General features: G+C 41.3%; 15 protein-coding genes and 1 pseudogene across 24 annotated transcripts in view; 1 reads left to right on the top strand and 15 right to left on the bottom strand.

Moving 5' to 3' along the window:
- The window catches only part of pard3ab (par-3 family cell polarity regulator alpha, b), a 270589-nt gene extending 266517 nt beyond the window's left edge, over nucleotides 1–4072 (bottom strand). For 6 of the 8 annotated variants that reach the window (XM_065953634.1, XM_065953635.1, XM_065953636.1 and 3 more), the window contains exon 1: nucleotides 3679–4071. In XM_065953634.1, coding sequence (XP_065809706.1) covers nucleotides 3679–3798 — 120 coding nt within the window. In that variant the 5' untranslated portion in view covers nucleotides 3799–4071. Of the gene's footprint in view, nucleotides 1–3678 lie in introns of all 8 variants that reach the window. The other 2 variants (XM_065953638.1, XM_065953641.1) reach the window with 1 other exon arrangement.
- Nucleotides 4073–12325: 8253 nt separating this feature from the next.
- Nucleotides 12326–29613, top strand: crema (cAMP responsive element modulator a). Of its 3 annotated transcripts, XM_020658898.3 has the most exons (8): nucleotides 12326–12477; nucleotides 14229–14344; nucleotides 14434–14529; nucleotides 18213–18304; nucleotides 18443–18624; nucleotides 20635–20790; nucleotides 27083–27239; nucleotides 27773–29613. In XM_020658898.3, the coding sequence occupies exons 2-8, from the start codon at nucleotides 14240–14242 to the stop codon at nucleotides 27915–27917; spliced, it is 933 nt and encodes a 310-aa protein (XP_020514554.2). In that variant the 5' UTR covers nucleotides 12326–12477; nucleotides 14229–14239; the 3' UTR covers nucleotides 27918–29613. The 3 variants fall into 3 exon arrangements, with proteins under 3 accessions (XP_020514554.2, XP_065809703.1, XP_065809705.1); XM_065953631.1 differs by lacking the exons at nucleotides 12326–12477; nucleotides 14229–14344; nucleotides 14434–14529; ... (1 more) ...; nucleotides 18443–18624; nucleotides 20635–20790 and adding an exon at nucleotides 24474–24736; XM_065953633.1 differs by lacking the exons at nucleotides 12326–12477; nucleotides 14229–14344; nucleotides 14434–14529; ... (1 more) ...; nucleotides 18443–18624; nucleotides 20635–20790 and adding an exon at nucleotides 25669–25954.
- Nucleotides 29614–38133: 8520 nt separating this feature from the next.
- Nucleotides 38134–56554, bottom strand: LOC110004304 (uncharacterized). Its single transcript, XM_065953397.1, has 6 exons — nucleotides 54825–56554; nucleotides 51574–51737; nucleotides 45178–45377; nucleotides 42769–42918; nucleotides 42271–42341; nucleotides 38134–41830 (listed from the first exon to the last, which is right to left on the bottom strand). The coding sequence occupies exons 1-6, from the start codon at nucleotides 56499–56501 to the stop codon at nucleotides 39959–39961; spliced, it is 4134 nt and encodes a 1377-aa protein (XP_065809469.1). The 5' UTR covers nucleotides 56502–56554; the 3' UTR covers nucleotides 38134–39958.
- On the bottom strand, nucleotides 47206–49728 carry LOC136179033 (tripartite motif-containing protein 16-like). Its single transcript, XM_065953627.1, has one exon. It carries the CDS (start codon nucleotides 49685–49687, stop codon nucleotides 47918–47920), a length of 1770 nt encoding a protein of 589 aa, XP_065809699.1. The 5' UTR covers nucleotides 49688–49728; the 3' UTR covers nucleotides 47206–47917.
- Nucleotides 56555–57842: 1288 nt separating the features above from the next.
- Nucleotides 57843–67948, bottom strand: LOC109977912 (mammalian ependymin-related protein 1-like). Its single transcript, XM_065953396.1, has 3 exons — nucleotides 67935–67948; nucleotides 67490–67698; nucleotides 57843–58041 (listed from the first exon to the last, which is right to left on the bottom strand). Exons 1-3 carry the CDS (start codon nucleotides 67946–67948, stop codon nucleotides 57848–57850), a joined length of 417 nt encoding a protein of 138 aa, XP_065809468.1. The 3' UTR covers nucleotides 57843–57847.
- Nucleotides 62581–65070, bottom strand: LOC136179032 (tripartite motif-containing protein 16-like). Its single transcript, XM_065953626.1, has one exon. It carries the CDS (start codon nucleotides 65066–65068, stop codon nucleotides 63290–63292), a length of 1779 nt encoding a protein of 592 aa, XP_065809698.1. The 5' UTR covers nucleotides 65069–65070; the 3' UTR covers nucleotides 62581–63289.
- Nucleotides 67949–70060: 2112 nt separating the features above from the next.
- LOC136179034 (tripartite motif-containing protein 16-like) lies at nucleotides 70061–72524 on the bottom strand. The gene has a single exon (XM_065953628.1). The coding sequence runs from the start codon at nucleotides 72440–72442 to the stop codon at nucleotides 70766–70768; it is 1677 nt and encodes a 558-aa protein (XP_065809700.1). The 5' UTR covers nucleotides 72443–72524; the 3' UTR covers nucleotides 70061–70765.
- Nucleotides 72525–73522: 998 nt separating this feature from the next.
- On the bottom strand, nucleotides 73523–75439 carry LOC136178948 (mammalian ependymin-related protein 1-like). Its single transcript, XM_065953395.1, has 3 exons — nucleotides 75399–75439; nucleotides 74953–75161; nucleotides 73523–73716 (listed from the first exon to the last, which is right to left on the bottom strand). The coding sequence occupies exons 1-3, from the start codon at nucleotides 75437–75439 to the stop codon at nucleotides 73523–73525; spliced, it is 444 nt and encodes a 147-aa protein (XP_065809467.1).
- Nucleotides 75440–77551: 2112 nt separating this feature from the next.
- Nucleotides 77552–79945, bottom strand: LOC136179035 (tripartite motif-containing protein 16-like). The gene has a single exon (XM_065953629.1). The coding sequence runs from the start codon at nucleotides 79935–79937 to the stop codon at nucleotides 78261–78263; it is 1677 nt and encodes a 558-aa protein (XP_065809701.1). The 5' UTR covers nucleotides 79938–79945; the 3' UTR covers nucleotides 77552–78260.
- Nucleotides 79946–81012: 1067 nt separating this feature from the next.
- On the bottom strand, nucleotides 81013–84064 carry LOC110003944 (mammalian ependymin-related protein 1-like; annotated as a pseudogene).
- Nucleotides 84065–85614: 1550 nt separating this feature from the next.
- Nucleotides 85615–87987, bottom strand: LOC136179037 (tripartite motif-containing protein 16-like). Its single transcript, XM_065953630.1, has one exon. It carries the CDS (start codon nucleotides 87985–87987, stop codon nucleotides 86317–86319), a length of 1671 nt encoding a protein of 556 aa, XP_065809702.1. The 3' UTR covers nucleotides 85615–86316.
- Nucleotides 87988–92599: 4612 nt separating this feature from the next.
- Nucleotides 92600–94993, bottom strand: LOC136179031 (tripartite motif-containing protein 16-like). The gene has a single exon (XM_065953625.1). It carries the CDS (start codon nucleotides 94983–94985, stop codon nucleotides 93309–93311), a length of 1677 nt encoding a protein of 558 aa, XP_065809697.1. The 5' UTR covers nucleotides 94986–94993; the 3' UTR covers nucleotides 92600–93308.
- Nucleotides 94994–101289: 6296 nt separating this feature from the next.
- On the bottom strand, nucleotides 101290–103641 carry LOC136179030 (tripartite motif-containing protein 16-like). The gene has a single exon (XM_065953624.1). It carries the CDS (start codon nucleotides 103615–103617, stop codon nucleotides 101932–101934), a length of 1686 nt encoding a protein of 561 aa, XP_065809696.1. The 5' UTR covers nucleotides 103618–103641; the 3' UTR covers nucleotides 101290–101931.
- Nucleotides 103642–109130: 5489 nt separating this feature from the next.
- LOC136179029 (tripartite motif-containing protein 16-like) lies at nucleotides 109131–111525 on the bottom strand. The gene has a single exon (XM_065953623.1). The coding sequence runs from the start codon at nucleotides 111498–111500 to the stop codon at nucleotides 109821–109823; it is 1680 nt and encodes a 559-aa protein (XP_065809695.1). The 5' UTR covers nucleotides 111501–111525; the 3' UTR covers nucleotides 109131–109820.
- A 971-nt stretch (nucleotides 111526–112496) lies between these two features.
- LOC136178947 (mammalian ependymin-related protein 1-like) lies at nucleotides 112497–115980 on the bottom strand. The gene is made up of 3 exons (XM_065953394.1): nucleotides 115967–115980; nucleotides 115512–115729; nucleotides 112497–113040 (listed from the first exon to the last, which is right to left on the bottom strand). Exons 1-3 carry the CDS (start codon nucleotides 115978–115980, stop codon nucleotides 112847–112849), a joined length of 426 nt encoding a protein of 141 aa, XP_065809466.1. The 3' UTR covers nucleotides 112497–112846.
- A 2138-nt stretch (nucleotides 115981–118118) lies between these two features.
- Nucleotides 118119–127430, bottom strand: LOC110003949 (uncharacterized). Its single transcript, XM_065953393.1, has 4 exons — nucleotides 125731–127430; nucleotides 122999–123179; nucleotides 121619–121768; nucleotides 118119–120631 (listed from the first exon to the last, which is right to left on the bottom strand). The coding sequence occupies exons 1-4, from the start codon at nucleotides 127405–127407 to the stop codon at nucleotides 118818–118820; spliced, it is 3822 nt and encodes a 1273-aa protein (XP_065809465.1). The 5' UTR covers nucleotides 127408–127430; the 3' UTR covers nucleotides 118119–118817.
- Between the last annotated feature and the right edge of the window lie 3877 nt (nucleotides 127431–131307).

The following is a 131307-nucleotide window of genomic DNA, read 5'->3' as shown; positions in this document are numbered from 1 at the left end:
TATCAGTCAACTACTGATTCAAAGAAGAGGTTTTTTATTGGGCAGATGAAGTCACCTGTTGAACAAACTCAGACTATATTTTAAAGAGGACATATCATCCCCATTTCCAATCAGTCCCCTGTGGTCTAAATGAAACATCTGTGCTGTGCTTTGGTCAAAATATAACATGAATCAAGCACCAGAGGAGGTTTGTGACTCTGTATAAACTAGCTCTCTCAGAACGCTCCGTTTTGGTGTGTGTGTCTCTTTAAATGCAATTAGCCCCGCCCCCTGAGTTTTCCTGGTAGACATCACTCCTCTGTAGAGAGAATAAAAATGGTGGACCTGCGCAAAAATGTTGCTCTAGGCTGGGGGTGGAGTCCATGGGTGGAGATACCAGGGGAGAGGAGGGGATTTTTTTAAACCAGAATCCCACTGTGATGTCACAAAGAGAGCACATTTGAAACAAAGCATTTTTCTCTGTGTTGTAAGACTTATGCAGACCACAAACAAAGGACTAGATGGGTTTATTTCACATTTTGTGGGTCAGTAGACACTCAGGTTACCCAAATATATGTTCAAAAACACTGAAGAAGTGGATTTTTTATTATATGTCCCCTTTAAATATCGGTGACGATCATGAGTTTTCTAATTGGTGCATCTCTAGACAGAACATTTAAAAAAATATACACCAGTTGTAGGTCTCCTGGGGTCACTACATCCAACAGCATGTTGGAAGAAAAGCTCTTGTGTAACCAGACCACCAGCAGACACCTGCTCCTATTGTCTACAACAACTCTAAGTCTGCCCCAACGGTCAACTGTGTACACAATGGCCTCGACTCCACTGGAGGGAACTCCAGATGTGTGACGCACTGAATGGAAACGGCCATGTGGCAATATGGCCACAACATCCCCCGACACCTGATATTCCCGTGGAGGCTCATGTGAGCGTTAGGAAAAGTAAAAGAAGAGACAAATCTCATGGTTCATCATACTCGCCAGTGCTTATGTCACCTAAGGATTTGGAGCATTAAACCGCCAGACGGTTTTCCAGTCAACGGGTGTCATTTTAACCGCTTGCCACACTTAGTTAAACGGCCCAAGATTAGTGAAAAACTACCCTGTGATCTGTGGCAGGAAAAAAGAGCAGTGGAGGATAAACTGACTTTTTATTTCACTTCTTGAGATTCTCAGAGATTTGAAAGCTGGCAAAACGGATTGGAGGATTTATGTTGGATAAACACTCATCTCGATGTCCTATCTTTCCAATTCCAAAGTTATGAGCTGGACTAAAAAGCGTCAGAAGGAGCAGGAAGCATTCCTCTCTAATGACAGGGGAAGTCACAAGAAGGTCCATGCAAACACTGAAGCAGGAAAACCAACCTAAATTTGGGCCTCTTATTAAGGCTGGGCTGACCATAAAAAAAGAAAAAAAGAAAAAAGCTGTGATCTTCAACACGACATCTGTGACTGAAAGACGTCCTGAGACACGAGCTGAACTGAGACATGCCCAACATCGGTCGGGTTAAATGAAGGCAGGGCGGGCCGAGAGGAGAGCAATAAACAGAGATCAGAGGTGATAAAATAAGAGAAGGGTGTTGCTCTTAAAGGCGGTATGTTATGTTGCGGGTGAGATGTTTTTGGGGGGCTACAAGTTTCCAACATTTTAGTATTTTAGAGCAGAGCTGGGAGAGATCAGACTGAGAACTCAGCGAGGGTGTTTATCGTCAGCACATTTAAAACCTTGTTGCAAACATGCTAGGACAAAACTCCTGAAAAACCTCCCGATGATTTCAGGGTGAGCGAACGCCAACAGCCAGATTTTATCCAAGACCACCACTGAGAGCCAATTTTTACACGTCATTACTGTGATTGGAGGGAAAACGCCTCTTTCTAAAAGAACAAATAACTTCAATTTATTTGTGATTGGATTTTTATCCCCTGGCAGCAAATATCCCGGTGTTAAGGTCTAAGTGAGTGACACGCCCCCTGCACACAAGATGAGGATTTCCCTGTGATATTCTTGGTCTTGGTCTTGGTCTTGACTCGGTCTCGATCCCTAAATGTCTTGGTCTTGGTCCGTTCTCAGAAAGCTCCATTTCCCTGTCCACTGTTTCTAAATCTATGAGGATGAAAATACTTTTTTAAAAAGTTTTTTCTGTCAGATTATGGACAATGAACCCCAAGTTTGGCCTGAAGTCAAAGATGAGTTCACATCATCTCTGCTGAGTGTAGTGCAGCTGGCTTCAATCTCTACCTGCCTCTCCGACTACGCTGAGATACTCTCCTGCTCTCCTATGTCTGCTCACACTGAATTATTCAAAGGAGAGGAGGATACAGTATGACTTCTAGGTCACTCTCATTACGACAAAAAGAGACAGACTTTTAAATTAGCATGTAAGGCCAAAGAAGCATTCATTATTCAAGAAACACGAGTCCCCCCTTTGACCATAAGTATTTGTTCTCTAAACCAATAAACAAAATGACTTCATTACTGACCTCCTTTGCAGCTAAAAAAAAAAAAAAAAGTCTGAATTGCAAATGTAGGGATGAATTATGCATGTTAGAGAAGCTTTGGGACAAATTTGGTTTTCATCAAATAAGCTGAATTTTCTAGGATTTGGTGAAAGATGCAATCTTTATCTGATCCTGCCAGGGAGCCCCGCACAGACATGAAGCGCCCGGGCCGGTTCAAAGGTTATCTGCTGCTACCCAAACACCATGCTCCAACTTTCCTTAGGTTCTCTTTTATCTCGAAGATTTACGAGTGCAGGGCCATGCCTCCAGCAGTCAGCTGGAGCCTGGCACTCTCTGCAGTTTCCCTCCCTATCCTCTACAAGGGCCTGGTCTCTGACCCCCCTGCCCCCCCCCCCCCCCCCTGCTCAGTCAGCTGAAATATCTGCAGTATGTCCAAAACCACAGTCATAGTGCTTTATAACGCATCAAAATGCATGTGTTTTGGCTCTTCTCCCTGTTGCATTTAAGCATCATGTATGCTCCCATCACTTGCTTTAACTTTCCTGCTGACTCTGAAAAACTGAGCCCCTTACCAGTTAAACAATAATGATCTTCATATATATATATATCGCTTAAAAACAGATGCATTCCTCAGCTTGGACTTTCCTTCTGTTAATTGCATTTCTTTGCACAGAAGCCCCTGAACGCCTCACACTGCTGCAGCTACTTTTTGCAGCCTGCTTGCTAACTTTGCTAGTGAGCTAATCTCTGCAGCAGGCAACTTTTCAGTCAGATGCATGAACTGAAAGTCTTCCAGCTGGATCACTGTGACTCAAATGTGCACGAAACTCATGTGTGATGCTTCAAAAGTGTGTGTGGGGGGGGGGGGAAACTAACGGGTAGCCTTCGTCCACTCCCACAGTGAAGGATCCTAGAGGAAGTTTTTTTTTGTGGGTTTACAAACAGGAGAGCCACAATGGCGGTGCGCCTTTTCTTTGAAAGCAGCAACACACGGCGCATTTGCAGCGTATGCGTGCTCGTTAACTTATTGTAGCCCACAGTAGAACAAAAGAAAAGAGCACATAAAGAGAGGAGACTGGCAGCCCTGTTCCCTCTTCATTTGTTTCAAGTTTGCGCCATATTGAGTGCGCGTGCAGAGCCCCCCGGACGTCGCAACATTGTTTCCAGGAAAACAACAAAAAAAAAAAGCCGCAAGGAAACAAAAGTCGGCGCCACTTACCTTCGCGATGGCTTTCTTGTATCTCATGACAGCCTGCTGGATGAGTGTGTGGACTTTAATATTCCCATCCCCGCACGGCACCACCACTCGAGTCCTCCCGAAACACACCGTGACTTTCATGGTTTAGTATCCGGGGATCTTCGGAGTGTAAAGCCGAGAAGAGGAGGAAGAGAAATCCGTGTGGGAATAAAGAAGGACCATGGGGTTTTTTTTGTTTGTTGTTTCGGCTCCGCTGGTTTTCTTGTTCCCGGTTATTCCTTCACTTGAAACGAGGACTAGAAGTGTTTCCGCTTCTCCCCGCCGGGCGACATTGTTTTCTGTGTTTTTCAGACCACCTGTTTAGCTTCTCTCTCTCTCTCTCTCTCTCTCTCTCTCTCCTCTCTCTCCTTCCTTCGCTCTCTATCCACAATCCCTCTGTCTCTCTCTGTCTCTCTCTCTCTCTCTCTCTCTCTCTCTCTGTGCTCGGTCACATGGTGCGTTCATGTCCGCTCAGGAAGGTTGGAATACAGGACACAACGTCCAACATGAACCACAAAGGGCAAGAGGCGTAGCCTAGACAAAAGTAATAAAAGTGAAGCATCCCCTTCTCAGTATCACCAAAATAAATATATATATATATTTACATTTTGCGTATATCACATTCGGAGAGTCAGGTTGGAGTATTCAATTCAATTCAATTAAAAAAACTTTATTTGTCTTCGGAGGGCAATTCAAAGGCAAAATTAGAGCAGTAAATTAACAACAGTGCAGGTAGACTAAACATTTTAAAGCTAAAACATGAAGTGTCAATTTAAATACAACATAAAGCTTAAACTTAACTTAAAAATACAAAATATAAAAAAAGTAGATATAAGTGGACAGAGATCGGACTAACAGATGTAAACAGAACTATGTGCAGTAAACCAGAAATAAATATATATATGTATATACAGAGCTATGTGCAAGTAGGCAAATGATAAGTTATAAGGTGCATGGCGAGTAGTGGAACAACAGAACTAACATATACAATATAACTATAAAGGTAAATACTGAAATGAATAAAGTGACCGTAGTGCAATGAAGGATAAGAAACAACAGGAGTAAAGTAATCAGAACTGTATGAATACTGATATAAAATGGATAGAATAAAGTGATGAGTATGGGTGTCCCTTTTAATGTTTATGTTTTTCAGACTGTATTTGTAATATATTTTTTTTAGTCAGCTGGAGGATTTATAAAACCTTAATTACATTTTCACTAACTCATGTTGTAAATAGCTAGTAGTATTAGTATTTAGTATTTATCTATGAAATAATGATTAAATTGTGGACTTGAATGGAATTGCCGACTCCTCTGAATTGCCAGTTTAGAGATCTATTTAGGATTTGATTGATTGTTATTGTTATTTGTGCTAAATACACAACATTCGTAGCAACAGATAAGCTAATGTTGAATAACACGGCAACAGAAAGTGCAATAAAGGAAAACTACAGTAAAATAATAATAACTTTAGGAGGTGTATTAATAAACACATGCATTATGCTTACGTACTGTTTCATCTAAGCTTGTTTCTGCAGCATTAAGGAAATCTGCCGACCCATTTTCTACACATTATTGGTCTACCTATGAGGCTGTTTACACGTTGCACTAACAACCATCCAGGGAGATCCGATAAACAAGTGGACACCACATAAGTACATGTGTGTATACTTTGCTTTAACAGAGCATCTCCATTGAGTAGCCCTTTAAATCAGAATTCACTTCCCTGCCCAATTAAAAAAGACTGAATTCATCATCATTTACAACCAAAGGGAAGCAGCATTGTTCTCTCAGTTAATGCTCCCCAGGACGTTTAAGCATTTGCACACCTAACCAATGTGGATAAATGTGTGCCAGACCGCCTCCGAGCTGTCAGATGTCAATCCGTCCTCAGGATGCATGCATTCAAATGTAGGAGGGATGTTAATGCAAGGTGTAAACGGCCTCCATGTTTCACAATGCGGTAAACAAAATCATAAAAAAAGGTCCCAAGTTGTCGCACCATTCGCTTCCCTTGGCTTCAAGTGTTGTGAAAGCCATATTAACAACTTCTTTACCTTCATATGGAACAAGCAGCTTCACTAAAATGTAACATGTGTCACAATGCAAATTCAATAATTGCTGGAAAAAAATGCACCTGGAACATCCAATGTTTGAAGCTGAAATTTACGAGCAGCACTTTAAGGCATCAGAGGAGCATGGAAGGCCACAGTTGCAGTTTGTCCCCCCGCTGTGGTCAGGATATGTAAGTTTTGGCGCCCATTGAATTTATGTTGCACTCACAGTAGTAGTTAAAATATTATAAACAAGTCACAGATTTATGACGATGCAGATTAGAGTCTGCAGAAACAGTTTGAGTTCAGATTTAAGATTTAAGTAGATGTGTAGCTTTTATAAGCATGCATGTTTCCCTCTTAAGTCCTACATCCCTTTATATAGCAATGTTTTCTATATTTTTTATAACTGCACTTAATAATACATCATCGCTTGTTAAAAGCCACGGGGCTTCTGGTGCACCTGCTCCTTCCTATTTCAGTCCATCGTTCAGCCCAGGTTTGAAACCGAACCAAACCCCCAAATAAAAAAAAACAGACCAAATCCATCTGGGGAGCTCTGAGGAACAGCTGCTCCAACACATGGATGGACTTGTTCCACCGAACACGTCGGCACCAAAGGGACCAGCTACTGTTGAAAGAAGCGTTTTTTTAAAACACCCACCTGAGCGCATAGATTATCTCTCATCTCCACTTCTGCTTTCCTCTCAAAGGAGAAGTTCTGCGTCAGTTTTGACATTACAAACCATGCATATCTTTGGAACATGTCAAATTTCCCTCATTTAAGTTGCCGTCATTTGCAGTGATATCGTTTCCTTGTGCCCTGCATGAAGAGTGTGGGGAGTAATAGTGGTTAAGTGACAACATGGAAAGAGAGGAGAGCCACAGCATTTAAAGCACAGGGAAAGTGTGTGTTGTTAAAAAAGGGGGGCACTGGTTAAATGAGAGCCTCATCTTGTGCCAGCATGCAGCTGTGAGACTATTTTAACTCTTAAAACAGCTGGAGCGCTCACAGGCCACCAACCACAGCTCCAGCAGCTGTCACAACGGATTACACAGCATCACCTCCTGAGTCTAATATGAGCTGTGGCGTTATTTATTTCTTGACGGAAGGTAACACAGAGGATACAGGAAACACACAAGAATAATAGATGAACTCTTTTAAATGAAGAGGACTTTTATAAATGTTATAACAGCTTTTACATTTTAGATATTCGGCACATATTGTGGTAGAGAGCCTTTCAATTCCATTAAGACAGTCCAAGTAAAACTGTACGTCTTGGTGGATACAAGTTATAGATGTTTAACTCCAATGTGTGACTTGTTGAACATTTAAAGATGTCACTTATCTAATTCTCCGTGTTCTTTTTGGATACCAATCTGTCATTTGAACTCAATAACACACACCAAAGGACACACTGAATTAAATGAAGAGGAAAAATTCAAGAGAGAAGAGACAGAAATTATTATTTTTTTAAATTACCAAAAGACATGGAATGAAATTAATGATTCAAAAGATGGCGAACTGTTCATACAAATAAGAAAACAGATTAAGGGATAGCATGTTAAATGTTTTATATTAGTCATCCTAACCTGCAAGAGGGGGGCCTAGAGGTATGTGTGCTGATTCTTGGCATGTCAGAGTTTGGTGAATGGTAAATGGACTTGAGCTTGTAGCCTATATTTATTTTCTTGTCTTCTGACTACTCAAAGTGCTTTTACTCCGCAGGTCACACCTACACATTCACACACTGATGGCAAAGGTTGCTGTGTATGTGGCCATCATCACTAATCCCAATCATACGCTGCATGTAAATGTTGTCGCCCCTAACCTGAAAACACTTGTTCTGGATGAGTTCAGGGTCACCAACAAAATCAGAATTTGCAAAACGACCTGTCAGATTGGACGGTTAAGTCTGAAAGATCATGACGTGAATCAGTGGTGACATCTTGTGGTGCTATGGGGACAATCTAATAAACAATCTAATAAACAATATTATCACTAGATGTAAGTTCATTTGGAGAATTTAACAGAACCAAGGCAGATTTCTATATAGTCACGTTTTACCTATATTGATTTTTAGTCTCCTAGAAATATACACGAGTTAAAAAAGTAAGGTGACAAATACAATATTTTTGTTTTATTTACAAAATGATATGTCCAAAATATCAAAGTTTATGTTGTTTTTCTTCAATCATCACAATCCTGACTGAAAACATCATCTGCATTTACTAAAATTATCATTTAAGTAAATTTAGAGTAGAGCAGTAGAGCAGGTGTGCCAATATAAAAAGTTTTTCATTATTTTATTCTGTCTTTAAGGTGGTGTTTCTTGTTTAACGCCATTCATATTTCAACACAGCCACGTTTGATCGGTTGCATCTTGCTGCATCATACGGACTATTAAAGGTTAGAAAATCACATTTAAAAGAGTTCGGCAGGACATTCAAAACAGCAAAGAGATGTGTTTGCATTCTGTTTTGGTTGTGTGGAGGGTTTTGAAGAGAAGATTTCTTCATTTATTTCTTTATTTTGAACATATTAAAGGGGACATATTATGGAAAATCCACTTGTACAGTGTGTTTGAACATTTATTTTGGTAACCTGAGTGTCTACTGACCCACAAAATGTGAAATAAACCCATTCAGTCCTTTGTTTGTGGTCTGCATAAGTCTTACAACACAGAGGAAAATGCTCTGTTTTAAATTTGCTCTCCTTGTGATGTCACAGTGGGATTCTGGTCAAAAAAAATACCCTCCCCTCCCCTTCCATGGACTCCACCCCCAGCCTAGAACAAAACTTTTGCGCAGGTCTGCCATTTTTATTCTTGCTACAGAGGAGTGATGCCTACGGGGAAAACTCGTGGGGGGGTCATTGCATTTAAAGAGACACACACACCAAAACGGAGCGTTCTGAGAGAGCTGGTTTATACAGGGTCACAAACCTCCTCTGGTGCTTGATTCATGTTATATTTTGACCAAAGCACAGCACAGATGTTTCATTTAGACCACAGGGGGACTGTTTGAAAAGGTGGAGAAGGGGGGATAATATGTCCTCTTTAAAGTGTGAAAATAAAAACATACATTACAAAACAAAGCAAACAACAATCAGAGCATACTTTCTGTAGTGGCTTGATTTTTTTCTCTCAACTAGTCCATGTTGAAAAATTACATTTAAATTAATCCAAGGTCAAGCTTTACAAAAATGAAGTCAAAGAATACAAATAACTGGCTAAGTAACAAAAGCAAACAAATATTAATTAACACACCTGGCAACTGAAATTGATTCAACTTTTCTCATCGACTCTTCAATTATATTTTTGTTAAATATGTTATTCTTGAAAATGTGTTATTCTTCTTAATGTTTTACATGTTTTTAATGCATCACTGCAGCATTAATGAACACCTTTTGTTGTGATCCAGTGTAGTTTCATGTTGGTCCTTTTGGCTGACTTTTCTGCAGCAACACCGCAAACACACCAACCATCTGAGTAATAAAAACCTTGATTATGACCTTGAACGCATCATCTGCAGCCTCCTGCATCGTTTGAGGACATTTGAAAGCCATCTTCAGATCTTGAAAGTCATACGGCCAGAAATGCCACGATCAGATCATCACAAACATTTGGTGGAAAAGACGAACAGCTCGGCCTCAAGCTGCAACGAGAAGCGGACGCTCTAATACCTCTTTGATGGTATTAACAGCATGTAATTGTGTTATGCGTTCATCCCAGGCTAATTTTGTGCTAAAGAGCTGTCTGGCTCAGGTCATATTTGCCCCCCCTGCTGTCAGGCCTTTGTGCCCCCCTGAGGTCCCCCCTTCTGCTGCTGGTACTCAACCATCTGGAGCCTCCGTCCTCCGGCCGCAGGACAGCGCCAAGAGGATGAAAAAGGAGGATGAGGCAGGAGAAAGGAACAGTGGGGAAGCGGAGGGGTGAGTGGGACATAGGCCAGAATGACTTATGCAATAAAATCAAATCATTGTGATCACTGTGACGCTGTAAAGTGATGGATAGGGAACATTTGCTCTCATAATTGCAGCTATATCATTTTTGTTATCAAACTGAAGCCTGTGTGGTGAACCCAATTTGTGAGCATTGCGTGTCAATCTAATTTAACTCTGTACTCTTACAGTACAAATAAAGCGTCTGATTCAGTCCTGGTCACCTGAGTATGAAGTGATTTTCTGCCACACTGTCAAAGATTAAAGGGGAGGGGGGGGGGGGGGGGGCTGGCGGTGCAGAGCTGTGCCCTTTGATGACAGCAGGGTCTGTGTTTGAACATTACCACCTCCTACAGCATGCAGGGGGGACAGATGGAGGCTCTGAGGTCAGCCAGAGTCAGAGCTAAATAAAGGAATTCAGGGTTGAAAAACAAAGATTTGTCTTGTTGCCACATTTCTTACAAATCTCTAAAATATATATAAATACATATTCTTTATTTACAGCATGATAGTAAAATTAAAATAATTCAGTATTTATTTATAATAATGTATATGTTTTTTTCCTTAATTTATGCTTATGAAATATTAAATGTACGTTTAATGTTTTATTCTTAGATGGAAAACAAAATCCGGGCCTCGGTAGCGTAGTGGTACCTCATGCACGGAGACTATAGTAGTCCAAGCGGGTGGCCCGGGTTCAATCTGACCCGTGGCTCCTCTCCCAAATGTCATTCCCCACTCTCTCTCTCTCTCTCTCTCTCTCTCTCTCTCTCTCTCTCTCTCCCTCTCTCCCTGATTTGCGACTCTATCGGTTGTCATAAATCTCTAAAATAAAGACAGACAAAGAGAAATATATCTGGGAATTTAACATGATGGATTTGATACCAAAAGAGACAACCTTTGAAAAGCTGCGATAAAAGACATTTAACTATTCGATTTCTTCTGGCACATTTATTTGGTTGTAGAAATGGAAATTTTCTGTGCAGATTAGTTCTGCTGTTATAGTTATGACCTTTACTATAATGTTCACTGCTGTTAATGGCATTCAGACAAAAACTCAGGCTTTCCTCTACTTTTATGCACGTATCATTTTCTTTATTATTATTATTTTTTTAAGTTAAAATGTTATATAAATTTAAACGTTGGGATAAACTTATTCTGTTGCGATCTGGTTTCAAAGGTGTAATTACTGTGTCAGCCAGTAGGTGGCAATGTTACTCTAGTTTGCAAACAAGTAGGTCACCATCATGAAACTCTGACAATTTCATTGTCTGACAAAAATGTGCATCACTATTGCCCCTTTCCTTATATATTTAATTTAACGTTCAGCAATACAAATTAAAACTGTGTTTCTACTTGAGATTCAGAAGTTCCCATAATGGCTTAAAAGTCCCTACCGTTACAGACATGCAATAAAATGTGTAGAAAACATAAATAGCTCACAGATGTATTACTTTTTTTTGAATAACCTTCATGCTATACTCACAATCAGAAATTGATTGTTCAATTGATTGTACAGTTCAATTTAACCCTAAAAAGGTTCATTTACAATGTCAAAAACATTGATTCTCTTAGACTAGGAATGCTAAGCTAAGTTAAATCCTGGTTGTATATATTCACATTCTTAGTTTTGATATTTTTAGTGCTTATTTACTTTGTATTTAATATTATATTGTGTTTAAATTTGCTAATATTGTGTTTTTTGCTCATATTGTGTGTTTGGACAACCTGCTGCTGTAACCACAATTTCCAAGTTTGGGATCAATAAAGTAATTCTATTCTCAACTGGTCTATCCTCAGGACCCACCACCAAATCCTTCATGAACATCTTCACCAAAGTTTCTGATTTTTTTTAACCAATTAGATTTACTATAAAAAAAAAAAAGAAGAAGCAGTTTTGACCTCAAACATTAAAAAACAGGTGACAGAACAAAGATACAAAACAAACAAAAAACAAAAAAAACAAAGTATTTTTGAAACTTTTGTTCTCCCAAGCAAACATCTGCGACCCACTGAAAAGTCCTTTGCGACCCACTTTTGGGTCCCGACCCACTAGTTGAGAACTACCGGTCTTAGTCTTAAACAAGCTTTTACGCAATGGTGGTTCACCTAGAGCAGGGTTGGACAACTGGCGGCCCGGGGGCCACATGCGGCCCCCATCAACCCTCAATGTGGCCCTCAGGTCAATTATTTTGTTTTTTTTAACCAACTTTTTTATTTATTTTGACAGCCTTTACAGGTGTATATCATCCAATAAATCCATTAGGTAGTAATTCAATTTCATTGTCATAATTACGATGCAAAAATTAAAAAAGAAGAGGATGACAACACCACCCTGCAAACCCTGCCCTCAGGTCAATTTTGACATATCAATTAATTGGAAACATGAAGATAAGATGACAAACTGCCATGAAATAGTGAAAACAAGAAATATGTCCATAATAATATTTGATCACTGGTATATGTTGAGATAAATTTGAGACATAATTGACTTTAATCGTTTTTGTATTCTACAATTTGGCCCTCTGGCAGTGAGAATTAAAGTAATGTGGCCCCTTGCTGTGACCTAAGCTGCATCCATCTCTGACCGAGAGCGAAGCGAACGCGGAAGTAGGTGGGAGTGAGTGCTCTCGCTCCTCCTCGACGATCTTCGACGCTTAACTGACTGGTCGGTCGACATTTTCGGCACAGCGTCGTCAGTGCTGACGTGAAACTACGTGAGCGGAGACGAAGGCCGTCCACCCATGCTGTAATTAGTGACGAGTCAGACTACGTAAAACTTCGGTAAGTCAAAACAAAACTGTCACTTTTTTTTTTTTTTTTTTTGCTCGCTCAGCGGGAGGGAAGAGTCCGAGGACAGAGTGCAAACAAACATGTCTGCGGTGCGAAACTTTTCTTTAAAACTTTGCGCTGGTTCATGAATTATCCAACATGGAGGTCAAAAAAAGTCAGTTTTGCTGGCAGCCGTTCTTTTCCGCTCAAGTTTACGGAGCTGCGTGAAGTGGGACGGAGTTAGATGGATGCCGGAAGTTGAGCCAAAATGTCTCTTCAAAATAAAATATTCACAAAATATCGAAATATAAAAAGCCTATTTTTATTTATTTTTTTACAAATTCCTCATTGAAATTGCCTTTTTATTTTCTAATCGTTTGAAATTTAATAGATTCGATTTAAATAAAACTAACTGTGGGGAACGGCATGGCTTTATTTTTTCATTTGCACTAATAGAGAATTGTCTCAATGAAAGTGGATGATGGTTGAAATTGCAGAGAGCCTACTACCGTACATTTAGTTATTTATTAGTAAATAAAAAAGGGAATTGTGCATAATAGTCTGGGTTTTGTATTTATGGAAGGACAATGACTACATATTATCTTCTACTTCTAAATCTGCACACCACGTTTTCCAATTTCCTACAATTAAAAAAAAATAAAAATTTAAGTTTTATTTTTGGGCATTTTTTGCCTCTTTTTAGAGATAGGACAGTTGGAGTCAAACCCTGTACACCCGCCTGGTGGACCACAGCCTCCGTACATGGGGTGAATGTACAAACCACTAGGCCACCGTAGCCCCGGGCCTACACTTCTTGACCAATATTTTTCCCCCCAGTTTTTTGTATTGAGGACACTGGGAAAAAAAACCAAAAAACATGTGTTGATCTTTTATTGCGTAGTTAAACACAAACCAAAGATTCTTCTTGGTGTAAGTTTTTTCAAACAGGGTACAGTGTGTCCCTGATAGAAACATTTGAATTGCTTTCTGGCAATCCTTTATCTTCACACTCAATCACATCTGTAAACTATGTTGAATTAAGGATGATGATTACAAACAAAACACACCATACTCTGTTTGAATTGAGATTTATTCTGTCCTGAAGTGTGAAATAGTGTCTTTACCAGCGCCTCAGTGAGCATTAGAAAAGATGTTATGTGATGGATTAAAAGTTGAAGAAACAGTGACTGTCAACAGAGATGATTGTTAGGCAGATCATTTTCATTCTTTCTGGAAAACCACTAAAAAAAACAAAACATGGTAAACTATCCACACAATCAATAAAAACACTGAATTTGACATTTAAAAACGTTTTTAGAACGGCCATTTGAAGCCTTCATGGAAAACTTCTCATGTCCACTATTAGTTTTGTCCTCAAGCTTCAGATTCTGAGCTTAAAACATACCTCTAGAAAGGTGTGCCCTATCAGGTTTGAATTCTTGACACATTAGAAACAGCATTAAACTTTTCAGTGTGACCGTAAAACTCCCTGATAAAGTAGACATCGATCTTTACATTTTCTGGGAACTTGTAACTTCTCAGGAAGGTGAATGCAAGTCTATTGCGATGTTTTTATAGGTTTACCATGTCGCCATTGTTTTTGGAAAATTCTTGTAATCACAGATGGACAAGATCTGTGAAGCAACATCCTATTTCACCTTTTTTCAAACCTCTGATATTGTTATGGGGAATTGAATATAAGAAAGCGCCTCGTATGCCTCTGTAGGTTTAGTGATTATCTGCTTGTCTGTCTTTCTGTCTAGGTAAACCAACTATGGAAACCCAAGTCTCGTCAGATTTGTGCAACAGTTTAAACAACTTTGTGTCAGATGGAGAGGAGAAACAAAGCAAAGCCAGTCCATCACCTGCAGACGCTCATGTACTCACCTTTTAAAAAAAAAAATCAGTTCATTCCATTTTACATGTGTGTGGATTTTGGGCTGAATAACTTTACGTCTTTGTCTGCAGGTGTTGTTCGCAGCAGAGTCTCCAGGTGGGACTGGAACAGAGCAGGTCCAAGGTGTCATCCAGGCCCCACAGAACTCTGTCATACAGTCGCCACAGGTGAGAGCGAGCAGTGACATCATTTTTACCCATGATCAAGTTCAGCTTTTTTTTTTTTTTTTTTACACTGAATCAAGGTTGGTCTGTAAGATGGTGAACGAAAACATGATAATTTGATCAAGCGGCAACCTCCGGTGTTGAAAAATGAAGCCAAACTGCAGGCTGCAGGAGCCACAGAAGTCCCCATACACACCCGTTCAAAAATGCCCCTTTTTACAGCAGCCGAGCAAGACTAGTATGTGGGATTTCTCCATTTGAAAAATATTGTCAGTATCAAAAAACTTAACAAAGCTTTAAAAATACAATGTTTTAATAAGACAGGTGCGTAGAAAAAGGAAGAGGAACGTTTGTCCACTGAGACCGTTTTCAATGTAAAAACCAATACAGGTCAATGTTTTTTTCAGCGTCCTGACAAAACACACTCTAAGCATCAGTTGTTTTCATGAAGGTGCGCTCTAAGCTGGAAACAGTTTTCAACTTTTGGAAAATTTCATAACTGTTCAAAATCACCTCTCCATCACCGACCAATCAAAATCAAGAAGGGGCGCAGCTTCAGCTTTGTCAATAACAATGGTTGAGGACAAACTAGCCTGACTCGTCTTTTTGAGCGTAACACTTCCAGGTCTGGAGCTGCTGCTAATGCCAGGACAGGAATAAATGAAAACATTAAGCACATTGAGATATTAAAACAGACATAATGGAGAGCGTCTTGTCCAATGTAGTCCACCTGTTAATAGGATTGAGGAGCTGAGGTCTAAGCTCATCAGTCCAACCTTCACTTTCAGAGGACATATCTGTTGGGTCTGTGCTGGAGGGGAAGATTCAGACAACACTAACCTGCAGGGTGACGCTGCATGACACTGAAAGTCAATTGATGTAGATGAGTCAAAGTTTAGGCAGCAGAGTTTCAGCATTAAAACAAAACAGTGAATGGATGGGAAAATAATGAAAACTCCTCTAAGCTTTGATCAGTTTCCTACCTGCAACAGACTCTGGCTGGCAGGCAAACGTGACCTGAATGTGATTTTTTTTTTTTTTTTGTCTGCCATCAACAGATCGTCATATTTTACAAACTCGGAACAAAGTGTGATATAAAGATGATATGAAGAAGTTGAAAACACGATCCAAAATGTAAAAAAAAAAACAGCTGCAGCGACAAACTGAGGAACCATCAGACTGTGAATTTGAAAATGAAAGATGATGAGATCAATTGGTGCCTATCTGAATAATATTAATTATTGATCATATGTTGCATGTCTGATTGTTTAAGATGTTCTATCGACATACAGAGCTGTATGTGGTTTATAAAAAGGTAAATTGAAACTAAGTTGAAAGCTGGATTTATTATGAAAAACTAGACGGGTAAGGGGCGTCGGATAGCCTAGGTTGTGTTGTGCGCCCTTTGTAAAGAGGCTGTAGCCCTCGTCGCAGCAGCTGTGGGTTTGATTCTGATTTGATGGCTCTGTGAGCAAGAGATCTGATTGGACAGTTAACAGAGTTTCAAACAGGTCGATTACTTACTTAAAAAATTTCCCCAAAAACATAACCTGCTCCAGAGCAAGTAAGGTGATCAGCACAAGTTGCCATGGTGATCCACCGTGGTAGTGAAGTCAACCACCTTCCTAGTCTTGATAGAAAACAGAGTTAACTCTGAAGTTTCATTAATAACAGCAAAGGACACACCACCTGGCTGTGGGAGTGTCACCCACCTGGGGGAGGGGCTACTGCCCTTTGTGATGTCACAACGGGGACGGCCTGTTTGAGCACACATTTTCTGAAAAGTGCAGCAGGCAAAAGACAGAGAGGATGGACTTTTCTCATGATTGGGGGGTTTGTAGAGAAACATTGTAAAGTGTATTTTACAGAATATGTGACCTTTAAAACAATGCTTTTAAAAACATATAAAGCTTTGGGACTGAAGGAGTTAGCTAACCTCTACCCTGAGAGTGATCAACACGCCCATGTTTGACCTGCTTTGGCGGCATTCAAACAGCCAAAACAGCCTGTATGGAGGTTACTGTATACACCGGAGTGAGTCATGAAAGTTAACTGATAAATAGGTCAAACTCGGGTTCTTATTATTCCAACAGTTATATAGGCTGAGAAAACATAAACCTTTTTATTAGAGCTACAAAAGAAGAGAAGGGTTTGATATGACTCAGACACATTCACAACTACTCGGTGTAATAATAATGTCATTCTGACCTTTATTCAAACAGCACTTTTCAAAGATTCAACTTCTGAAGTGGTTTTATAAGGAGAGAGAAGTCCTGACAGACTGGTGAATCAACATTAGAGTTTAAAAGGGGAACAGATGAAGGTACATGGAAGGTTAAAAAACCAATAAGGGAAATGAAAGGAGTGAAGAAATGTAACGTTTAGATTTGAAGATAAATGTCAAGAAGGATTTAGTCCTTGTGCAGATTGTTCTCCAGAGTCAGGAGGCAGCTCTGATTTGACACTGTTTTTTAATCAGACACAAGACGCCTCATCTAATGTCACATTATCAGTACACAAACTATCAGGAGGTCAGAGATATACTATATGTATATGACGTTAAAAAAAACCTTCAAAGTTATCAGAGACGTTTTGATATTCATTTTTAAAAAAGCTGGAAGGCAGAGCGAAGAAACTCTGCAGAGTCCCTCTGCACCTTTAAGAGAAAGCTAAAGACCCAGCTCTTTCATGAATACCTACTAACTTAATGATGATGGTCTCCATATTATTGATGATGATGATGGTAATGACGATGGTTTTTGTTTGATAACGATGACTTATAAGATGGTTTCTATACTGATTAGAGCTCTCAAGAACTGCCCTCAATGTTGTGCTTTGCCTCTGGTCACTTCCTGTCAGCACCTGTGTGTCCAATCAGACTCAAAGCTGATCGTTTGCTCTTACTGACATTGTTCCCTTTTTTCTAGATCCTTGCTTGTGTTGTTCTTACTCTCTGATGTACGTCGCTTTGGATAAAAGCATCTGCTAAGTGAATTGTAGAGTTGTAGAAACTCAACAGGACAGGTAGGATCGTGTTTTTGTGGTTCAGGTCGGTGTAACGTTACCGATTGTAAGTCCACCTCAAAATTGGGATTTAAGTGTGGCTGTTTGGCACTGGTGGTGAGCAAAAAAGATGTCAGGAGGCAGAAGTCAATGCAAAATAAGGTGGTTGATTTATTAACCAAAAATAGCACAAAACAAAAGTCCCGGGTAATCTAATAAAACAAGATTACATAAACTGAACGACTGAACGACGAAACTGGTGATTTCACTCAGCCTAATCACTCTGCAGGCCAGTGTAGGGAAGGTGGGGTAAGGGACAACCTTTTCACAGTCTGCAAAAAAAAAAAATGGGGCCGTTTGGAGGGAGTCAAAAGAGTTTTGGTTTGAGCAAAATATAAAGACTGTTGCAGAGATCGTTGTGACACACAACGAGAAAGAGACGTGTGAAATCGTCTGTGTGTGTCATGGGAATCTGTAAAGACGCTGTTGAGACACATGACGTGTTGGAAAGATTAAGGTCCTGTGTTTGACGTCATCCTTCTCTCCTCTATCACATCCCAGTTCACTCACAACGCCCCCTCAGTGGTAATATTTAACACCAAATGTGATTCCAAAAATGTAAAAAAAAAATCAATATTGCAGATTACTCACCTCTTTTTAAAAACACTGCCTCTGTTCTACAGAACGCCACGGTAGCCGAGCTGGTGGGTGACGACGTGTCGGTCACAGACACCCAGAAGAGACGAGAGCTTCTCTCCAGGCGCCCGTCTTACCGGTGAGAAGACGTCAGCAGTAAGGGAGAGAGCGGGAGAGAGAGAGGGCGCGTGTTTCACAGCATGTGGTGTGTAAAGTGTGATCGTGTTCGACTGACCGTGTGAAATGACTCAAAGTCGACTCTTTCCTCTCCCTGCAGGAAAATACTCAGCGAGCTTTCGTCAGATACTACGGCGGTTTCTAAAATCGAGGAAGAGAAGACGGAGGACGAGGAGGAGGATGACGAGGATGACGAGGATGACGAGGAGGAGGTGCAGGTCTCTAGCGAGGCCTCAGTTTCAGTGCCGACCTCCATCTACCAGACCAGCTCAGGACAGTACAGTCAGTACACACAGGAACAGAGATAGTAGCTGCACTTACACCCGTTTATCGAGGCCATGTTTTTATATTTAATGACCGGTCTGGGAAAGCAAAAGTTTGGGCTCTGGAAACATTTCCCCCTTTAATTTAAATTCCTCACATTCTTTAACAGTCATGGATAATGTACCAGCACTAAATACCCGTTTGTAATGAATAATAAATCACACGTTTTCTATTTGTTTATTGGGGCGGATTGCTTCAAAGAACAAACATGCTTTAGTGCTGTTACTCTGGAGAACGTAGAATATGAACCAGAAACACAAATCCAAGATGTAGAGAATTCAAAAAGCTTTTTACTGTAGTTACAAAATCAGAAGAACCCAGAGCAGAGGGCAGGAGAAAGAGTCAGAGACCACGGAGAGAGAGAGAGAGAGAGAGTGTGGGGAATGACAAGAGCCACAGGTCGGATTCAAACCCAAGCCTTCCACTTGGAGGTATAAGCCTCCGTACAGCTGCTACACTGCATCTTAAGGGTTGACATTAACCTGTTAAGAGTCTTCAACCAAATCTCAGTCAATCAATTTAACTTTATTTATGCAGCACCTTTTAGACAATTTCAATAACAGATCAAAGTGCTGTACAGGGGAGCATAAAAGTGCAATTTTTCCAGCAATAAAAAAAACAATACAAAGGGAGAAATCATGAGAAATAGAAATTAACAACTAAAAAATCAAAATGTACTAAGTAGAGAATAAACAATCCCAGGAACTGGAAATGAAAAACACTTTCCAGGGTATATTGATAAAAACTCACATTGGGCATTTATTAGTTTTTTCTTTCATTTAAAGTCAACTGATTACTTTTTGTAAATATGGCACTTGTAACTCCGTTGTTGAGAAATGAAAACACTGCCGTTCATAAAGTGGCCACTTTAGGCTGATCGCAAAAGCCAAGGAAGTTAACATTAACACCAATATGAAATAAACATGTTTACAGCCTGGTTCCAAAAACAAATGTTGTTCTGAATAGATCACGTCTTTATCATCACATACTGCACAGGGGGTGAGTTGTTTTTTTTGTAACTCATCCGTTTGACGATGTTAAGGCTAAGAGTTATAGTTTGCATAATAAGGGGCGTGGCTGATGTCGCTGTTTGCCAGGAGACTTGAGGCCTGACTCAACTCCACCTCTTTGCCTGTTGCCAGATTGACCAAAAGTTAAGTGGAGACAGCTTTTCCAATATGGTGGCCGCCATCGCTGGTCTTCAAAACAATGTTTTGAAAACCAATGGGTGACGTCACTGATGCTACGTCCATGTTTTATACAGCCTGTAGTTTCAAGTTTAAGCAGCAATGAGTTATTTTTCAATTTTGTGTTGATTTTGGCGGCCCCTGTGGACAAAAGTGGTATGACTTGTGGAGTACGCATCTTGATCTAGCGAGCATGCGCATACGTTTTAGAATCCAACTATAGTAAAGATGCCATTTATTGAAATGTTGTTTTAAATCAAAGATAGTTTCACAACTTCGTATAAGTAACAAGTATAAAATGATGGCTCCAAATGTTATATAATTACATTTGTCGCATTCACATTCAGTTTAACCTTTAACTGTGTAATTCAGTTGCTAAACAGTAAGTAATTTTGATGATACAGATAAGTTTTTATTGTTCCCTGTGATTTCATGTCTTCATGATAATTAGCCAACAGCAAGTTTAGCTTCAGAAGAAAGGCCACATGGAATATTTGTAGAACAGTATTTTCCAATGTGACCTTCATGAATTGTTACACAGCCACATATCATGCTATAATCATGGTTCTATTGAGCTGTTTTGATTAACTGTAGAAAGTATGAAATTCAGCCATGAGGGTTTGTTACAAGCTCCGCAGTTATTTCACATTTTCCACCAGACACACGAATGCAAGTTTTTCTTTCTTAACCTAAAATACATAACAAAAACTCCTCCCATTCTGCTTTTATGTTTAGACTGCAGCCAAGTAATCACAAAACTTTCTCTCCCCCCCCCACACAGTCACGTTTTCTCAGGGGAGAGCCATCCAGCTGACCAGCCCTGGAGTTGAAGCCCTGACGGCCTCACACCCTGGATCCACGATCCTGCAGTGTGCAGCTCAGCCCGGAGACGCCCCACAGCAGTTCTACATCCAGGGAGGACAGGTGCTCATACAAGGTAATGCATTCAAGTTAAATACCACTTGGATGTGTGCACTTTGTAGAGGTACTGGAGTGTGTAACAGAGAAATTATGATGGCTTCCAGCAGGGGGCTTCACTCAGAATTCTGCACATTCACACATATTTCTGAAGTTGATTTGTTGTTCATTCCATGCCTGTTTTTTTTTGGGGGGCTTTTCGGGCCTTTTATTGGAGAGATAGGACAGTGGATAGAGTCAGAAATCAGGGAGAGAGAGAGAGAGGGGAATGACACGCGGGAAAGGAGCCACAGGTGGGATTCGAACCTGGGCCGCCCGCTTGGAGGAACAAGGCCTCCATACAAGGGGCGCACATGCTAACCACTGAGCCACCAGCGCCCTGTTTTGACGTTATGTTGATAAAGTGATGGAAATGACGATCGTTAGTCCGTATATTGTGTTTTATTTTGAAATTGACCGGACGCTCTGTGTGTTTGCTTGTCTGACTTCCTGTCCGGGTCGTTCTGTTATGTCCAGCTTGACGCGTACTTCTAGCGTATTTGAAATGGAGCAGAGCGTAGAGGAGGCTCCAGAGACAGACCGCGGCGCCCGCTGTGGAAACAAAACTATTGAGTAAAGAGGCAGCGAACGACGGCGTAATGTGGAGTATGTGGAAACTGTGGTTGAGGGTGAGACAGCATTTCCAACATGGCGACCGCCATTGATTGGACTACAAATTCAGCCTGCACTAACAGATGTGTGACGTCACTTAGGCGTCATCCATTTATTTACAGTCTGTGGTCGTGGGAGATGAAAAACAAGATGTATAAAAATATAAAAATTGAACATGACATCATTAATTACACAACCTTTGATTAAAACGTGAGCATTGTTTAAATCCAGGAGTCACATGTCGATGAACATGAACGATTGAATCGATGCTTTTATCTGTTATGCCATGACAGTAAAATAAAAATAAAGCCAGCAGGGCTTACATACCTATGAGTCATACATGTGCTAATTCATCACCATCACCTTGTCAGCACAACCAGGACAGCATTCTTAGAGGCTGTAAAGCATGGCTGGCCTGTTACAATGCCCTGAAGGCAACATTTCAAGGACAGTGTGACGCCCCAAAAGGGAAAGGAGCGTTTTGTTTTTATGAGGTCTCTACTCTTGTTTTCTAAGGAGGAATGCTCTTGGACATACAGTACATGTAAATAGTTTTTTGGATCTTTAAAGACCTTATCAGGGAAAAACAACATGACATGGTGTGGCCTATGTGTGATAAATGACAATCTTCTGTGGTAACACTTCGTCACAGTTTTGTTTTCTGTCCAAAATGTTCGTTCTTTTTGGATTGACACCTGAAACATTATGTCAGAGGTCGTGGACACTTCCATCAAACCAGAGCCGGCTCTGCTCATTATTCTCAGAAAAACCTGTCACCTTCAGAGAACTAAAGACGACACACAGCAGCGCTTTCTCTCTCACTGCCTCATAACAGAGAAGATGAGCTCAACTGTCCCTACCTCCTAAGCTTTAACTAACACACTCCATTTGGAAAAAGACAAGACGTGCTCTGAAGGACAGGCTTCAACTTTTCAATAGAACCTGGAAACCCCCTCGTTTCATATCTTACAACTACAAATCCAGTGCAGCTGTCGTCAAACGAGCACACTCTGCACAGCACTCGAGATGGTTCTACCATTCAGCAGACACTTTTATCCAAAGTGATGGACATGAGTTGAAGAGAGAGAGGGTCTCTGTGGGTGGAGGGAGGTGTGAGGGGGGGGTTAATGAGTGAGAAAGGGAGAGTGGGTGGGTTTTTGTTTTGTTTAATTATGCTTGCTAGTTTGTTTCGAGATAGGACAGTGAATAGATATTGTAGAGAGAGAGACATGCAGGAAAGGAGCCACAGGTTTCCACTGAAACCTGGGTAGCCTGCTTGGAGGACTACAGACTCTGTACATGGTGCATGCACACCAACCGCTAGGCTACCAGCGCCCCTTTATAACCTTATTTAAATATTATTCTTGTGCCTATTCAAATATCTCAGCTCCTAACAGCTCCAGGGTTACAGTACGTGCACATGTGTAATGATCATGAATATGAGTCTGGAATGGATGACAAATTGATTTGCTCAATAAAAGATATCGATTAAAAAAAAGTCCGGTATCAGAGTGAATGGCATTTTGGCTATGAAACACAATATTATAAAATACTTGAGTTACGCAAAAAAAACAAAAAACAACACTACAGATAGCAGCAGCATATATCCAGAGCACTTTTCCATGCTGCACACATTTTATGAAGTTCTTTAGTAAAGTTTGCAGCGTCTGAAATATAATGTTACATCTAAGAAGCCCCTCACTCACCAGGAAATATCATGACTGTCTGCTCACTCTGTCCCCCCCCTCCCCCTCTGTGTTTCTTTTATAAATACATAATAAAGTCTTACAATGACGACCAGCTCCAACAGGTGTTTGAGGTGGATGTTGTAGATTGCTGACATCCATACGGTGTGTTTAGTTCTCTGGAAAACTGGTAGCCCACTCTCTCTCTCTCTCTGTCCTTGATTTCTTACTCGATCTACTGTCCTGTCTCTAAATAGAGGCATATGTAGGAGCCATAACATGTACTCTTCCCTCTGTTGATTATTTGTTATGTTTTGCTCCTTATATGGGTTTGATAACATTTCCAGTAATTTGCAGTGGGCGTGGTTTCACCTGATTTTTACCCGTGCGTTGTTGTGGCAGGAGGATAGACAAAAAGGGTGAGTGGGTTTGAAATGTTTTCTGTAGACTGTCATCGTTATCCTCGTCGTCATCGTCGTAATTTTCATCATCGTTTGGACTTTTGTTTAGAATTATTTTTTCAAAAATGTAAAAGTTTAAAAAAAATCAACAAACATATCTGGACTTTGAATTTTATTTTGATAGGAACGAGTCGCAGGTACAGTCCCACTTAGTCTCTGTGCGGCATCCTCCAATCTTAGTCACTATAATAGCATATTGAACTTACTTTTAATACTAATAAAACTCTAAAACCCTAAACATCAACATAATTTGGCGCTTTCAAATTAAAAGTTCAATCTGTGTTGATATCGTAAATCAAATTTGTGTTTTGGCTTCACATTCTCTTTCTGTTCTAAGTCATGAATATAACTTCTCTTATTTCTGAGTTTCTGTGGGTCACATCAATTTCTGTTTTACTGCCGTCACCCGACTCAAGCCTTCTTCTTAGGAAGTAACCGCCTTTTCAATTGACTAGAAAACACACAGATCACGGCTTCCTGTGTGGCTGAGGATTTTCCCCTGCAGTCACTCGTTCGACTTCATGTTCAAAACAGCAAATATGATCTCAGGCTTTAACTACTAATGCTGTGAAATAATCAGTGAGAGTCGTAAAAACCCCTCAATTATCTGTCTGACGTCATGTCCCGCTGGTCCTTTAAGACACAAACACACAACTTGAATGAGGGTGCTTAACAGTTTGCATAGCAGCCGCTTGGGACACAATATCCTCTTGTTTGTCGAGCGTCTCTCTAGTTGCGTCACTGCTGCTAAAAATACACCCCCTCCACTACCACCTCCCTCCCTCCCTCCCTCCCTGCCTGCCGTTGTGCTTCTCTGGTCTGATCAGCAGGGGGGAGGGAGGAAAGAGAGAGGAGGAGGAGGAGGAGGGGGTGGGAGGAACTCTAATCCAGGGTGTTTTACTGACTTCAGCGGGCAGGAGTGATGTCATTGTGATGTCAATGCCTGTAATTGTAATCGGGCTGCAAAGTTGACGAGTGACCACTCTGGTTCAGAGACAGCAGAGAGAGAAAAGGGGAGAAGGAAGAAGGAGAGGTTGTAGTGAGGAAAAGAAGAGTTAAAGCATAGAGGAGTGTGTTTTGTTTGTTTGTGTTGTGGTGTTTTTTACTGCCGTGGTGCTGGATTATTGGAGACGAGAGATGGCTGTCACTGGGGATGAGACAGAGTCAGGTAGACTTTCTTTGATACTTACTGTGTTTTATGTGCATAAGTATGTTTTAACAACTCAATGCTTCATGTTTTTGCATTTGTTTCAATAAGTCTTTCTAAGGTTACACCTGCACGTACGTGTAAAAGTGAAATCATTTGTGTTTATTTTGCTAGAACTCAGAGTGCAAATCTTTTATTTACTCAACTAAAATCGATCCTGTTGTCCAAAGAGAATCACAGCTGGGATTTGAAAGTGGTTTTAAATGACTTTGACTTCACACTTTGTGGGATTGAGTTAGAAGAAGAAAAAAAGCCACAGATTTGACAGCTGTCCTTCACATTTCAACACAGGAAACGCAGAATGACAGCTCTGGGCTGTGTTGTGAAAAAGGGGTGAGAAAGCAGATCTAACAGGTCAGAATGTGTTTGGTTGGTTTGCTCAACTCTGTTCCTGTCAGTCTGTTTCCCGCTGTGTGACACACACACACACACACACACACACTTTCATTTCATGCGTACAGTCCGCTCTGAACCACACGATTGGTTGTCAGGCAGAAAGGCAAAGAGGGGAGGGGGTAAGAAGTAAATGGGCGGTTGTCAGTGAGGAGGAGCAGGGGGGGAGGGGGGAGGGGGGGGGTTTGGTGGGATAAGATAGTCGTCTGTTTGACGTCACTCCAGTTTCCTGGAACAGAGTCCAGGCATGGAAGAGGGAATGCAAAACGGGCGAATGAGACGCACACACTGACGTCAGCACTGAGCGAGTCACTCTGTTATCACAGCGAGAGAGAGAGAAAAGAGACATCTGTGTTTGTGTGTGTGTGTGTGTGTGTGTGTGTGTGTGTGTGTGTGTGTTAGAACACTTGCTGCATCTTTGTTTGAGTGGTGTGCGTAATCGAAAGGGGAAGGTAGGTGGAGGTGGGGGGGGGTGGGGGGGGATTTGAAACTTCTCAGGAACAAAGTGAGAAAGAGAAACCGATTCAGTGTTGGAGCGAGAAACCGAGTCGTCTCTCTGATGACTCAACTCAAACACCGTGTTAACCCTCACGCACAGAGCGGCCCACTTACTGTAAGCGGTGTCACTTTACCGACAAACACAATGAAACCCCGCAGTCATCAGGAGCATGTAGCTGTCGACGGTGAGGTAAACATGACCTCACCAACACTGAGTGTGTGGCCGTCTAATCTGATCTGTGCACACAGGACGTGAATCCCTTCTGATGAGTTCAGATCTATGTGCAGGTGAATAAACAAACAAAGCGTGGTGCCTTTAATGTTATATGTTTAGAGTTAAGTCTGCAGAACCATCCTCAGTCCAAATATAACTGTTTTAAAATGAAGACTCTCACTCCTGGGGTGCTGGTAGAGTAGTTGTTGGAGGCTGTAGTCTCTCTCCCTCTCTCTCCCTCTCTCTCTCTCTCTCTCTCTCTCTCTCTCTCTCTCTCCCTCTCTCTCTCTCTCTCTCTCTCTCTCTCTCTCTCTCTCTCTCTCTCTCTCTCTCTCTCTCTCCTATCTCTGAATAAAACATTTAAAAAGACACACTTTTCCCTCAGTGGGTGCTGGATCCAAAAACACAAAGGATTTATTGATAAATCACGTTTCCAGCCAACGAGTTTCAAGTCTGAGGAAGACCATGTTGGCCGGACACTTCACTTATCAATAAATCCTTCAAACGAAAGCTTCTTGGTGTTCAGATCTTATTTGTTATCTTTGCCTTATCTCTCAATAAAGGCAATAAAAAGCCCCAAAATTAGCCCCTTTAAAAAAGACTCATTAATATAAGAGTATGACTTTATGATCAGTCGGAAAAATCTCACCACAAAAAAACAATAAGCAGACAAAACAAACACTCTCACTTTTCCCGTGTTTCATGAATTTCAATAATTTTGGACAGAGACGATAAGGAATCAAAAAAATGCAACAAGTCTGGTCTGTAAAAACAAAACAACTAATCAGAAGATGAGTCAGAAAACTTATCTTGTAAGGCAGGAAGAAGAGTGGATAAGTGCTTTTGGCTGACGGCAGTGTTCAACATCCTCTGTAGAAGTTTTTTTATTTTTTTTATTTTTTTTATTTTGAAGGCTTTTATTAGAGAAGACAGTAGATCGAGTATGAAACCAGGAAATGAGTGAGGGGTGAGACTTGAACCAGGACTTCAGCCTCCGTTCATGGGACACGATGTAACCGCTTGGCCGCCTGTGCCTCAAACTTTTTGTGTTTTTTTTGTGAAAGAAAAATAAGGAAAATGAGAAGAAAGAGAATGTTATATAACTGTTCTAAAGATTCATGAAATTGACAATGAAAGGCAAATGGTCAGACTTTCACAAAGTAACAAGACTCCTAATGTTTTGTTTCGTCTTCTCCCACCAGCTGCCACAGGAGACATCCCAGCGTACCAGCTGCGTTCACCCAACTCAGGTCTGGCCCAGAGCATCGTGATGGCGGCCTCGCCGGGGTCCATGCAGAACCCCCCCCAGCACGCAGAGGAGGTCACCCGAAAGAGAGAGGTCCGGCTGATGAAAAACAGGTAGGAGACGGTGTCCAAAAGAAGAGTCAGTAAAGAAGCACGACATCGATTGTGAGATTTTTTTTACATGTTCTCAAACAAGATGTCCTGCAGTCAGTGTTAAGAATGGATTCAAAAGATGAATCTCTTTGTGTACTACTGCTAAAGGAGCTAAGTTAACGAGGTCTTATTTAAAACTTTCTTGAAAATGATTTCCAAATTCATGCAGTGAAAGACTCATCCAGAGATTTGATTTGTGACCTGAAAGTTTGATATAGAATTAGTTTAGTCAAAGCAGCAGCACACACCTTTTATTAATGTGTAAATGTTTGTGTGTCTCTTGGTTGTCAATGGTTCATGTGAAATGTGCAGGGGGAGTAGAAATAAATAGTGCTCAGAGAATTATTGACATAAAAGTAGGAGCAGTCCCCTGTCAAAAAGTCAAACTTGAGTTCTTGGATTGTGCAAAGCTTGCATTTTTTGTGAGGCAGCCGTAATTACATTTTCATCAAGAGACTCAAACACACATTTTCCTCTTCTCTTTTCCTCTCCAGGGAGGCGGCTCGCGAGTGCCGCAGGAAAAAGAAAGAGTATGTCAAATGTCTGGAAAACCGCGTGGCAGTGTTGGAAAACCAAAACAAGACCCTGATTGAAGAGCTGAAAGCTCTGAAGGACATTTACTGCCACAAAGCCGAGTAGCGGCGGTTTGCACGGCGGTCGCGGGTTGAAGGCAGGGCCCGTTTACAAACTGCTACAGCCAAACAAAAAAACAAAAAACATAAAAGAAAGACTATGGAACAAAAAACTGCCTGGACCGTGTTTGTTTCTCTGCTCACTCAGGCCCCGGTGTAACGCTGAAGACAGAGGTGTTGTCCCGGGGAATTAAAAAAAAAAAAAACAGCTCGAGCTTTGCCAGTTTCTGCTCTTGTTCTTATCTTGTTGCTCTTTGCATGTGAAGACTCGAGTGTCGCACACACTTTGCTTGCTGTTGCGTTTGGTGCACAGGGTGAAAGCCAACCAATCAGAGAGAGCCAGCTGATGAAGAGGAACAGGAAGAGGACATAGAGGTGCTTCCTGCAAAACGTACCGCTCATGTACAGAGATTATGAAGAAGGAAAAAAAAACCCACAACGGGTCAGCCGGGTCTCTCTCTCTCTCTCTCTCTCTCTCTCTCTCTCGCTCTCTCTCTCGCTCTACCAGCAAGTCTCTCTGAGGTCGGACGAGGTGCACATTAATCTAAGCAGATCTACCACCAGCTGTAACAGTGTTTACCTGAACATGTCATTTGTGTTTGATGCTTTTTATTCTTGGTTGTTTCATGCATTCCTTCATGCAAAAAAAACAAAAAAAAACACAATTTGGGGCGAATGAATGAAGCGATTTCCTGGATTTGTTAACTTAGTTTCAGTTTGTGCAGGAGCGCTTGATTTTTCAACGGCTCGTGAAGACATAACAGAAGAATTTAAAATGAAATCTCCTAATGTTTGGCATTTGATGCACATAAATTTGGAAACATATTTCAAGCCGATGTAGAGGAGAATTATCTGAGTCACTTAAGAGTCCAGAATCATCTTTACTTTAATGCGTACAGTGAACTGAATGTAGTTATCTGAAGTGATTCAAAGCACAGATAAAGTACCAAAGTGTCATTTTGGAGATGATCTAAATTTATATTGTGTAAGTATTCCACTCCACACGTTTATATATCTTCTACATGTTTTTGTAGCCCGTCAGCTCGCTGTTGATTCTCTTAATTGTTTTGCTTCCTTTCAGTTAATCGACATCATCACAGAATTTAAAGTTGAATTGTTGTGCTCGTTTCTGTTGATCAAATGATGGATATCCATTGTGGTATAAAACTGTATTTGATTATGGCTTGATATTTTAAAAATGCTCTGTTTAAAGGGTGATGCCAATTTCTGTCCTCTTTTTGTACGTGCGTGTTGACTGAGACGTTTTATCTTTAAATTATGATATATATATATATATATATCATCTCGTGTTCATGTCTGGTGATTTTAAAACTCGCTTGCTTTTTCCTGTCTCTGTTTAGTCGTTGAGTTTGTTCCACTGGATATGTTTTTTATTGTTTGAGGAAGATGAGTCGTATGGCTGCCAAAAGCTCCTCCTGGTAACAGTTGGGTATTTAAGTTGTGTTTGTATCACTAACTCTGTAATAATTCATTGTGTGGCAGTTCAAACTCGTCGTCATGGTTTGTGTTTGCAGAGGAAACGCCCCGTTCTGTTCAAAGGGAGGTTCTGTTTTTATTCGATATCAACTTTAATTAATTTTGGCTCCATCTTTTACCAGGTGTTTTCTTTTCAGTGTACTTCCTTGTTTGAAATGTAAACCAAAACATTTTTTTGTTTATCAAATAAAATATTCAAATGGAAACCAAGCTCGCAGTACTTCCACATCTTCAGGATTCAGGCTTTTCAAGCTCTTAAATTTGCACCAGACAAAAACTAAAGTTTGCATGTTGCTGCCTTTGTTCCAACGATGGTCTAAGCCTATAGCAGGATAACTGGAGGCTAGTAATATAGGTTTATAGGTATATAAGTAATATTTACAGTCTATGCTCAAAGCTGATTCACTGAAAGGCTGAGCAAGGTCTAACTATAAGCTTCATCAAAATGAGAACTTAAGCCTGTACTCTTAAAGGTACAGTACAGTGTGTCAGCCTCCATGAGACGTTCCTGTATATTAGTGTATTCATGTGGTGTCGGACACATCGGGAATACAAGTTTCCTCATTGTTTCTGAGTTGTTCAATGCACATGAACATCTGCTCAAGTCGAAACAACAACTCGGAAACTCGGGGGGAAAATTTAGGTGGCCGACTTGACGTCATATTGGTCCTCACATCCTCATGTTAAGATACTTTATATGAATTCAGTCACATCGACTTTTCACTGAAATATAACTCGTAACAGAGACATTAACACATCTTAGTAGCATCCACACTTTTTTTTTGTAGTTACAACATTCCAACTTTCCGCAAAAAGCACTAAACGCTCTAAAGTTGGAAGAACGACTTTACAACTCAGAAACAGAATGGGACCATCCGAGGAGCACACAAATGCAGCATGAGCTCCACAGGGGAGGGGCCTGATAATCGAAGGTTCTGCCTCCCATACTACTTTTGGAGACTCAACGTAAGGAAGCCTGAATTCTGCAAGGGCAATATTCTGGAGGAAAACATATGAGCTCTTTGAAGCTGGGCCGGTTTCAGGCCGATTAAGACCCCATTTGTTTTGTTGTATGAGTGATTGCATGTCTCTAGTTGTGCGGTGTACAGTAAGGCGGGATCACTGCCCGATCAGCTGCTCCCAACCAGTTGGATTATTTTCTGGCACGTTTGAAATGTTGCCCTTACGACTGAACACACACTTGCACAGTGACATCAAAGCCTGCATTGGGCCTGCACAAACAGCGTCCGAAATCACCATGGTAACAGCAGGCATGCCCATTAAGTCCATTGCTGCCCTCGCGTTATAAAAGAAACGTTGGCAGGAGACATCTGCTGACCTCCAGCTCACAGAGAATATTTGTAATGATTTAGCCGTGAGTAACCTTGTGTTTATTTGTGATGCTGACTGTGTGTGAGAGAGAGAGAGTGAGAGTGTTGTTTCACAATGTGTGTACTCGATCGGACCTCAACCTCCTTCTGTGGTCGTGAGTCGTAAAGGATTCAGTCGTACAATGTGAGCTGACATCCCACCACAACTTTTCTACAAACGGTGTACCCTATAGGCTTAAGACAGTGGTGTCCAAACTTTTTTTCTTGCGGGCCAAAATTGTCGTGTTAGAATCGCTCGCGGGCTGCAGGTTTTGTTTTTTAAAATATAGTTGAAAAAATAGTAAGGCTTTGTAGATCAGAATCAAAAGGCTCGCTAAAGAAACCCTGTAATAAAAGGAAATCAAATATTTAGATTTCTTCGTTCTACTATATTTGTTTTTTTCTCAGAATCCAGTCTGTAACGTGGTTCATGTTTTTGGAAAAGCTTTCTTCATTTAGCTCAGGTCATTAAATGGTTAAACAACAGTCTGCTTGTTTGCAAAAACTTTGTATATGTTTTTTGTTCATAGTTTACAAAAAAAATTGGAAAATAGTAAAAGCTGTAGATTTAAAAACAACCACAACAACATACATGTTACTGAACATTTTCTATTTTAGGAATATTGTTCAGCCCTTGTTAACATGAAAAAGAAAAATAAGATGATGTGCCGATCTTAATCGAGGCCTCAAAATCTTCTGATTCTTCATTTGAAGTCACGGGCCGCAAAAAAATCCCCTCAAGGGCCGCAAATGGCCCTCGGGCCGCACTTTGGACACCCCTGGCTTAAGATATTGTGGTGCTGATGATGTCATCTTTCAGTTGAAAAAGAAGGGTTTTTGAATTTCATACTTTATTGAACGCCATTTGAAATCAATTATCAGTACATACACAGAGTAACAATGAGCTAATCATTTCAACATTTAGAAATGAAGTGACAAAATGTATTCTTATTTACGCCATCACAGATAGTTTTTTACATCAAGGCTCATTGGAAGCAAAGAGTTAAATATCCTCAAAGAAACGAGACCACGGCTTCATCATACACAGTGAACACACACACACTGTTCAAGGCTAAAGTGTACTCCATTGTTTCTGCATACCTTCAGCTGTTCCTCTCTGTACAGACATGTGTTGCCTGAGGCCTTTCTGGTCTGACACACAGCAACAACAACAACTGCATCCTTTAGAGGCAATCTTTTTTTATTACATGATCTACATTGTTGCTTTTTGTAATACAGTGGTTACCTCATTCACCCAGCTCATTTATTAATGGGATTAGTTACTTCTGATGGTCAGTTTCCATAGCAACCTATGTCATCAGTGTGTGAATGTGTAGGTGTAACCTGCGGTGTAAAAGTGGTTTAAGTAGTCAGAAGACTAGAAACAGCGCTATACATGCTCAAGTCCAATTTTACCATTTAGTTCCTGGCTCACATATCCCACAATGCCATGCGTGTATCTTACTTGAAGCTTCATCCAGTAAATAAGAGATGAAGGTTAGAAAATCAAGTAATTTCAAGTAACCCCACTTGAAATTGTCTTTAGTCCTAAGGGTTTTTTTTGTGTGCCTGAGATTGAGTGAGAATCAAAATCTCATATTAACAATGAAAACTTGTAGGATTCAGGTTACAAGTTCCTATGATGTGTTTGTAAAAGTCAAAAACGTCTTTGTTAATCACATTTTTTTTTTTTTTTAAAGTTTTCTGAATACACATGAAAACAAAAAGTGTTTTTTTTTCTTTGTTAACTTAGAATGTTGTTACTTCAAACTGCTTGAATGTTTGAGTTTTATTACAAAAAAGGTCTCAGGAGCCGTTCAAGTAAAAATAATTATTCAAAGGAAGGGAATGTGAGTGAAAATGGTTAGTTTCCATAGCAACCGCTGGCAATATTGACCTCAAAGGGGTTGATGGTGTTAAAAGCTGCAATAGCTCAACGTGTGTCTTTGGGGGTTTATTTCATTTTCAACACATTTTAATTTCAAACGTGCACATGAACTTAACTTATCAATATAACGTTTAATGATGTAGAGATTTTAAACCTTAGAAATGACATCACACCCAGAGAAACAGACTCTAGCTGTGGAGACACACACTCTGTTTTACTGTTTTATTATTTGAACATGGAAAAGAAAACTCTCTCTCTCTCTCTCTCTTTCAATGTGGGCTCACCACAGGGTGCTGTGCTCTTTCGCGGAGGGTCCATTAGTTTAAGGACATGTGCTGATCTAAGATCTGTTCTGTTTTTGTTTTGTGAATGTTAGGATGTAAAGTACGGCTGTACATTATGCAGACTGATAAATAAAGGTCCAGTTAAAAAAATCCAACACACACACACACACACACACACACACACACACACACACACACACACACACACACACACACACGCACGATGTTGAATATGCTTGTTGAAAGAAAAAATGGGTCTCTTAAGAAAAACCTTGAAAGTGTTGTCCATGAACAGAAAGCGTTGCAGCTCTCCAACACAAAAGCATCCATTTCTTTTTTTGATGCTTTCAATAAATGTCTTCTCACATTTGACCGTTGACATTTTCATTTTTTGCAATATTTAAACAAAAATGTTCTCATAAGAGTCAAGCATCATCCAAGGATAAAAATGTTTTCAAAGACATATTAAAAAAAACTCAGTTCTTGCTGCACACGCTCGACTTTCCCCTCTGAGAATCAATAAAGTATCATCTCATCTTAATGGATAATTGAATCAGTTGATAAAATCTGCACTCTCTAAATTTTTTGATTATCCAACATTTGAATTCAATCCATTTACAATTTTTCCATGCAGCTTAAACCAAAACCAAACTAGATCTGAATAATCAGGCATGGGAGGCTCTTTAATACTGATTTTTTTTTGCCTTCTAATCTTCACGGCCTTGGGTCCAGAGTGTCTGAAGTGGAAATTTCCACCTCCAAAATAACCGCCCACATGCACCGAGATACCTTGACAACAAAAATAGAGCTTCACTGTGGTGGTGAAGGAGGACCCCTGCTGGTCACTACACACTACTGCACAAGCTCAAACTCACTCTTTGTAAAAGGTTTTAGTTATGTTGACTTCAGTCTAAGTTTATTTTCATTCATTGACCAATCAAAACTACCCCTCTAAAGACATGAAGTCACCAAAGACATCATTAAAAAAATAAATCCATATAATAGTTTCAGGCCCACACAGACAGAATGAATGGATATTTTCCTAAATGTCTGACTTTTTAAATTGTTGACATTAAGCCATCTGATAGTTCTCAAAGTTTAATTTGCTATCTCGTTAGTTAGGCTAGTTAATTAATTAGGTAGTTAATGCAGTGAGTTCTGATCATGTATTCTGATTGGACAAGAGGCACTGGACCTTTCACAATATGTATCACTCCGCCTAAAGAGCTGACTGTTTTTCTTCAATCTCATACCTCAGAATCACACAACAGACTCTAGTTTCATGATAAAATTCATTTATTTTTAAGTAGGCTATGCTAAATCTTGACACTACAGCTGCACTGTGGTAACCATGGACACCATAAGGCTCTGGCAAGAGTGCAGAAGAATGTTTGGGTTGCTTGGCAACAGTCTAGTTCCAGTTAAATTGTTACTACTAGAGTTACAAAATAATCTGTTTTTTTTTTTCTGCTTGTATGACTGATAAATAGATAGATAGATAGATAGATAGATAGATAGATAGATAGATTCAGGAGTGTCCCATAGCTCACAAGTTAGAAAAAAATAGAACAAACAGAGAAAACAAAACATCAATATTCAATTAAAACTGCAGAGATTATTAAAATACTAAAAGTCTTTGTATTCCTAAATGCTTCTTATAATGGCACAAATCACCAGGGTGTTAGGGAGAGAAACAAGAAAAAGGCAGACAGTAACATTGGCCTGTGTGTTAAAAAGCCTGATGGCTGTGGGGACGAAAGATCTCCTGAACCTCTCGGTCCTGCAGAGTCAATTATGTCATGAAGAGGATGACTAACATCGTCCAATATATTCTGTCCTTTCTTTCACACGCGTCTCTCCACCTCAATCCTCAGAGAGTCCTTACACTAGCATGACGCACCTTCATTAAGGCCTCAGTGTGCATCAGAAGCCCCTTTCCCACTCATGTTCTGTGGGGATGAAAGCAATAAAAGCTTGACATTCACACCTAATGATTTGATTTAGGTTGGATATGTTCTCCCCAGATCTCTTGCACGATAAAAATTATTTATTTCTAGTAAATAAACTTGACATCAAGTCAGTTGTACTTAAATCTTTAAGTTGAAAAATGTTTCCATAGACATAAGCAGCTAATCGTGTTAGTCTCGTAACTCTCGGCTGAATTTGATGCATTATCAGCCCTATGGTAACACTGAGGGGAGTTTACAGTCAGCTGAATCAATGCATAGAAAACTTAACATAACATTGTGGCACAGTGGGTGAGAAGCTCTTCACCACTTGTCACTTAAATCTTCTTTTGATACCAAATCACATTATTAATTACAGTTGTGTTTTGCTTGTGTAACATTGCAGTACTTACTACTATCCCGGGTTAGTTTGTGTTAGCTTTAAGTTCCAGTTCACATCAAAGTATAAATAAACGTAAAGCAAACACACAGTTTTGATTTAGTTCAGTCATTTTTATTTAACTTCTGGAATTACAAAATATAATTTTTTGTCTCTTATCCATACTTACCTCTGTTTGTTCAGTTCCCCATGTGGTCCCATCATGCAGCTAAAAGGGGCTGGCCCAGCGCTTCCTGGGTATTTATCAGATTGATGATGTCATCGCTGACATCATTAGGGCAGACCACCTTTCTTACGATAAATTCTGACTATAGCGATGTGATTGTTGCAAATCCTTTCATTGGGATAACGATGTAACTGCACTTACTTTCGCAGCCCTATAGCCTACCCTGACCTGTGTTTAAATATTGTTTTAATTTTGGGTAATTATGATTCCAAAGAGGTGGAGAATCTCAAGACCCTGGTGTCCCACCTCCGTCAGCTCCTGGACCTGCACAAGAAACACGACTGCAGACTTTCACTTTCAGTCTTTGAGAAGGTGTGTCTTTCATTAAAAACCCATTTTATGATAAACAAGTGTAAAAGAGATTCAAAATAATATCTGAAATTCACAGCAAGAAAACCAGGGCTGAAATATTGATAAAATAAAAACTTGTGCGATGTTACAGGTGAACTCATGATGTAATACAAGATATGCATGTCTACTTCTAACAGTAAAGTACTCATGGTGTAATGTTTAACCTTATAAAGCAAATGGACTGTTAAAAACAAAGAAAAAGAGTTCAGGTGACATTTGTGCCCAATTAACTTTGTTTACATTACTTTCACTCATGTCATTAGTGCCTATGTGTGGAGTCATGAAGTGGGGGTGCAATAAATTAAATTGGCATGAATCAGGACGGTGATATATTCTCTATCTATATTTAGTACCACTTTAAATTTACAAGTTTATTTAAGACAGAGAGATAATGCTTTGTAGTGTATCCATGAATTAAACTGTATTGGAATTATAATTAGTCCTTCTACATTTTATTACTGGTGTTTTTCTGACTGCATTTTAAACTGGTTTTGGCTGTAATCATTCTAATTGAACTGACTTTGACAGGGAAGTGTGGAGTTCTTCATGCTGAACAGAAAGTCTCTCCAGAGCTGGTCGCCGCCACAGGGGAGAGCAGTATCCTGCCTCGTGACGAGCTACTTCTACATCATATCAAGGTAAGACAACACCACTGCTGGAACATTAAACCTTGTGCCCTCCTCAAATGTATTTATATTTTTCTGATTTTTCTCTAACTTAGAATTTTATATTATTATGACTTTCTGTTTTTACAGTGCAGCTTGTTTTCGTTTCACAAGTTACAACAATTAAAGTGAGCCCCCCCCCCCCCCCCCCCAACATTCATGTGTGGCTTCATCGTCTGTCCCCTTTAGACACAAAATTCACACTGGCTGTTTTGAATACTTCCATCCTATTAATATCCGAGACAAAAACATAATAAATATGTAACTTATGTTAAGTGCCAAAATACCTGATGGCATGCTACAGGTCACTAAAGGCTGTTGCAATTTTGCTTGTGCAAGCCAGCAAGCTTTTTTGTGCCTGTTCTGACCCACAGTCCTCTGCAAAGCTGAAAAAGCATCATGTCCACAGACTGAATAAGGAGAAGTAGCCTCTAATTCTTTTAAAGTATTTATTAACCTTTATAAGTAGTGTTCCCACTTTAGATCCACTACCTGCAGAGGAGCTTTATTAACTCTTAATAAGTGCATGATAAAGTATTTATTAACCTTTATAAGTAGTGATCCCACTTTAGATCCAGTACCTGCAGAGGAGCTTTATTAACTCTTAATAAGCACATAATAAAGTATTATTAACCTTTATTAGGCATTAATATGAACCTAATAAAGTCTTAACAATGTCAATAAACATCTTATGAACGTCTATAAGTGGTCTATAAACAAGTTTCTTTGTGTTAATTAATATCTTACAAGCCAATTATAAATTAATTTATAGTTTAATTAACACTCATGAAGTCTTATTAATGTTCATAAACATCTTATTAATGTTTATGACAGTATATAAAGTGTCAGTACATTTCTAATAAGAGCCTATTAGTGGCTTATAAGACATAATAAATGCGTTATTATGCCTATATTAACACTCATATAGTCTTATTTGTGTTAATAAGAATTTAATAAGTGACTTATAAGTGACTTATCACCTGTTATTAATGCTTAATAAGGCTACAGCGGTGGAGGATAGAAAATGTCAGTGTCTCTTCACATTCAACGGTGGAGACATTGAGAGCAAGGGATAGAGGCAGAGTGGAGGGGATCTATCCCTGTCAGAGCTTAAGGAGTTTTCTAACAGTACATTGACCTTGAGTGCTCACCATTGATTTCCAGTAACGCCTCCCAAACAGCACTGCGTACCCCGTCGAGCACTGCGGGACCCTGCTTGGGAACAGATTTCCCAAATTCCGTTAGCGTGCCTCCTGCCCGGGATGATGGATAGTCCTCCTGTATCCCATCAATCCTCACCTGCCGCCGAGGAGGTGACACCTGGGCCAGATTTATCATCATATACGACATCAAGCCAAGTGACCAATCAGAGAGTGCCGTACTAAACTGAGGCCCCTCCCCCCCTGGGCTCCATTATGTTTGGAAACAGATTTATTTCTGCTTTGCGAGAAGAGGATGAGAGAGGAAGAAGCGAGAAGGAGAGAACAGACTCAAGGATGCTTCAAAAGGATTTCATTGTGCACTTGCGTACATTTTTAGGACCCTCAAGCAGTATAACAAAAACAGCTGGTCAAATCTGAAGAAGCAGAGGCCAACTTATTCTGAGTCATTTATTTTTAAATCTTGTTCGTGCAAATATTTTCCAAAAGTTTCCAAATTGTGACAAAAGCAGGTTATTGTGAGTCAGTATACAGAGACAGGTTTTGCTAATAAATGGCATTATATTATTGTATGGTTTATTTTTTCAAACTAAGATATTAAAGGACAATATACAACTGTTTAACCAAAACTCACTGTAAAAACAAAAAGTCATAATAACATACAATTCTGAGTTAGTTTTACTTCAAGTCCACGAAAATGTTGTGTTATATTATACGTTTATGTCACCTCAACTACATGAAAGGTTTCCAACATTGAAAAGTGACTCGTATTAACTTAAAAATTGCGAGATTTCTCTTGCAGCCGCCCTGTCTCTCACACAAGATATATAAATTTAAAAAAAAAGGCCTGAACTGCTTGTAAAAAGTGAAAATAATTTTGCAAATTTGACTTGATGACGTTAAATTTGCTTGCTGCATTAGCAATATTTTTACAGATAAAAGCAATCCAGGTTTTATTTTGTATCTTGAAGAGGTTTTTCTGGACCTGTCAGGTGATTGTGTCTTTTAATAAGTGTATTGTTGACTAGAAATGACATAAATACACTTGGTAATATGGAGAAGAATGGCAGCAGAATCCAGGGACAGATGTATATGAATGAAGATCAGAGGGAATTAGTGAATAACTTTAAGTAGTTTGACTTCTTTTCACATCACTCTCTTCTGCACAAACTGAGTTCAGGTGATCTTTACATCCCTGGTTAGCAGGATTAAGGCGCCCTCTTGTGGTGATTTTTACTCTCTGCAGGAAAGCATCTGTATTATTATCCTCCCTTGATATCAATCACACCGCTCAATGTAAATACTGTTAAAACTCTTCCTCAAGTAAATGAACTCATCTGTTACATATATATATATATTTTATTACAAGTTATCTCAGCATGTTTGCTCGACCCAACACTGCACTATTCTCTCATCCAGCCTAGTTCGTGTTAGTCTTTGCTTACATTGTGTTTATTGTTGTAATTTAATGTTGTCCTTTTTGTGCATAGAGAGTATCGTTTTAATGAAGTCAAATTCCTTGTGTGTGAAAGCATACACGGCCAATAAAGCTGATTCTGATTCTTCTGATTCTGATGCTGCATTCAGGACACATTGGAAATATAGGAAAGAAAAGTCTGTCAGGATGTCAAACTTCAGTTTGTTTACACATTAAATCAGTAAAGTGTGTTCAATGTCTCTTGTTTAATCATTTCATGAACACATTCACACAATCAGTTTGTTTGATCAGAATCTCCGCTCAAAGAAAACGATGATTTATCTCCTTATTGATTTAATCAGGAGGATTAAAGTTTTAAAATACCTCAGAGGACATCTTTTACTTTACTTTGAATATGAACAACAACATTTATTCTGACTAACTCATTTCTTTAAGTGTGATTTTATAGATTTTCTACAAATGTACAAAGTGGTGAGAAGAGAAAATCAACATTAAAGAAAAGTTTGCTGCTCTCTCTTTTCAGACTCATGAATCAGAACAGAAATAAAAGCATATAAATGTATGGACGCAGAGAAATGTCAGTTCAGGTGAACAAAAGTCATCCTGAGCAGTGAAAGAGTCCACGGCTAAACAGACACAGGAAGGAGTGTCACTTAAAGACACTCAAACATTTACAGAACAGACGAGAAGAGGTCAAAGTACCGCCCATAAAGTTTGATTGACAGGTGACGATGATCAGATCTCAGCAACGAGCATGAATAAAAATCAAGTTGAAGATTTAAAACACAGCAAGTTAAACATCTGTCTGGTTAATGACTTCTGTCTACTTCAGTTTACACAACTCAGCAGAGTCTCCAGGAGAATAATATAACCCCAGTCCAGCATGTAGAGGCTGAGTGAATGTGGTCTGGACTCTGTGGAGGAGAGTCATGGTTTCAGAGATGCTGTAGAAGGACAGAATACCTGCTCTGTGATCCAGGTACACTCCTACTCTGGAGGACTGAGGACCTGAGACAGGAGTCCTGACATTGTTGTTATAAAAGTCATAACTGTTGTTGTAACAATCTAACGCCCAAGATTTGTCATTACGTCCAAACAGACATTCATATGAGCTCCCTGCTCTGCTGATATTCTTGTATGTGACTGCTACAGAAACTCTTCCTCTCAACTCCACCTCCCAGTAACAACGTCCAGTCAGAATCTCTTTACTCAGGACCTGACGCCAATCAGTAAATCTGTCTGGATGGCTAGAATACGACTGATGTTCTGTCATTACTGTTACTTTTCTGTTCTCATCAGATAATAACAGCCGTGTGTGTGCTGTGTTTGGATCCAGTGTGATGTCACATGAATATTTTAAGAACTCAGCTCTGGTCTTGGGCTCTGGTTCTGGTTCTGGTCCTGACAGTAAAACATCCACTTCACTCACTGTCTGTGAGATGTTTGTCCATTTCTCTCTCAGGACGTCCTGTAGTTTATCTCTGACTTCTGATACAGCTGCTGTCACATCCTCAAAGTACCTCAGAGGACGGATCTTGATGCTGGATGAGTGTGTAGATTCACTGAGTGGTGACAGTGAGGGGTAGTCGTGTAGAAACTGGTTGTGATCTTCTGTGTGTGAGAGCTTCTCCAGTTCAGCGTCTCTCCTCTTCAGCTCAGTGATCTCCTGCTCCAGCTTCTCCTGAAGCTCTCTGACTCGACTCACTTCAGTTTGCTGCTGGGATCTGACCTGCTGCTTCACATCAGAGCGTCTTTTCTCCATGAGACGGATCAGCTCAGTGAAGATCTTCTCACTGTTCCCCACTGTTTTATCAGCAGAGCCATTGATAGCCTCCACCTCCTGTTGAAGCAGCTTCACATCTTTCTCTCTGTCCTGGATTCTCTGCTGGATGTTTTGTCGACTCACCCCGAGCTCTCTCTGCCTCTCTGTCCTTTCTGCTGCAGCGGTGACTGTGTCATGACCTTTGTGTTCGTCCATTAAACAGAGATAACAGATAGACTGCTGATCAGTCCGACAAAATACTTTCATTTCCTCATTATGACGAGAGCAGACGTTCTCCTGGAGCTTCTTGGAGGGCTCCACCAGCTTGTGTTTCTTTAATGGAGCTACTTCAAAATGAGGCTGGAGGTGTTTCTCACAGTAAGAGGCCAGACACTGCAGACAGGACTTACAGGCTTTCAGTTTCCTCCCAGTGCAGACATCACAGGCCACATCTTCAGGTCCAGCATAGCAGTGATCAGCAGGAGCAGCTTGGAGTCCAGTCTTCTTCAGCTCCTCCACTAAAACTGCCAACATGGTGTTTTTCCTCAGGACAGGCCTCGGTGTGAAGTCCTGTCTGCACTGAGGGCAGCTGTAGATTGTCTTCTCATCCTCTTTATCCCAGTGGCTTTTAATACAGTTCATACAGTAACTGTGTCCACAGGGAACAGTCACCGGATCCTTCAGGAGATCCAGACAGATGGAACAAGAGAAGGCCTCCCGGTCTAGTTGAACTCCTTTCTGCGCCATTTCTCCTCTCGGTAACAACAACTGTCTGAGTTTCACTTCCTGAGAAATCAGACTAGCTCCACCTCTGATCTGCACAGCATGTGTTCGTTCAGTGAACGTCAGCTCTTCTTGGTTACACCCATCCTCAACTTGTAGATCTAAAGGGGAGGGAACCAGGAAATATAGAGTCAGAGTGGAGCTGGCTGTGTTTGAGAGCAGGAAGAAGAGGGAGGGGGAGGGAGACTTGTTTACAACAGAGAACATTTCTCTTTTAAAAACACTTCTCATTTCAGATTTTACAAGATGAACTCTTCTTTGAATCGGAGGGTTTGGAGAAGGCTTTCTGCCCCCAGTACTGCATGTTGTTTGTACAGCAGCTTAGAGGTTGCTCTGTTGTGAAAGTGCAATGCAGGCTTCATAAAAGTCAATCATTAAACTCATAAATGTCTGTGTTGCATGCTGGGAAATGTATTTGTAATGCTTACTGTGCAGGCGTCACTTTGCTGCCAGTGGTGTTTTCTGAAGCAGCTTGTGATGACGATGAGCCCTCTCTGTGCAGATAAATGCAATTCTTCCTCTTGTCTTCAAATATTCTGCTTGTATGTATGCAACACTGAAGCCTGCTCCCCGCCTCCACACTCTGTCACGCTCAGAGCATGCACGGCGGGGCTGACCACGGACAGATTGGCATTCTTGTCATGCTCACATTGATTTGAAGCTTCTCACACAAACAGCAAAAGCGAGTCGTAAGTAGTTAGTGAATTAAATGTTATTAGAATCAATAATAGAAAACAGCAGCCAGCAGTAACTAAGTGACTCATAGGCTGTTTCAGTGACAGCCGGCGCTTACTGAAAGAACTGGTTTACTCCTGCATTCACACCAAAGCTGGAAAAACAACTTCCAAACTCAGGAAAACAAACAGTCACAGGAGCATTTAAACAGTTTCATCGTCAGAAGTCATTAATTAGATCTTTGCTGAATAAAAACTCTTCTTGTGTTAACTCATCAGACAAACGATTGTGACCTCACAGACATTTATGTAACAGAAGAATTCAGCGAGATTATCCCGTTTAAGTATCTAAGATTAAAGGTGAGGGCATTCAGCAGCCGGACTCCGACATCCTCTCAGGCCGAGCTGATTGACAGGTGCTGGGCGGGGTGAAGACGTCGGGGTCACTGATGCCCAGCTGCAGGTTGAAGAAGCGGGTGGAGGTGGTGACGCTGCTGTTCCTGGCGTAGGTCTCCTGCACGGGGTAGCAGTCCTTCAGGGTGTAAACGCCCACCCAGGTCTCATCTGGTGGAGAGATGAGAAAAAGGTCACAGCAGCTCTAAGAGGAACTGGAGGTTCATATCCAGCAGAAGTTGCTCCTTAAATCTGATGAAGCTTCATTTTTATTGTGAAGCAGCTTCAGGAAGAACGTACACAAACACTGGATTCAAGCAGCACGGACACTTTGTGTTTTAAAGTTACCACATAATCTAAAAGATGTTTAAAGGCTTTATATGTGATTTTTTGATCCAGCAGATGTCGCCCTTGAGCACCAGCATGAAACCAAAACAACTCGCGCTGCATTGTTGTGTTAGCATGCTAATGCTAGCGATCTTTATTATGCTGGTATCTTCACACTGCATGTAAATTTACCTGAAATGAGCGTGATCTAGAAACACAGTTAAGCAGTGAGTACAGTATGTTATTCTTCTTTTCTCTAGTCCCTCAATTAAACAACTTTTATACTCGAGGGGAGGAGTCAGCCGGCCGTCCTGGCGATGTAAACAAAGTGAAGATAGGACTCTGAAAACTCTGAAAACATGTTACACCCATTGTAGACAGTCATGACTCACAGAGTTATTTTCAGAGGATATACTTGATTTCTACATTTAAGTGTGAATAATCACATATTAAGCCTTTAACTGTTTTTAACACAGATGTCCTCCATTAAACGCAAGGTGTTGAAAAACTGAGCAGATATAGAAGTGCAAAAGATCGTAGTCTGTTCTGACGACCCCTGACTGTGTCAGTGCTCCTCCTGTTGTCTTGTATCTCTCCCCACTCAGGTTGTCTTCAGGTAGAAAGGGGCGGAGCCAGTTACTTTGATGAGGGAGAGAGTGATGACCCGCTGCCAACACCGAGGGGCCACGCGGCCTTGGGTGCAGGGATCTACCGTTAATGATCCATCCACAGGTTCACCTACGGAAACCTTGTTACGACTGTCTTGGCTTGTCTGCACTGGCTCCCTATACAGTCTAGAATAGAATTCAAGATCCTTCTTCTCACTTACAAAGCTCTAAATGGCCAGGCACCATCTTATCTTAAGTGTACTATGGGAGGTAAAGCCTTCAGTTATCGGTCTCCTCTCCTCTGGAACCGCCTTCTAGCCGGGGTCCGGGAGGCAGACACAGTCTGTATTTTTAAGAATAGACTTAAAACTTTCCTTTTTGATAAATCTTATAGTTAGTGCTGGTGTAGACCAGCAATTAGTTATGCTGCTATAGGCTTAGTATACCGGGGGAACTGGCACCTTGAGCTCCTCTCTCTCTCTCTCTCTCTCTCTCTCTCTCTCTCTCTCTCTCTCTCTCTCTCTCTGTGCATATACAGTACATCATATTACTGCATGTATCTATCTGTAAATCTCAGTCACTAACCACCTACTTTCCTGAGAGCTCTTGAGCTCTCTTAGGCTCCTCAAGATCGTTGGTTGACAGCCTGCCAGAACAACCCCCCCCACCAAATTGTTGATGGACGGTTTGCCTCCCCCCACCCCCTTGCTCCCTATCCCTCTTCCTGCATCTTATCCCATCTCTCCCCCTATCCCTTTCCAACCCCGGCGCAGTCTAGTCCTGTGAAGGCTGTTTCGTCATGAGCCGGGGATCCGGCCGAAGATTTCTGCCTTTTAATAAGCCACTTTTTTCTTACCACTGTAACTTTTGCTGCTTTGTTAAAGTGCTCATGATGGATAGGCCGGATCTTTGTAACATGGCAATAAGTAAGGTCTTTTTACCTGCTTTTTTGTGACGTTAAGAGACAAAGAGTAAGGTCTTTTACCTGCTTTTTGTAAAGTGTCTTGAGATAACACTTGTTATGAGTTGACGCTATACAAATAAATTGAATTGAATTGAATTGAATGTCATGCACCTGGGCAGACTGGGCCTTGGTGTATAAGCTGGTTTCTTAGTCTCTCTCTCTCTCTCTTGTCAACACTCACTTTGGTTGGTGGTCTTTGTTTAGCCACAACACCACACATTCACCATTGCCATCACCACTGATGGCCTGGATTGTGACAATGTGTTTACCACAGATAAACCTACTTTATGTCATTTGGAAGGTTTGATTTTGGTGTCAGGCTGGCTGCACCCTAAGCCGTCATTTCAGGAGGAGTGATCTGGATATTCTCTCGACCTGGATGTTCACATATGCACCTCACAGTGGGAGACTATCCCTGTCACTGGCAGTTAATACTGACTTATTTCTTTGATTATGACTTTCTGTCTGTGCATGTCCTTTCTGGTGTTGTGTTTCAAAAATATTTTAAAAACCAGGTTTACGCTGGCGTGCCAGGCTTCCTGTCCGACCACTCCTGGACCTCCACGTTGTCCCCGGGGCCTCCGATGATGTACTGGTCCTCGAAGGTGGAGTTGGCTGGGATGTCGAAGAGATCCCAGGCCTCGGTCAGAGAGATCTTTGAGCAGTCCTTCGTCTTCTGGTCGATCTGGAACATCACCAGGCTCTGGTGCAAAAAGATGTACTCGAAGAACCTGGAGCCGAGGAAGAGAAAGATGAAGAAGTGACATCTTTGAATGTATTCTTCTGGCCAAAACAACAGAACAAAACCTAAAAAGTATTTAATTTATAATCAGGAAAATTAGGAAATCTTCGCATTTCAGAATCTGAAATCTGAAACATCTGGAATGTTTTATAATTAATTAAAATGTATAGCATAATTTCTTTTGACTAATTGATTGATTGGCTTATGTTGCAGCTCTAAATCATACCTTCTTGTTCCCATGTAGAGAGCTTTAACCACGCCTGCCATTTCTTTACATTTATTAACTATATTTAAAACATTAAAAATAACCGCTCCGTGATGGCTCCATATTTCACTCTTTATCATTTTCTGAGTTTATATTTCTACTTTCATCAATCTACATCTTTCTTTTCTGTTGATGTCACGATGGTTAATGTTATTTTCCAGCTTATTTTTCTGTCATATATGTCGGTAGGTGTGCCGCTCACTCGTCCATCACTCTGAGTGAAGAGAGGAACTTCTTATACGCGACTCTCTAATCCCTAAAACCCTGAGTGAATGAAAGTTTGTCTTTTTGTTTCTTTTATCACAGTTTAATTTAGTAAAAAATGTATTTATTTCCCTGAAAACTCTCCTTTTTAATTGGATTTATTATTTTGTGATGCCTAAAATAAGCTGGTTCAGTCTCCAAGTGAGGCCTCAATTAACACTAAAATCTTACTAAGAAGCCTGATAACGTCAAAAGCAGATCAATACACATATTGTAAACCATGGTCACCTGAAAAGTCTGGATAAACATCTTATTTCAAGATATATAACTAAAAAAAATAAAGGTCTGAACTGCTTGTAAAAAGTGAAAATAATATATTTATGCAAATTTGACTTGATGACACCTTTTAACATTTAAACAAGTTAAATTTGCTTGCTGCATTAGCAATATTTTTACAGATTAAAAGCAATCCAGGTTTTATTTTGTATCTTGAAGAGGTTTTTCTGGACCTGTCAGGTGATTGTGTCTTTTAATAAGTGTATTGTTGACTAGAAATGACATAAATACACTTGGTAATATGGAGAAGAATGGCAGCAGAATCCAGGGACAGATGTATATGAATGAAGATCAGAGAGAATTAGTGAATAACTTTAAGTAGTTTGACTTCTTTTCACATCACTCTCTTCTGCACAAACTGAGTTCAGGTGATCTTTACATCCCTGGTTAGTAGGATTAAGGCGCCCTCTTGTGGTGATTTTTACTCTCTGCAGGAAGGCATCTGTATTATTATCCTCCCTTGATATCAATCAATCACACTGCTCAATGTAAATACTGTTACAACTCTTCCTCAAGTAAATGAACTCATCTGTTACATATATATATATATTTTATTATAAGTTATCTCAGCATGTTTGCTCGACCCAACACTGCACTATTCTCTCATCGAGCCTTGTACGTGTTAGTCTTTGCTTACATTGTGGTTATTGTTGTAATTTAATGTTGTCCTTTTTGTGCATAGAGAGTATTGTTTTAATGAAGTCAAATTCCTTGTGTGTGAAAGCATACGCGGCCAATAAAGCTGATTCTGATTCTTCTGATTCTGATGCTGCATTCAGGACACATTGGAAATATAGGAAAGAAAAGTCTGTCAAAATGTTTTTAGACGTCAACATGTTAAAGAGATCTCTGCTCATTCCTCAAAAGCAAATCTTTTTTAGTGAGGAGAGCTGAAGGAACAGAGAGTGAGTGACAGACGCTCTTCAGCTCTAAACACCAACACATGAACAAAGTGACTGAGTTTGACTCTCCATCAGCTTCTTACGACACCCTGCAATGAAGACGAGAAGAAAACATTTTGTTCTTGTGTTTATTCAGGATGTCAAACTTCAGTTTGTTTACACATTAAATCAGTAAAGTGTGTTCAATGTCTCTTGTTCAATCATTTCATGAACACATTCACACAATCAGTTTGTTTGATCAGAATCTCCACTCACAGAAAACGATGATTTATCTCCTTATTGATTTAATCAGGAGGATTACAGTTTTAAAATACCTCAGAGGACATTTTTTTTTACTTTACTTTGAATATGAACAACAACATTTATTCTGACTAACTCATTTCTTTAAGTGTGATTTTATAGATTTTCTACAAATGTACAAAGTGGTGAGAAGAGAAAATCAACATTAAAGAAAAGTTTGCTGCTCTCTCTCTTCAGACTCATGAATCAGAACAGAAACAACAGCATATAAATGTATGAATACAAATAATCAAACATGGAGAGTGGAGAGAAGTTGATATTTTCACGCAGAGAAATGTCAGTTCAGGTGAACAAAAGTCATCCTGAGCAGTGAAAGAGTCCACGGCTAAACAGACACAGGAAGGAGTGTCACTTAAAGACACTCAAACATTTACAGAACAGACGAGAAGAGGTCAAAGTACCGCCCAAAAAGCTTGATTGACAGGTGACGATGATCAGATCTCAGCAACGAGCATGAATAAAAATCAAGTTGAAGATTTAAAACACAGCAAGTTAAACATCTGTCTCGTTAATGACTTCTGTCTAGTTCAGTTTGCACAACTCAGCAGAGTCTCCATAATAATAAAACCTGAGTCCAGCATGTAGAGGCTGAGTGAATGTGGTCTGGACTCTGTGGAGGAGAGTCATGGTTTCAGAGATGCTGTAGAAGGACAGAATACCTGCTCTGTGATCCAGGTACACTCCTACTCTGGAGGACTGAGGACCTGAGACAGGAGTGAAGACTTTGTTGTACCAAAAGTAATAAATGTTACTTTCACAATATAACGCCCAAGATTTGTCATTACCTCCAAACCAACATTCATCTGAGCTTCCTGCTCTGCTGATATTCTTGTATGTGACTGCTACAGAAACTCTTCCTCTCAACTCCACTTCCCAGTAACAACGTCCCATCAGACTCTCTTTACTCAGGACCTGACACCAATCAGTGAATCTGTCTGGGTGACTAGAATAAGACTGATGTTCTGTCATTAATGTTACTTTTCTGTTCTCATCAGATAATAACAGCAGTGTTTGTGCTGTGTTTGGATCCAGTGTGATGTCACATGAATATTTTAAGAACTCAGCTCTGGTCATGTTCTCTGGTTCTGACAGTAAAACATCCACTTCACTCACTGTCTGTGAGATGTTTGTCCATTTCTCTCTCAGGACGTCCTGTAGTTTATCTCTGACTTCTGACACAGCCGCTGTCACATCCTCAAAGTACCTCAGAGGACGGATCTTGATGCTGGATGAGTGTGTAGATTCACTGAGTGGTGACAGTGAGGGGTAGTCGTGTAGAAACTGGTTGTGATCTTCTGTGTGTGAGAGCTTCTCCAGTTCAGCGTCTTTCCTCTTCAGCTCAGTGATCTCCTGCTCCAGCTTCTCCTGAAGCTCTCTGACTCGACTCACTTCAGTTTGCTGCTGGGATCTGACCTGCTGCTTCACATCAGAGCGTCTTTTCTCCATGAGACGGATTAGCTCAGTGAAGATCTTCTCACTGTTCCCCACTGTTTTATCAGCAGAGCCATTGATAGCCTCCACCTCCTGTTGGAGCAGCTTCACATCTTTCTCTCTGTCCTGGATTCTCTGCTGGATGTTTTGTCGACTCACCCCGAGCTCTCTCTGCCTCTCGCTCCTTTCTGCTGCAGCTGAGACTGTGTCGTGACCTTTGTGTTTGTCCATTAAACAGAGGAGACAGATAGACTGCTGATCAGTACGACAAAATACTTTCATTTCCTCATTGTGACGAGAGCAGACGTTCTCCTGGAGCTTCTTGGAGGGCTCCACCAGCTTGTGTTTCTTTAATGGAGCTACTTCAAAATGAGGCTGGAGGTGTTTCTCACAGTAAGAGGCCAGACATTGCAGACAGGACTTACAGGCTTTCAGTTTCCTCCCGGTGCAGACATCACAGGCCACATCTTCAGGTCCAGCATAGCAGTGATCAGCAGGAGCAGCTTGGAGTCCAGTCTTCTTCAGCTCCTCCACTAAAACTGCCAACATGGTGTTTTTCCTCAGGACAGGCCTCGGTGTGAAGTCCTGTCTGCACTGAGGGCAGCTGTAGATTGTCTTTTCATCCTCTGTGTCCCAGTGGCTTTTAATACAGTTCATACAGTAGCTGTGTCCACAGGTAGTAGTCACCGGATCCTTCAGGAGATCCAGACAGATTGAACAAGAGAAGGCCTCCCGGTCTAGATGAACTCCTTTCTGCGCCATTTCTCCTCTCTGTAACAACAACTGTCTGAGTTTCACTTCCTGAGAAATCAGACTAGCTCCACCTCTGATCTGCACAGCATGTGTTTGTTCAGTGAACATCAGCTCTTCTTGCTTACACCCATCCTCAACTTGTAGATCTAAAGGGGAGGGAACCAGGAAATATAGAGTCAGAGTGGAGCTGGCTGTGTCTGAGAGCAGGAAGAAGAGGGAGGGGGAGGGAGACTTGTTTACAACAGAGAACATTTCTCTTTTAAAAACACTTCTCATTTCAGATTTTACAAGATGAACTCTTCTTTGAATCGGAGGGTTTGGAGAAGGCTTTCTGCCCCCAGTACTGCATGTTGTTTGTACAGCAGCTTAGAGGTTGCTCTGTTGTGAAAGTGCAATGCAGGCTTCATGAAAGTCATTCATTGAACTCATAAATGTCTGTGTTGCATGCTGGGAAACGTATTTGTAATGCTTGCTGTGCAGGCGTCACTTTGCTGCCACCGGTGTTTTCTGAAGCAGCTTGTGATGACGATGAGCCCTCTCTGTGCAGATAAATGCAATTCTTCCTCTTGTCTTCAAATATTCTGCTTGTATGTATGCAACACTGAAGCCTGCTCCCCGCCTCCACACTCTGTCACGCTCAGAGCATGCACGGCGGGGCTGACCACGGACAGATTGGCATTCTTCTCATGCTCACATTGATTTGAAGCTTCTCACACAAACAGCAAAAGCGAGTCGTAAGTAGTTAGTGAATTAAATGTTATTAGAATCAATAATAGAAAACAGCAGCCAGCAGTAACTAAGTGACTCATAGGCTGTTACAGAACTGGAGGTTTATATCCAGCAGAAGTTGCTCCTTAAATCTGATGAAGCTTCATTTTTATTGTGAAGCAGCTGCAGGAAGAACGTACACAAACACTGGATTCAAGCAGCACGGACACTTTGTGTTTTAAACTTCCCACAGAATCTAAAAGATGTTTTGCGATTTTTTGATCCAGCAGATGTCGCCCTTGAGCACCAGCATGAACCAAAACAACTCGCGCTGCATTGTTGTGTTAGCATGCTAATGCTAGCGATCTTTATTATGCTGGTATCTTCACACTGCATGTAAATTTACCTGAAATGAGCATGATCTAGAAACACAGTTAAGCAGTGAGTACAGTATGTTATTCTTCTTTTCTCTAGTCCCTCAATTAAACAACTTTTATACTCGAGGGGAGGAGTCAGACAGCCGTCCTGGCGATGTAAACAAAGTGAAGATAGGACTCTGAAAACATCACAGACAGTGGGACTCGGGTGTTACACCCATTGTAGACAGTCATGACTCACAGAGTTATTTTCAGAGATACTTGATTTCTACATTTAAGTGTGAATAATCACATTAAGCCTTTAACTGTTTTTAACACAGATGTCCTCCATTAAACGCAAGGTGTTGAAAAACTGAGCAGATATGGAAGTGCAAAAGATCGTAGTCTGTTCTGACGACCCCTGACTGTGTCAGTGCTCCTCCTGTTGTCTTGTATCTCTCCCCACTCAGGTTGTCTTCAGGTAGAAAGGGGCGGAGCCAGTTAATTTGATGTCATGCACCTGGGCAGACTGGGCCTTGGTATATAAGCTGTTTTCTTAGTCTCCCTCTCTCTCTCTCTTGTCAACACTCACTTTGGTTGGTGGTCTTTGTTTAGCCACAACACCACACATTCACCATTGCCATCACCACTGATGGCCTGGATTGTGACGATGTGTTTACCACAGATAAACCTACTTTATGTCATTTGGCAGGTTTGATTTTGGTGTCAGGCTGGCTGCACCCTAAGCCGTCATTTCAGGAGGAGTGATCTGGATATTCTCTCGACCTGGATGTTCACATATGCACCTCACAGTGGGAGACTATCCCTGTCACTGGCAGTTAATACTGACTTATTTCTTTGATTATGACTTTCTGTCTGTGCATGTCCTTTCTGGTGTTGTGTTTAAAATATTTTAAAAACCAGGTTTACGTTGGCGTGCCAGGCTTCCTGTCCGACCACTCCTGGACCTCCACGTTGTCCCCGGGGCCTCCGATGATGTACTGGTCCTCGAAGGTGGAGTTGGCTGGGTTGTCGAAGAGATCCCAGGCCTCGGTCAGAGAGATCTTTGAGCAGTCCTTCGTCTTCTGGTCAATCTAGAACATCACCAGGCTCTGGTGCAAAAAGATGTACTCGAAGAACCTGGAGCCGAGGAAGAGAAAGATGAAGAAGTGACATCTTTGAATGTATTCTTCTGGCCAAAACAACAGAACAAAACCTAAAAAGTATTTAATTTATAATCATGAAAATCATGAAATCCTGGCATTTCAGAATCTGAAATCTGAAACATCTGGAATGTTTTATAATTATTAAAATGTATAGCATAATTTCTTTTGACTAATTGATTGATGGGCTTATGTTGCAGCTCTAAATCATACCTTCTTGTTCCCATGTAGAGAGCTTTAACCACGCCTGCCTTTTCTTTACATTTATTAGCTATATTTAAAACATTAAAAATAACCGCTCCGTGATGGCTCTATATTTCACTCTTTATCATTTTCTGAGCTTATATTTCTACTTTTATCAATCTACATCTGTCTTTTCTGTTGATGTCACGATGGTTAATGTTATTTTCCAGCTTATTTTTCTGTCATATATGTCGGTAGGTGTGCCGCTCACTCGTCCATCACTCTGAGTGAAGAGAGGAACTTCTTATACGCGACTCTCTAATCCCTAAAACCCTGAGTGAATGAAAGTTTGTCTTTTTGTTTCTTTCATCACAGTTTAATTTATTAAAAAATGTATTTATTTCCCTGACAACTCTCCTTTTTAATTGGATTTATTATTTTGTGATGCCTAAAATAAGCTGGTTCAGTCTCCAAGTGAGGCCTCAATTAACACTAAAATCTTACTAAGGCTGATAACGTCAAAAGCAGCTCAATACACTTATTGTAAACCATGGTCACCTGAAAAGTCTGGATAAACATCTTATTTAAAGATATATAACTAAAAAAAATAAAGGTCTGAACTGCTTGTTAAAAGTGAAAATAATTTATTTATGCAAATTTGACTTGATGACACCTTTTAACATTTAAACAAGTTAAATTTGCTTGCTGCATTAGCAATATTTTTACAGATTAAGAGCAATCCATGTTTTATTTTGTATCTTGAAGAGGTTTTTCTGGACCTGTCAGGTGATTGTGCCTTTTAATAAGTGTATTGTTGACTAGAAATGACATAAATACACTTGGTAATATGGAGAAGAATGGCAGCAGAATCCAGGGACAGATGTATATGAATGAAGATCTGTTAGTACGTATTTTCATGGATTCATTGATCTTGATAATTTTGTGGACATATCTTTAAATTGTGTCAACCATCTCACAGTAATTCTTCTTTTGGGTCTGTGAAGCGTTAACCGTATATGGGTGAAGCACCTAAGTAGTAGCAGATCTATAAATGGATAGGAGCCAACTATATGTTGTCAGCAACTGTCTACACTGAGTCTACATCTGATACGTATACAAATCAGTGTCATGTCATCTTTATTGTTTTATAGTGATGTACCCAAATGGAAAGGAATTTGTGGGCTGTACCTTCTAGCAGAATATAAGCAACACTGTGTGATGAAGATTTTGCCATTTTGCCATTTTGCCCATGATGGCCACTTTGCCAATGATTGTCAATGATTGTGAGATCTTGGTCAGCATGGGTCAGCGATGGTCTGCACTTTGTCAGCCATGTGTGTTGTGTTTCTGTGTTGTCTGACCATGGCTGAATAAATCTGAGATGATCCACAGTCTGTTTCACAATTACATAATTGTCCATCTCATACAGAAATAACCCCCACCTAACAAGATCAGAGGGAATTAGTGAATAACTTTAAGTAGTTTGACTTCTTTTCACGTCACTCTCTTCTGCACAAACTGAGTTCAGGTGATCTTTACAACCCTGGTTAGCAGGATGAAGGCGCCCTCTTGTGGTGATTTTTACTCTCTGCAGGAAGGCGTCTGTATTATTATCCTCCCTTGATATCAATCACACCGCTCAATGTAAATACTGTTAAAACTCTTCCTCAAGTAAATGAACTCATCTGTTACATATATATATATTTTATTATAAGTTATCTCTGCATGTTTGCTCGACCCAACACTGCACTATTCTCTCATCGAGCCTTGTACGTGTTAGTCTTTGCTTACATTGTGTTTATTGTTGTAATTTAATGTTGTACTTTTTGTGCATAGAGAGTATTGTTTTAATGAAGTCAAATTCCTTGTGTGTGAAAGCATACGCGGCCAATAAAGCTGATTCTGATTCTTCTGATTCTGATGCTGCATTCAGGACACATTGGAAATATAGGAAAGAAAAGTCTGTCAAAATGTTTTTAGACGTCAAAATGTTAAAGAGAACTCTGCTCATTCCTCAAAAGCAAATCTTTTTTAGTGAGGAGAGCTGAAGGAACAGAGAGTGAGTGACAGACGCTCTTCAGCTCTAAACACCAACACATGAACAAAGTGACTGAGTTTGACTCTCCATCAGCTTCTTACGACACCCTGCAATGAAGACGAGAAGAAAACATTTTGTTCATGTGTTTATTCAGGATGTCAAACTTCAGTTTGTTTACACATTAAATCAGTAAAGTGTGTTCAATGTCTCTTGTTCAATCATTTCATGAACACATTCACACAATCAGTTTGTTTGATCAGAATCTCCACTCACAGAAAACAATGATTTATCTCCTTACTGATTCAATCAGGAGGATTACAGTTTTAAAATACCTCAGAGGACATTTTTTACTTTACTTTGAATATGAACAACAACATTTATTCTGACTAACTCATTTCTTTAAGTGTGATTTTATAGATTTTCTACAAATGTACAAAGTGGTGAGAAGAGAAAATCAACATTAAAGAAAAGTTTGCTGCTCTCTCTCTTCAGACTCATGAATCAGAACAGAAACAACAGCATATAAATGTATGAATACACATAATCAAACATGGAGAGTGGAGAGAAGTTGATATTTTCACTCAGAGAAATGTCAGTTCAGGTGAACAAAAGTCATCCTGAGCAGTGAAAGAGTCCACGGCTAAACAGACACAGGAAGGAGTGTCACTTAAAGACACTCAAACATTTACAGAACAGACGAGAAGAGGTCAAAGGACCGCCCATAAAGTTTGATTGACAGGTGACCACGATCAGATCTCAGCAAGTTAAACATCTGTCTGGTTAATGACTTCTGTCTATTTCAGTTTACACAACTCAGCAGAGTCTCCAGGAGAAAAATATAACCCCAGTCCAGCATGTAGAGGCTGAGTGAATGTGGTCTGGACTCTGTGGAGGAGAGTCATGGTTTCAGAGATGCTGTAGAAGGACAGAATACCTGCTCTGTGATCCAGGTACACTCCTACTCTGGAGGACTGAGGACCTGAGACAGGAGTGAAGACATTGTTGTACCAAAAGTCATAACTGTTGTTGGAACAAGATAACACCCAAGATTTGTCATTACGTCCAAACAGACATTCATATGAGCCCCCTGCTCTGCTGATATTCTTGTATGTGACTGCTACAGAAACTCTTCCTCTCAACTCGACTTCCCAGTAACAACGTCCCATCAGACTCTCTTTACTCAGGACCTGACACCAATCAGTGAATCTGTCTGGGTGACTAGAATACGACTGATGTTTACTCATTGCTGTTACTTTTCTGTTCTCATCAGATAATATCAGCTTTGTGTGTGCTGTGTTTGGATCCAGTGTGATGTCACATGAATATTTTAAGAACTCAGCTCTGGTCTTGGGCTCTGGTTCTGGTCCTGACAGTAAAACATCGACTTCACTCACTGTCTGTGAGATGTTTGTCCATTTCTCTCTCAGGACGTCCTGTAGTTTATCTCTGACTTCTGACACAGCCGCTGTCACATCCTCAAAGTACCTCAGAGGACGGATCTTGATGCTGGATGAGTGTGTAGATTCACTGAGTGGTGACAGTGAGGGGTAGTCGTGTAGAAACTGGTTGTGATCTTCTGTGTGTGAGAGCTTCTCCAGTTCAGCGTCTTTCCTCTTCAGCTCAGTGATCTCCTGCTCCAGCTTCTCCTGAAGCTCTCTGACTCGACTCACTTCAGTTTGCTGCTGGGATCTGACCTGCTGCTTCACATCAGAGCGTCTTTTCTCCATGAGACGGATTAGCTCAGTGAAGATCTTCTCACTGTTCCCCACTGTTTTATCAGCAGAGCCATTGATAGCCTCCATCTCCTGTTGGAGCAGCTTCACATCTTTCTCTCTGTCCTGGATTCTCTGCTGGATGTTTTGTCGACTCACCTCGAGCTCTCTCTGCTTCTCGCTCCTTTCTGCTGCAGCTGAGACTGTGTCATGACCTTTGTGTTCGTCCATTAAACAGAGGAGACAGATAGACTGCTGATCAGTCCGACAAAATACTTTCATTTCCTCATTATGACGAGAGCAGACGTTCTCCTGGAGCTTCTTGGAGGGCTCCACCAGCTTGTGTTTCTTTAATGGAGGTACTTCATAATGAGGCTGGAGGTGATTCTCACAGTAAGAGGCCGGACACTGCAGACAGGACTTACAGGCTTTCAGTTTCCTCCCGGTGCAGACATCACAGGCCACATCTTCAGGTCCAGCAAAGCAGTGATCAGCAGGAGCAGCTTGGAGTCCAGTCTTCTTCAGCTCCTCCACTAAAACTGCTAACATGGTGTTTTTCCTCAGGACAGGCCTCGGTGTGAAGTCCTGTCTGCACTGAGGGCAGCTGTAGATTGTCTTTTCATCCTCTTTATCCCAGTGGCTTTTAATACAGTTCATACAGTAACTGTGTCCACAGGGAACAGTCACCGGATCCTTCAGGAGATCCAGACAGATGGAACAAGAAATAGTTTCCTTGCCCAGCTGAACTCCTTTCTGCGCCATTTCTCCTCTCGGTAACAACAACTGTCTGAGTTTCTCTTCCTGAGAAATCAGACTAGCTCCACCTCTGATCTGCACAGCATGTGTTTGTTCAGTGAATGTCAGCTCTTCTTGGTTACACCCATCCTCAACTTGTAGATCTAAAGGGGAGGGAACCAGGAAATATAGAGTCAGAGTGGAGCTGGCTGTGTTTGATAAAGATAAAGATAAAGATAAAGATAAAGATAAAGATAAAGATATAGATAAACTTTATTGATCCACCGTGGGGAGAATTTGTGCATTACAGCAGCTCCAGAAAACAGGGGACGGGAATATACTTACAAAAAATAAAAATCGAAGTTAAGAAATAGATCAAACATATTAACATCATTTAAATAAATAAAAAATACAATAATGTAAAAAAATACAATAATGTAAATGTAAAGTTACACAAAACAATACAATAATGTAAAATGTTTGCGAGGAGGAAGAAGAGGGAGGGGGAGGGAGACTTGTTTACAACAGAGAACATTTCTCTTTTAAAAACACTTCTCATTTCAGATTTTACAAGATGAACTCTTCTTTGAATCGGAGGGTTTGGAGAAGGCTTTCTGCCCCCAGTACTGCATGTTGTTTGTATAGCAGCTTAGAGGTTGCTCTGTTGTGAAAGTGCAATGCAGGCTTCATGAAAGTCATTCATTGAACTCATAAATGTCTGTGTTGCATGCTGGGAAATGTATTTGTAATGCTTACTGTGCAGGCGTCACTTTGCTGCCACCGGTGTTTTCTGAAGCAGCTTGTGATGACGATGAGCCCTCTCTGTGCAGATAAATGCAATTCTTCCTCTTGTCTTCAAATATTCTGCTTGTATGTATGCAACACTGAAGCCTGCTCCCCGCCTCCACACTCTGTCACGCTCAGAGCATGCACGGCGGGGCTGACCACGGACAGATTGGCATTCTTGTCATGCTCACATTGATTTGAAGCTTCTCACACAAACAGCAAAAGCGAGTCGTAAGTAGTTAGTGAATTAAATGTTATTAGAATCAATAATAGAAAACAGCAGCCAGCAGTAACTAAGTGACTCATAGGCTGTTTCTGTGACAGCCGGCGCTTACTGAAAGAACTGGTTTACTCCTGCATTCACACCAAAGCTGGAAAAACAACTTCCAAACTCAGGAAAACAAACAGTCACAGGAGCATTTAAACAGTTTCATCGTCAGAAGTCATTAATTAGATTCTTTGCTGAATAAAAACTCTTCTTGTGTTAACTCATCAGACAAACGATTGCGACCTCACAGACATTTATGTAACAGAAGAATTCAGCGAGATTATCCCGTTTAATTATATAAGATTAAAGGTGAGGGCATTCAGCAGCCGGACTCCGACATCCTCTCAGGCCGAGCTGATTGACAGGTGCTGGGCGGGGTGAAGACGTCGGGGTCGCTGATGCCCAGCTGCAGGTTGAAGAAGCGGGTGGAGGTGGTGACGCTGCTGTTCCTGGCGTAGGTCTCCTGCACGGGGTAGCAGTCCTTCAGGGTGTAAACGCCCACCCAGGTCTCATCTGGTGGAGAGATGAGAAAAAGGTCACAGCAGCTCTAAGAGGAACTGGAGGTTCATATCCAGCAGAAGTTGCTCCTTAAATCTGATGAAGCTTCATTTTTATTGTGAAGCAGCTGCAGGAAGAACGTACACAAACACTGGATTCAAGCAGCACGGACACTTTGTGTTTTAAAGTTCCCACAGAATCTAAAAGATGTTTAAAGGCTTTATATGTGATTTTTTGATCCAGCAGATGTCGCACTTGAGCACCAGCATGAAACCAAAACAACTCGTGCTGCATTGTTGTGTTAGCATGCTAATGCTGGCGATCTTTATTATGCTCGTATCTTCACACTGCATGTAAATTTACCTGAAATGAGCGTGATCTAGAAACACAGTTAAGCAGTGAGTACAGTATGTTATTCTTCTTTTCTCTAGTCCCTCAATTAAACAACTTTTATACACGAGGGGAGGAGTCAGCCGGCCGTCCCGGCGATGTAAACAAAGTGAAGATAGGACTCTGAAAACTCTGAAAACATCACAGACAGTGGGACTCGGGTGTTACACCCATTGTAGACAGTCATGACTCTCAGAGTTATTTTCAGAGGATATACTTGATTTCTACATTTAAGTGTGAATAATCACATATTAAGCCTTTAACTGTTTTTAACACAGATGTCCTCCATTAAACGCAAGGTGTTGAAAAACTGAGCAGATATGGAAGTGCAAAAGATCGTAGTCTGTTCTGACGACCCCTGGCGGTGTCAGTGCTCCTCCTGTTGTCTTGTATCTCTCCCCACTCAGGTTGTCTTCAGGTAGAAAGGGGTGGAGCCAGTTACTTTGATGAGGGAGAGAGTGATGACCCGCTGCCGACACCGAGGGGCCACGCGGCCTTGGGTGCAGGGATCTACCGGTAATGATCCATCTGCAGGTTCACCTACGGAAACCTTGTTACGACTGTCTTGGCTTCTCTGCACTGGCTCCCTATACAGTCTAGAATAGAATTCAAGATCCTTCTTCTCACTTACAAAGCTCTAAATGGCCAGGCACCATCTTATCTTAAGGAGCTACTAGTGCCGTACTGTCCCTCGAGAACATTACGGTCCCGGAGTGCAGGCTGGTAGTGGTACCTACAGTCTCCAAGTGTACTATGGGAGGTAAATCCTTCAGTTATCGGGCTCCTCTCCTCTGGAACCGCCTTCCAGCCGGGGTCCCGGAGGCAGACACAGTCTGTATTTTTAAGAATAGACTTAAAACTTTCCTTTTTGATAAATCTTATAGTTAGTGCTGGTGTAGACCAGCAATTAGTTATGCTGCTATAGGCTTAGTATACCGGGGGAACTGGCACCTTGAGCTCCTCTCTCTCTCTCTCTCTCTCTCTCTCTCTCTCTCTCTCTCTCTCTCTGTGCATATACAGTACATCATATTACTGCATGTATCTATCTGTAAATCTCAGTCACTAACCACCTACTTTCCTGAGAGCTCTTGAGCTCTCTTAGGCTCCTCAAGATCGTTGGTTGACAGCCTGCCAGAACAACCCCCCCCCCACCAGATTGTTGATGGACGGTTTGCCTCCCCCCACCCCCTTGCTCCCTATCCCTCTTCCTGCATCTTATCCCATCTCTCCCCCTATCCCTTTCCAACCCCGGCGCAGTCTAGTCCTGTGAAGGCTGTTTCGTCATGAGCCGGGGATCCGGCCGAAGATTTCTGCCTTTTAATAAGCCACTTTTTTCTTACCACTGTAACTTTTGCTGCTTTGTTAAAGTGCTCATGATGGATAGGCCGGATCTTTGTAACATACCAATAAGTAAGGTCTTTTTACCTGCTCTTTTGTAACATAACAATGAGTAAGGTCTTTTACCTGCTTTTTGTAACATAACAATGAGTAAGGTTTTTTTACCTGCTCTTTTGTAACGTTAAGAGACAAAGAGTAAGGTCTTTTACCTGCTTTTTGTAAAGTGTCTTGAGATAACACTTGTTATGAGTTGACGCTATACAAATAAATTGAATTGAATTGAATTGAATGTCATGCACCTGGGCAGACTGGGCCTTGGTGTATAAGCTGGTTTCTTAGTCTCTCTCTCTCTCTCTTGTCAACACTCACTTTGGTTGGTGGTCTTTGTTTAGCCACAACACCACACATTCACCATTGCCATCACCACTGATGGCCTGGATTGTGACAATGTGTTTACCACAGATAAACCTACTTTATGTCATTTGGAAGGTTTGATTTTGGTGTCAGGCTGGCTGCACCCTAAGCCATCATTTCAGGAGGAGTGATCTGGATATTCTCTCGACCTGGATGTTCACATATGCACCTCACAGTGGGAGACTATCCCTGTCACTGGCAGTTAATACTGACTTATTTCTTTGATTATGACTTTCTGTCTGTGCATGTCCTTTCTGGTGTTGTGTTTGAATGTAGAGAGTGTTCCCATGTGGAGAGCTTTAACCACGCCTGCCTTTTCTTTATATTTATTAGCTATATTTAAAATATAAAAATAACCGCTCCGTGATGGCTCCATATTTCACTCTTTATCATTTTCTGAGCTTATATTTCTACTTTCATCAATCTACATCTTTCTTTTCTGTTGATATCATGATGGTTAATGTCATTTTCCAGCTTATTTTTCTGTTATATATGTCGGTAGGTTTGCCGCTCACTCGTCCATCACTCTGAGTGAAGAGAGGAACTTCTTATACGTGACTCTCTAATCCCTAAAACCCTGAGTGAATGAAAGTTTGTCTTTTTGTTTCTTTTATCACAGTTTAATTTAGTAAAATATGTATTTATTTCCCTGAAAACTCTCCTTTTTAATTGGATTTATTATTTTGTGATGCCTAAAATAAGCAGGTTCAGTCTCCAAGTGAGGCCCAATTAACACTAAAATCTTACTAAGAAGGCTGATAACGTCAAAAGCAGCTCAATACACTTATTGTAAACCATGGTCACCTGAAAAGTCTGGATAAACATCTTATTTCAAGATATATAACTAAAAAAAATAAAGGTCTGAACTGCTTGTAAAAAGTGAAAATAATATATTCATGCAAATTTGACTTGATGACACCTTTTAACATTAAAACAAGTTAAATTTGCTTGCTGCATTAGCAATATTTTTACAGATTAAAATCAATCCAGGTTTTATTTTGTATCTTGAAGAGGTTTTTCTGGGTCTGTCAGGTGATTGTGCCTTTTAATAAGTGTATTGTTGACTAGAAATGACGTAAATACACTTGGTAATATGGAGAAGAATGGCAGCAGAATCCAGGGACAGATGTATATGAATGAAAATCTGTTAGTACGTATTTTCATGGATTCATTCATCTTGATAATTTTGTGGACATATCTTTAAATTGTGTCAACCATCTCACAGTAATTCTTCTTTTGGGTCTGTGAAGCGTTAACCTTATATGGGTGAAGCACCTAAGTAGTAGCAGATCTATAAATGGATAGGAGCCAACTATATGTTGTCAGCAACTGTCTACACTGAGTCTACATCTGATACGTATACAAATCAGTGTCATGTCATCTTTATTGTTTTATAGTGATGTACCCAAATGGAAAGGAATTTGTGGGCTGTACCTTCTAGCAGAATATAAGCAACACTGTGTGATGAAGATTTTGCCATTTTGCCATTTTGCCCATGATGGCCACTTTGCCAATGATTGTCAATGATTGTGAGATCTTGGTCAGCATGGGTCAGCGATGGTCTGCACTTTGTCAGCCATGTGTGTTGTGTTTCTGTGTTGTCTGACCATGGCTGAATAAATCTGAGATGATCCACAGTCTGTTTCACGATTACATAATTGTCCATCTCATACAGAAATAACCCCCACCTAACAAGATCAGAGGGAATTAGTGAATAACTTTAAGTAGTTTGACTTCTTTTCACATCACTCTCTTCTGCACAAACTGAGTTCAGGTGATCTTTACAACCCTGGTTAGCAGGATGAAGGCGCCCTCTTGTGGTGATTTTTACTCTCTGCAGGAAGGCATCTGTATTATTATCCTCCCTTGATATCAATCACACCGCTCAATGTAAATACTGTTAAAACTCTTCCTCAAGTAAATGAACTCATCTGTTACATATATATATATTTTATTATAAGTTATCTCTGCATGTTTGCTCGACCCAACACTGCACTATTCTCTCATCGAGCCTTGTACGTGTTAGTCTTTGCTTACATTGTGTTTATTGTTGTAATTTAATGTTGTACTTTTTGTGCATAGAGAGTATTGTTTTAATGAAGTCAAATTCCTTGTGTGTGAAAGCATACGCGGCCAATAAAGCTGATTCTGATTCTTCTGATTCTGATGCTGCATTCAGGACACATTGGAAATATAGGAAAGAAAAGTCTGTCAAAATGTTTTTAGACGTCAAAATGTTAAAGAGAACTCTGCTCATTCCTCAAAAGCAAATCTTTTTTAGTGAGGAGAGCTGAAGGAACAGAGAGTGAGTGACAGACGCTCTTCAGCTCTAAACACCAACACATGAACAAAGTGACTGAGTTTGACTCTCCATCAGCTTCTTACGACACCCTGCAATGAAGACGAGAAGAAAACATTTTGTTCATGTGTTTATTCAGGATGTCAAACTTCAGTTTGTTCAAACATTAAATCAGTAAAGTGTGTTCAATGTCTCTTGTTCAATCATTTCATGAACACATTCACACAATCAGTTTGTTTGATCAGAATCTCCACTCACAGAAAACGATAATTTATCTCCTTATTGATTTAATCAGGAGGATTACAGTTTTAAAATACCTCAGAGGACATTTTTTACTTTACTTTGAATATGAACAACAACATTTATTCTGACTAACTCATTTCTTTAAGTGTGATTTTATAGATTTTCTACAAATGTACAAAGTGGTGAGAAGAGAAAATCAACATTAAAGAAAAGTTTGCTGCTCTCTCTCTTCAGACTCATGAATCAGAACAGAAACAACAGCATATAAATGTATGAATACAAATAATCAAACATGGAGAGTGGAGAGAAGTTGATATTTTCACGCAGAGAAATGTCAGTTCAGGTGAACAAAAGTCATCCTGAGCAGTGAAAGAGTCCACGGCTAAACAGACACAGGAAGGAGTGTCACTTAAAGACACTCAAACATTTACAGAACAGACGAGAAGAGGTCAAAGTACCGCCCAAAAAGCTTGATTGACAGGTGACGATGATCAGATCTCAGCAACGAGCATGAATAAAAATCAAGTTGAAGATTGAAAACACAGCAAGTTAAACATCTGTCTCGTTAATGACTTCTGTCTAGTTCAGTTTACACAACTCAGCAGAGTCTCCAGGAGAATAATATAACCCCAGTCCAGCATGTAGAGGCTGAGTGAATGTGATCTGGACTCTGTGGAGGAGAGTCATGGTTTCAGAGATGCTGTAGAAGGACAGAATACCTGCTCTGTGATCCAGGTACACTCCTACTCTGGAGGACTGAGGACCTGAGACAGGAGTGCTGACTTTGCTGTTATAAAAGTAATAACTGTTACTGTTACAATATAACGCCCAAGATTTGTCATTACGTCCAAACAGACATTCATATGAGCCCCCTGTTCTGCTGATATTCTTGTATGTGACTGCTACATAAACTCTTCCTCTCAACTCCACTTCCCAGTAACAACGTCCAGTCAGACTCTCTTTACTCAGGACCTGACGCCAATCAGTGAATCTGTCTGGGTGACTAGAATAAGACTGATGTTTACTCATTAATGTTACTTTTCTGTTCTCATCAGATAATAACAGCTGTGTGTGTGCTGTGTTTGGATCCAGTGTGATGTCACATGAATATTTTAAGAACTCAGCTCTGGTCTTGGGCTCTGGTTCTGGTCCTGACAGTAAAACATCCACTTCACTCACTGTCTGTGAGATGTTGGTCCATTTCTCTCTCAGGACGTCCTGTAGTTTATCGCTGACTTCTGACACAGCCGCTGTCACATCCTCAAAGTACCTCAGAGGACGGATCTTGATGCTGGATGAGTGTGTAGATTCACTGAGTGGTGACAGTGAGGGGTAGTCGTGTAGAAACTGGTTGTGATCTTCTGTGTGTGAGAGCTTCTCCAGTTCAGCGTCTCTCCTCTTCAGCTCAGTGATCTCCTGCTCCAGCTTCTCCTGAAGCTCTCTGACTCGACTCACTTCAGTTTGCTGCTGGGATCTGACCTGCTGCTTCACATCAGAGCGTCTTTTCTCCATGAGACGGATCAGCTCAGTGAAGATCTTCTCACTGTTCCCCACTGTTTTATCAGCAGAGCCATTGATAGCCTCCACCTCCTGTTGGAGCAGCTTCACATCTTTCTCTCTGTCCTGGATTTTCTGCTGGATGTTTTGTCGACTCACCCCGAGCTCTCTCTGCTTCTCGTTCCTTTCTGCTGCAGCTGAGACTGTGTCATGACCTTTGTGTTCGTCCATTAAACAGAGGAGACAGATAGACTGCTGATCAGTACGACAAAATACTTTCATCTCCTCATTATGACGAGAGCAGACGTTCTCCTGGAGCTTCTTGGAGGGCTCCACCAGCTTGTGTTTCTTTAATGGAGCTGCTTCAAAATGAGGCTGGAGGTGTTTCTCACAGTAAGAGGCCGGACACTGCAGACAGGACTTACAGGCTTTCAGTTTCCTCCCGGTGCAGACATCACAGGCCACATCATCAGGTCCAGCATAGCAGTGATCAACAGGAGCAGCTTGGAGTCCAGTCTTCTTCAGCTCCTCCACTAAAACTGCTAACATGGTGTTTTTCACCAGAACAGGCCTCGGTGTGAAAGTCTGCCTACACTCAGGGCAGCTGTAGATTGTCTTCTCATCCTCTTTATCCCAGTGGCTTTTAATACAGTTCATACAGTAACTATGTCCACAGGGAACAGTCACCGGATCCTTCAGGAGATCCAGACAGATGGAACAAGAGAAGGCCTCCCGGTCTAGTTGAACTCCTTTCTGCGCCATTTCTCCTCTCGGTAACAACAACTGTCTGAGTTTCTCTTCCTGAGAAATCAGACTAGCTCCACCTCTGATCTGCACAGCATGTGTTCGTTCAGTGAACATCAGCTCTTCTTGGTTACACCCATCCTCAACTTGTAGATCTAAAGGGGAGGGAACCAGGAAATATAGAGTCAGAGTGGAGCTGGCTGTGTCTGAGAGCAGGAAGAAGAGGGAGGGGGAGGGAGACTTGTTTACAACAGAGAACATTTCTCTTTTAAAAACACTTCTCATTTCAGATTTTACAAGATGAACTCTTCTTTGAATCGGAGGGTTTGGAGAAGGCTTTCTGCCCCCAGTACTGCATGTTGTTTGTACAGCAGCTTAGAGGTTGCTCTGTTGTGAAAGTTCAATGCAGGCTTCATAAAAGTCATTCATTGAACTCATAAATGTCTGTGTTGCATGCTGGGAAACGTATTTGTAATGCTTGCTGTGCAGGCGTCACTTTGCTGCCACCGGTGTTTTCTGAAGCAGCTTGTGATGACGATGAGCCCTCTCTGTGCAGATAAATGCAATTCTTCCTCTTGTCTTCAAATATTCTGCTTGTATGTATGCAACACTGAAGCCTGCTCCCCGCCTCCACACTCTGTCACGCTCAGAGCATGCACGGCGGGGCTGACCACGGACAGATTGGCATTCTTCTCATACTCACATTGATTTGAAGCTTCTCACACAAACAGCAAAAGCGAGTCGTAAGTAGTTAGTGAATTAAATGTTATTAGAATCAATAATAGAAAACAGCAGCCAGCAGTAACTAAGTGACTCATAGGCTGTTTCTGTGACAGCCGGCGCTTACTGAAAGAACTGGTTTACTCCTGCATTCACACCAAAGCTGGAAAAACAACTTCCAAACTCAGGAAAACAAACAGTCACAGGAGCATTTAAACAGTTTCATCGTCAGAAGTCATTAATTAGATCTTTGCTGAATAAAAACTCTTCTTGTGTTAACTCATCAGACAAACGATTGTGACCTCACAGACATTTATGTAACAGAAGAATTCAGCGAGATTATCCCGTTTAAGTATCTAAGATTAAAGGTGAGGGCATTCAGCAGCCGGACTCCGACATCCTCTCAGGCCGAGCTGATTGACAGGTGCTGGGCGGGGTGAAGACGTCGGGGTCGCTGATGCCCAGCTGCAGGTTGAAGAAGCGGGTGGAGGTGGTGACGCTGCTGTTCCTGGCGTAGGTCTCCTGCACGGGGTTGCAGTCCTTCAGGGTGTAAACGCCCACCCAGGTCTCATCTGGTGGAGAGATGAGAAAAAGGTCACAGCAGCTCTAAGAGGAACTGGAGGTTCATATCCAGCAGAAGTTGCTCCTTAAATCTGATGAAGCTTCACTTTTATTGTGAAGCAGCTTCAGGAAGAACGTACACAAACACTGGATTCAAGCAGCACGGACACTTTGTGTTTTAAAGTTACCACATAATCTAAAAGATGTTTAAAGGCTTTATATGCAATTTTTTTTGATCCAGCAGATGTCGCCCTTGAGCACCAGCATGAAACCAAAACAACTCGCGCTGCATTGTTGTGTTAGCATGCTAATGCTAGCGATCTTTATTATGCTGGTATCTTCACACTGCATGTAAATTTACCTGAAATGAGCGTGATCTAGAAACACAGTTAAGCAGTGAGTACAGTATGTTATTCTTCTTTTCTCTAGTCCCTCAATTAAACAACTTTTATACTCGAGGGGAGGAGTCAGCCGGCCGTCCCGGCGATGTAAACAAAGTGAAGATAGGACTCTGAAAACTCTGAAAACATCACAGACAGTGGGACTCGGGTGTTACACCCATTGTAGACAGTCATGACTCACAGAGTTATTTTCAGAGGATATACTTGATTTCTACATTTAAGTGTGAATAATCACATATAAAGTCTTTAACTGTTTTTAACACAGATGTCCTCCATTAAACGCAAGGTGTTGAAAAACTGAGCAGATATGGAAGTGCAAAAGATCGCAGTCTGTTCTGACGACCCCTGACGGTGTCAGTGCTCCTCCTGTTGTCTTGTATCTCTCCCCACTCAGGTTGTCTTCAGGTAGAAAGGGGCGGAGCCAGTTAATTTGATGTCATGCACCTGGGCAGACTGGGCCTTGGTGTATAAGCTGGTTTCTTAGTCTCTCTCTCTCTCTCTCTTGTCAACACTCACTTTGGTTGGTGGTCTTTGTTTAGCCACAACACCACACATTCACCATTGCCATCACCACTGATGGCCTGGATTGTGACAATGTGTTTACCACAGATAAACCTACTTTATGTCATTTGGAAGGTTTGATTTTGGTGTCAGGCTGGCTGCACCCTAAGCCGTCATTTCAGGAGGAGTGATCTGGATATTCTCTCGACCTGGATGTTCACATATGCACCTCACAGTGGGAGACTATCCCTGTCACTGGCAGTTAATACTGACTTATTTCTTTGATTATGACTTTCTGTCTGTGCATGTCCTTTCTGGTGTTGTGTTTCAAAAATATTTTAAAAACCAGGTTTACGTTGGCGTGCCGGCTTCCTGTCCGACCACTCCTGGACCTCCACGTTGTCCCAGGGGCATCCAATGATGTACTGGTCCTCGAAGGTGGAGTTGGCTGGGTTGTCGAAGAGATCCCAGGCCTCGGTCAGAGAGATCTTGGAGCAGTCCTTCGTCTTCTGGTCGATCTGGAACATCACCAGGCTCTGGTGCAAAAAGATGTACTCGAAGAACCTGGAGCCGAGGAAGAGAAAGATGAAGAAGTGACATCTTTGAATGTATTCTTCTGGCCAAAACAACAGAACAAAACCTAAAAAGTATTTAATTTATAATCAGGAAAATTAGGAAATCTTCGCATTTCAGAATCTGAAATCTGAAACATCTGGAATGTTTTATAATTATTAAAATGTATAGCATAATTTCTTTTGACTAACTGATTGATGGGCTTATGTTGCAGCTCTAAATCATACCTTCTTGTTCCCATGTAGAGAGCTTTAACCAGGCCTGCCTTTTCTTTACATTTATTAGCTATATTTAAAACATTAAAAATAACCGCTCCGTGATGGCTCTATATTTCACTCTTTGTCATTTTCTGAGCATATATTTCTACTTTTATCAATCTACATCTGTCTTTTCTGTTGATGTCACGATGGTTAATGTCATTTTCCAGCTTATTTTTCTGTCATATATGTCGGTAGGTGTGCCGCTCACTCGTCCATCACTCTGACTGAAGAGAGGAACTTCTTATACGCGACTCTCTAATCCCTAAAACCCTGAGTGAATGAAAGTTTGTCTTTTTGTTTCTTTTATCACAGTTTAATTTAGTAAACATGTATTTATTTCCCTGAAAACTCTCCTTTTTAATTGGATTTATTATTTTGTGATGCCTAAAATAAGCTGGTTCAGTCTCCAAGTGAGGCCTCAATTAACACTAAAATCTTACTAAGAAGGCTGATAACGTCAAAAGCAGCTCAATACACTTATTGTAAACCATGGTCACCTGAAAAGTCTAGATAAACATTTTATTTAAAGATATATAACTCAAAAAAATAAAGGTCTGAACTGCTTGTAAAAAGTGAAAATAATATATTCATGCAAATTTGACTTGATGACACCTTTTAACATTTAAACAAGTTAAATTTGCTTGCTGCATTAGCAATATTTTTACAGATTAAAAGCAATCCAGGTTTTATTTTGTATCTTGAAGAGGTTTTTCTGGACCTGTCAGGTGATTGTGCCTTTTAATAAGTGTATTGTTGACTAGAAATGACATAAATACACTTGGTAATATGGAGAAGAATGGCAGCAGAATCCAGGGACAGATGTATATGAATGAAGATCTGTTAGTACGTATTTTCATAGATTCATTCATCTTGATAATTTTGTGGACATATCTTTAAATTGTGTCAACCATCTCACAGTAATTCTTCTTTTGGGTCTGTGAAGCGTTAACCTTATATGGGTGAAGCACCTAAGTAGTAGCAGATCTATAAATGGATAGGAGCCAACTATATGTTGTCAGCAACTGTCTACACTGAGTCTACATCTGATACGTATACAAATCAGTGTCATGTCATCTTTATTGTTTTATAGTGATGTACCCAAATGGAAAGGAATTTGTGGGCTGTACCTTCCAGCAGAATATAAGCAACACTGTGTGATGAAGATTTTGCCATTTTGCCATTTTGCCCATGATGGCCACTTTGCCAATGAATGTCAATGACTGTGAGATCTTGGTCAGCATGGGTCAGCGATGGTCTGCACTTTGTCAGCCATGTGTGTTGTGTTTCTGTGTTGTCTGACCATGGCTGAATAAATCTGAGATGATCCACAGTCTGTTTCACGATTACATAATTGTCCATCTCATACAGAAATAACCCCCACCTAACAAGATCAGAGGGAATTAGTGAATAACTTTAAGTAGTTTGACTTCTTTTCATGTCACTCTCTTCTGCACAAACTGAGTTCAGGTGATCTTTACATCCCTGGTTAGTAGGATTAAGGCGCCCTCTTGTGGTGATTTTTACTCTCTGCAGGAAGGCATCTGTATTATTATCCTCCCTTGATATCAATCACACCGCTCAATGTAAATACTGTTAAAACTCTTCCTCAAGTAAATGAACTCATCTGTTACATATATATATATATTTTATTATAAGTTATCTCAGCATGTTTGCTCGACCCAACACTGCACTATTCTCTCATCCAGCCTTGTACGTGTTAGTCTTTGCTTACATTGTGGTTATTGTTGTAATTTAATGTTGTCCTTTTTGTGCATAGAGAGTATTGTTTTAATGAAGTCAAATTCCTTGTGTGTGAAAGCATACGCGGCCAATAAAGCTGATTCTGATTCTTCTGATTCTGATGCTGCATTCAGGACACATTGGAAATATAGGAAAGAAAAGTCTGTCAAAATGTTAAAGAGAACTCTACTCATTCCTCAAAAGCAAATCTTTTTTAGGGAGGAGAGCTGAAGGAACAGAGATTGAGTGACAGACACTCTTCAGCTCTAAACACCAACACATGAACAAAGTGACTGAGTTTGACTCTCCATCAGCTTCTTACGACACCCTGCAATGTAGACGAGAAGAAAACATTTTGTTCATGTGTTTATTCAGGATGTCAAACTTCAGTTTGTTCAAACATTAAATCAGTAAAGTGTGTTCAATGTCTCTTGTTCAATCATTTCATGAACACATTCACACAATCAGTTTGTTTGATCAGAATCTCCACTCACAGAAAACAATGATTTATCTCCTTATTGATTTAATCAGGAGGATTACATTTTTAAAATACCTCAGAGGACATTTTTTACTTTACTTTGAATATGAACAACAACATTTATTCTGACTAACTCATTTCTTTAAGTGTGATTTTATAGATTTTCTACAAATGTACAAAGTGGTGAGAAGAGAAAATCAACATTAAAGAAAAGTTTGCTGCTCTCTCTCTTCAGACTCATGAATCAGAACAGAAACAACAGCATATAAATGTATGAATACAAATAATCAAACATGGAGAGTGGAGAGAAGTTGATATTTTCACGCAGAGAAATGTCAGTTCAGGTGAACAAAAGTCATCCTGAGCAGTGAAAGAGTCCACGGCTAAACAGACACAGGAAGGAGTGTCACTTAAAGACACTCAAACATTTACAGAACAGACGAGAAGAGGTCAAAGTACCGCCCAAAAAGCTTGATTGACAGGTGACGACGATCAGATCTCAGCAACGAGCATGAATAAAAATCAAGTTGAAGATTTAAAACACAGCAAGTTAAACATCTGTCTCGTTAATGACTTCTGTCTATTTCAGTTTACACAACTCAGCAGAGTCTCCAACATAATAAAACCTGAGTCCAGCATGTAGAGGCTGAGTGAATGTGGTCTGGACTCTGTGGAGGAGAGTCATGGTTTCAGAGATGCTGTAGAAGGACAGAATACCTGCTCTGTGATCCAGGTACACTCCTACTCTGGAGGACTGAGGACCTGAGACAGGAGTCCTGACATGGTTGTACCAAAAGTAATAACTGTTGTTGTCACAATATAACATCCAAGATTTGTCATTACGTCCAAACCAACATTCATATGACCTCCCTGCTCTGCTGATATTCTTGTATGTGACTGCTACAGAAACTCTTCCTCTCAACTCAACTTCCCAGTAACAACGTCCAGTCAGACTCTCTTTACTCAGGACCTGAAGATAATGAGTGAATCTGTCTGGGTGACTAGAATAAGACTGTTGTTTACTCATTAATGTTACTTTTCTGTTCTCATCAGATAATAACAGCTGTGTGTGTGCTGTGTTTGGATCCAGAGTGCTGTCACATGAATTTTTGAAGAACTCAGCTCTGGTCTTGGGCTCTGGTTTTGGTTCTGACAGTAAAACATCCACTTCAGTCACTGTCTGTGAGATGTTTGTCCATTTCTCTCTCAGGACGTCCTGTAGTTTATCTCTGACTTCTGACACAGCCGCTGTCACATCCTCAAAGTACCTCAGAGGACGGATCTTGATGCTGGATGAGTGTGTAGATTCACTGAGTGGTGACAGTGAGGGGTAGTCGTGTAGAAACTGGTTGTGATCTTCTGTGTGTGAGAGCTTCTCCAGTTCAGCGTCTCTCCTCTTCAGCTCAGTGATCTCCTGCTCCAGCTTCTCCTGAAGCTCTCTGACTCGACTCACTTCAGTTTGCTGCTGGGATCTGACCTGCTGCTTCACATCAGAGCGTCTTTTCTCCATGAGACGGATCAGCTCAGTGAAGATCTTCTCACTGTTCCCTACTGTTTTATCAGCAGAGCCATTGATAGCCTCCACCTCCTGTTGAAGCAGCTTCACATCTTTCTCTCTGTCCTGGATTCTCTGCTGGATGTTTTGTCGACTCACCTCGAGCTCTCTCTGCTTCTCGCTCCTTTCTGCTGCAGCTGAGACTGTGTCATGACCTTTGTGTTCGTCCATTAAACAGAGGAGACAGATAGACTGCTGATCAGTACGACAAAATACTTTCATCTCCTCATTATGACGAGAGCAGACGTTCTCCTGGAGCTTCATGGAGGGCTCCACCAGCTTGTGTTTCTTTAATGGAGCTACTTCAAAATGAGGCTGGAGATGTTTCTCACAGTAAGAGGCCAGACACTGCAGACAGGACTTACAGGCTTTCAGTTTCCTCCCGGTGCAGACATCACAGGCCACATCTTCAGGTCCAGCATAGCAGTGATCAGCAGGAGCAGCTTGGAGTCCAGTCTTCTTCAGCTCCTCCACTAAAACTGCCAACATGGTGTTTTTCCTCAGGACAGGCCTCGGTGTGAAGTCCTGTCTGCACTGAGGGCAGCTGTAGATTGTCTTCTTATCCTCTGTGTCCCAGTGGCTTTTAATACAGTTCATACAGTAACTATGTCCACAGCTAGTAGTCACTGGATCCTTCAGCAGATCCAGACAGATGGAACAAGAAATAGTTTCCTTGCCCAGCTGAACTCCTTTCTGCGCCATTTCTCCTCTCGGTAACAACGACTGTCTGAGTTTCACTTCCTGAGAAATCAGACTAGCTCCACCTCTGATCTGCACAGCATGTGTTTGTTCAGTGAACGTCAGCTCTTGTTGGTGACACCCATCCTCAACTTGTAGATCTAAAGGGGAGGGAACCAGGAAATATAGAGTCAGAGTGGAGCTGGCTGTGTTTGAGAGCAGGAAGAAGAGGGAGGGGGAGGGAGACTTGTTTACAACAGAGAACATTTCTCTTTTAAAAACACTTCTCATTTCAGATTTTACAAGATGAACTCTTCTTTGAATCGGAGGGTTTGGAGAAGGCTTTCTGCCCCTAGTACTGCATGTTGTTTGTACAGCAGCTTAGAGGTTGCTCTGTTGTGAAAGTGCAATGCAGGCTTCATAAAAGTCAATCATTAAACTCATAAATGTCTGTGTTGCATGCTGGGAAACGTATTTGTAATGCTTACTGTGCAAGTGTCACTTTGCTGCCACCGGTGTTTTCTGAAGCAGCTTGTGATGACGATGAGCCCTCTCTGTGCAGATAAATGCAATTCTTCCTCTTGTCTTCAAATATTCTGCTTGTATGTATGCAACACTGAAGCCTGCTCCCCGCCTCCACACTCTGTCACGCTCAGAGCATGCAGGGCGGGGCTGACCACGGACAGATTGGCATTCTTGTCCTGCTCACATTGATTTGAAGCTTCTCACACAAGCAGCAAAAGCGAGTCGTAAGTAGTTAGTGAATTAAATGTTATTAGAATCAAGAATAGAAAACAGCAGCCAGCAGTAACTAAGTGACTCATAGGCTGTTTCTGTGACAGCCGGCACTTACTGAAAGAACTGGTTTACTCCTGCATTCACACCAAAGCTGGAAAAACAACTTCCAAACTCAGGAAAACAAACGGTCACAGGAGCATTTAAACAGTTTCATTGTCAGAAGTCATTAATTAGATCTTTGCTGAATAAAAACTCTTCTTGTGTTAACTCATCAGACAAACAATTATGACCTCACAGACATTTATGTAACAGAAGAATTCAGCAAGATTATCCCGTTTAAGTATCTAAGATTAAAGGTGAGGGCATTCAGCAGCCGGACTCCGACATCCTCTCAGGCCGAGCTGATTGACAGGTGCTGGGTGGGGTGAAGACGTCGGGGTCGCTGATGCCCAGCTGCAGGTTGAAGAAGCGGGTGGAGGTGGTGACGCTGCTGTTCCTGGCGTAGGTCTCCTGCACGGGGTAGCAGTCCTTCAGGGTGTAAACGCCCACCCAGGTCTCATCTGGTGGAGAGATGAGAAAAAGGTCACAGCAGCTCTAAGAGGAACTGGAGGTTCATATCCAGCAGAAGTTGCTCCTTAAATCTGATGAAGCTTCATTTTTATTGTGAAGCAGCTTCAGGAAGAACGTACACAAACACTGGATTCAAGCAGCACGGACACTTTGTGTTTTAAAGTTACCACATAATCTAAAAGATGTTTAAAGGCTTTATATGCGATTTTTTGATCCAGCAGATGTCGCCCTTGAGCACCAGCATGAAACCAAAACAACCTGCGCTGCATTGTTGTGTTAGCATGCTAATGCTGGCGATCTTTATTATGCTGGTATCTTCACACTGCATGTAAATTTACCTGAAATGAGCGTGATCTAGAAACACAGTTAAGCAGTGAGTACAGTATGTTATTCTTCTTTTCTCTAGTCCCTCAATTAAACAACTTTTATACTCGAGGGGAGGAGTCAGCCGGCCGTCCCGACGATGTAAACAAAGTGAAGATAGGACTCTGAAAACATCACAGACAGTGGGACTCGGGTGTTACACCCATTGTAGACAGTCATGACTCACAGAGTTATTTTCAGAGGATATACTTGATTTCTACATTTAAGTGTGAATAATCACATATTAAGCCTTTAACTGTTTTTAACACAGATGTCCTCCATTAAACGCAAGGTGTTGAAAAACTGAGCAGATATGGAAGTGCAAAAGATCGTAGTCTGTTCTGACGACCCCTGACTGTGTCAGTGCTCCTCCTGTTGTCTTGTATCTCTCCCCACTCAGGTTGTCTTCAGGTAGAAAGGGGCGGAGCCAGTTAATTGAATGTCATGCACCTGGGCAGACTGGGCCTTGGTGTATAAGCTGGTTTCTTAGTCTCTCTCTCTCTCTCTCTCTTGTCAACACTCACTTTGGTTGGTGGTCTTTGTTTAGCCACAACACCACACATTCACCATTGCCATCACCACTGATGGCCTGGATTGTGACAATGTGTTCACCACAGATAAACCTACTTTATGTCATTTGGAAGGTTTGATTTTGGTGTCAGGCTGGCTGCACCCTAAGCCGTCATTTCAGGAGGAGTGATCTGGATATTCTCTCGACCTGGATGTTCACATATGCACCTCACAGTGGGAGACTATCCCTGTCACTGGCAGTTAATACTGACTTATTTCTTTGATTATGACTTTCTGTCTGTGCATGTCCTTTCTGGTGTTGTGTTTAAAATATTTTAAAAACCAGGTTAACGTTGGCGTGCCAGGCTTCCTGTCCGACCACTCCTGGACCTCCACGTTGTCCCCGGGGCCTCCGATGATGTACTGGTCCTCGAAGGTGGAGTTGGCTGGGTTGTCGAAGAGATCCCAGGCCTCGGTCAGAGAGATCTTGGAGCAGTCCTTCTTCTTCTGGTCGATCTGGAACATCACCAGGCTCTGGTGCAAAAAGATGGACTCGAAGAACCTGGAGCCGAGGAAGAGAAAGATGAAGAAGTGACATCTTTGAATGTATTCTTCTGGCCAAAACAACAGAACAAAACCTAAAAAGTATTTAATTTATAATCATGAAAATCATGAAATCCTGGCATTTCAGAATCTGAAATCTGAAACATCTGGAATGTTTTATAATTAATTAAAATGTATAGCATAATTTCTTTTGACTAATTGATTGATGGGCTTATGTTGCAGCTCTAAATCATACCTTCTTATTCCCATGTAGAGAGCTTTAACCACGCCTGCCATTTCTTTACATTTATTAGCTATATTTAAAATATAAAAATAACCGCTCCGTGATGGCTCCATATTTCACTCTTTATCATTTTCTGAGCTTATATTTCTACTTTTATCAATCTACATCTGTCTTTTCTGTTGATATCATGATGGTTAATGTTATTTTCCAGCTTATTTTTCTGTCATATATATCGGTAGGTGTGCCGCTCACTCGTCCATCACTCTGAGTGAAGAGAGGAACTTCTTATACGCGACTCTCTAATCCCTAAAACCCTGAGTGAATGAAAGTTTGTCTTTTTGTTTCTTTTATCACAGTTTAATTTAGTAAAAATGTATTTATTTCCCTGAAAACTCTCCTTTTTAATTGGATTTATTATTTTGTAATGCCTAAAATAAGCTGGTTCAGTCTCCAAGTGAGGCCTCAATTAACACTAAAATCTTACTAAGAAGGCTGATAACGTCAAAAGCAGCTCAATACACTTATTGTAAACCATGGTCACCTGTAAAGTCTGGATAAACATCTTATTTAAAGATATATAACTAAAAAAAATAAAGGTCTGAACTGCTTGTTAAAAGTGAAAATAATATATTTATGCAAATTTGACTTGATGACACCTTTTAACATTTAAACAAGTTAAATTTGCTTGCTGCATTAGCAACATTTTTACAGATTAAAAGCAATCCAGGTTTTATTTTGTATCTTGAAGAGGTTTTTCTGGACCTGTCAGGTGATTGTGGCTTTTAATAAGTGTATTGTTGACTAGAAATGACATAAATACACTTGGTAATATGGAGAAGAATGGCAGCAGAATCCAGGGACAGATGTATATGAATGAAAATCTGTTAGTACGTATTTTCATAGATTCATTCATCTTGACAATTTTGTGGACATATCTTTAAATTGTGTCAACCATCTCACAGTAATTCTTCTTTTGGGTCTGTGAAGCGTTAACCTTATATGGGTGAAGCACCTAAGTAGTAGCAGATCTATAAATGGATAGGAGCCAACTATATGTTGTCAGCAACTGTCTACACTGAGTCTACATCTGTTACGTATACAAATCAGTGTCATGTCATCTTTATTGTTTTATAGTGATGTACCCAAATGGAAAGGAATTTGTGGGCTGTACCTTCTAGCAGAATATAAGCAACACTGTGTGATGAAGATTTTGCCATTTTGCCATTTTGCCATTTTGCCCATGATGGCCACTTTGCCAATGATTGTCAATGATTGTGAGATCTTGGTCAGCATGGGTCAGCGATGGTCTGCACTTTGTCAGCCATGTGTGTTGTGTTTCTGTGTTGTCTGACCATGGCTGAATAAATCTGAGATGATCCACAGTCTGTTTCACAATTACATAATTGTCCATCTCATACAGAAATAACCCCCACCTAACAAGATCAGAGGGAATGAGTGAATAACTTTAAGTAGTTTGACTTCTTTTCACATCACTCTCTTCTGCACAAACTGAGTTCAGGTGATCTTTACAACCCTGGTTAGTAGGATGAAGGCGCCCTCCTGTGGTGATTTTTACTCTCTGCAGGAAAGCATCTGTATTATTATCCTCCCTTGATATCAATCAATCACACCGCTCAATGTAAATACTGTTACAACTCTTCCTCAAGTAAATGAACTCATCTGTTACATATATATATATATATTTTATTACAAGTTATCTCAGCATGTTTGCTCGACCCAACACTGCACTATTCTCTCATCGAGCCTTGTACGTGTTAGTCTTTGCTTACATTGTGTTTATTGTTGTAATTTAATGTTGTCCTTTTTGTGCATAGAGAGTATTGTTTTAATGAAGTCAAATTCCTTGTGTGTGAAAGCATACGCGGCCAATAAAGCTGATTCTGATTCTTCTGATTCTGATGCTGCATTCAGGACACATTGGAAATATAGGAAAGAAAAGTCTGTCAAAATGTTTTTAGACGTCAAAATGTTAAAGAGAACTCTGCTCATTCCTCAAAAGCAAATCTTTTTTAGTGAGGAGAGCTGAAGGAACAGAGAGTGAGTGACAGACGCTCTTCAGCTCTAAACACCAACACATGAACAAAGTGACTGAGTTTGACTCTCCATCAGCTTCTTACGACACCCTGCAATGAAGACGAGAAGAAAACATTTTGTTCTTGTGTTTATTCAGGATGTCAAACTTCAGTTTGTTCAAACATTAAATCAGTAAAGTGTGTTCAATGTCTCTTGTTCAATCATTTCATGAACACATTCACACAATCAGTTTGTTTGATCAGAATCTCCACTCACAGAAAACGATGATTTAACTCCTTATTGATTTAATCAGGAGGATTACAGTTTTAAAATACCTCAGAGGACATTTTTTACTTTACTTTGAATATGAACAACAACATTTATTCTGACTAACTCATTTCTTTAAGTGTGATTTTATAGATTTTCTACAAATGTACAAAGTGGTGAGAAGAGAAAATCAACATTAAAGAAAAGTTTGCTGCTCTCTCTCTTCAGACTCATGAATCAGAACAGAAACAACAGCATATAAATGTATGAATACAAATAATCAAACATGGAGAGTGGAGAGAAGTTGATATTTTCACGCAGAGAAATGTCAGTTCAGGTGAACAAAAGTCATCCTGAGCAGTGAAAGAGTCCACGGCAAAACAGACACAGGAAGGAGTGTCACTGAAAGACACTCAAACATTTACAGAACAGACGAGGAGAGGTCAAAGGACCGCCCATAAAGTTTGATTGACAGGTGACGACGATCAGATCTCAGCAACGAGCATGAATAAAAATCAAGTTGATGATTGAAAACACAGCAAGTTAAACATCTGTCTCGTTAATGACTTCTGTCTATTTCAGTTTACACAACTCAGCAGAGTCTCCAGGAGAATAAAACCTGAGTCCAGCATGTAGAGGCTGAGTGAATGTGGTCTGGACTCTGTGGAGGAGAGTCATGGTTTCAGAGATGCTGTAGAAGGACAGAATACCTGCTCTGTGATCCAGGTACACTCCTACTCTGGAGGACTGAGGACCTGAGACAGGAGTCCTGACATGGTTGTACCAAAAGTAATAACTGTTGTTGTCACAATATAACATCCAAGATTTGTCATTACGTCCAAACCAACATTCATCTGAGCTCCCTGCTCTGCTGATATTCTTGTATGTGACTGCTACAGAAACTCTTCCTCTCAACTCAACTTCCCAGTAACAACGTCCAGTCAGACTCTCTTTACTCAGGACCTGAAGATAATGAGTGAATCTGTCTGGGTGACTAGAATAAGACTGTTGTTTACTCATTAATGTTACTTTTCTGTTCTCATCAGATAATAACAGCTGTGTGTATGCTGTGTTTGGATCCAGAGTGCTGTCACATGAATTTTTGAAGAACTCAGCTCTGGTCTTGGGCTCTGGTTCTGGTCCTGACAGTAAAACATCCACTTCAGTCACTGTCTGTGAGATGTTTGTCCATTTCTCTCTCAGGACGTCCTGTAGTTTATCTCTGACTTCTGACACAGCTGCTGTCACATCCTCAAAGAACCTCAGAGGACGGATCTTGATGCTGGATGAGTGTGTAGATTCACTGAGTGGTGACAGTGAGGGGTAGTTGTGTAGAAACTGGTTGTGATCTTCTGTGTGTGAGAGCTTCTCCAGTTCAACGTCTCTCCTCTTCAGCTCAGTGATCTCCTGCTCCAGCTTCTCCTGAAGCTCTCTGACTCGACTCACTTCAGTTTGCTGCTGGGATCTGACCTGCTGCTTCACATCAGAGCGTCTTTCCTCCATGAGACGGATCAGCTCAGTGAAGCTCTTCTCACTGTTCCCTACTGTTTTATCAGCAGAGCCATTGATAGCCTCCACCTCCTGTTGAAGCAGCTTCACATCTTTCTCTCTGTCCTGGATTCTCTGCTGGATGTTTTGTCGACTCACCTCGAGCTCTCTCTGCTTCTCGCTCCTTTCTACTGCAGCTGAGACTGTGTCATGACCTTTGTGTTCGTCCATTAAACAGAGGAGACAGATAGACTGCTGATCAGTACGACAAAATACTTTCATCTCCTCATTATGACGAGAGCAGACGTTCTCCTGGAGCTTCTTGGAGGGCTCCACCAGCTTGTGTTTCTTTAATGGAGCTACTTCAAAATGAGGCTGGAGATGTTTCTCACAGTAAGAGGCCAGACACTGCAGACAGGACTTACAGGCTTTCAGTTTCCTCCCGGTGCAGACATCACAGGCCACATCATCAGGTCCAGCATAGCAGTGATCAGCAGGAGCAGCTTGGAGTCCAGTCTTCTTCAGCTCCTCCACTAAAACTGCTAACATGGTGTTTTTCCTCAGGACAGGCCTCGGTGTGAAGTCCTGTCTGCACTGAGGGCAGCTGTAGATTGTCTTCTCATCCTCTTTATCCCAGTGGCTTTTAATACAGTTCATACAGTAACTGTGTCCACAGGTAGTAGTCACCGGATCCTTCAGGAGATCCAGACAGATGGAACAAGAGAAGGCCTCCCGGTCCAGGTGAACTCCTTTCTGCGCCATTTCTCCTCTCGGTAACAACGACTGTCTGAGTTTCACTTCCTGAGAAATCAGACTAGCTCCACCTCTGATCTGCACAGCATGTGTTTGTTCAGTGAACGTCAGCTCTTGTTGGTGACACCCATCCTCAACTTGTAGATCTAAAGGAGAGGGAACCAGGAAATATAGAGTCAGAGTGGAGCTGGCTGTGTCTGAGAGCAGGAAGAAGAGGGAGGGGGAGGGAGACTTGTTTACAACAGAGAACATTTCTCTTTTAAAAACACTTCTCATTTCAGATTTTACAAGATGAACTCTTCTTTGAATCGGAGGGTTTGGAGAAGGCTTTCTGCCCCCAGTACTGCATGTTGTTTGTACAGCAGCTTAGAGGTTGCTCTGTTGTGAAAGTGCAATGCAGGCTTCATAAAAGTCAATCATTAAACTCATAAATGTCTGTGTTGCATGCTGGGAAACGTATTTGTAATGCTTACTGTGCAGGCGTCACTTTGCTGCCACCGGTGTTTTCTGAAGCAGCTTGTGATGACGATGAGCCCTCTCTGTGCAGATAAATGCAATTCTTCCTCTTGTCTTCAAATATTCTGCTTGTATGTATGCAACACTGAAGCCTGCTCCCCGCCTCCACACTCTGTCACGCTCAGAGCATGCAGGGCGGGGCTGACCACGGACAGATTGGCATTCTTGTCATGCTCACATTGATTTGAAGCTTCTCACACAAACAGCAAAAGCGAGTCGTAAGTAGTTAGTGAATTAAATGTTATTAGAATCAATAATAGAAAACAGCAGCCAGCAGTAACTAAGTGACTCATAGGCTGTTTCTGTGACAGCCGGCGCTTACTGAAAGAACTGGTTTACTCCTGCATTCACACCAAAGCTGGAAAAACAACTTCCAAACTCAAGAAAACAAACAGTCACAGGAGCATTTAAACAGTTTCATCGTCAGAAGTCATTAATTAGATCTTTGCTGAATAAAAACTCTTCTTGTGTTAACTCATCAGACAAACGATTGTGACCTCACAGACATTTATGTAACAGAAGAATTCAGCGAGATTATCCCGTTTAAGTATTTAAGATTAAAGGTGAGGGCATTCAGCAGCCGGACTCCGACATCCTCTCAGGCCGAGCTGATTGACAGGTGCTGGGCGGGGTGAAGACGTCGGGGTCGCTGATGCCCAGCTGCAGGTTGAAGAAGCGGGTGGAGGTGGTGACGCTGCTGTTCCTGGCGTAGGTCTCCTGCACGGGGTAGCAGTCCTTCAGGGTGTAAACGCCCACCCAGGTCTCATCTGGTGGAGAGATGAGAAAAAGGTCACAGCAGCTCTAAGAGGAACTGGAGGTTCATATCCAGCAGAAGTTGCTCCTTAAATCTGATGAAGCTTCACTTTTATTGTGAAGCAGCTTCAGGAAGAACGTACACAAACACTGGATTCAAGCAGCACGGACACTTTGTGTTTTAAAGTTACCACAGAATCTAAAAGATGTTTAAAGGCTTTATATGCAATTTTTTTGATCCAGCAGATGTCGCCCTTGAGCACCAGCATGAAACCAAATCAACTCGTGCTGCATTGTTGTGTTAGCATGCTAATGCTAGCGATCTTTATTATGCTGGTATCTTCACACTGCATGTAAATTTACCTGAAATGAGCGTGATCTAGAAACACAGTTAAGCAGTGAGTACAGTATGTTATTCTTCTTTTCTCTAGTCCCTCAATTAAACAACTTTTATAAGTGAGGGGAGGAGTCAGCCGGCCGTCCCGGCGATGTAAACAAAGTGAAGATAGGACTCTGAAAACATCACAGACAGTGGGACTCGGGTGTTACACCCATTGTAGACAGTCATGACTCTCAGAGTTATTTTCAGAGGATATACTTGATTTCTACATTTAAGTGTGAATAATCACATATTAAGCCTTTAACTGTTTTTAACACAGATGTCCTCCATTAAACGCAAGGTGTTGAAAAACTGAGCAGATATGGAAGTGCAAAAGATCGTAGTCTGTTCTGACGACCCCTGACTGTGTCAGTGCTCCTCCTGTTGTCTTGTATCTCTCCCCACTCAGGTTGTCTTCAGGTAGAAAGGGGTGGAGCCAGTTACTTTGATGAGGGAGAGAGTGATGACCCGCTGCCGACACCGAGGGGCCACGCGGCCTCGGGTGCAGGGATCTACCGGTAATGATCCATCTGCAGGTTCACCAACGGAAACCTTGTTACGACTGTCTTGGCTTGTCTGCACTGGCTCCCTATACAGTCTAGAATAGAATTCAAGATCCTTCTTCTCACTTACAAAGCTCTAAATGGCCAGGCACCATCTTATCTTAAGGAGCTACTAGTGCCGTACTGTCCCTCGAGAACATTTTGGTCCCGGAGTGCAGGCTGGTAGTGGTACCTACAGTCCCTAAGTGTACTATGGGAGGTAAAGCCTTCAGTTATCGGTCTCCTCTCCTCTGGAACCGCCTTCCAGCCGGGGTCCGGGAGGCGGACACAGTCTGTATTTTTAAGAATAGACTTAAAACTTTCCTTTTTGATAAATCTTATAGTTAGTGCTGGTGTAGACCAGCTCTTAGTTATGCTGCTATAGGCTTAGTATACCGGGGGAACTGGCACCTTGAGCTCCTCTCTCTCTCTCTCTATCTCTCTCTCTCTGTGCATATACAGTACATCATATTACTGCATGTATCTATCTGTAAATCTCAGTCACTAACCACCTACTTTCCTGAGAGCTCTTGAGCTCTCTTAGGCTCCTCAAGATCGTTGGTTGACAGCCTGCCAGAACAACCCCCCCCCCCCCCCCCACCAAATTGTTGATGGACGGTTTGCCTCCCCCCACCCCCTTGCTCCCTATCCCTCTTCCTGCATCTTATCCCATCTCTCCCCCTATCCCTTTCCAACCCCGGCGCAGTCTAGTCCTGTGAAGGCTGTTTCGTCATGAGCCGGGGATCCGGCCGAAGATTTCTGCCTTTTAATAAGCCACTTTTTTCTTACCACTGTAACTTTTGCTGCTTTGTTAAATTGCTCATGATGGATAGGCCGGATCTTTGTAACATAGCAATAAGTAAGGTCTTTTTACCTGCTCTTTTGTAACATAACAATGAGTAAGGTCTTTTTACCTGCTTTTTTGTGACGTTAAGAGACAAAGAGTAAGGTCTTTTACCTGCTTTTTGTAAAGTGTCTTGAGATAACACTTGTTATGAGTTGACGCTATACAAATAAATTGAATTGAATTGAATTGAATGTCATGCACCTGGGCAGACTGGGCCTTGGTGTATAAGCTGGTTTCTTAGTCTCTCTCTCTCTCTCTTGTCAACACTCACTTTGGTTGGTGGTCTTTGTTTAGCCACAACACCACACATTCACCATTGCCATCACCACTGATGGCCTGGATTGTGACAATGTGTTTACCACAGATAAACCTACTTTATGTCATTTGGAAGGTTTGATTTTGGTGTCAGGCTGGCTGCACCCTAAGCCATCATTTCAGGAGGAGTGATCTGGATATTCTCTCGACCTGGATGTTCACATATGCACCTCACAGTGGGAGACTATCCCTGTCACTGGCAGTTAATACTGACTTATTTCTTTGATTATGACTTTCTGTCTGTGCATGTCCTTTCTGGTGTTGTGTTTCAAAAATATTTTAAAAACCAGGTTTACGCTGGCGTGCCAGGCTTCCTGTCCGACCACTCCTGGACCTCCACGTTGTCCCCGGGGCCTCCGATGATGTACTGGTCCTCGAAGGTGGAGTTGGCTGGGATGTCGAAGAGATCCCAGGCCTCGGTCAGAGAGATCTTTGAGCAGTCCTTCGTCTTCTGGTCGATCTGGAACATCACCAGGCTCTGGTGCAAAAAGATGGACTCGAAGAACCTGGAGCCGAGGAAGAGAAAGATGAAGAAGTGACATCTTTGAATGTATTCTTCTGGCCAAAACAACAGAACAAAACCTAAAAAGTATTTAATTTATAGTCATGAAAATTAGGAAATCTTCGCATTTCAGAATCTGAAATCTGAAACATCTGGAATGTTTTATAATTAATTAAAATGTATAGCATAATTTCTTTTGACTAATTGATTGATTGGCTTATGTTGCAGCTCTAAATCATACCTTCTTGTTCCCATGTAGAGAGCTTTAACCACGCCTGCCATTTCTTTACATTTATTAGCTATATTTAAAACATTAAAAATAACCGCTCCGTGATGGCTCTATATTTCACTCTTTATCATTTTCTGAGCTTATATTTCTACTTTCATCAATCTACATCTGTCTTTTCTGTTGATAGTTAATGTCATTTTCCAGCTTATTTTTCTGTCATATATATCGGTAGGTGTGCCGCTCACTCGTCCATCACTCTGAGTGAAGAGAGGAACTTCTTATACGCGACTCTCTAATCCCTAAAACCCTGAGTGAATGAAAGTTTGTCTTTTTGTTTCTTTTATCACAGTTTAATTTAGTAAAAAATGTATTTATTTCCCTGAAAACTCTCCTTTTTAATTGGATTTATTATTTTGTGATGCCTAAAATAAGCTGGTTCAGTCTCCAAGTGAGGCCTCAATTAACACTAAAATCTTACTAAGAAGCCTGATAACGTCAAAAGCAGCTCAATACACATATTGTAAACCATGGTCACCTGAAAAGTCTGGATAAACATCTTATTTCAAGATATATAACTAAAAAAAATAAAGGTCTGAACTGCTTGTTAAAAGTGAAAATAATATATTTATGCAAATTTGACTTGATGACACCTTTTAACATTTAAACAAGTTAAATTTGCTTGCTGCATTAGCAATATTTTTACAGATTAAAAGCAATCCAGGTTTTATTTTGTATCTTGAAGAGGTTTTTCTGGACCTGTCAGGTGATTGTGTCTTTTAATAAGTGTATTGTTGACTAGAAATGACATAAATACACTTGGTAATATGGAGAAGAATGGCAGCAGAATCCAGGGACAGATGTATATGAATGAAGATCAGAGAGAATTAGTGAATAACTTTAAGTAGTTTGACTTCTTTTCACATCACTCTCTTCTGCACAAACTGAGTTCAGGTGATCTTTACATCCCTGGTTAGTAGGATTAAGGCGCCCTCTTGTGGTGATTTTTACTCTCTGCAGGAAGGCATCTGTATTATTATCCTCCCTTGATATCAATCAATCACACCGCTCAATGTAAATACTGTTAAAACTCTTCCTCAAGTAAATGAACTCATCTGTTACATATATATATATTTTATTATAAGTTATCTCAGCATGTTTGCTCGACCCAACACTGCACTATTCTCTCATCGAGCCTTGTACGTGTTAGTCTTTGCTTACATTGTGTTTATTGTTGTAATTTAATGTTGTCCTTTTTGTGCATAGAGAGTATTGTTTTAATGAAGTCAAATTCCTTGTGTGTGAAAGCATACGCGGCCAATAAAGCTGATTCTGATTCTTCTGATTCTGATGCTGCATTCAGGACACATTGGAAATATAGGAAAGAAAAGTCTGTCAAAATGTTTTTAGACGTCAACATGTTAAAGAGAACTCTGCTCATTCCTCAAAAGCAAATCTTTTTTAGTGAGGAGAGCTGAAGGAACAGAGAGTGAGTGACAGACACTCTTCAGCTCTAAACACCAACACATGAACAAAGTGACTGAGTTTGACTCTCCATCAGCTTCTTACGACACCCTACAATGAAGACGAGAAGAAAACATTTTGTTCATGTGTTTATTCAGGATGTCAAACTTCAGTTTGTTCAAACATTAAATCAGTAAAGTGTGTTCAATGTCTCTTGTTCAATAATTTCTCGAACACATTCACACAATCAGTTTGTTTGATCAGAATCTCCACTCACAGAAAACAATGATTTATCTCCTTATTGATTTAATCAGGAGGATTACAGTTTTAAAATACCTCAGAGGACATTTTTTTTTACTTTACTTTGAATATGAACAACAACATTTATTCTGACTAACTCATTTCTTTAAGTGTGATTTTATAGATTTTCTACAAATGTACAAAGTGGTGAGAAGAGAAAATCAACATTAAAGAAAAGTTTGCTGCTCTCTCTCTTCAGACTCATGAATCAGAACAGAAACAACAGCATATAAATGTATGAATACAAATAATCAAACATGGAGAGTGGAGAGAAGTTGATATTTTCACGCAGAGAAATGTCAGTTCAGGTGAACAAAAGTCATCCTGAGCAGTGAAAGAGTCCACGGCTAAACAGACACAGGAAGGAGTGTCACTTAAAGACACTCAAACATTTACAGAACAGACGAGGAGAGGTCAAAGGACCGCCCATAAAGTTTGATTGACAGGTGACCACGATCAGATCTCAGCAACGAGCATGAATAAAAATCAAGTTGAAGATTTAAAACACAGCAAGTTAAACATCTGTCTCGTTAATGACTTCTGTCTAGTTCAGTTTGCACAACTCAGCAGAGTCTCCATAATAATAAAACCTGAGTCCAGCATGTAGAGGCTGAGTGAATGTGGTCTGGACTCTGTGGAGGAGAGTCATGGTTTCAGAGATGCTGTAGAAGGACAGAATACCTGCTCTGTGATCCAGGTACACTCCTACTCTGGAGGACTGAGGACCTGAGACAGGAGTGCTGACATTGTTGTACCAAAAGTAATAAATGTTACTTTCACAATATAACGCCCAAGATTTGTCATTACCTTCAAACCAACATTCATATGAGCTCCCTGCTCTGCTGATATTCTTGTATGTGACTGCTACAGAAACTCTTCCTCTCAACTCCACTTCCCAGTAACAACGTCCCATCAGACTCTCTTTACTCAGGACCTGACACCAATCAGTGAATCTGTCTGGGTGACTAGAATAAGACTGATGTTCTGTCATTAATGTTACTTTTCTGTTCTCATCAGATAATAACAGCAGTGTTTGTGCTGTGTTTGGATCCAGTGTGATGTCACATGAATATTTTAAGAACTCAGCTCTGGTCATGTTCTCTGGTTCTGACAGTAAAACATCCACTTCAGTCACTGTCTGTGAGATGTTTGTCCATTTCTCTCTCAGGACGTCCTGTAGTTTATCTCTGACTTCTGACACAGCCGCTGTCACATCCTCAAAGTACCTCAGAGGACGGATCTTGATGCTGGATGAGTGTGTAGATTCACTGAGTGGTGACAGTGAGGGGTAGTCGTGTAGAAACTGGTTGTGATCTTCTGTGTGTGAGAGCTTCTCCAGTTCAGCGTCTTTCCTCTTCAGCTCAGTGATCTCCTGCTCCAGCTTCTCCTGAAGCTCTCTGACTCGACTCACTTCAGTTTGCTGCTGGGATCTGACCTGCTGCTTCACATCAGAGCGTCTTTTCTCCATGAGACGGATCAGCTCAGTGAAGATCTTCTCACTGTTCCCCACTGTTTTATCAGCAGAGCCATTGATAGCCTCCATCTCCTGTTGGAGCAGCTTCACATCTTTCTCTCTGTCCTGGATTCTCTGCTGGATGTTTTGTCGACTCACCCCGAGCTCTCTCTGCTTCTCGCTCCTTTCTGCTGCAGCTGAGACTGTGTCGTGACCTTTGTGTTCGTCCATTAAACAGAGGAGACAGATAGACTGCTGATCAGTACGACAAAATACTTTCATTTCCTCATTATGACGAGAGCAGACGTTCTCCTGGAGCTTCTTGGAGGGCTCCACCAGCTTGTGTTTCTTTAATGGAGCTACTTCAAAATGAGGCTGGAGGTGTTTCTCACAGTAAGAGGCCAGACATTGCAGACAGGACTTACAGGCTTTCAGTTTCCTCCCGGTGCAGACATCACAGGCCACATCTTCAGGTCCAGCATAGCAGTGATCAGCAGGAGCAGCTTGGAGTCCAGTCTTCTTCAGCTCCTCCACTAAAACTGCTAACATGGTGTTTTTCCTCAGGACAGGCCTCGGTGTGAAGTCCTGTCTGCACTGAGGGCAGCTGTAGATTGTCTTTTCATCCTCTTTATCCCAGTGGCTTTTAATACAGTTCATACAGTAACTGTGTCCACAGGTAGTAGTCACCGGATCCTTCAGGAGATCCAGACAGATAGAACAAGAGAAGGCCTCCCGGTCTAGTTGAACTCCTTTCTGCGCCATTTCTCCTCTCTGTAACAACAACTGTCTGAGTTTCACTTCCTGAGAAATCAGACTAGCTCCACCTCTGATCTGCACAGCATGTGTTTGTTCAGTGAACGTCAGCTCTTGTTGGTGACACCCATCCTCAACTTGTAGATCTAAAGGGGAGGGAACCAGGAAATATAGAGTCAGAGTGGAGCTGGCTGTGTCTGAGAGCAGGAAGAAGAGGAAGGGGGAGGGAGACTTGTTTACAACAGAGAACATTTCTCTTTTAAAAACACTTCTCATTTCAGATTTTACAAGATGAACTCTTCTTTGAATCGGAGGGTTTGGAGAAGGCTTTCTGCCCCCAGTACTGCATGTTGTTTGTACAGCAGCTTAGAGGTTGCTCTGTTGTGAAAGTGCAATGCAGGCTTCATGAAAGTCATTCATTGAACTCATAAATGTCTGTGTTGCATGCTGGGAAACGTATTTGTAATGCTTGCTGTGCAGGCGTCACTTTGCTGCCACCGGTGTTTTCTGAAGCAGCTTGTGATGACGATGAGCCCTCTCTGTGCAGATAAATGCAATTCTTCCTCTTGTCTTCAAATATTCTGCTTGTATGTATGCAACACTGAAGCCTGCTCCCCGCCTCCACACTCTGTCACGCTCAGAGCATGGAGGGCGGGGCTGACCACGGACAGATTGGCATTCTTCTCATGCTCACATTGATTTGAAGCTTCTCACACAAACAGCAAAAGCGAGTCGTAAGTAGTTAGTGAATTAAATGTTATTAGAATCAATAATAGAAAACAGCAGCCAGCAGTAACTAAGTGACTCATAGGCTGTTACAGAACTGGAGGTTCATATCCAGCAGAAGTTGCTCCTTAAATCTGATGAAGCTTCATTTTTATTGTGAAGCAGCTTCAGGAAGAACGTACACAAACACTGGATTCAAGCAGAACGGACACTTTGTGTTTTAAAGTTACCACAGAATCTAAAAGATGTTTAAAGGCTTTATATGTGATTTTTTGATCCAGCAGATGTCGCCCTTGAGCACCAGCATGAAACCAAAACAACCTGTGCTGCATTGTTGTGTTAGCATGCTAATGCTGGCGATCTTTATTATGCTGGTATCTTCACACTGCATGTAAATTTACCTGAAATGAGCGTGATCTAGAAACACAGTTAAGCAGTGAGTACAGTATGTTATTCTTCTTTTCTCTAGTCCCTCAATTAAACAACTTTTATACTCGAGGGGAGGAGTCAGCCGGCCGTCCAGGCGATGTAAACAAAGTGAAGATAGGACTCTGAAAACTCTGAAAACATCACAGACAGTGGGACTCGGGTGTTACACCCATTGTAGACAGTCATGACTCACAGAGTTATTTTCAGAGGATATACTTGATTTCTACATTTAAGTGTGAATAATCACATATAAAGCCTTTAACTGTTTTTAACACAGATGTCCTCCATTAAACGCAAGGTGTTGAAAAACTGAGCAGATATGGAAGTGCAAAAGATCGTAGTCTGTTCTGACGACCCCTGACTGTGTCAGTGCTCCTCCTGTTGTCTTGTATCTCTCCCCACTCAGGTTGTCTTCAGGTAGAAAGGGGCAGAGCCAGTTAATTTGATGTCATGCACCTGGGCAGACTGGGCCTTGGTGTATAAGCTGGTTTCTTAGTCTCTCTCTCTCTCTCTTGTCAACACTCACTTTGGTTGGTGGTCTTTGTTTAGCCACAACACCACACATTCACCATTGCCATCACCACTGATGGCCTGGATTGTGACAATGTGTTTACCACAGATAAACCTACTTTATGTCATTTGGAAGGTTTGATTTTGGTGTCAGGCTGGCTGCACCCTAAGCCTTCATTTCAGGAGGAGTGATCTGGATATTCTCTCGACCTGGATGTTCACATATGCACCTCACAGTGGGAGACTATCCCTGTCACTGGCAGTTAATACTGACTTATTTCTTTGATTATGACTTTCTGTCTGTGCATGTCCTTTCTGGTGTTGTGTTTCAAAAATATTTTAAAAACCAGGTTTACGTTGGCGTGCTAGGCTTCCTGTCCGACCACTCCTGGACCACCACGTTGTCCCCGGGGCCTCCGATGATGTACTGGTCCTCGAAGGTGGAGTTGGCTGGGTTGTCGAAGAGATCCCAGGCCTCGGTCAGAGAGATCTTTGAGCAGTCCTTCGTCTTCTGGTCGATCTGGAACATCACCAGGCTCTGGTGCAAAAAGATGGACTCGAAGAACCTGGAGCCGAGGAAGAGAAAGATGAAGAAGTGACATCTTTGAATGTATTCTTCTGGCCAAAACAACAGAACAAAACCTAAAAAGTATTTAATTTATAATCATGAAAATCATGAAATCCTGGCATTTCAGAATCTGAAATCTGAAACATCTGGAATGTTTTATAATTAATTAAAATGTATAGCATAATTTCTTTTGACTAATTGATTGATTGGCTTATGTTGCAGCTCTAAATCATACCTTCTTATTCCCATGTAGAGAGCTTTAACCACGCCTGCCTTTCCTTTACATTTATTAGCTATATTTAAAATATAAAAATAACCGCTCCGTGATGGCTCCATATTTCACTCTTTATCATTTTCTGAGCTTATATTTCTACTTTTATCAATCTACATCTGTCTTTTCTGTTGATATCATGATGGTTAATGTTATTTTCCAGCTTATTTTTCTGTCATATATATCGGTAGGTGTGCCGCTCACTCGTCCATCACTCTGAGTGAAGAGAGGAACTTCTTATACGCGACTCTCTAATCCCTAAAACCCTGAGTGAATGAAAGTTTGTCTTTTTGTTTCTTTTATCACAGTTTAATTTAGTAAAAATGTATTTATTTCCCTGAAAACTCTCCTTTTTAATTGGATTTATTATTTTGTAATGCCTAAAATAAGCTGGTTCAGTCTCCAAGTGAGGCCTCAATTAACACTAAAATCTTACTAAGAAGGCTGATAACGTCAAAAGCAGCTCAATACACTTATTGTAAACCATGGTCACCTGTAAAGTCTGGATAAACATCTTATTTAAAGATATATAACTAAAAAAAATAAAGGTCTGAACTGCTTGTTAAAAGTGAAAATAATATATTTATGCAAATTTGACTTGATGACACCTTTTAACATTTAAACAAGTTAAATTTGCTTGCTGCATTAGCAACATTTTTACAGATTAAAAGCAATCCAGGTTTTATTTTGTATCTTGAAGAGGTTTTTCTGGACCTGTCAGGTGATTGTGGCTTTTAATAAGTGTATTGTTGACTAGAAATGACATAAATACACTTGGTAATATGGAGAAGAATGGCAGCAGAATCCAGGGACAGATGTATATGAATGAAAATCTGTTAGTACGTATTTTCATAGATTCATTCATCTTGACAATTTTGTGGACATATCTTTAAATTGTGTCAACCATCTCACAGTAATTCTTCTTTTGGGTCTGTGAAGCGTTAACCTTATATGGGTGAAGCACCTAAGTAGTAGCAGATCTATAAATGGATAGGAGCCAACTATATGTTGTCAGCAACTGTCTACACTGAGTCTACATCTGTTACGTATACAAATCAGTGTCATGTCATCTTTATTGTTTTATAGTGATGTACCCAAATGGAAAGGAATTTGTGGGCTGTACCTTCTAGCAGAATATAAGCAACACTGTGTGATGAAGATTTTGCCATTTTGCCATTTTGCCATTTTGCCCATGATGGCCACTTTGCCAATGATTGTCAATGATTGTGAGATCTTGGTCAGCATGGGTCAGCGATGGTCTGCACTTTGTCAGCCATGTGTGTTGTGTTTCTGTGTTGTCTGACCATGGCTGAATAAATCTGAGATGATCCACAGTCTGTTTCACAATTACATAATTGTCCATCTCATACAGAAATAACCCCCACCTAACAAGATCAGAGGGAATGAGTGAATAACTTTAAGTAGTTTGACTTCTTTTCACATCACTCTCTTCTGCACAAACTGAGTTCAGGTGATCTTTACAACCCTGGTTAGTAGGATGAAGGCGCCCTCTTGTGGTGATTTTTACTCTCTGCAGGAAAGCATCTGTATTATTATCCTCCCTTGATATCAATCAATCACACCGCTCAATGTAAATACTGTTACAACTCTTCCTCAAGTAAATGAACTCATCTGTTACATATATATATATATATTTTATTACAAGTTATCTCAGCATGTTTGCTCGACCCAACACTGCACTATTCTCTCATCGAGCCTTGTACGTGTTAGTCTTTGCTTACATTGTGTTTATTGTTGTAATTTAATGTTGTCCTTTTTGTGCATAGAGAGTATTGTTTTAATGAAGTCAAATTCCTTGTGTGTGAAAGCATACGCGGCCAATAAAGCTGATTCTGATTCTTCTGATTCTGATGCTGCATTCAGGACACATTGGAAATATAGGAAAGAAAAGTCTGTCAAAATGTTTTTAGACGTCAAAATGTTAAAGAGAACTCTGCTCATTCCTCAAAAGCAAATGTTTTTTAGTGAGGAGAGCTGAAGGAACAGAGAGTGAGTGACAGACGCTCTTCAGCTCTAAACACCAACACATGAACAAAGTGACTGAGTTTGACTCTCCATCAGCTTCTTACGACACCCTGCAATGAAGACGAGAAGAAAACATTTTGTTCTTGTGTTTATTCAGGATGTCAAACTTCAGTTTGTTCAAACATTAAATCAGTAAAGTGTGTTCAATGTCTCTTGTTCAATCATTTCATGAACACATTCACACAATCAGTTTGTTTGATCAGAATCTCCACTCACAGAAAACGATGATTTAACTCCTTATTGATTTAATCAGGAGGATTACAGTTTTAAAATACCTCAGAGGACATTTTTTACTTTACTTTGAATATGAACAACAACATTTATTCTGACTAACTCATTTCTTTAAGTGTGATTTTATAGATTTTCTACAAATGTACAAAGTGGTGAGAAGAGAAAATCAACATTAAAGAAAAGTTTGCTGCTCTCTCTCTTCAGACTCATGAATCAGAACAGAAACAACAGCATATAAATGTATGAATACAAATAATCAAACATGGAGAGTGGAGAGAAGTTGATATTTTCACGCAGAGAAATGTCAGTTCAGGTGAACAAAAGTCATCCTGAGCAGTGAAAGAGTCCACGGCAAAACAGACACAGGAAGGAGTGTCACTGAAAGACACTCAAACATTTACAGAACAGACGAGGAGAGGTCAAAGGACCGCCCATAAAGTTTGATTGACAGGTGACGACGATCAGATCTCAGCAACGAGCATGAATAAAAATCAAGTTGATGATTGAAAACACAGCAAGTTAAACATCTGTCTCGTTAATGACTTCTGTCTATTTCAGTTTACACAACTCAGCAGAGTCTCCAGGAGAATAAAACCTGAGTCCAGCATGTAGAGGCTGAGTGAATGTGGTCTGGACTCTGTGGAGGAGAGTCATGGTTTCAGAGATGCTGTAGAAGGACAGAATACCTGCTCTGTGATCCAGGTACACTCCTACTCTGGAGGACTGAGGACCTGAGACAGGAGTCCTGACATGGTTGTACCAAAAGTAATAACTGTTGTTGTCACAATATAACATCCAAGATTTGTCATTACGTCCAAACCAACATTCATCTGAGCTCCCTGCTCTGCTGATATTCTTGTATGTGACTGCTACAGAAACTCTTCCTCTCAACTCAACTTCCCAGTAACAACGTCCAGTCAGACTCTCTTTACTCAGGACCTGAAGATAATGAGTGAATCTGTCTGGGTGACTAGAATAAGACTGTTGTTTACTCATTAATGTTACTTTTCTGTTCTCATCAGATAATAACAGCTGTGTGTATGCTGTGTTTGGATCCAGAGTGCTGTCACATGAATTTTTGAAGAACTCAGCTCTGGTCTTGGGCTCTGGTTCTGGTCCTGACAGTAAAACATCCACTTCAGTCACTGTCTGTGAGATGTTTGTCCATTTCTCTCTCAGGACGTCCTGTAGTTTATCTCTGACTTCTGACACAGCTGCTGTCACATCCTCAAAGAACCTCAGAGGACGGATCTTGATGCTGGATGAGTGTGTAGATTCACTGAGTGGTGACAGTGAGGGGTAGTTGTGTAGAAACTGGTTGTGATCTTCTGTGTGTGAGAGCTTCTCCAGTTCAGCGTCTCTCCTCTTCAGCTCAGTGATCTCCTGCTCCAGCTTCTCCTGAAGCTCTCTGACTCGACTCACTTCAGTTTGCTGCTGGGATCTGACCTGCTGCTTCACATCAGAGCGTCTTTCCTCCATGAGACGGATCAGCTCAGTGAAGCTCTTCTCACTGTTCCCTACTGTTTTATCAGCAGAGCCATTGATAGCCTCCACCTCCTGTTGAAGCAGCTTCACATCTTTCTCTCTGTCCTGGATTCTCTGCTGGATGTTTTGTCGACTCACCTCGAGCTCTCTCTGCTTCTCGCTCCTTTCTACTGCAGCTGAGACTGTGTCATGACCTTTGTGTTCGTCCATTAAACAGAGGAGACAGATAGACTGCTGATCAGTACGACAAAATACTTTCATCTCCTCATTATGACGAGAGCAGACGTTCTCCTGGAGCTTCTTGGAGGGCTCCACCAGCTTGTGTTTCTTTAATGGAGCTACTTCAAAATGAGGCTGGAGATGTTTCTCACAGTAAGAGGCCAGACACTGCAGACAGGACTTACAGGCTTTCAGTTTCCTCCCGGTGCAGACATCACAGGCCACATCATCAGGTCCAGCATAGCAGTGATCAGCAGGAGCAGCTTGGAGTCCAGTCTTCTTCAGCTCCTCCACTAAAACTGCTAACATGGTGTTTTTCCTCAGGACAGGCCTCGGTGTGAAGTCCTGTCTGCACTGAGGGCAGCTGTAGATTGTCTTCTCATCCTCTTTATCCCAGTGGCTTTTAATACAGTTCATACAGTAACTGTGTCCACAGGTAGTAGTCACCGGATCCTTCAGGAGATCCAGACAGATGGAACAAGAGAAGGCCTCCCGGTCCAGGTGAACTCCTTTCTGCGCCATTTCTCCTCTCGGTAACAACGACTGTCTGAGTTTCACTTCCTGAGAAATCAGACTAGCTCCACCTCTGATCTGCACAGCATGTGTTTGTTCAGTGAACGTCAGCTCTTGTTGGTGACACCCATCCTCAACTTGTAGATCTAAAGGGGAGGGAACCAGGAAATATAGAGTCAGAGTGGAGCTGGCTGTGTCTGAGAGCAGGAAGAAGAGGGAGGGGGAGGGAGACTTGTTTACAACAGAGAACATTTCTCTTTTAAAAACACTTCTCATTTCAGATTTTACAAGATGAACTCTTCTTTGAATCGGAGGGTTTGGAGAAGGCTTTCTGCCCCCAGTACTGCATGTTGTTTGTACAGCAGCTTAGAGGTTGCTCTGTTGTGAAAGTGCAATGCAGGCTTCATAAAAGTCAATCATTAAACTCATAAATGTCTGTGTTGCATGCTGGGAAACGTATTTGTAATGCTTACTGTGCAGGCGTCACTTTGCTGCCACCGGTGTTTTCTGAAGCAGCTTGTGATGACGATGAGCCCTCTCTGTGCAGATAAATGCAATTCTTCCTCTTGTCTTCAAATATTCTGCTTGTATGTATGCAACACTGAAGCCTGCTCCCCGCCTCCACACTCTGTCACGCTCAGAGCATGCAGGGCGGGGCTGACCACGGACAGATTGGCATTCTTGTCATGCTCACATTGATTTGAAGCTTCTCACACAAACAGCAAAAGCGAGTCGTAAGTAGTTAGTGAATTAAATGTTATTAGAATCAATAATAGAAAACAGCAGCCAGCAGTAACTAAGTGACTCATAGGCTGTTTCTGTGACAGCCGGCGCTTACTGAAAGAACTGGTTTACTCCTGCATTCACACCAAAGCTGGAAAAACAACTTCCAAACTCAGGAAAACAAACAGTCACAGGAGCATTTAAACAGTTTCATCGTCAGAAGTCATTAATTAGATCTTTGCTGAATAAAAACTCTTCTTGTGTTAACTCATCAGACAAACGATTGTGACCTCACAGACATTTATGTAACAGAAGAATTCAGCGAGATTATCCCGTTTAAGTATTTAAGATTAAAGGTGAGGGCATTCAGCAGCCGGACTCCGACATCCTCTCAGGCCGAGCTGATTGACAGGTGCTGGGCGGGGTGAAGACGTCGGGGTCGCTGATGCCCAGCTGCAGGTTGAAGAAGCGGGTGGAGGTGGTGATGCTGCTGTTCCTGGCGTAGGTCTCCTGCACGGGGTAGCAGTCCTTCAGGGTGTAAACGCCCACCCAGGTCTCATCTGGTGGAGAGATGAGAAAAAGGTCACAGCAGCTCTAAGAGGAACTGGAGGTTCATATCCAGCAGAAGTTGCTCCTTAAATCTGATGAAGCTTCACTTTTATTGTGAAGCAGCTTCAGGAAGAACGTACACAAACACTGGATTCAAGCAGCACGGACACTTTGTGTTTTAAAGTTACCACAGAATCTAAAAGATGTTTAAAGGCTTTATATGCAATTTTTTTGATCCAGCAGATGTCGCCCTTGAGCACCAGCATGAAACCAAATCAACTCGTGCTGCATTGTTGTGTTAGCATGCTAATGCTAGCGATCTTTATTATGCTGGTATCTTCACACTGCATGTAAATTTACCTGAAATGAGCGTGATCTAGAAACACAGTTAAGCAGTGAGTACAGTATGTTATTCTTCTTTTCTCTAGTCCCTCAATTAAACAACTTTTATAAGTGAGGGGAGGAGTCAGCCGGCCGTCCCGGCGATGTAAACAAAGTGAAGATAGGACTCTGAAAACATCACAGACAGTGGGACTCGGGTGTTACACCCATTGTAGACAGTCATGACTCTCAGAGTTATTTTCAGAGGATATACTTGATTTCTACATTTAAGTGTGAATAATCACATATTAAGCCTTTAACTGTTTTTAACACAGATGTCCTCCATTAAACGCAAGGTGTTGAAAAACTGAGCAGATATGGAAGTGCAAAAGATCGTAGTCTGTTCTGACGACCCCTGACTGTGTCAGTGCTCCTCCTGTTGTCTTGTATCTCTCCCCACTCAGGTTGTCTTCAGGTAGAAAGGGGTGGAGCCAGTTACTTTGATGAGGGAGAGAGTGATGACCCGCTGCCGACACCGAGGGGCCACGCGGCCTCGGGTGCAGGGATCTACCGGTAATGATCCATCTGCAGGTTCACCAACGGAAACCTTGTTACGACTGTCTTGGCTTGTCTGCACTGGCTCCCTATACAGTCTAGAATAGAATTCAAGATCCTTCTTCTCACTTACAAAGCTCTAAATGGCCAGACACCATCTTATCTTAAGGAGCTACTAGTGCCGTACTGTCCCTCGAGAACATTTTGGTCCCGGAGTGCAGGCTGGTAGTGGTACCTACAGTCCCTAAGTGTACTATGGGAGGTAAAGCCTTCAGTTATCGGTCTCCTCTCCTCTGGAACCGCCTTCCAGCCGGGGTCCGGGAGGCGGACACAGTCTGTATTTTTAAGAATAGACTTAAAACTTTCCTTTTTGATAAATCTTATAGTTAGTGCTGGTGTAGACCAGCTCTTAGTTATGCTGCTATAGGCTTAGTATACCGGGGGAACTGGCACCTTGAGCTCCTCTCTCTCTCTCTCTATCTCTCTCTCTCTGTGCATATACAGTACATCATATTACTGCATGTATCTATCTGTAAATCTCAGTCACTAACCACCTACTTTCCTGAGAGCTCTTGAGCTCTCTTAGGCTCCTCAAGATCGTTGGTTGACAGCCTGCCAGAACAACCCCCCCCCCCCCCCCCACCAAATTGTTGATGGACGGTTTGCCTCCCCCCACCCCCTTGCTCCCTATCCCTCTTCCTGCATCTTATCCCATCTCTCCCCCTATCCCTTTCCAACCCCGGCGCAGTCTAGTCCTGTGAAGGCTGTTTCGTCATGAGCCGGGGATCCGGCCGAAGATTTCTGCCTTTTAATAAGCCACTTTTTTCTTACCACTGTAACTTTTGCTGCTTTGTTAAATTGCTCATGATGGATAGGCCGGATCTTTGTAACATAGCAATAAGTAAGGTCTTTTTACCTGCTCTTTTGTAACATAACAATGAGTAAGGTCTTTTTACCTGCTTTTTTGTGACGTTAAGAGACAAAGAGTAAGGTCTTTTACCTGCTTTTTGTAAAGTGTCTTGAGATAACACTTGTTATGAGTTGACGCTATACAAATAAATTGAATTGAATTGAATTGAATGTCATGCACCTGGGCAGACTGGGCCTTGGTGTATAAGCTGGTTTCTTAGTCTCTCTCTCTCTCTCTCTCTTGTCAACACTCACTTTGGTTGGTGGTCTTTGTTTAGCCACAACACCACACATTCACCATTGCCATCACCACTGATGGCCTGGATTGTGACAATGTGTTTACCACAGATAAACCTACTTTATGTCATTTGGAAGGTTTGATTTTGGTGTCAGGCTGGCTGCACCCTAAGCCGTCATTTCAGGAGGAGTGATCTGGATATTCTCTCGACCTGGATGTTCACATATGCACCTCACAGTGGGAGACTATCCCTGTCACTGGCAGTTAACACTGACTTATTTCTTTGATTATGACTTTCTGTCTGTGCATGTCCTTTCTGGTGTTGTGTTTAAAAAATATTTTAAAAACCAGGTTTACGTTGGCGTGCCGGCTTCCTGTCCGACCACTCCTGGACCTCCACGTTGTCCCCGGGGCCTCCGATGATGTACTGGTCCTCGAAGGTGGAGTTGGCTGGGTTGTCGAAGAGATCCCAGGCCTCGGTCAGAGAGATCTTTGAGCAGTCCTTCGTCTTCTGGTCGATCTGGAACATCACCAGGCTCTGGTGCAAAAAGATGGACTCGAAGAACCTGGAGCCGAGGAAGAGAAAGATGAAGAAGTGACATCTTTGAATGTATTCTTCTGGCCAAAACAACAGAACAAAACCTAAAAAGTATTTAATTTATAATCATGAAAATCATGAAATCCTGGCATTTCAGAATCTGAAATCTGAAACATCTGGAATGTTTTATAATTAATTAAAATGTATGGCATAATTTCTTTTGACTAATTGATTGATGGGCTTATGTTGCAGCTCTAAATCATACCTTCTTGTTCCCATGTAGAGAGCTTTAACCAGGCCTGCCTTTTCTTTACATTTATTAGCTATATTTAAAACATTAAAAATAACCGCTCCGTGATGGCTCTATATTTCACTCTTTATCATTTTCTGAGCTTATATTTCTACTTTTATCAATCTACATCTGTCTTTTCTGTTGATGTCACGATGGTTAATGTCATTTTCCATCTTATTTTTCTGTCATATATATCGGTAGGTGTGCCGCTCACTCGTCCATCACTCTTAGTGAAGAGAGGAACTTCTTATACGCGACTCTCTAATCCCTAAAACCCTGAGTGAATGAAAGTTTGTCTTTTTGTTTCTTTTATAACAGTTTAATTTTGTAAAAAATGTATTTATTTCCCTGAAAACTCTCCTTTTTAATTGGATTTATTATTTTGTAATGCCTAAAATAAGCTGGTTCAGTCTCCAAGTGAGGCCTCAATTAACACTAAAATCTTACTAAGAAGGCTGATAACGTCAAAAGCAGCTCAATACACTTATTGTAAACCATGGTCACCTGAAAAGTCTGGATAAACATCTTATTTCAAGATATATAACTAAAAAAAATAAAGGTCTGAACTGTTTGTTAAAAGTGAAAAAATATATTTACGCAAATTTGACTTGATGACACCTTTTAACATTTAAACAAGTTAAATTTGCTTGCTGCATTAGCAATATTTTTACAGATTAAAAGCAATCCAGGTTTTATTTTGTATCTTGAAGAGGTTTTTCTGGACCTGTCAGGTGATTGTGTCTTTTAATAAGTGTATTGTTGACTAGAAATGACATAAATACACTTGGTAATATGGAGAAGAATGGCAGCAGAATCCAGGGACAGATGTATATGAATGAAAATCTGTTAGTACGTATTTTCATGGATTCATTGATCTTGATAATTTTGTGGACATATCTTTAAATTGTGTCAACCATCTCACAGTAATTCTTCTTTTGGGTCTGTGAAGCGTTAACCTTATATGGGTGAAGCACCTAAGTAGTAGCAGATCTATAAATGGATAGGAGCCAACTATATGTTGTCAGCAACTGTCTACACTGAGTCTACATCTGTTACGTATACAAATCAGTGTCATGTCATCTTTATTGTTTTATAGTGATGTACCCAAATGGAAAGGAATTTGTGGGCTGTACCTTCTAGCAGAATATAAGCAACACTGTGTGATGAAGATTTTGCCATTTTGTCATTTTGCCCATGATGGCCACTTTGCCAATGATTGTCAATGATTGTGAGATCTTGGTCAGCATGGGTCAGCGATGGTCTGCACTTTGTCAGCCATGTGTGTTGTGTTTCTGTGTTGTCTGACCATGGCTGAATAAATCTGAGATGATCCACAGTCTGTTTCACAATTACATAATTGTCCATCTCATACAGAAATAACCCCCACCTAACAAGATCAGAGGGAATTAGTGAATAACTTTAAGTAGTTTGACTTCTTTTCACATCACTCTCTTCTGCACAAACTGAGTTCAGGTGATCTTTACAACCCTGGTTAGCAGGATGAAGGCGCCCTCTTGTGGTGATTTTTACTCTCTGCAGGAAAGCATCTGTATTATTATCCTCCCTTGATATCAATCAATCACACCGCTCAATGTAAATACTGTTACAACTCTTCCTCAAGTAAATGAACTCATCTGTTACATATATATATATATATATTTTATTACAAGTTATCTCAGCATGTTTGCTCGACCCAACACTGCACTATTCTCTCATCGAGCCTTGTACGTGTTAGTCTTTGCTTACATTGTGTTTATTGTTGTAATTTAATGTTGTCCTTTTTGTGCATAGAGAGTATTGTTTTAATGAAGTCAAATTCCTTGTGTGTGAAAGCATACGCGGCCAATAAAGCTGATTCTGATTCTTCTGATTCTGATGCTGCATTCAGGACACATTGGAAATATAGGAAAGAAAAGTCTGTCAAAATGTTTTTAGACGTCAAAATGTTAAAGAGAACTCTGCTCATTCCTCAAAAGCAAATCTTTTTTAGTGAGGAGAGCTGAAGGAACAGAGAGTGAGTGACAGACGCTCTTCAGCTCTAAACACCAACACATGAACAAAGTGACTGAGTTTGACTCTCCATCAGCTTCTTACGACACCCTGCAATGAAGACGAGAAGAAAACATTTTGTTCTTGTGTTAATTCAGGATGACAAACTTCAGTTTGTTCAAACATTAAATCAGTAAAGTGTGTTCAATGTCTCTTGTTCAATCATTTCATGAACACATTCACACAATCAGTTTGTTTGATCAGAATCTCCACTCAAAGAAAACGATGATTTAACTCCTTATTGATTTAATCAGGAGGATTACAGTTTTAAAATACCTCAGAGGACATTTTTTACTTTACTTTGAATATGAACAACAACATTTATTCTGACTAACTCATTTCTTTAAGTGTGATTTTATAGATTTTCTACAAATGTACAAAGTGGTGAGAAGAGAAAATCAACATTAAAGAAAAGTTTGCTGCTCTCTCTCTTCAGACTCATGAATCAGAACAGAAACAACAGCATATAAATGTATGAATACAAATAATCAAACATGGAGAGTGGAGAGAAGTTGATATTTTCACGCAGAGAAATGTCAGTTCAGGTGAACAAAAGTCATCCTGAGCAGTGAAAGAGTCCACGGCTAAACAGACACAGGAAGGAGTGTCACTTAAAGACACTCAAACATTTACAGAACAGACGAGAAGAGGTCAAAGGACCGCCCATAAAGTTTGATTGACAGGTGACCACGATCAGATCTCAGCAACGAGCATGAATAAAAATCAAGTTGAAGATTTGAAACACAGCAAGTTAAACATCTGTCTCGTTAATGACTTCTGTCTATTTCAGTTTACACAACTCAGCAGAGTCTCCAGGAGAATAATATAACCTGAGTCCAGCATGTAGAGGCTGAGTGAATGTGGTCTGGACTCTGTGGAGGAGAGTCATGGTTTCAGAGATGCTGTAGAAGGACAGAATACCTGCTCTGTGATCCAGGTACACTCCTACTCTGGAGGACTGAGGACCTGAGACAGGAGTCCTGACTTTGTTGTACCAAAAGTTATAACTGTTGTTTTTACAATCTAACATCCAAGATTTGTCATTATATCCAAACCTACATTCATCTGAGCTCCCTGCTCTGCTGATATTCTTGTATGTGACTGCTACAAAAACTCTTCCTCTCAACTCCACTTCCCAGTAACAACGTCCCATCAGACTCTCTTTACTCAGGACCTGACGCCAATCAGTGAATCTGTCTGGGTGACTAGAATACGACTGATCTTTTCTCATTGCTGTTACTTTTCTGTTCTCATCAGATAATAACAGCTGTGTGTATGCTGTGTTTGGATCCAGTGTGATGTCACATGAATATTTTAAGAACTCAGCTCTGGTCTTGGGCTCTGGTTCTGGTTCTGGTCCTGACAGTAAAACATCCACTTCAGTCTCTGTCTGTGAGATGTTTGTCCATTTCTCTCTCAGGACGTCCTGTAGTTTATCTCTGACTTCTGACACAGCTGCTGTCACATCCTCAAAGTACCTCAGAGGACGGAGCTTGATGCTGGATGAGGGTGTAGATTCACTGAGTGGTGACAGTGAGGGGTAGTCGTGTAGAAACTGGTTGTGATCTTCTGTGTGTGAGAGCTTCTCCAGTTCAGCGTCTCTCCTCTTCAGCTCAGTGATCTCCTGCTCCAGCTTCTCCTGAAGCTCTCTGACTCGACTCACTTCAGTTTGCTGCTGGGATCTGACCTGCTGCTTCACATCAGAGCGTCTTTTCTCCATGAGACGGATCAGCTCAGTGAAGATCTTCTCACTGTTCCCCACTGTTTTATCAGCAGAGCCATTGATAGCCTCCACCTCCTGTTGGAGCAGCTTCACATCTTTCTCTCTGTCCTGGATTCTCTGCTGGATGTTTTGTCGACTCACCCCGAGCTCTCTCTGCTTCTCGCTCCTTTCTGCTGCAGCTGAGACTGTGTCGTGACCTTTCTGTTCGTTCATTAAACAGAGGAGACAGATAGACTGCTGATCAGTACGACAAAATACTTTCATTTCCTCATTATGACGAGAGCAGACGTTCTCCTGGAGCTTCTTGGAGGGCTCCACCAGCTTGTGTTTCTTTAATGGAGCTGCTTCAAAATGAGGCTGGAGGTGTTTCTCACAGTAAGAGGCCGGACACTGCAGGCAGGACTTACAGGCTTTCAGTTTCCTCCCGGTGCAGACATCACAGGCCACATCTTCAGATCCAGCAAAGCAGTGATCAGCAGGAGCAGCTTGGAGTCCAGTCTTCTTCAGCTCCTCCACTAAAACTGCCAACATGGTGTTTTTCCTCAGGACAGGCCTCGGTGTGAAGGCCTGTCTGCACTGAGGGCAGCTGTAGATTGTCTTCTTATCCTCTGTGTCCCAGTGGCTTTTAATACAGTTCATACAGTAACTATGTCCACAGCTAGTAGTCACTGGATCCTTCAGCAGATCCAGACAGATCGAACAAGAAATAGTTTCCTTGCCCAGCTGAACTCCTTTCTGCGCCATTTCTCCTCTCGGTAACAACAACTGTCTGAGTTTCACTTCCTGAGAAATCAGACTAGCTCCACCTCTGATCTGCACAGCATGTGTTTGTTCAGTGAACGTCAGCTCTTGTTGGTGACACCCATCCTCAACTTGTAGATCTAAAGGGGAGGGAACCAGGAAATATAGAGTCAGAGTGGAGCTGGCTGTGTTTGAGAGCAGGAAGAAGAGGGAGGGGGAGGGAGACTTGTTTACAACAGAGAACATTTCTCTTTTAAAAACACTTCTCATTTCAGATTTTACAAGATGAACTCTTCTTTGAATCGGAGGGTTTGGAGAAGGCTTTCTGCCCCCAGTACTGCATGTTGTTTGTACAGCAGCTTAGAGGTTGCTCTGTTGTGAAAGTGCAATGCAGGCTTCATGAAAGTCATTCATTGAACTCATAAATGTCTGTGTTGCATGCTGGGAAACGTATTTGTAATGCTTGCTGTGCAGGCGTCACTTTGCTGCCACCGGTGTTTTCTGAAGCAGCTTGTGATGACGATGAGCCCTCTCTGTGCAGATAAATGCAATTCTTCCTCTTGTCTTCAAATATTCTGCTTGTATGTATGCAACACTGAAGCCTGCTCCCCGCCTCCACACTCTGTCACGCTCAGAGCATGCAGGGCGGGGCTGACCACGGACAGATTGGCATTCTTCTCATACTCACATTGATTTGAAGCTTCTCACACAAACAGCAAAAGCGAGTCGTAAGTAGTTAGTGAATTAAATGTTATTAGAATCAAGAATAGAAAACAGCAGCCAGCAGTAACTAAGTGACTCATAGGCTGTTTCTGTGACAGCCGGCGCTTACTGAAAGAACTGGTTTACTCCTGCATTCACACCAAAGCTGGAAAAACAACTTCCAAACTCAGGAAAACAAACAGTCACAGGAGCATTTAAACAGTTTCATCGTCAGAAGTCATTAATTAGATCTTTGCTGAATAAAAACTCTTCTTGTGTTAACTCATCAGACAAACGATTGTGACCTCACAGACATTTATGTAACAGAAGAATTCAGCGAGATTATCCCGTTTAAGTATCTAAGATTAAAGGTGAGGGCATTCAGCAGCCGGACTCCGACATCCTCTCAGGCCGAGCTGATTGACAGGTGCTGGGCGGGGTGAAGACGTCGGGGTCGCTGATGCCCAGCTGCAGGTTGAAGAAGCGGGTGGAGGTGGTGACGCTGCTGTTCCTGGCGTAGGTCTCCTGCACGGGGTAGCAGTCCTTCAGGGTGTAAACGCCCACCCAGGTCTCACCTGGTGGAGAGATGAGAAACAGGTCACAGCAGCTCTAAGAGGAACTGGAGGTTCATATCCAGCAGAAGCTGCTCCTCAAATCTGATGAAGCTTCATTTTTATTGTGAAGCAGCTGCAGGAAGAACGTACACAAACACTGGATTCAAGCAGCACGGACACTTTGTGTTTTAAAGTTACCACAGAATCTAAAAGATGTTTAAAGGCTTTATATGTGATTTTTTGATCCAGCAGATGTCGCCCTTGAGCACCAGCATGAAACCAAAACAACTCGCGCTGCATTGTTGTGTTAGCATGCTAATGCTAGCGATCTTTATTATGCTCGTATCTTCACACTGCATGTAAATTTACCTGAAATGAGCGTGATCTAGAAACACAGTTAAGCAGTGAGTACAGTATGTTATTCTTCTTTTCTCTAGTCCCTCAATTAAACAACTTTTATACTCGAGGGGAGGAGTCAGCCGGCCGTCCCGGCAATGTAAACAAAGTGAAGATAGGACTCTGAAAACTCTGAAAACATGTTACACCCATTGTAGACAGTCATGACTCACAGAGTTATTTTCAGAGGATATACTTGATTTCTACATTTAAGTGTGAATAATCACATATTAAGCCTTTAACTGTTTTTAACACAGATGTCCTCCATTAAACGCAAGGTGTTGAAAAACTGAGCAGACATGGAAGTGCAAAAGATCGTAGTCTGTTCTGACGACCCCTGACTGTGTCAGTGCTCCTCCTGTTGTCTTGTATCTCTCCCCACTCAGGTTGTCTTCAGGTAGAAAGGGGCGGAGCCAGTTACTTTGATGAGGCAGAGAGTGATGACCCGCTGCCAACATCGAGGGGCCACGCGGCCTTGGGTGCAGGGATCTACCGTTAATGATCCATCCACAGGTTCACCTACGGAAACCTTGTTACGACTGTCTTGGCTTGTCTGCACTGGCTCCCTATACAGTCTAGAATAGATTTCAAGATCCTTCTTCTCACCTACAAAGCTCTAAATGGCCAGGCACCATCTTATCTTAAGTGTACTATGGGAGGTAAAGCCTTCAGTTATCGGGCTCCTCTCCTCTGGAACCGCCTTCCAGCCGGGGTCCGGGAGGCGGACACAGTCTGTATTTTTAAGAATAGACTTAAAACTTTCCTTTTTGATAAATCTTATAGTTAGTGCTGGTGTAGACCAGCTCTTAGTTATGCTGCTATAGGCTTAGTATACCGGGGGAACTGGCACCTTGAGCTCCTCTCTCTCTCTCTCTCTCTCTCTCTCTCTCTCTCTCTCTCTCTCTCTCTCTCTCTCTGTGCATATACAGTACATAATATTACTGCATGTATCTATCTGTAAATCTCAGTCACTAACCACCTACTTTCCTGAGAGCTCTTGAGCTCTCTTAGGCTCCTCAAGATCGTTGGTTGACAGCCTGCCAGAACAACTCCCCCCCACCAGATTGTTGATGGACCCCCCACCCCCTTGCTCCCTATCCCTCTTCCTGCATCTTATCCCATCTCTCCCCCTATCCCTTTCCAACCCTGGCGCAGTCTAGTCCTGTGAAGGCTGTTTCGTCATGAGCCGGGGATCCGGCCGAAGATTTCTGCCTTTTAATAAGCCACTTTTTTCTTACCACTGTAACTTTTGCTGCTTTGTTAAAGTGCTCATGATGGATAGGCCGGATCTTTGTAACATAACAATGAGTAAGGTCTTTTTACCTGCTCTTTTGTAAAGTGTCTTGAGATAACACTTGTTATGAGTTGACGCTATACAAATAAATTGAATTGAATTGAATTGAATGTCATGCACCTGGGCAGACTGGGCCTTGGTGTATAAGCTGGTTTCTTAGTCTCTCTCTCTCTCTCTTGTCAACACTCACTTTGGTTGGTGGTCTTTGTTTAGCCACAACACCACACATTCACCATTGCCATCACCACTGATGGCCTGGATTGTGACAATGTGTTTACCACAGATAAACCTACTTTATGTCATTTGGAAGGTTTGATTTTGGTGTCAGGCTGGCTGCACCCTAAGCCGTCATTTCAGGAGGAGTGATCTGGATATTCTCTCGACCTGGATGTTCACATATGCACCTCACAGTGGGAGACTATCCCTGTCACTGGCAGTTAATACTGACTTATTTCTTTGATTATGACTTTCTGTCTGTGCATGTCCTTTCTGGTGTTGTGTTTCAAAAATATTTTAAAAACCAGGTTTACGTTTGCGTGCCAGGCTTCCTGTCCGACCACTCCTGGACCACCACGTTGTCCCCGGGGCCTCCGATGATGTACTGGTCCTCGAAGGTGGAGTTGGCTGGGTTGTTGAAGAGATCCCAGGCCTCGGTCAGAGAGATCTTTGAGCAGTCCTTCGTCTTCTGGTCGATCTGGAACATCACCAGGCTCTGGTGCAAAAAGATGGACTCAAAGAACCTGGAGCCGAGGAAGAGAAAGATGAAGAAGTGACATCTTTGAATGTATTCTTCTGGCCAAAACAACAGAACAAAACCTAAAAAGTATTTAATTTATAATCAGGAAAATTAGGAAATCTTTGCATTTCAGAATCTGAAATCTGAAACATCTGGAATGTTTTATAATTAATTAAAATGTATAGCATAATTTCTTTTGACTAATTGATTGATGGGCTTATGTTACAGCTCTAAATCATACCTTCTTGTTCCCATGTAGAGAGCTTTAACCAGGCCTGCCTTTTCTTTACATTTATTAGCTATATTTAAAACATTAAAAATAACCGCTCCGTGATGGCTCCATATTTCACTCTTTATCATTTTCTGAGCTTATAGTTCTACTTTCATCAATCTACATCTGTCTTTTCTGTTGATATCACGATGGTTAATGTTATTTTCCAGCTTATTTTTCTGTCATATATGTCGATAGGTGTGCCGCTCACTCGTCCATCACTCTGAGTGAAGAGAGGAACTTCTTATACGCGACTCTCTAATCCCTAAAACCCTGAGTGAATGAAAGTTTGTCTTTTTTTTTCTTTTATCACAGTTTAATTTTGTAAAAAATGTATTTATTTCCCTGAAAACTCTCCTTTTTAATTGGATTTATTATTTTGTGATGCCTAAAATAAGCTGGTTCAGTCTCCAAGTGAGGCCTCAATTAACACTAAAATCTTACTAGGAAGGCTGATAACGTCAAAAGCAGCTCAATACACTTATTGTAAACCATGGTCACCTGAAAAGTCTGGATAAACATCTTATTTAAAGATATATAACTAAAAAAAAATAAAGGTCTGAACTGCTTGTTAAAAGTGAAAATAATATATTCATGCAAATTTGACTTGATGACACCTTTTAACATTTAAACAAGTTAAATTTGCTTGCTGCATTAGCAATATTTTTACAGATTAAAAGCAATCCAGGTTTTATTTTGTATCTTGAAGAGGTTTTTCTGGACCTGTCAGGTGATTGTGGCTTTTAATAAGTGTATTGTTGACTAGAAATGACATAAATACACTTGGTAATATGGAGAAGAATGGCAGCAGAATCCAGGGACAGATGTATATGAATGAAGATCAGAGGGAATTAGTGAATAACTTTAAGTAGTTTGACTTCTTTTCACATCACTCTCTTCTGCACAAACTGAGTTCAGGTGATCTTTACATCCCTGGTTAGCAGGATGAAGGCGCCCTCTTGTGGTGATTTTTACTCTCTGCAGGAAGGCATCTGTATTATTATCCTCCCTTGATATCAATCACGCCGCTCAATCTAAATACTGTTAAAACTCTACCTCAAGTAAATGAACTCATCTGTTACATATATATATATATATATTTTATCATAAGTTATCTCAGCATGTTTGCTCGACCCAACACTGCACTATTCTCCCATCGAGCCTTGTACGTGTTAGTCTTTGCTTACATTGTGTTTATTGTTGTAATTTAATGTTGTACTTTTTGTGCATAGAGAGTATCGTTTTAATGAAGTCAAATTCCTTGTGTGTGAAAGCATACGCGGCCAATAAAGCTGATTCTGATTCTTCTGATTCTGATGCTGCATTCAGGACACATTGGAAATATAGGAAAGAAAAGTCTGTCAAAATGTTAAAGAGAACTCTGCTCATTCCTCAAAAGCAAATCTTTTTTAGTGAGGAGAGCTGAAAGAACAGAGAGTGAGTGACAGACGCTCTTCAGCTCTAAACACCAACACATGAACAAAGTGATTGAGTTTGACTCTCCATCAGCTTCTTATGACACCCTGCAATGAAGACGAGAAGAAAACATTTTGTTCATGTGTTTATTCAGGATTTCAAACTTCAGTTTGTTCAAACATTAAATCAATAAAGTGTGTTCAATGTCTCTTGTTCAATCATTTCATGAACACATTCACACAATCAGTTTGTTTGATCAGAATCTCCACTCACAGAAAACAATGATTTATCTCCTTATTGATTTAATCAGGAGGATTACAGTTTTAAAATACCTCAGAGGACATTTTTTACTTTACTTTGAATATGAACAACAACATTTATTCTGACTAACTCATTTCTTTAAGTGTGATTTTATAGATTTTCTACAAATGTACAAAGTGGTGAGAAGAGAAAATCAAAATTAAAGAAAAGTTTGCTGCTCTCTCTCTTCAGACTCATGAATCAGAACAGAAACAACAGCATATAAATGTATGAATACAAATAATCAAACATGGAGAGTGGAGAGAAGTTGATATTTTCACGCAGAGAAATGTCAGTTCAGGTGAACAAAAGTCATCCTGAGCAGTGAAAGAGTCCACGGCTAAACAGACACAGGAAGGAGTGTCACTGAAAGACACTCGAACATTTACAGAACAGACGAGAAGAGGTCAAAGTACCGCCCATAAAGTTTGATTGACAGGTGACCACGATCAGATCTCAGCAACGAGCATGAATAAAAATCAAGTTGAAGATTTAAAACACAGCAAGTTAAACATCTGTCTGGTTAATGACTTCTGTCTAGTTCAGTTTACACAACTCAGCAGAGTCTCCAGGAGAATAATATAACCCCAGTCCAGCATGTAGAGGCTGAGTGAATGTGGTCTGGACTCTGTGGAGGAGAGTCATGGTTTCAGAGATGCTGTAGAAGGACAGAATACCTGCTCTGTGATCAAGGTACACTCCTACTCTGGAGGACTGAGGACCTGAGACAGGAGTCCTGACTTTGTTGTACCAAAAGTTATAACTGTTGCTGTAACAATCTAACACCCAAGATTTGTCATTACGTCCAAACCCACATTCATATGAGCTCCCTGCTCTGCTGATATTCTTGTATGTGACTGCTACAAAAACTCTTCCTCTCAACTCCACTTCCCAGTAACAACGTCCAGTCAGACTCTCTTTACTCAGGATCTGCCACCAATCAGTGAATCTGTCTGGATGACTAGAATAAGACTGACGTTCTCTCATTACTGTTACTTTTCTGTTCTCATCAGATAATAACAGCTGTGTGTGTGCTGTGTTTGGATCCAGTGTGATGTCACATGAATATTTTAAGAACTCAGCTCTGGTCTTGGGCTCTGGTTCTGGTCCTGACAGTAAAACATCCACTTCACTCACTGTCTGTGAGATGTTTGTCCATTTCTCTCTCAGGACGTCCTGTAGTTTATCTCTGAATTCTGACACAGCTGCTGTCACATCCTCAAAGTACCTCAGAGGACAGATCTTGATGCTGGATGAGTGTGTAGATTCACTGAGTGGTGACAGTGAGGGGTAGTCGTGTAGAAACTGGTTGTGGTCCTGTGTGTGTGAGAGCTTCTCCAGTTCAGCGTCTTTCCTCTTCAGCTCAATGATCTCCTGCTCCAGCTTCTCCTGAAGCTCTCTGACTCGACTCACTTCAGTTTGCTGCTGGGATCTGACCTGCTGCTTCACATCAGAGCGTCTTTTCTCCATGAGACGGATCAGCTCAGTGAAGATCTTCTCACTGTTCCCCACTGTTTTATCAGCAGAGCCATTGATAGCCTCCACCTCCTGTTGAAGCAGCTTCACATCTTTCTCTCTGTCCTGGATTCTCTGCTGGATGTTTTGTCGACTCACCTCGAGCTCTCTCTGCCTCTCGCTCCTTTCTGCTGCAGCTGAGACTGTGTCGTGACCTTTGTGGTCATCCATTAAACAGAGGAGACAGATAGACTGCTGATCAGTCCGACAAAATACTTTCATTTCCTCATCATGACGAGAGCAGACGTTCTCCTGGAGCTTCTTGGAGGGCTCCACTAGCTTGTGTTTCTTTAATGGAGCTGCTTCAAAATGAGGCTGAAGGTGTTTCTCACAGTAAGAGGCCGGACACTGCAGACAGGACTTACAGGCTTTCAGTTTCCTCCCGGTGCAGACATCACAGGCCACATCTTCAGGTCCAGCAAAGCAGTGATCAGCAGGAGCAGCTTGGAGTCCAGTCTTCTTCAGCTCCTCCACTAAAACTGCTAACATGGTGTTTTTCCTCAGGACAGGCCTCTGTGTGAAGTCCTGTCTGCACTGAGGGCAGCTGTAGATTGTCTTTTCATCCTCTTTATCCCAGTGGCTTTTAATACAGTTCATACAGTAACTGTGTCCACAGGGAACAGTCACCGGATCCTTCAGGAGATCCAGACAGATGGAACAAGAAATAGTTTCCTTGCCCAGCTGAACTCCTTTCTGCGCCATTTCTCCTCTCGGTAACAACAACTGTCTGAGTTTCTCTTCCTGAGAAATCAGACTAGCTCCACCTCTGATCTGCACAGCATGTGTTTGTTCAGTGAATGTCAGCTCTTCTTGGTTACACCCATCCTCAACTTGTAGATCTAAAGGGGAGGGAACCAGGAAATATAGAGTCAGAGTGGAGCTGGCTGTGTTTGATAAAGATAAAGATAAAGATAAAGATAAAGATAAAGATAAAGATATAGATAAACTTTATTGATCCACCGTGGGGAGAATTTGTGCATTACAGCAGCTCCAGAAAACAGGGGACGGGAATATACTTACAAAAAATAAAAATCGAAGTTAAGAAATAGATCAAACATATTAACATCATTTAAATAAAAAAAAAATACAATAATGTAAAAAAATACAATAATGTAAATGTAAAGTTACACAAAACAATACAATAATGTAAAATGTTTGCGAGCAGGAAGAAGAGGGAGGGGGAGGGAGACTTGTTTACAACAGAGAACATTTCTCTTTTAAAAACACTTCTCATTTCAGATTTTACAAGATGAACTCTTCTTTGAATCGGAGGGTTTGGAGAAGGCTTTCTTGCCCCCAGTACTGCATGTTGTTTGTACAGCAGCTTAGAGGTTGCTCTGTTGTGAAAGTGCAATGCAGGCTTCATAAAAGTCAATCATTAAACTCATAAATGTCTGTGTTGCATGCTGGGAAACGTATTTGTAATGCTTACTGTGCAGGCGACACTTTGCTGCCACCGGTGTTTTCTGAAGCAGCTTGTGATGACGATGAGCCCTCTCTGTGCAGATAAATGCAATTCTTCCTCTTGTCTTCAAATATTCTGCTTGTATGTATGCAACACTGAAGCCTGCTCCCCGCCTCCACACTCTGTCACGCTCAGAGCATGCACGGCGGGGCTGACCATGGATAGACTGGCATTCTTGTCATGCTCACATTGATTTGAAGCTTCTCACACAAACAGCAAAAGCGAGTCGTAAGTAGTTAGTGAATTAAATGTTATTAGAATCAAGAATAGAAAACAGCAGCCAGCAGTAACTAAGTGACTCATAGGCTGTTTCTGTGACAGCCGGCGCTTACTGAAAGAACTGGTTTACTCCTGCATTCACACCAAAGCTGGAAAAACAACTTCCAAACTCAGGAAAACAAACAGTCACAGGAGCATTTAAACAGTTTCATCGTCAGAAGTCATTAATTAGATCTTTGCTGAATAAAAACTCTTCTTGTGTTAACTCATCAGACAAACGATTGTGACCTCACAGACATTTATGTAACAGAAGAATTCAGCGAGATTATCCCGTTTAAGTATCTAAGATTAAAGGTGAGGGCATTCAGCAGCCGGACTCCGACATCCTCTCAGGCCGAGCTGATTGACAGGTGCTGGGCGGGGTGAAGACGTCGGGGTCGCTGATGCCCAGCTGCAGGTTGAAGAAGCGGGTGGAGGTGGTGACGCTGCTGTTCCTGGCGTAGGTCTCCTGCACGGGGTAGCAGTCCTTCAGGGTGTAAACGTCCACCCAGGTCTCATCTGGTGGAGAGATGAGAAACAGGTCACAGCAGCTCTAAGAGGAACTGGAGGTTCATATCCAGCAGAAGTTGCTCCTTAAATCTGATGAAGCTTCACTTTTATTGTGAAGCAGCTTCAGGAAGAACGTACACAAACACTGGATTCAAGCAGCACGGACACTTTGTGTTTTAAAGTTACCACATAATCTAAAAGATGTTTAAAGGCTTTATATGTGATTTTTTTGATCCAGCAGATGTCGCCCTTGAGCACCAGCATGAAACCAAAACAACTCGCGCTGCATTGTTGTGTTAGCATGCTAATGCTGGCGATCTTTATTATGCTGGTATCTTCACACTGCATGTAAATTTACCTGAAATGAGCGTGATCTAGAAACACAGTTAAGCAGTGAGTACAGTATGTTATTCTTCTTTTCTCTAGTCCCTCAATTAAACAACTTTTATACTCGAGGGGAGGAGTCAGCCGGCCGTCCCGACGATGTAAACAAAGTGAAGATAGGACTCTGAAAACATCACAGACAGTGGGACTCGGGTGTTACACCCATTGTAGACAGTCATGACTCACAGAGTTATTTTCAGATATACTTGATTTCTATTACATTTAAGTGTGAATAATCACATATTATGCCTTTAACTGTTTTTAACACAGATGTCCTCCATTAAACGCAAGGTGTTGAAAAATTGAGCAGATATGGAAGTGCAAAAGATCGTAGTCTGTTCTGACGACCCCTGACTGTGTCAGTGCTCCTCCTGTTGTCTTGTATCTCTCCCCACTCAGGTTGTCTTCAGGTAGGAAGGGGCGGAGCCAGTTACTTTGATGAGGGAGAGAGTGATGACCCGCTGCCAACATCGAGGGGCCACGCGGCCTTGGGTGCAGGGATCTACCGGTAATGATCCATCCACAGGTTCACCTACGGAAACCTTGTTACGACTGTCTTGGCTTCTCTGCACTGGCTCCCTATACAGTCTAGAATAGAATTCAAGATCCTTCTTCTCACTTACAAAGCTCTAAATGGCCAGGCACCATCTTATCTTAAGGAGCTACTAGTGCCGTACTGTCCCTCGAGAACATTACGGTCCCAGAGTGCAGGCCTGCTGGTGGTACCTACAGTCCCTAAGTGTACTATGGGAGGTAAAGCCTTCAGTTATCGGGCTCCTCTCCTCTGGAACCGCCTTCTAGCCGGGGTCCGGGAGGCAGACACAGTCTGTATTTTTAAGAATAGACTTAAAACTTTCCTTTTTGATAAATCTTATAGTTAGTGCTGGTGTAGACCAGCTCTTAGTTATGCTGCTATAGGCTTAGTATACCGGGGGAACTGGCACCTTGAGCTCCTCTCTCTCTCTCTCTCTCTCTCTCTCACTCTCTCTCTCTCTCTCTCTCTCTCTCTCTCTCTCTCTCTCTCTCTCTCTATCTCTCTCTCTCTGTGCATATACAGTACATCATATTACTGCATGTATCTATCTGTAAATCTCAGTCACTAACCACCTACTTTCCTGAGAGCTCTTGAGCTCTCTTAGGCTCCTCAAGATCGTTGGTTGACAGCCTGCCAGAACAACCCCCCCCCCACCAGATTGTTGATGGACGGTTTGCCTCCCCCCACCCCCTTGCTCCCTATCCCTCTTCCTGCATCTTATCCCATCTCTCCCCCTATCCCTTTCCAACCCCGGCGCAGTCTAGTCCTGTGAAGGCTGTTTCGTCATGAGCCGGGGATCCGGCCGAAGATTTCTGCCTTTTAATAAGCCACTTTTTTCTTACCACTATAACTTTTGCTGCTTTGTTAAAGTGCTCATGATGGATAGGCCGGATCTTTGTAACATAGCAATAAGTAAGGTCTTTTACCTGCTTTTTGTAACATAACAATGAGTAAGGTCTTTTTACCTGCTTTTTGTAACATAACAATGAGTAAGGTCTTTTACCTGCTTTTTGTAACATAACAATGAGTAAGGTCTTTTTACCTGCTTTTTGTAACATAACAATGAGTAAGGTATTTTACCTGCTTTTTGTAAAGTGTGTTGAGATAACACTTGTTATGAGTTGACGCTATACAAATAAATTGAATTGAATGTCATGCACCTGGGCAGACTGGGCCTTGGTGTATAAGCTGGTTTCTTAGTCTCTCTCTCCCTCTCTTGTCAACACTCACTTTGGTTGGTGGTCTTTGTTTAGCTACAACACCACACATTCACCATTGCCATCACCACTGATGGCCTGGATTGTGACAATGTGTTTACCACAGATAAACCTACTTTATGTCATTTGGAAGGTTTGATTTTGGTGTCAGGCTGGCTGCACCCTAAGCCGTCATTTCAGGAGGAGTGATCTGGATATTCTCTCGACCTGGATGTTCACATATGCACCTCACAGTGGGAGACTATCCCTGTCACTGGCAGTTAATACTGACTTATTTCTTTGATTATGACTTTCTGTCTGTGCATGTCCTTTCTGGTGTTGTGTTTCAAAAATATTTTAAAAACCAGGTTTATGCTGGCGTGCCGGCTTCCTGTCCGACCACTCCTGGACCTCCACGTTGTCCCCGGGGCCTCCGATGATGTACTGGTCCTCGAAGGTGGAGTTGGCTGAGATGTCGAGGGGATCCCAGGCCTCGGTCAGAGAGATCTTTGAGCAGTCCTTCGTCTTCTGGTCGATCTGGAACATCACCAGGCTCTGGTGCAAAAAGATGTACTCAAAGAACCTGGAGCCGAGGAAGAGAAAGATGAAGAAGTGACATCTTTGAATGTATTCTTCTGGCCAAAACAACAGAACAAAACCTAAAAAGTATTTGATTTATAATCAGTAAAATCATGAAATCTTCGCATTTCAGAATCTGAAATCTGAAACATCTGGAATGTTTTACAATTAATTAAAATGTATAGCATAATTTATTTTGACTAATTGATTGATGGGCTTATGTTGCAGCTCTAAATCATACCTTCTTGTTCCCATGTAGAGAGCTTTAACCACGCCTGCCTTTTCTTTACATTTATTAGCTATATTTAAAACATTAAAAATAACCGCTCCGTGATGGCTCCATATTTCACTCTTTATCATTTTCTGAGCTTATAGTTCTACTTTCATCAGTCTACATCTGTCTTTTCTGTTGATATCACGATGGTTAATGTTATTTTCCAGCTTATTTTTCTGTCATATATGTCGGTAGGTGTGCCGCTCACTCGTCCATCACTCTGAGTGAAGAGAGGAACTTCTTATACGCGACTCTCTAATCCCTAAAACCCTGAGTGAATGAAAGTTTGTCTTTTTGTTTCTTTTATCACAGTTTAATTTAGTAAAAATGTATTTATTTCCCTGAAAACTCTCCTTTTTAATTGGATTTATTATTTTGTGATGCCTAAAATAAGCTGGTTCAGTCTCCAAGTGAGGCCTCAATTAACACTAAAATCTTACTAAGAAGGCTGATAACGTCAAAAGCAGCTCAATACACTTATTGTAAACCATGGTCACCTGAAAAGTCTAGATAAACATCTTATTTAAAGATATATAACTGTAAGGTCTGAACTGCTTGTTAAAAGTGAAAATAATATATTTATGCAAATTTGACTTGATGACACCTTTTAACATTTAAACAAGTTAAATTTGCTTGCTGCATTAGCAATATTTTTACAGATTAAAAGCAATCCAGGTTTTATTTTGTATCTTGAAGAGGTTTTTCTGGACCTGTCAGGTGATTGTGCCTTTTAATAAGTGTATTGTTGACTAGAAATGACATAAATACACTTGGTAATATGGAGAAGAATGGCAGCAGAATCCAGGGACAGATGTATATGAATGAAAATCTGTTAGTACGTATTTTCATAGATTCATTCATCTTGATAATTTTGTGGACATATCTTTAAATTGTGTCAACCATCTCACAGTAATTCTTCTTTTGGGTCTGTGAAGCGTTAACCTTATATGGGTGAAGCACCTAAGTAGTAGCAGATCTATAAATGGATAGGAGCCAACTATATGTTGTCAGCAACTGTCTACACTGAGTCTACATCTGATACGTATTCAAATCAGTGTCATGTCATCTTTATTGTTTTATAGTGATGGACCCAAATGGAAAGGAATTTGTGGGCTGTACCTTCTAGCAGAATATAAGCAACACTGTGTGATGAAGATTTTGCCATTTTGCCATTTTGCCATTTTGCCCATGATGGCCACTTTGCCAATGATTGTCAGTGATTGTGAGATCTTGGTCAGCATGGGTCAGCGATGGTCTGCACTTTGTCAGCCATATGTGCTGTGTTTCTGTGTTGTCTGACCATGGCTGAATAAATCTGAGATGATCCACAGTCTGTTTCACGATAACATAATTGTCCATCTCATACAGAAATAACCCCCACCTAACAAGATCAGAGGGAATTAGTGAATAACTTTAAGTAGTTTGACTTCTTTTCACATCACTCTCTTCTGCACAAACTGAGTTCAGGTGATCTTTACATCCCTGGTTAGTAGGATTAAGGCGCCCTCTTGTGGTGATTTTTACTCTCTGCAGGAAGGCATCTGTATTATTATCCTCCCTTGATATCAATCACACTGCTCAATGTAAATACTGTTAAAACTCTTCCTCAAGTAAATTAACTCATCTGTTACATATATATATATATATTTTATTATAAGTTATCTCAGCATGTTTGCTCGACCCAACACTGCACTATTCTCTCATCGAGCCTAGTACGTGTTAGTCTTTGCTTACATTGTGTTTATTGTTGTAATTTAATGTTGTCCTTTTTGTGCATAGAGAGTATCGTTTTAATGAAGTCAAATTCCTTGTGTGTGAAAGCATACGCGGCCAATAAAGCTGATTCTGATTCTTCTGATTCTGATGCTGCATTCAGGACACATTGGAAATATAGGAAAGAAAAGTCTGTCAAAATGTTTTTAGACGTCAGAATGTTAAAGAGAACTCTGCTCATTCCTCAAAAGAAAATCTTTTTTAGTGAGGAGAGCTGAAGGAACAGAGAGTGAGTGACAGACACTCTTCAGCTCTAAACACCAACACATGAACAAAGTGACTGAGTTTGACTCTCCATCAGCTTCTTACGACACCCTGCAATGAAGACGAGAAGAAAACATTTTGTTCATGTGTTTATTCAGGATGTCAAACTTCAGTTTGTTTACACATCAAATCAGTAAAGTGTGTTCAATGTCTCTTGTTCAATCATTTCATGAACACATTCACACAATCAGTTTGTTTGATCAGAATCTCCACTCAAAGAAAACGATGATTTATCTCCTTATTGATTTAATCAGGAGGATTACATTTTTAAAATACCTCAGAGGACATTTTTGACTTTACTTTGAATGTGAACAACAACATTTATTCTGACTAACTCATTTCTTTAAGTGTGATTTTATAGATTTTCTACAAATGTACAAAGTGGTGAGAAGAGAAAATCAACATTAAAGAAAAGTTTGCTGCTCTCTCTCTTCAGACTCATGAATCAGAACAGAAATAACAGCATATAAATGTATGAATACAAATAATCAAACATGGAGAGTGGAGAGAAGTTGATATTTTCACGCAGAGAAATGTCAGTTCAGGTGAACAAAAGTCATCCTGAGCAGTGAAAGAGTCCACGGCTAAACAGACACAGGAAGGAGTGTCACTGAAAGACACTCAAACATTTACAGAACAGACGAGGAGAGGTCAAAGGACCGCCCATAAAGTTTGATTGACAGGTGACGACGATCAGATCTCAGCAACGAGCATGAATAAAAATCAAGTTGATGATTGAAAACACAGCAAGTTAAACATCTGTCTCGTTAATGACTTCTGTCTATTTCAGTTTACACAACTCAGCAGAGTCTCCAACATAATAAAACCTGAGTCCAGCATGTAGAGGCTGAGTGAATGTGGTCTGGACTCTGTGGAGGAGAGTCATGGTTTCAGAGATGCTGTAGAAGGACAGAATACCTGCTCTGTGATCCAGGTACACTCCTACTCTGGAGGACTGAGGACCTGAGACAGGAGTCCTGACATGGTTGTACCAAAAGTAATAACTGTTGTTGTCACAATATAACATCCAAGATTTGTCATTACGTCCAAACCAACATTCATATGACCTCCCTGCTCTGCTGATATTCTTGTATGTGACTGCTACAGAAACTCTTCCTCTCAACTCAACTTCCCAGTAACAACGTCCAGTCAGACTCTCTTTACTCAGGACCTGAAGATAATGAGTGAATCTGTCTGGGTGACTAGAATAAGACTGTTGTTTACTCATTAATGTTACTTTTCTGTTCTCATCAGATAATAACAGCTGTGTGTGTGCTGTGTTTGGATCCAGAGTGCTGTCACATGAATTTTTGAAGAACTCAGCTCTGGTCTTGGGCTCTGGTTCTGGTTCTGACAGTAAAACATCCACTTCAGTCACTGTCTGTGAGATGTTTGTCCATTTCTCTCTCAGGACGTCCTGTAGTTTATCTCTGACTTCTGACACAGCCGCTGTCACATCCTCAAAGTACCTCAGAGGACGGATCTTGATGCTGGATGAGTGTGTAGATTCACTGAGTGGTGACAGTGAGGGGTAGTCGTGTAGAAACTGGTTGTGATCTTCTGTGTGTGAGAGCTTCTCCAGTTCAGCGTCTCTCCTCTTCAGCTCAGTGATCTCCTGCTCCAGCTTCTCCTGAAGCTCTCTGACTCGACTCACTTCAGTTTGCTGCTGGGATCTGACCTGCTGCTTCACATCAGAGCGTCTTTTCTCCATGAGACGGATCAGCTCAGTGAAGCTCTTCTCACTGTTCCCTACTGTTTTATCAGCAGAGCCATTGATATCCTCCACCTCCTGTTGAAGCAGCTTCACATCTTTCTCTCTGTCCTGGATTCTCTGCTGGATGTTTTGTCGACTCACCTCGAGCTCTCTCTGCTTCTCGCTCCTTTCTACTGCAGCTGAGACTGTGTCATGACCTTTGCGTTCGTCCATTAAACAGAGGAGACAGATAGACTGCTGATCAGTACGACAAAATACTTTCATCTCCTCATTATGACGAGAGCAGACGTTCTCCTGGAGCTTCATGGAGGGCTCCACCAGCTTGTGTTTCTTTAATGGAGCTACTTCAAAATGAGGCTGGAGATGTTTCTCACAGTAAGAGGCCAGACACTGCAGACAGGACTTACAGGCTTTCAGTTTCCTCCCGGTGCAGACATCACAGGCCACATCTTCAGGTCCAGCATAGCAGTGATCAGCAGGAGCAGCTTGGAGTCCAGTCTTCTTCAGCTCCTCCACTAAAACTGCTAACATGGTGTTTTTCCTCAGGACAGGCCTCGGTGTGAAGTCCTGTCTGCACTGAGGGCAGCTGTAGATTGTCTTCTTATCCTCTGTGTCCCAGTGGCTTTTAATACAGCTCATACAGTAACTATGTCCACAGCTAGTAGTCACTGGATCCTTCAGCAGATCCAGACAGATCGAACAAGAAATAGTTTCCTTGCCCAGCTGAACTCCTTTCTGCGCCATTTCTCCTCTCGGTAACAACGACTGTCTGAGTTTCACTTCCTGAGAAATCAGACTAGCTCCACCTCTGATCTGCACAGCATGTGTTTGTTCAGTGAACGTCAGCTCTTGTTGGTGACACCCATCCTCAACTTGTAGATCTAAAGGGGAGGGAACCAGGAAATATAGAGTCAGAGTGGAGCTGGCTGTGTTTGAGAGCAGGAAGAAGAGGGAGGGGGAGGGAGACTTGTTTACAACAGAGAACATTTCTCTTTTAAAAACACTTCTCATTTCAGATTTTACAAGATGAACTCTTCTTTGAATCGGAGGGTTTGGAGAAGGCTTTCTGCCCCTAGTACTGCATGTTGTTTGTACAGCAGCTTAGAGGTTGCTCTGTTGTGAAAGTGCAATGCAGGCTTCATAAAAGTCAATCATTAAACTCATAAATGTCTGTGTTGCATGCTGGGAAACGTATTTGTAATGCTTACTGTGCAAGTGTCACTTTGCTGCCACCGGTGTTTTCTGAAGCAGCTTGTGATGACGATGAGCCCTCTCTGTGCAGATAAATGCAATTCTTCCTCTTGTCTTCAAATATTCTGCTTGTATGTATGCAACACTGAAGCCTGCTCCCCGCCTCCACACTCTGTCACGCTCAGAGCATGCAGGGCGGGGCTGACCACGGACAGATTGGCATTCTTGTCATGCTCACATTGATTTGAAGCTTCTCACACAAACAGCAAAAGCGAGTCGTAAGTAGTTAGTGAATTAAATGTTATTAGAATCAATAATAGAAAACAGCAGCCAGCAGTAACTAAGTGACTCATAGGCTGTTTCTGTGACAGCCGGCGCTTACTGAAAGAACTGGTTTACTCCTGCATTCACACCAAAGCTGGAAAAACAACTTCCAAACTCAGGAAAACAAACAGTCACAGGAGCATTTAAACAGTTTCATCGTCAGAAGTCATTAATTAGATCTTTGCTGAATAAAAACTCTTCTTGTGTTAACTCATCAGACAAACGATTGTGACCTCACAGACATTTATGTAACAGAAGAATTCAGCGAGATTATCCCGTTTAAGTATCTAAGATTAAAGGTGAGGGCATTCAGCAGCCGGACTCCGACATCCTCTCAGGCCGAGCTGATTGACAGGTGCTGGGCGGGGTGAAGACGTCGGGGTCGCTGATGCCCAGCTGCAGGTTGAAGAAGCGGTTGGAGGTGGTGACGCTGCTGTTCCTGGCGTAGGTCTCCTGCACGGGGTAGCAGTCCTTCAGGGTGTAAACGCCCACCCAGGTCTCACCTGGTGGAGAGATGAGAAAAAGGTCACAGCAGCTCTAAGAGGAACTGGAGGTTCATATCCAGCAGAAGTTGCTCCTTAAAGCTGATGAAGCTTCATTTTTATTGTGAAGCAGCTTCAGGAAGAACGTACACAAACACTGGATTCAAGCAGCACGGACACTTTGTGTTTTAAAGTTACCACAGAATCTAAAAGATGTTTAAAGGCTTTATATGTGATTTTCTGATCCAGCAGATGTCGCCCTTGAGCACCAGCATGAACCAAAACAACTTGCGCTGCATTGTTGTGTTAGCATGCTAATGCTAGCGATCTTTATTATGCTGGTATCTTCACACTGCATGTAAATTTACCTGAAATGAGCGTGATCTAGAAACACAGTTAAGCAGTGAGTACAGTATGTTATTCTTCTTTTCTCTAGTCCCTCAATTAAACAACTTTTATACTCGATGGGAGGAGTCAGCCGGCCGTCCTGGCGATGTAAACAAAGTGAAGATAGGACTCTGAAAACATCACAGACAGTGGGACTCGGGTGTTACACCCATTGTAGACAGTCATGACTCACAGAGTTATTTTCAGAGGATATACTTGATTTCTACATTTAAGTGTGAATAATCACATATAAAGCCTTTAACTGTTTTTAACACAGATGTCCTCCATTAAACGCAAGGTGTTGAAAAACTGAGCAGATATGGAAGTGCAAAAGATCGTAGTCTGTTCTGACGACCCCTGACTGTGTCAGTGCTCCTCCTGTTGTCTTGTATCTCTCCCCACTCAGGTTGTCTTCAGGTAGAAAGGGGCGGAGCCAGTTAATTTGATGTCATGCACCTGGGCAGACTGGGCCTTGGTGTATAAGCTGGTTTCTTAGTCTCTCTCTCTCTCTCTTGTCAACACTCACTTTGGTTGGTGGTCTTTGTTTAGCCACAACACCACACATTCACCATTGCCATCACCACTGATGGCCTGGATTGTGACAATGTGTTTACCACAGATAAACCTACTTTATGTCATTTGGAAGGTTTGATTTTGGTGTCAGGCTGGCTGCACCCTAAGCCGTCATTTCAGGAGGAGTGATCTGGATATTCTCTCGACCTGGATGTTCACATATGCACCTCACAGTGGGAGACTATCCCTGTCACTGGCAGTTAATACTGACTTATTTCTTTGATTATGACTTTCTGTCTGTGCATGTCCTTTCTGGTGTTGTGTTTAAAATATTTTAAAAACCAGGTTTACGTTGGCGTGCCGGCTTCCTGTCCGACCACTCCTGGACCTCCACGTTGTCCCCGGGGCCTCCGATGATGTACTGGTCCTCGAAGGTGGAGTTGGCTGGGTTGTTGAAGAGATCCCAGGCCTCGGTCAGAGAGATCTTTGAGCAGTCCTTCGTCTTCTGGTCGATCTGGAACATCACCAGGCTCTGGTGCAAAAAGATGGACTCAAAGAACCTGGAGCCGAGGAAGAGAAAGATGAAGAAGTGACATCTTTGAATGTATTCTTCTGGCCAAAACAACAGAACAAAACCTAAAAAGTATTTAATTTATAATCAGGAAAATTAGGAAATCTTTGCATTTCAGAATCTGAAATCTGAAACATCTGGAATGTTTTATAATTAATTAAAATGTATAGCATAATTTCTTTTGACTAATTGATTGATGGGCTTATGTTACAGCTCTAAATCATACCTTCTTGTTCCCATGTAGAGAGCTTTAACCAGGCCTGCCTTTTCTTTACATTTATTAGCTATATTTAAAACATTAAAAATAACCGCTCCGTGATGGCTCCATATTTCACTCTTTATCATTTTCTGAGCTTATAGTTCTACTTTCATCAATCTACATCTGTCTTTTCTGTTGATATCACGATGGTTAATGTTATTTTCCAGCTTATTTTTCTGTCATATATGTCGATAGGTGTGCCGCTCACTCGTCCATCACTCTGAGTGAAGAGAGGAACTTCTTATACGCGACTCTCTAATCCCTAAAACCCTGAGTGAATGAAAGTTTGTCTTTTTTTTTCTTTTATCACAGTTTAATTTTGTAAAAAATGTATTTATTTCCCTGAAAACTCTCCTTTTTAATTGGATTTATTATTTTGTGATGCCTAAAATAAGCTGGTTCAGTCTCCAAGTGAGGCCTCAATTAACACTAAAATCTTACTAGGAAGGCTGATAACGTCAAAAGCAGCTCAATACACTTATTGTAAACCATGGTCACCTGAAAAGTCTGGATAAACATCTTATTTAAAGATATATAACTAAAAAAAAATAAAGGTCTGAACTGCTTGTTAAAAGTGAAAATAATATATTCATGCAAATTTGACTTGATGACACCTTTTAACATTTAAACAAGTTAAATTTGCTTGCTGCATTAGCAATATTTTTACAGATTAAAAGCAATCCAGGTTTTATTTTGTATCTTGAAGAGGTTTTTCTGGACCTGTCAGGTGATTGTGGCTTTTAATAAGTGTATTGTTGACTAGAAATGACATAAATACACTTGGTAATATGGAGAAGAATGGCAGCAGAATCCAGGGACAGATGTATATGAATGAAGATCAGAGGGAATTAGTGAATAACTTTAAGTAGTTTGACTTCTTTTCACATCACTCTCTTCTGCACAAACTGAGTTCAGGTGATCTTTACATCCCTGGTTAGCAGGATGAAGGCGCCCTCTTGTGGTGATTTTTACTCTCTGCAGGAAGGCATCTGTATTATTATCCTCCCTTGATATCAATCACGCCGCTCAATCTAAATACTGTTAAAACTCTACCTCAAGTAAATGAACTCATCTGTTACATATATATATATATATATTTTATCATAAGTTATCTCAGCATGTTTGCTCGACCCAACACTGCACTATTCTCCCATCGAGCCTTGTACGTGTTAGTCTTTGCTTACATTGTGTTTATTGTTGTAATTTAATGTTGTACTTTTTGTGCATAGAGAGTATCGTTTTAATGAAGTCAAATTCCTTGTGTGTGAAAGCATACGCGGCCAATAAAGCTGATTCTGATTCTTCTGATTCTGATGCTGCATTCAGGACACATTGGAAATATAGGAAAGAAAAGTCTGTCAAAATGTTAAAGAGAACTCTGCTCATTCCTCAAAAGCAAATCTTTTTTAGTGAGGAGAGCTGAAAGAACAGAGAGTGAGTGACAGACGCTCTTCAGCTCTAAACACCAACACATGAACAAAGTGATTGAGTTTGACTCTCCATCAGCTTCTTATGACACCCTGCAATGAAGACGAGAAGAAAACATTTTGTTCATGTGTTTATTCAGGATTTCAAACTTCAGTTTGTTCAAACATTAAATCAGTAAAGTGTGTTCAATGTCTCTTGTTCAATCATTTCATGAACACATTCACACAATCAGTTTGTTTGATCAGAATCTCCACTCACAGAAAACAATGATTTATCTCCTTATTGATTTAATCAGGAGGATTACAGTTTTAAAATACCTCAGAGGACATTTTTTACTTTACTTTGAATATGAACAACAACATTTATTCTGACTAACTCATTTCTTTAAGTGTGATTTTATAGATTTTCTACAAATGTACAAAGTGGTGAGAAGAGAAAATCAAAATTAAAGAAAAGTTTGCTGCTCTCTCTCTTCAGACTCATGAATCAGAACAGAAACAACAGCATATAAATGTATGAATACAAATAATCAAACATGGAGAGTGGAGAGAAGTTGATATTTTCACGCAGAGAAATGTCAGTTCAGGTGAACAAAAGTCATCCTGAGCAGTGAAAGAGTCCACGGCTAAACAGACACAGGAAGGAGTGTCACTGAAAGACACTCGAACATTTACAGAACAGACGAGAAGAGGTCAAAGTACCGCCCATAAAGTTTGATTGACAGGTGACCACGATCAGATCTCAGCAACGAGCATGAATAAAAATCAAGTTGAAGATTTAAAACACAGCAAGTTAAACATCTGTCTGGTTAATGACTTCTGTCTAGTTCAGTTTACACAACTCAGCAGAGTCTCCAGGAGAATAATATAACCCCAGTCCAGCATGTAGAGGCTGAGTGAATGTGGTCTGGACTCTGTGGAGGAGAGTCATGGTTTCAGAGATGCTGTAGAAGGACAGAATACCTGCTCTGTGATCCAGGTACACTCCTACTCTGGAGGACTGAGGACCTGAGACAGGAGTGCTGACTTTGTTGTACCAAAAGTTATAACTGTTGCTGAAACAATCTAACACCCAAGATTTGTCATTACGTCCAAACCCACATTCATCTGAGCTCCCTGCTCTGCTGATATTCTTGTATGTGACTGCTACAAAAACTCTTCCTCTCAACTCCACTTCCCAGTAACAACGTCCAGTCAGACTCTCTTTACTCAGGATCTGCCACCAATCAGTGAATCTGTCTGGATGACTAGAATAAGACTGACGTTCTCTCATTACTGTTACTTTTCTGTTCTCATCAGATAATAACAGCTGTGTGTGTGCTGTGTTTGGATCCAGTGTGATGTCACATGAATATTTTAAGAACTCAGCTCTGGTCTTGGGCTCTGGTTCTGGTCCTGACAGTAAAACATCCACTTCACTCACTGTCTGTGAGATGTTTGTCCATTTCTCTCTCAGGACGTCCTGTAGTTTATCTCTGAATTCTGACACAGCTGCTGTCACATCCTCAAAGTACCTCAGAGGACAGATCTTGATGCTGGATGAGTGTGTAGATTCACTGAGTGGTGACAGTGAGGGGTAGTCGTGTAGAAACTGGTTGTGGTCCTGTGTGTGTGAGAGCTTCTCCAGTTCAGCGTCTTTCCTCTTCAGCTCAATGATCTCCTGCTCCAGCTTCTCCTGAAGCTCTCTGACTCGACTCACTTCAGTTTGCTGCTGGGATCTGACCTGCTGCTTCACATCAGAGCGTCTTTTCTCCATGAGACGGATCAGCTCAGTGAAGATCTTCTCACTGTTCCCCACTGTTTTATCAGCAGAGCCATTGATATCCTCCACCTCCTGTTGAAGCAGCTTCACATCTTTCTCTCTGTCCTGGATTCTCTGCTGGATGTTTTGTCGACTCACCTCGAGCTCTCTCTGCCTCTCGCTCCTTTCTGCTGCAGCTGAGACTGTGTCGTGACCTTTGTGGTCATCCATTAAACAGAGGAGACAGATAGACTGCTGATCAGTCCGACAAAATACTTTCATTTCCTCATCATGACGAGAGCAGACGTTCTCCTGGAGCTTCTTGGAGGGCTCCACTAGCTTGTGTTTCTTTAATGGAGCTGCTTCAAAATGAGGCTGAAGGTGTTTCTCACAGTAAGAGGCCGGACACTGCAGACAGGACTTACAGGCTTTCAGTTTCCTCCCGGTGCAGACATCACAGGCCACATCTTCAGGTCCAGCAAAGCAGTGATCAGCAGGAGCAGCTTGGAGTCCAGTCTTCTTCAGCTCCTCCACTAAAACTGCTAACATGGTGTTTTTCCTCAGGACAGGCCTCTGTGTGAAGTCCTGTCTGCACTGAGGGCAGCTGTAGATTGTCTTTTCATCCTCTTTATCCCAGTGGCTTTTAATACAGTTCATACAGTAACTGTGTCCACAGGGAACAGTCACCGGATCCTTCAGGAGATCCAGACAGATGGAACAAGAAATAGTTTCCTTGCCCAGCTGAACTCCTTTCTGCGCCATTTCTCCTCTCGGTAACAACAACTGTCTGAGTTTCTCTTCCTGAGAAATCAGACTAGCTCCACCTCTGATCTGCACAGCATGTGTTTGTTCAGTGAATGTCAGCTCTTCTTGGTTACACCCATCCTCAACTTGTAGATCTAAAGGGGAGGGAACCAGGAAATATAGAGTCAGAGTGGAGCTGGCTGTGTTTGATAAAGATAAAGATAAAGATAAAGATAAAGATAAAGATAAAGATATAGATAAACTTTATTGATCCACCGTGGGGAGAATTTGTGCATTACAGCAGCTCCAGAAAACAGGGGACGGGAATATACTTACAAAAAATAAAAATCGAAGTTAAGAAATAGATCAAACATATTAACATCATTTAAATAAAAAAAAAATACAATAATGTAAAAAAATACAATAATGTAAATGTAAAGTTACACAAAACAATACAATAATGTAAAATGTTTGCGAGCAGGAAGAAGAGGGAGGGGGAGGGAGACTTGTTTACAACAGAGAACATTTGTCTTTTAAAAACACTTCTCATTTCAGATTTTACAAGATGAACTCTTCTTTGAATCGGAGGGTTTGGAGAAGGCTTTCTTGCCCCCAGTACTGCATGTTGTTTGTACAGCAGCTTAGAGGTTGCTCTGTTGTGAAAGTGCAATGCAGGCTTCATAAAAGTCAATCATTAAACTCATAAATGTCTGTGTTGCATGCTGGGAAACGTATTTGTAATGCTTACTGTGCAGGCGACACTTTGCTGCCACCGGTGTTTTCTGAAGCAGCTTGTGATGACGATGAGCCCTCTCTGTGCAGATAAATGCAATTCTTCCTCTTGTCTTCAAATATTCTGCTTGTATGTATGCAACACTGAAGCCTGCTCCCCGCCTCCACACTCTGTCACGCTCAGAGCATGCACGGCGGGGCTGACCATGGACAGACTGGCATTCTTGTCATGCTCACATTGATTTGAAGCTTCTCACACAAACAGCAAAAGCGAGTCGTAAGTAGTTAGTGAATTAAATGTTATTAGAATCAAGAATAGAAAACAGCAGCCAGCAGTAACTAAGTGACTCATAGGCTGTTTCTGTGACAGCCGGCGCTTACTGAAAGAACTGGTTTACTCCTGCATTCACACCAAAGCTGGAAAAACAACTTCCAAACTCAGGAAAACAAACAGTCACAGGAGCATTTAAACAGTTTCATCGTCAGAAGTCATTAATTAGATCTTTGCTGAATAAAAACTCTTCTTGTGTTAACTCATCAGACAAACGATTGTGACCTCACAGACATTTATGTAACAGAAGAATTCAGCGAGATTATCCCGTTTAAGTATCTAAGATTAAAGGTGAGGGCATTCAGCAGCCGGACTCCGACATCCTCTCAGGCCGAGCTGATTGACAGGTGCTGGGCGGGGTGAAGACGTCGGGGTCGCTGATGCCCAGCTGCAGGTTGAAGAAGCGGGTGGAGGTGGTGACGCTGCTGTTCCTGGCGTAGGTCTCCTGCACGGGGTAGCAGTCCTTCAGGGTGTAAACGTCCACCCAGGTCTCATCTGGTGGAGAGATGAGAAAAAGGTCACAGCAGCTCTAAGAGGAACTGGAGGTTCATATCCAGCAGAAGTTGCTCCTTAAATCTGATGAAGCTTCACTTTTATTGTGAAGCAGCTTCAGGAAGAACGTACACAAACACTGGATTCAAGCAGCACGGACACTTTGTGTTTTAAAGTTACCACATAATCTAAAAGATGTTTAAAGGCTTTATATGTGATTTTTTTGATCCAGCAGATGTCGCCCTTGAGCACCAGCATGAAACCAAAACAACTCGCGCTGCATTGTTGTGTTAGCATGCTAATGCTGGCGATCTTTATTATGCTGGTATCTTCACACTGCATGTAAATTTACCTGAAATGAGCGTGATCTAGAAACACAGTTAAGCAGTGAGTACAGTATGTTATTCTTCTTTTCTCTAGTCCCTCAATTAAACAACTTTTATACTCGAGGGGAGGAGTCAGCCGGCCGTCCCGACGATGTAAACAAAGTGAAGATAGGACTCTGAAAACATCACAGACAGTGGGACTCGGGTGTTACACCCATTGTAGACAGTCATGACTCACAGAGTTATTTTCAGATATACTTGATTTCTATTACATTTAAGTGTGAATAATCACATATTATGCCTTTAACTGTTTTTAACACAGATGTCCTCCATTAAACGCAAGGTGTTGAAAAATTGAGCAGATATGGAAGTGCAAAAGATCGTAGTCTGTTCTGACGACCCCTGACTGTGTCAGTGCTCCTCCTGTTGTCTTGTATCTCTCCCCACTCAGGTTGTCTTCAGGTAGAAAGGGGCGGAGCCAGTTAATTTGATGAGGGAGAGAGTGATGACCCGCTGCCAACATCGAGGGGCCACGCGGCCTTGGGTGCAGGGATCTACCGGTAATGATCCATCCACAGGTTCACCTACGGAAACCTTGTTACGACTGTCTTGGCTTGTCTGCACTGGCTCCCTATACAGTCTAGAATAGAATTCAAGATCCTTCTTCTCACTTACAAAGCTCTAAATGGCCAGGCACCATCTTATCTTAAGGAGCTACTAGTGCCGTACTGTCCCTCGAGAACATTACGGTCCCAGAGTGCAGGCCTGCTGGTGGTACCTACAGTCCCTAAGTGTACTATGGGAGGTAAAGCCTTCAGTTATCGGGCTCCTCTCCTCTGGAACCGCCTTCTAGCCGGGGTCCGGGAGGCAGACACAGTCTGTATTTTTAAGAATAGACTTAAAACTTTCCTTTTTGATAAATCTTATAGTTAGTGCTGGTGTAGACCAGCTCTTAGTTATGCTGCTATAGGCTTAGTATACCGGGGGAACTGGCACCTTGAGCTCCTCTCTCTCTCTCTCTCTCTCTCTCACTCTCTCTCTCTCTCTCTCTCTCTCTCTCTCTCTCTCTCTCTCTCTCTATCTCTCTCTCTCTGTGCATATACAGTACATCATATTACTGCATGTATCTATCTGTAAATCTCAGTCACTAACCACCTACTTTCCTGAGAGCTCTTGAGCTCTCTTAGGCTCCTCAAGATCGTTGGTTGACAGCCTGCCAGAACAACCCCCCCCCCACCAGATTGTTGATGGACGGTTTGCCTCCCCCCACCCCCTTGCTCCCTATCCCTCTTCCTGCATCTTATCCCATCTCTCCCCCTATCCCTTTCCAACCCCGGCGCAGTCTAGTCCTGTGAAGGCTGTTTCGTCATGAGCCGGGGATCCGGCCGAAGATTTCTGCCTTTTAATAAGCCACTTTTTTCTTACCACTATAACTTTTGCTGCTTTGTTAAAGTGCTCATGATGGATAGGCCGGATCTTTGTAACATAGCAATAAGTAAGGTCTTTTACCTGCTTTTTGTAACATAACAATGAGTAAGGTCTTTTTACCTGCTTTTTGTAACATAACAATGAGTAAGGTATTTTACCTGCTTTTTGTAAAGTGTGTTGAGATAACACTTGTTATGAGTTGACGCTATACAAATAAATTGAATTGAATGTCATGCACCTGGGCAGACTGGGCCTTGGTGTATAAGCTGGTTTCTTAGTCTCTCTCTCCCTCTCTTGTCAACACTCACTTTGGTTGGTGGTCTTTGTTTAGCCACAACACCACACATTCACCATTGCCATCACCACTGATGGCCTGGATTGTGACAATGTGTTTACCACAGATAAACCTACTTTATGTCATTTGGAAGGTTTGATTTTGGTGTCAGGCTGGCTGCACCCTAAGCCGTCATTTCAGGAGGAGTGATCTGGATATTCTCTCGACCTGGATGTTCACATATGCACCTCACAGTGGGAGACTATCCCTGTCACTGGCAGTTAATACTGACTTATTTCTTTGATTATGACTTTCTGTCTGTGCATGTCCTTTCT

The sequence above is a fragment of the Labrus bergylta genome, chromosome 4 (genome assembly GCF_963930695.1).
Source record: "Labrus bergylta chromosome 4, fLabBer1.1, whole genome shotgun sequence".
Lineage (NCBI taxonomy): Eukaryota > Metazoa > Chordata > Actinopteri > Labriformes > Labridae > Labrus > Labrus bergylta.
Note: the sequence above shows the minus strand (reverse complement) of the source record. Positions and strands in the feature narration are given on the sequence as shown.

Coding starts and splice junctions, on each gene's coding strand:
- LOC136179033 (XM_065953627.1), bottom strand. CDS start 49,687: ATGTTCACTGAACAAACACATGCTGTGCAGATCAGAGGTGGAGCTAGT.
- LOC136179034 (XM_065953628.1), bottom strand. CDS start 72,442: ATGGCGCAGAAAGGAGTTCAGCTGGGCAAGGAAACTATTTCTTGTTCC.
- crema (XM_020658898.3), top strand. CDS start 14,240: ATGGAAACCCAAGTCTCGTCAGATTTGTGCAACAGTTTAAACAACTTT. Junction 18,625..20,634: donor GACCAGCTCAGGACAGTACA/GTCAGTACACAC, acceptor CCCCCCACACAG/TCACGTTTTCTCAGGGGAGA. Junction 27,240..27,772: donor GTCCGGCTGATGAAAAACAG/GTAGGAGACGGT, acceptor TTTCCTCTCCAG/GGAGGCGGCTCGCGAGTGCC.
- LOC136179029 (XM_065953623.1), bottom strand. CDS start 111,500: ATGGCGCAGAAAGGAGTTCAGCTGGGCAAGGAAACTATTTCTTGTTCC.
- LOC110003949 (XM_065953393.1), bottom strand. CDS start 127,407: ATGGCGCAGAAAGGAGTTCAGCTGGGCAAGGAAACTATTTCTTGTTCC. Junction 123,180..125,730: donor CTGAGTTGTGTAAACTGAAC/TAGACAGAAGTC, acceptor TTTTTGCACCAG/AGCCTGGTGATGTTCCAGAT. Junction 120,632..121,618: donor CTTCACCCCGCCCAGCACCT/GTCAATCAGCTC, acceptor CCTCCCCTTTAG/ATCTACAAGTTGAGGATGGG.
- LOC110004304 (XM_065953397.1), bottom strand. CDS start 56,501: ATGGCGCAGAAAGGAGTTCAGCTGGGCAAGGAAACTATTTCTTGTTCC. Junction 45,378..51,573: donor AGGAAGCCTGGCACGCCAAC/GTAAACCTGGTT, acceptor CCTCGGCTCCAG/GTTCTTCGAGTACATCTTTT. Junction 42,342..42,768: donor CTTCACCCCGCCCAGCACCT/GTCAATCAGCTC, acceptor TTGTGTGAGAAG/CTTCAAATCAATGTGAGCAT.
- LOC136179031 (XM_065953625.1), bottom strand. CDS start 94,985: ATGGCGCAGAAAGGAGTTCACCTGGACCGGGAGGCCTTCTCTTGTTCC.
- LOC136179037 (XM_065953630.1), bottom strand. CDS start 87,987: ATGGCGCAGAAAGGAGTTCAACTAGACCGGGAGGCCTTCTCTTGTTCT.
- LOC136179030 (XM_065953624.1), bottom strand. CDS start 103,617: ATGGCGCAGAAAGGAGTTCAGCTGGGCAAGGAAACTATTTCTTGTTCG.
- LOC109977912 (XM_065953396.1), bottom strand. Junction 58,042..67,489: donor CAGGAAGCCGGCACGCCAAC/GTAAACCTGGTT, acceptor TCTCTCCACCAG/ATGAGACCTGGGTGGGCGTT.
- LOC136178948 (XM_065953395.1), bottom strand. CDS start 75,439: ATGGCAGGCGTGGTTAAAGCTCTCTACATGGGAATAAGAAG. Junction 75,162..75,398: donor CTCTACATGGGAATAAGAAG/GTATGATTTAGA, acceptor CCTCGGCTCCAG/GTTCTTCGAGTCCATCTTTT. Junction 73,717..74,952: donor CAGGAAGCCTGGCACGCCAA/CGTTAACCTGGT, acceptor TCTCTCCACCAG/ATGAGACCTGGGTGGGCGTT.
- LOC136178947 (XM_065953394.1), bottom strand. Junction 113,041..115,511: donor GGCACGCCAGCATAAACCTG/GTTTTTAAAATA, acceptor TCTCTCCACCAG/ATGAGACCTGGGTGGACGTT.
- LOC136179032 (XM_065953626.1), bottom strand. CDS start 65,068: ATGTTCACTGAACGAACACATGCTGTGCAGATCAGAGGTGGAGCTAGT.
- LOC136179035 (XM_065953629.1), bottom strand. CDS start 79,937: ATGGCGCAGAAAGGAGTTCACCTGGACCGGGAGGCCTTCTCTTGTTCC.